The following is a 144,179-nucleotide window of genomic DNA, read 5'->3' on the forward strand; positions in this document are numbered from 1 at the left end:
AATTCTGCCTCAGTGTATTACTGATGTCTTCCTTTTTGCTTCATATCTATGTGCAGGCCTCACTGGAAGAGGGCAGGCAGGGAGGGCAGCATTGCTTGTTTTGGTTATACTGTCAAAGGGGCAGCGCACATCTTTGGAAAAGTGCAAAACAACAAGAACAAGTCTATTGTTGGATTGCTGGCTTCTACTGCAGTCTTGTGATGAGAGCCATTATCCCACAGTTCCTACAGTGGCACAGTGCACGACATGATGAAAACTCCTCCTAACTTCACAATCCAGCTGGAAGCACGTACCCTCCCAGATCTATTTCCGTGCAGCTCTGTAGGATGGCACTGAGTGCCCAATAGCAGCAGTAAATCATGGCCAGTGGATATCTGCATGGGTCTTGAAGGATCTTTTGTTTTACAAGGGGGAGAGGGCTTGGCAAAGAGAACAACATTCACTTAGGGTCAGGGTGCCAATCAGTGTCTCTGTGCTAATGAGAGGACAGTGCTGGAATCAGGCCAGCTACCCATGACACCAGCCCCTTCCGTGGTGTCAATTATTAACAGCCTCATTGTGGTGCCTTTTGATGAGTTTGCACAGGCAGGGAATGGGGCATTAAAGATTAATTAACTCCACACTGTACATTGAGAACATATATAGCTCAGACAGATTTGACTATAATAACAGCTGTTTATCCCTCCTGAGTGCAATAACTGTTTTTAAAATGCTTCTGTCTTTTTTTTCCCACAAAGTGATAAGCAGCTGCATGATTTCATTTTTTAAAATGTTTTTTCTTCCTTTCCATCTGTCTTCCCTCATTATCTCTTATCAGTCTCTTCACACTATCTGAATTGCACATAGCTGTCAAAATAACAAGCCAACAAGGACAACTACTTCTACAGATCTTGTACTGCTACTTATTGTAACAGCAGTAGAAACAATTATTCTAATAGAAAACTATACATCAACTATATTACCTCTCAAACACTTTGTTGCAGAGGCCTACATTTGTAGTGGTCTTCTTTCCAGACCACTGTCAGTTATCTTTTAGTAGTAATTTCAAATATTCTGGTTTGATCAAAGAGTTCAGCATTTATAATTCTAAATGTATTTATTAAAGGGAGAAGAAGAAGAATAACATCCAAACAGGTCAAGTCCTGGACACTGTCCTGAGTCACACAACCCAATCAATTCCCATGAGCATCTAACAGAGATGCAAACAGCAAAACATATTGGATTACAATGTTTCGCTTGTATTTGGAGGAACATTCTAGAAATTGTGAGTGTGTTATTCTGGAGCTGGCAATTATTAATAATAATAATTGCTTACACTTATATAGCGCTTTTCTGGACACTCCACTCAAAGTGCTTTACAGGTAATGGGGATCCCCTCCACCACCACCAATGTGCAGCCCCACCTGGATGATGCAATGGCAGCCATAGTGCGCCAGAACGCTCACCACACATCAGCTATCAGTGGGGAGGAGAGCAGAGTAATGAAGCCAATTCATAGATGGGGATTATATTAGGATGCCATGATTGGTAAAGGCCAATGGGAAATTTGGCCAGGACACTGGGGTTACAGCCCTTCTCTTTTCGAGAACCCCCCTGGGATTTTTAATGACACAGAGAGTTAGGACCTCAGTTTTACACCTCATCTGAAGGACGGCGCCTGTTTACAGTATAGTGTCCCCGTCACTATACTGGGGCATTAGGACCAACATGGACCAGAGAGTGAGTGCCCCCTGCTGGCCCCACTAACACCTCTTACAGCAGCAACCACAGGTTTTCCCAGGAGGTCTCTCATCCAGGTATTGACCAGGCTCACACCTGCTTAGCTTCAGTGGGTTGCCAGTTGTGAGTTGCAGAGTGATATGGCTGCTGGGCAATCTGAAATTTAGATTTCAGGAAATATTTTTGACTACAAGTGGTCATGGGTGAAAATGGTTTAGCATTTTTTCCCACTCTAACTGTGAAAAAAACAGGACAGAATGGTTTTACACTGAAAGAAAATAGTTGAAACATTTTCTGTCAGTATTTATTTTGTGTGTGTCTGTTACTAGGTCCTCAACACTGCACTACAGCAGAGATACCACTTGCTAGTTGTACTGCCTTCAGTATGATACTAGGGTGATTCTGTTGTTGTTGTTGTTGTTGTTGCTGTGCTTCTTACTGTCTGTGGCTGTGCTACCTAATACTCCAGTGTGAAACAGCTATGTTCTCCAGATGTACTCACAACCAAAGGACAGGAAACACAAAGGGGAACCATTTAATCAGTGCACAAAATCCTCTTGAATTGTTTTTCAGGTAGCATAATGCTTATTTGGTTCCCCGGCATACTTGATGGAAATTAGCTCTGTGAAACTTAACCAGAGAATCAGTTACCATGGCAACAGTTTTTGTAAATCATAGAACAGTGTCTGTAACGACAACTGTAAAAAATTAAATAACAGTGATATAAACAGGATAAATTATTTAAAAATGGCAACGGAATCTGGAGGAGACTAAATTATTCAAACAAAAACAACTTCAAGAAAATACTGGGCATCATTTAATTAAAAGATAAATTGATTAAGTTAAGTTAAAATTTTAAAATTAAATTTCAAATAAAAGTTGAAAATAATTGCCTTGCTATAGTGTAGTTTCCTGTGATGGGTAGAAAAAAGTATTTAGCAAAGGTAAGGAGTAATGTCGTTCTTTTAAAGAGATTTAATTGTTTGGTTTAATTTTCTGTATAAAAATGTAGTTATTGGTTTTAAGATATAAATCAATTCAAAAGCTACATGGCCACAACCAGGATGTACACCACTGGGGTGGTGCAGTGGTGCTGTGGCTGGAAGGTTGCTGGTTCGAATCCCACGGTTGGCAGAGAAATCCTACTCCGTTGGGCCCCTGAGCAAGGCCCTTACCCCAGCTGCCCCAGGGGCGCCATATAAATGGCTGACCCTGCGCTCTGACCCCAAGCTTTTCTCCCTGTCTGTGTGTCTCATGGAGAGCAAGTTGGGGTATGCAAAAAGACAAATTCCTAATACAAAAATTGTATATAGCCAATAAAGTGATCTTATCAACGTCATTAAGTTCTTAGGAGAATTTAGGGTGAGACCCCAGTATATGACACAGCCACAGACCTTGGTAGTTTTACCACTCCTGGGAATCTGCGCCGCCTAGCGGATCATCTGGTTACTACAACACGTGGAATGCCACAAACCAACTGAAACCAAAACAGGCGCCCCCTGTTCACAACACAGAACGACAAAGAACTATTTCTGAATTTCCCCTTTTAAGGCATGGATCTCGCACTACTGGTTATAATCAGCCCTTCTAAAATTATTCTCACGCTATGTCATGTAGTCTTTTTATATTAAAGGCGCAGTGAGTGTATCATACAAGAAACAACTATAATGATAATCGGTAAGCATTTGCTGCTTTATCGTCGCATTGAAATACAAAAGTAATAATACACATTAAATCGATAACATTCAATTGTGGGTAAGCTATATGTGCTATTTGTTCATATGTCTCCCTAATTGTACATTATTGAAATAAACAAGACAACCATACTTTTTATCATAATTCAATCACTCTTAAGTCCTTCATTCGCTATACGTTTGCTTAGGTACAAGAGCTTTCTGTCACAATGCTGAATGCTGGTGCTGCTGGCTGCAGCTCTTTGTGCAGTCCTACACACATGACCTCCCACACGCAGGATGTCTTTAACAGGGCTTTGGTAATAACCAACACTTCGTGGTTATGTGTAGTTTTGCCTGCTGTTCCAGGCTGGACATTTTCCTGAGCCTTTTGTGAAAGATTTTCTTAATTTACGTTTAAGTGTGCATGTTAATAAGAATATATAAACTAGGTAATCCGACCAGGCATCGCATAATCTCCAGCACAAAATCTGCACTGTTTTTCAGCAATTGATCCTTTACCGGACTACAAATCCCAGGATGCCCTGTTGCGAGTCTGCCCCTATGAAAGATCCCTCCCCGGCGCACTGCGGATTGTTTGTTCATGTCTGATCCGAGATTTACCCGTTTCTAGAGCAATTTTCCGCGAGTACACAGTTACTTTTCTGGGAATCGGAGCTTCCTGTGCTGGAAAACTCACTCCGAGGAGACTGCGTGCCGTACATGTCCGGGGGAGTCATGTTTGCTTGCCTCTCCCGTCTTCTCCTTTGTTGAAACAGCCGCGGCGCTGCTCGGCTCCAGCGCTGGGCTGCGGCAGGAGCTGGCTGTTCCCCCGGGCGGCTGCAGGCGCTCGGCTCCGGCAGCCTTGGCTTTGGCGCTTCGGAAAAGGCTTCGCCCTGCCGGCATGCCCGCAGTTAGACAAGTCGCCCAGGTCTGATGATTAACTGCGTCCTGCCTCATTGGATGCGCTTAACTGCCGTTGGTAGCGTTATTTGGCACACAGGGCACCTGGAAGGACCGAGGCTCTTCTTCGGCTGCTCGCTTGCTTTCCTCGGCGAGGTGCTGCTCAGACCGCCGCTCTGCGGCTCCCGAGTGCACCGGGACGCCTCTGTCGGAGTGCCTGCGCCCTGACCTCCCTGGTGCTGGGATTGGGCGGCGCTGCCCCGGAGCACCCGGACAGTTCTCCGCTAGAGAGATCAGACAGCGGGCGGGGTACCTCGGGGAAAGCGCCGGGTATTGCTGGGGCCTTGGCCGCTCCCGGGTGGACAGCGGGTCGGGTGCGACGGGGAGGGAGTCCCGTGGGCCATCCTGACCGACCTGCCGCCCCCACAGTAAGGGGATTTGAGAGAGTCGTACGATATCGGTGTTTGGGGACGTTAAAAAAACTCCCTACAGAACCGCTTTTTGTTTCTGTCCTTAGTCTTTTTTTAATTGTAAATCGTATTTCGTATTCAGATTTAGATGAATAACGTTGATTTTTTTTCCGGCTTCTGTACTAGAGTTGCTAGAATAGCTACACACTACACTGAACACTAACACACTAATACGCCCCCCCACCACTACAACAACCACAACCACACATCCCTCCTTAATTCCCGTGTGCATGGAGATTAACAGTTTAACACCGTTACGAAATTAGGGTGTTTTGACCGTCTAGGTTGGATTATATAAGTATTAGGGTACGGACGTGATCACCGAGGAAGAGGGGGGCACTGGCCTGCTCTTCGCTTTTGGAGCCCTGCAGCCACTCCCGCCATCGGGCACAAGACATGGACGGAACCGGCGGTGGCGGTACCGGTACGGGTACCGGGCAGAAAGTTACCCCTATGGCCCGGGAGCTGACTCGTATCTTCAGCAACTACAACAAGAACTCCATCTTGCTGAAGAAGAACCTTAAAGAGACCAACAAGTTCTTTCGGGAGATGAAACAGAATTACAGCAACGCCTGCGCCGCAGCTCCGAGCTCGGACATCCCTGCACCGGAGGCAGGTAAGCGGAACACAACACATCTTGCGTAAAAGGTTGCAACCGAGAGGCGTGTATTAGGCCCGTAAGGTTGGTAATAGCCAATTGATCCGAGGGTCCTAACGAACCAGGCAGAAACCATGGAATAGGCTTTGACAATATGGCAGTATAGCTTGTTCCACACTACCACAGCCCTTTGTGTAAAGAAGGGCCTCCTGTTCTAAATGCACTTCCCTGTAGTTTTCGCTCTCTTGCCCTCGTGTTCAAGATTCACCATTGCCTTTGAAGTTTGCTGGATTTTGTCCATGCCTTTGAGGATTTTGAATACAGTGCCCTTAATACAGGTCCCGTAGTAGTTTTCTATGTTCAAGACCTAAAGAAGTTCTTTCAGCCTACCAGCATTAGACATTCATTTAAGTCAGAAAATGTATGTGGTCACTGTTCTCTGGGTTGGTGCCACAGTAGCAGTTTCATTTTGCGACTTGGTGAGCAAATTTATGTAGAGTATTTGAAGTATGGTTTTACAGCTCTTCTGAACATAATTCTTTGATTGAAGCCTGAATCCTATACATCTAATAATGTATCCTAACACTGTTGGCCTTTTTTATCGGTTCACAACAATGAATCTATTTCATAGGCAGCTTCTTCAAGCCCAGTGCTCCCATCTGGATAGTTTGGACAGAGGATAAAAATGAAAAGGTGCCCAATCTGAGTATGTCCCTTTATTTCTTCATTTGTCTTAATTTACCCTTATACTGGCCAAATTGTATTGACTCGAGGATGAACTTGCTGGCTTTTTCTGAACCCTTAGTGCTTGAGAAATCATTTTACCTTGTGGTACTGCCAGTGAATCCAGGATAGTGTGCTTATCTGTTTGCACGGCCTGCAGTGTCAACACAGGACCCTCTACAAAGAAAAATACTGATATAATGAGCTCTTTGTGCTCTATTTTGAAAGAAAATTTAAGATTCTAAAAATTGGCCAGTATTGGCGTAATGCAGTAGCAGGGATCAGAATAATAGCACACTCCAGATGTTGTTTGTTGGAGAAGGAGGCGGTGTGGGTCGGGCTGGTGTGGAATTTGGTCTCATATTGAATAAGCGGGTGAAGTTGGTTTGGAAAGAGGCAGGCAGCTGCTCTAGTGTAATGCTGGACACCAGCATTAATTGTCCGTCCTACTGTAGAGATGCATGAGGTGACATCATTCTTAAATCGCCTTCAGACTGGTAAAAGACCAGTAAAATCTTTTTACTTGTATGGTTAACAGCCAATGATGTTGCAGGCGGCACTTGGATGAGAACAGTGGTTAGCCAGAGCTTTGTGAAAGTGTTATGTGAAATGCACACAGACGCAGGCTCCCGACAGGCCTGCAGTTGCAGATGGACGAGGGGGATTTGGAAAAGGAGCCCACAGGACGGATTAGGGGCTGTGAGGAGGGAGACCTCTGTACATTGTGCAACTCTCAGCTAATTCGTTCACAGACACGTGTGGGTTGTTTTGCAGCCTAAAGGGGGAGGTGAGGATTTTCACAGAAAAAAAGGATCTTTTCCTCTTCTGCTGACTTTGTTTTCATGTGAAACCACTGCGCCACCAAAAGGAAATGAAGCCCGTCCTTCAGCCACCTCTTCTAGGGAAAGGAAAAGTCTTGGAGCACTGGAAAAATGAAGTTCTTGTTTCGGTGTCGTGCTGGTATCATCACGTCTTCAAGGAGAGGATGTCAGAGAACGTCCATTAACAATTCATTCAGTGTGTATAGTTGTTGAGGGCTTTGGCTCGTTTTTGTGTAAGGAAAGTGTTTAAAAGTGAGTGATGGAAGCCCAGAGTGCCGTGGGGATGAGAGCAGGTTTGCGGTATCGCGGCAATGTCACAAACCAGGCCTCTGCTGCCTCTCGTCGAGAGAGGCCGAGGCTGCGTCGCCAGTTCGGGTCGTTAGATGCAGGCACAGTGTGTACCTTGCTTTTCTAAGCCCTGCCTCTCCCAGGCTACATCTTATATGAGAAGTTCAAAGAGAGACCTTTAAAGGAGCTCCTGTAATATCCCTCTCTTTGAGGTTTACGCATACAGATTTATGAAGTCAGGATTTTTGCAAGTATAATTTTCTCACACCATGAAACCGGATCTCTAGAATTAAAACCAAAGAGCCTGGGTTTTGGAAAGCGAGTATTGTTATGATTGTTTTTTCTCCTCTTCAGACTGTGGTCCTCTGTTTTTCGTGGTGCAGGTTGCTGTGCTTCGAGCTCTCTTTCTGCACCTTCAGGGTCACCTGGAGCAGCAGGCATGTCTGCAGTTCAGCCGATGATGAATGTGGTGAATTGACAAAGCCCCGTGGCGGGTGAGAGGGGTGCCAGGGCAGAGGGTGGCCCAGGCGGCTGCGATTGGACCCAGAGCTCAGTTTGCGCTGGCAGCCTCGGCACACAGAGGCCCCTGTGTTCGGCTCCCTGCGCCACTTGAATCAGCTGCGTCTCCGGCGAGCTGGCATGGCTCTGCGCCGGCCTGCGAAAAGGGTGGCACTTGGTGCCAGTTTGGGTTTTAGTGCTTTTCTGAGCTGCTGCTGAAATCCAAAGTTTGTCCCCAGCAGTGATTTTTTTTTTTAACAACAAGGAACTTGCTGTGTTAGGAAAGGGCACTGTGTCTGATGGATGCATACTTGTTCAACAGCGATGGCTCCCGTTCTCGCTTTTAAAAGAGTCGTGGTTGGAGACAGATACTTCTCTTGATTGGCTTGAGTGCCTTGTGTACAAACAGAAGTGATCATAAAGATCCAAAGGTTAGGAAAGTGTTAATCATGCTGTTGACATATTACCTCACTCCTTGCCTGATTAGCAAATGCTGTGGTCAGTGACAATTGCTTGGTGATTGCAAAGAACTTGTAAAGGCTACTGTCTCAAGCTTGGAGGCTGATTGCTGTTCCAGCTCAACTTTAAGTGTGCCTGCAGCTAAGCTGTGTACTCACTTATCATCCCAGAGTGGAGCTCCGATTGTCATCCCTGCTGGACATCATTTTGGGATCTTTCCTCAGTGGCCACCTGTCGGATCTCTGGCCGTCCATCAGTATCGTCCAATGAATAGACTAGAGTGGAACAAACTAAAGCTGGTGGTAAAACTAAATTTAGGAACAGAGTGGGGGGAAAAGAGAAAACTGTTAGAACACAGAAGAGAATAAAAGAAGTTTAAAAGGCTGGTTCACAAAAAAAACAGGTTTTAAGTTTAATTTTAAACCACCACCACCACCTTGGAACTAATTCACAGCTTTACTAATTCCAAAAAGTTAAAAAGGTGAGAATGTATGAAAAGCCTGCAATACTGCAGTATATTGAAATCTTTGTTAGTTGGCGTGACAGTGGAGTGGCAGTTAGCAGTGATGCTTCACAGCCCTTGGGCTCACAGGGGGCGGTCTTGTTTTGTACCCTATGCCTGTGGGTTAGGCTTAGGCTCAATGCCTTCTTCTAAAGATAATTTGGTTGAAGAAATGAATGGAGTCATAAATGGGCCCATGTTTTAATTAATGGGGAAGATACAGGTGTCTCTGCATTTCCTAGAGTTGGGTAATGTCAGTGTGTTTTTTTGATGCACACTTGGGGTCAAATACAAAAGGGCTTTCATTTACAGGTAGGTGCAAACTCTGCAGCTGTACTCAAATTTATCATAAAAACCGTTAATGCTTAGAGAAACATTTCAAATGCATTTTAAACACTGTTCAATCTTTAGCCAGAGGTGTGTCCTCTGTGAAGCCCTTGTTCATCAGGATGAGATCTGTGGCTCACACCCCTGTCGAGTCAAGGAGTCGGCTCAAACTCAGGTGGTCATCTCTCTTGCCGAGGTGTGAAGGAGTGACAGTCTGGCAAACAAAGGCGCAGGGGGTTTGTTATTCATTGGAACTGCCAAGTGCTCATGACAGATGCATCGCACAGTTTTGAAGGCTGGAGAATATATCAATAAAATGCATCAGAGGATTGTGTGTTTTAGCAACTTTTTATCTTGTTGCATATCTGGCAGTTATTTTTCCCCAATTAGTGTTTGCTGTGATTGTAAAGAATTTCACTCTTGAAGGCCTCCTTACAGGCTTCTGCCTTCTTCATGATGATAAAATATAAGTTGTACCGTTGGTGTAATTGACCAGTTTATTCAGTTAGAAATGGAATTTGAAATGTACTTGGAGTGAGGTTGAGTGCACACAAATTTCCAGGGGACTCGTTTGTTCAATCCTGCAGTGGCTGTAGCTCTTCTATAAAAGGTGCAGCAGATGAAACCTATGGAAAGAGAGCCAGAGGACGGGGTGGGGATGGTTCGTGTGAAGAGGTGCTGGCAGACTACCGGAGTGCTGGGCCTGTAGCTTGGAGCCATTCTGAGATGCTGTGTGTGTGGGAGAGGAGTCATCAGGAGGGATTGGTTGTCTGCAGGTGTGGAAGTGAGGGAAAGGGCTTCTCTGTGCTGGAGGCAGTGTGGTCAGTGAGAGGCGTCTGGGAAGCAGCAGGCTTGCTCTGTACCAGCTGAACTGATACCATGAAATCGCTGTGAGTCACCAGTTTCAGAGAGCACAAGGCTTGCTCTATTCAGAGTGCTGTGCCTGGACTGGGTCTCTGTCCCAGCATGCTGAATGTGGAGAAAAGACGCTGTTAACCAGAGGCCTTGCCTTGTCATTAGTGGAGTGAGAGAGGGCTTTTTGCAGGTTTGTCTCGCTCATAAAAAAACCCATGCTGACAGCACTTTTGGTTTTGCGCTTCTCACTGTCTTCCCCTGTGCTTGGCTCTCCCTCCACCACACTGGCTGATCTGGAAAGTTAATCTTTCTGTTTGCATCCTTGCCCCAGAAAAGGCTTCATATGTCCTAATTGGAACAGTAATGTTTCTAAGCAAGCTTCCTCAGGGCGTTCCTATGTTCAGCCTCTCCAAGAGATTTAGAAGAATATGGAACGTCATTCCTGCCCTTGTTTAAGACGTGTATAATCACCGTGAGCTTTTCTTGATCCACTCCTGGATGAAGGCCTTCCTTAGATCCACCGGCTACTGTCTTTGACTGTTCCCATGTAGCTGAATCCTGAATTTGTGTAGCTGTTGTATGAGCTCTTCTCCCTGGCCACCTTTTGTCTCCTGTTATCTGGTTCATTTTTTCCGTGGTCCAATAATCTCTCTATACCTTGATACTGATGAACAAGATGAACACCATTCTACATTTTACATTAGAGGGGCAGTCAGCATTCACATCAGCAGCTCATGCATGCAGAATGCCATTTTCATTTTCAGTTTGGGCAAATAGGTTTGTTGATAATAGTATCATTTCTTGCGAGTGATTGCTGTGATTTCATAAGGACACATAGTAAAAGAAAGTACAATACTGTGGGATTAATAATGAATCAGGAATCAGGAGACTATACCACATCATCTTAATGTGCAGAACCTGGAACGGGGTGTGGTATACCATAGGATCTGTTTTAGGCCAGTTGCTCTTCCTGATTTCCCTTAATTTTTTCACTTCTGGTTTAGCTAGCAAAGTATTTGAATCTGTACGTGATACAAAACAGAGGTAGAGACAAATGGGTCAGCAAAGGAGTTACAAAATGGTGGAGCAGACAGACACAAATTAAATGTAATACTGATAAGTGCAAAGCGATCCACTAGGCAGGAAGTAGGACAAATGGTGAACTTATTGGTTGGCAGTTGTGGACTAAAGGAAGCTGCTATCTAGGTGTTAATGTAGTTTCTTCTATGTCTCCCTCCTGAAGACAATGTGGGACAGCAATAAAACAAGATGCCAGAGTACAGGAGTAGGTGGGTGTAGAGCAAAAAATTAGTAATTTGCTTCTTGGGTTTTAGACTTTAATATTTATGAAGCATTAAGCATTAGCAAGACTTCACTTAGAACACTCCTCTCAGCTTTGGATACTATTCCGCAAAAGGGATGATGTAACCTTAGAAATGTCTTGGAAAGAAAAAGATGAGCGACACTCCTGATTCCTGGTTGCAGGAGATGGAGAAATGTGTTCCAGGTGTATAAAACCCCCAAGCGGCACAGGTAGTGAAACCAGGACATGGGTCCACAGTTGGAGTATAAAAGAGAATTTGTGTAGGGGAGAGAATAGGAAATGCTGTCTTGCACAAAGGGTCGTTTGTGTTGAGCCGGGTGGTGGAGGCGCAGGCTCGGGGATCCTTCAGGAAATGGCTGAATGGAAGTTCAAATTCCCATGGCTTCTCATCTACCAAAGGAGCAAGATGGACCAAATAGCCACCTCCTATTTGAAGCCTTTCTTATGTTTGTAGATGACTTCAACTTGCCAGTATGATTTGATGAAGAACGTGTATCACTAGGTGTTCAGACAGGCGTAACTTTATTGCAGGTTTACCATGTTATGCTTGAGCAATGAAGATTGCTTGGTTACTATCGGCACGGGTGAGTAGGGCCTGTCTGTGAGAATTCGCCCTAGGGAATGATGATTCAGAGGGTTCTGCTCTAGGAATCGGCGGGCGAGTCCGGAGGAACCAGGAGACCAGCTCCGAGAGGGGCGGGTCATGTCTTGGCCAGCGTGGAGTGGCCACACTGTCCCAGGACCCGTGTCATCACTGTCTGACTGCGGTGGCTTCAGCACGACCAGCTCCAGGAAAAAGGAATCCCACTCGTCGGCTCATCACATGACTGGAGCTCCCCTTGTTCAGGTCCGCCTGGGGATGCTGGCTGTTGTGATGTGGGCAGAATCTCCTTTAATCCAGGAAACAGAGGGTCGACCTGCGGCCCATTCTTGCAAGTCAGCTTGAGGGTTTCAGTTTTCCAGCAGGACGTTCCAAAACTCTTCAGAACGGTGGCTCTCTTATGTCCAGCATTTTCTCCTGAACTGAATCCTTACCAGTGCCATTCCCAGCTGTGCACGATTGTTGGTGACAACTGGGATTGACCGAGCTCGGCCAGTTTGCTGCGCAGGAAGAGTGGCTCTCTGTCCAGAGGATTAGTTAGCAGGTCATCTGTGTGTCGGTGCTGCCAGGATTGTGTTAGTGCTCTGGGAGATCTTATTAATCTTTATTATTATCTATTAATCTAGGTTATAATTATCTTATTAACCTAGTACGGCTTTCATTCTGGTAGTGCATATTGTTTTGAACTTTTTTTTTTCTGCGATGCGGCTTTGATATCAAATGTTTAAAATACTTACATTCATTAGACCTGAGTGTTTTCTTTTGTTCTTTTATCAGTAAGTATGCAATTGTGAAGAATCAAACCTTTCCTAGTCAAATTTTTCCTAGAGATTTTAGTTAAAACATAATGGGCGATTTGCCTGAAATTTCCTGATCCTTGCCCTGCACATAGAGTGAATGTGGTTGTAAATCCCAGTTAATGTTTAGAGAGTGAGTCACCTGTAGAGTTGTGCGCATTTAATTGTTCTTTTCTAAATGGCTTTAGCCCTGGGAAAAGAGAGCCTGCTGTAGGCGGACTAGTTTATCAACTGGCTGCTTTCAGGTTACGTTGTAGAAGCGCTGCACTTCTCTCTGCCTTATGTGGCTGAGCATGGTAACTGTGCAGAAACCAGCCTATGTATTAGAACAGCTGCTGTTCAGTTTTATATCCCATTTTGAGATTGCACATGAAAGCAAACTGCTAAAAGCATTATTGACTGCTGTGTGGTGCAGATCAGGTGTGGTTAGGGTAGCTCTGAAAAAGGAAAGGGGCTGTGACGTCGCTGAGGGTGTCAGAAGAATCTCCTCATAGCTTTGTGGGTTTCTTTTATGTTTATTTTTTAATGTGACCGTTCTGGATTGAGCTTTCTGGCTTTGACGTGATCTCTAGGTACGGCCTTTAATTTGGACTTGGGCTTCCTATGTTGCGTCAAGGCCATGTTTGAGAAGAACTCGGGTACCTATTTCTGATTCATCACCCAATGGCCGATTTTAAAATCTTGTCTGGCTTCACAGTGTGTCCGATATTCTTGCATGTGATAGGACCTAGCCTAGGCCCAGAGAGAGAGAGAGCCCTGTGACCACTGCCTGTTCTTTGTCATGTTGTATAACTGCAGTGGATCATGACTCAGCAGCTCTGATTAGCACAGCTCCTCCTGTGGCCCAGGCAGCCACTTAGCTTCCTGTTGTTAACTGAGAGATGTCAGGAATCTCAGCTCAGCCTGAGCCCACAGCCTGCTGCCTGGCTTTGCTGCAGTGACACTCCTGGGCCTGTCTCTGAATCACTGTCTCTATCTCTCCACGTGCTTCAGCGCAGACTGTTCAGCATCTGTTTTCCATTGGCATATCGTGCTGGGGTAATAATAAAATGTCTGATACCTTTTGTTTGGCTGCCTTTTTCTTCGGGGAGAAGGGTTTAATATTTTGTTTTACACTTCTGAAATTGCTTGCTGTGTTAGGTGGTAGTGAGTCATTTATTCACAAACGTTTTTCTGTAATTAAGCTATGGAGCAGATTTTCGTTATCTGTCCGAGGTTGCAAAACGCAATAACCCTACAGAATGAGGGGTTTAAGTTTTGTTTTTCAAAGTTGTTTGAATTCACAGTCAGTCAAGTGATATTTAACGAGCAGCTTCAAGGCGAGGAGTTTACTCCAACTCTTTGTTTTCTCCCCAAGGCAATGGAGGGTGGAGTGTGGAGCAGAGTTGCAGAAGGAAACTTGCTGCCTTGAGAGTGAAGTTTGTCTGGATGGGTTTCAGGTTCTCTGAGCGACTGTGTGACGGTGTGACTGGCTTGTCTGTGTGACACCTCTGCCCCGATGAGCCCCTCATTTCTCTTCCGGCAGCTGTCTTGCATGGTGGCGCAGAACACATGCCCACACCTTGCCTCTCTTACTGAGCTTCTCTGTCTCTGTCAGGCTTTGCGAGCCTGTTTGTTAAGCTGAGAATCTGCTTCTGCCTGCTCTGCAGCACAAGCCCTATAATTTCCTCAGACTGGTTTAGTTTAGCCCCTCGAGGTTGAGCCTGTTTTCCCTCTGTGTGTCCAGGGGGTGGGTTCAGGAGGGGAAAGTTTGGTTGTTGGGGTCTGGGTGTGCACCAAGTGCATGTTGGGTTTTTATTCTACCCTGGGTCACCTGGTTTGGAATCTCCCATCTTCCTCCCACCTCCTGGAAGCGTGATGGCGAGGTTGTAAAAATGCCCCAGGGTATTGCATGAGCAGTCACGTGGCCTGTCCTGCTGGAGTGGGCTTTGAGGAGCTGTGGCCCTGACCGGGACGAGAGTCCCTCAGTGCTGGGTGGTACAGGAAGCAGCAGGATGGAACAGTAGACTTTAAAGACTCAGTGGGGTATCATCGGGGAGAAGAAAACTGGGAAACCGTCAGGCAAGTGTGGATGCAAGATGAAGGAATGGGGCTGATTCCCAGGGCTGTGCAGACGGTGCAGTGCACAGTGCCTTAGTATCATGTTTCATATCTGTGTGCAGTATGCCACCTCTTCATACAATATGTCTTTCAAAATGTGATTTTTCTCCTTCTAGCTGTATTAATTTTAGATTGCATGTTGGTGCCATGGAAGTAGAGAGCAGCAGGAATAGGGCAGAGTGTAACCGATTCGACACTGAACCTGCAGAGACTGGAAAACAGATAATAAGTAAGATAATAATCCTCTCTCTTGCAGCGTGAGAGTAGAGTTGAAACATGACAAGGAAAACCCAGCCTGTAAGGCTTGCTATAATTGTATTTTTCCTTTCCTCCCCCCCCCCCCCCCCATCTTTAATTTTCTTTTTCTTTTCATCCATGCCTCCTCTATCTGCAGGGCAGCTAGGCTGCATCTCCTTCCCCAGCCATGAGGAGGAGTTCCTCCAAGCCAGTGTTGGCTGCACCCCCTACATTGTCATCCTGGGGCAGGACTGTGGTGCCCGTTACCAGCTGGTGAACTGCCTGCTAGGGGAGCGCCTGCTGCCCACGGGGCCAGAGAGCGGAGGCTGTGGAGGGGCGGGTGGCTGTAAGAGACGGCGGCTGCGCTTCACGCACGGGCGACAGACACGGCTCAGCCTAGCGCTGCCGGATCAGTACGAACTTGTGCATCAGCTGGCGGGGCACCGCGGGCGCTGGGACACTGTGCCACAGGAGGACCTGGAGATCCAGGAGGAATGCCAGGACCCTGCCCACCGGCAGGCCGAGCTGGAGGTCACACTGCACCACCAGCTGCTGCAGGTAGGGGGCAGTCCAGCATAACAGGATTTCTAGACCACAGGGTCTCCAGATGGAATTCCAGAGTTGGAATCCCAGTATCTTGCATTACTGCAGCAATTAATTGTTGACTTGGAAAGGCTTTCCTGTGTCTCAGTCCTGGTTAATGTCCTTGAGCACGCCTCACGCCATGTCAAGCCGTTGCTGTGGGAGGTTCTGTTGCGTTGGCGGAGCTGTGGGCGTGGTGAGCTCTGCCAAGCGGTGGAGAGCTCAGGGGCAGCTCGGGCTGTGGCCTCAGGGCCGCCAAGATGCTTCATTGAAAGAGCACTTGTCCCAAGGTTTAAAACGCACCTTCATTTTTATTTCATTGGCTTGATTGTGTTAATTTCCTGTCTTGCCTGCTCTCCTGGGTGTCCTGGGACCAGTGTCTTCCAGGGGGTTTATTCCCTCTGATTCTCCTCCTTCAAAGGGCTGCTTTATCAGTTGTCTGGTGACATAAATGAGTAATTCAAAGCACTTTATCTCCAGAATTAGGAACTTCACATTAGGAAGAAAAGACAAAGACTTTTTTGTTTTGCAGAGTAAGGAACAGCATCTTACATCTTAATTCAGGGTATTTGTATTTGCTGTTGAAGTAAGGTTTGTCACAGAGAGTTCAGTTGTGATTGAGCCTCAAAGACTGGCTGATCACGCTGGGCGTCTCCACTCCCTGATTGCATGCCGGTGGCCTGTTCTTCCACAGGACATCTGTTGCACAGCACTGAGCGGGCTGCTGGTCCAGATGAGCTGCCTGTGGACCCTTTGGTCAGAAATTTTCACTGCTTTAAAAGCAAAAAAAAAACAGTCTTGAAATGGAGTAGTCTCTTAGATCAGCTTTCCCTGTATGTAAAGTGCATGAGGATAAAACCGAAGAAGAACGATGAACAGGAAGCCTTGCTTGGTGGGCCATAGTGCATTGCTAGACACTGTATTGTCTGCATTCTCGGTCCTGAGTTACTCCTGAGTTTACTGTGGGAAGAGATGGGAGAAAGTAGATATTAGCTGTAATGTTTACATTAGCCCTTTACAGCTGCCTTATCTGTCAGCTTATGATGTGTGTAAATCAGCACTGTCAGATTTCCACAGCTCTGCATACCTTCTTATCCCCCTGGATAAGCTGTGGGGTGTGAGCTGCTTGCCCAGAGAGAGGATTAGCCCTGGGGAAGCTCTTCCAGGCAGCCAGAGGGACCCAGTTATCCTGGTGGGGGGCTTAGCCTGCCTGTGTCCTGTCACATGTCCCTCGGGGACTGACCCGGCTGTTGGAGAGGACCCTGGCACCCTGGCACCCATGCACCCACTGCTGCAGGGCCTTAAGGATGTGTTTTACACATAGAGGTGTGGAGAACAGGCTTTGTTTGTTTTGCCCTGTTTTTCTTTGCTCCTCAGCCCCCTGCTTTATTCACAGGGGCATGACAAACTGGCCGCCTCTCTGGGAGAGGGGCTATTTTTGGAATTTGCAGCTTAAAGCAGGAACTTGCTAATTATTTTTTTTTAATAGGGCGGTAAAGCAATTCCCCCTTCTCTTGCAGTGTATGGTTATGCAGGAGCTTGAAAAATAACTGAAGGTTTCTTGTTAAGATTATCCATTCATGGAAGACTAGTTTGACTTTTGAAGTAGCTTTGTTATACTTTTTATTTGTGGTAATTTGTTTTTGTTTTGCTCTTCTCTCTGCCTGGGCTGTTTGTGGTGACTAGCACAGCTCCTGTGAATTTATCCCTTACTGACAAGCTGTATGCTGAAATGGGTATATATTACCCATATCAAATAGGAATACGATATTATGAAACTAGAGTATAAACCTGGCAGTGTACCATCCCTGCAGTGTGGTTGTGATTTTTTAAAAGAAATTTATTGCATCAAAAGGACAGAAAGAGTATTCAGGCTTACACAGCAGTTTTTTTAATCATATTACAGGAGCTCTCTAGATCTCTTCAGGAGTCCAGCAGTTTATTTTGCCTTTATTGCCTTGGAATAAAATTTTTGATCTCTGAGTTGCTTTTGCTTTTGCTTAAAAGTTGGCAGCGTCTCACTCGCTCTGCAACGACCAAACAGTCGCCTGCAGCTCCCGTCGCCTAGAGACGGCACTGGCTGTCTCTTTTGTTTACATGCAGTGCAAGTGAGTCATCATATCAGTATCCCTTTCTTCTTCTCTGATATCTGCCACCCTTTCGTTCTCCTTTTCTCTGTTCGCCATCTTACTCTCCTCCTGTCTTTCACAATCTGTCTTGGTTTCCCTCAGTCCTTTTTACCCTGCGTCTCTGGCTCTGTTTCTGTCTCAGCACAGCCCTCCTACCTTGTCTTTCTTTGTTTTCCCCTGGCTCATGTCGGGGTCAGAGGTCGGACAAGTGACGTATGTCAGGATTCCAGTGTGCTGCCTTGTGCTCCAGGGGTCCCATGACTCTCCAAAGCCGAGAGCCTCATGGTTGGGCTGGTTGGAGAGGTTTAGATCTCTGGGCTTTGAAGCTGGCCCCGGAGAGTCACAGCTATTGCCTCAGTACGTCTGTGTGTTGGCGTTTAGAGTGTAAATTTCTGAACTGAATGTCTGTTCATTCATGGGGTGCGCCTCCGATTTTGTGAATGCAAGATTCTTGATGTTAAAGGCTCTCTTTAATATCAAGGTGTAATTTGAGATTTAAATCTTGATGATATTTTGAGGTGGTTAGAAGCAACTTAACAACTTTTCTTGGTCGGTGTGCACATGAGTGAACAAGTCATTTCTGGAAGATTCGGTTGTAGATTCATTGGTTAGGTGCTTGACTGGTGCAGACGGCTGTAAACTCTTTCAAACTGTAACAGTGCCATCTGTGAGGTTCTGTCAGCCAATATGTGGAGCTATATAATATTTGTGTCATTACAGCTTGTGAGTAGATGTGTGCAGCTGAAGCCGAAGACTTAAATTGTTTGGAAAAGGGGGGTCCCTCTGAAACAGCCCCTGTTCCCCAAGAGACATCCTGTCCTCATCTTTTGAAGGGAGTCCTGTCAGATCCTGTGAGGCCCTGACAGAGCTGCTAAAAATACTGCTGAGAAGACTCAATCCATTGAGAGAGGGCCTAAGTGTTGTAATTCATCTTAATTCAATTACAACTTTTCAGAAGGTCTAATCTAATCTAATACCAGTGCTTTATTAATTTATCAATTCAGCTGCCCTTTTCGAGTTTGCGTGGGGTGTGGCGAACGCCAAGATAGCCTGGAGCTGCTGTTAGTGAGCCATGGCACCGCGTTCTCCCTCACATCTCTCCTCTCTCCCTGGGCAGGAGTGCAAGATTCTGGTGGTGCCGTGCCCCAGTGTGCAGCCCCTGGAGGAGGTGCTGGAGGAGTGCCTGCGGGGCGTGGTGCCCATCCTGCTGTACGCCATAAACCAGGACACGCTCTCCCTCGCGCAGGTGGAGGACTTGCGGAGTGTCCGAGAAACTGTTCCCTTTGCCATCTGCTTCATCCGCGTGCCCAGTGACTCCCCGCCCCCCTGTCCCCTCACGGAGCTGCCCCCTGACCTGCCAAGCAAGGGAGTCATGGAGAGAGATAGAGACCGGGAGAGGAGCCCCCTCCAGGCACAGCTCCTCTCCCTGGGCTTCCTCAGCAGTGCAGTGGGCAACTGTTCCTGCGGCGCCCCCACACACGCTCCTGCCGCCAAGCCCCAGAGCGTCCTCGGCGAAGTGTTTGAGCGCCTGCCTCGCCTGCTCGCTCCTTTTGCCCGCCTGGTCCTCCACAACCAGCAGGTGGAGGCGGCGAGCCTGCTGAATGGCGTGCACTGCCGCTGCCTGGACCTCTTCATCAACCAGGCCTTTGACATGCAGCGCGACCTGCAGATCACGCCCCGCCGCCTGGAGTACACGCGTGACAAGGAGGCTGAGCTCTTCCAGTCGTTGATGGGCATCGCCAACCGCAAGCAGGAGGAGATGAAGGACATGATCGTGGAAACTTTGGCCAGCATGAAGGAGGAGCTGCTAGAGGATGCGGCCAACCTGGAGTTCACAGGTAGAGAGTGCTGGAGAGCTGGTCAGAGGTGGGGGTTTGGAATGTGGATGAAAAAGAAGAAAGTTAAATGCTGTCACCTGTGTCCAGATTGTACTCGGTGAGATCATGGTCCTGCTCACAGGTACTAGCGGTTTTCTGAACCCTGAGTTTCTATAGCTTCAGAGCTGTCCTGTGGCAAATGGCACATTTTCTGGTTTGTGAATGTGATTGCTTTGTGCTGTATATTCCTTTGTGCTGTCTGTGAGACCCTGTCGCTTGCAGGGAAATATAACTGCTGTTCTCTCTCGCTCTTAGACATCATTGTACCTCCGAACGGAGAGCCAGTGAGCTCCAAGGACATTAAGTCTTGCATCCGTCAGATCCAGGAGCTGATCGTGCTACGGCTAAACCAAGCTGTGGCTAACAAGCTCATCAGCTCAGTGGACTACTTGCGGGAGAGTTTTGTGGGAACACTGGAGCGCTGTCTGCGCAGCCTGGAGAAATCCCATATGGACACCTCCTCGCACAACATCACCTCCAACCACCTGAAACAGGTGATGGGATGGGTCAGAGAGGCAGGGAGGGGGGGTCACACTCAAGGTCAGACTCTGACACCTAGACAAATCAACAGCATAGGAGCCTTTCTATACCCAGAATAGTCATCTGAGGTACTGGAAAGCCAGCAAGTCCTTTGTCTCTCGATGACCAGACTCTTTCCACCATAAAAATGAAGAGATGTAGGGCTTGAGCAGGTGGAAGGCCTGACAGTGTGACCTTACACACTGGAAAAGGAAAAGCAAGAGAGCTCACCTAAAACGGGTGAAGGAAAAAGAGATGCGGAAGAGGAAAGAAAAGGGGAAGGAAGAAGTGGAGTTCTCAGCTGTGTGCCTCTTTCCCTGCAGATCCTGAACGCTGCTTATCACGTGGAGGTGACCTTCCACTCAGGCTCCTCTGTCACGAGACTGGTATGGGAGCAGATCAAACAGGTACGGAAAAACTTCCACAAATACAACACGCTACAGACCCATCTTCCTTATATATTCTGTAAAATGTTGTTGGAATTTGGATCTGCTTCATATGGTGCAGAGCTAAAGTAATGCTGGGATATTGGTCAAAGTCTATTTGAAGAACTTACTGAAACCAACCTCCCAACAGGAAAGGTGCTGTGCAGATCCACAGCTGTGTGATTTAATCTTGATTGTCTTACTTTGGAACATGGAAACTTGTGTTGTGCTCCTCAACGGTATGTTTGGTATTGTGTTTACCTGACCTTTGCTTTGCAGGTTACTGAGCAGGATTAGGATTAAGGCAAGGTTCAGGATTGGACTACAGTCCGTCCAGTTTTAATGGACTCTTTAAATCACTGCCATTTTAAGAATCTGGGGTTAAAGGGTTAAATAGGCCTTTTAAGCAAATTGTTCAGTTCATTGAACCAAAGACTTTACAGATGTGAGGCAGACATTTGGGCCTTCTGACTTTTCATTGTTTCATTGTTGGGCACTTATGGGTTCGGATGTGATAGAGTTGTTCATGAATAGATCCACTGTGCCCTGTGAACCTGATCTCTCTCACTCTTTGCTCTCCTGCAGATTATCCAGAGGTTGACATGGGTGAACCCGCCTGCCATCACTGTGGAGTGGAAGAGGAAGGTGGCCCAGGATGCCATCGAGAGCCTGAGTGCTGCCAAGCTGGCCAAGAGCATCTGCTCCCAGTTCCGCACACGGCTCAACAGCTCCCATGAGGCCTTTGCAGCTTCACTGCGCCAGGTACACACCCAGCCCTGTAACGGGGACACCTCCACATTGGCAGAAAGGAGCCAGTAATCCCTCAGTGTCTGATCTTTATTCCTGTCCAGTACTGGAGAATCCAGCACGGCTTTGAAGTACCAGTTTGAATTGTGGTCATTTCCTTCTACAGTGTTTCAATGTGGACAGCAGGCTCATTGCTGTAAAGGGGTAGACACAAGACAATGAACTTGTTGCATGAATCCAGCAGATCGTGAGCTTGCATTGGATTTAACTGCGACACTGAAGCCTGCTTTCCTCTTCTGGACTGTCCCTGGACTCAAGGCTTGCTCTTGCGCCAAGCAGAAACGGGGGGTTAACTGGTTTAATAATTAGTATAAATACTATTCAGGAGCTGGTGCTTACATAAGGCTCTACAAATCCAGCCTTGTTGAAGGAAGTGGGCTCAGGCGTCGGGGCATGCGTGAGCTGACCGCTGTCTCTGTATCCACGCAGCTGGAGGAAGGCCACACCGGCCGCCTGGAGAGGACGGAGGACCTGTGGCTTCGCGTGCGGAAGGACCACGCCCCCCGCCTCGCCCGTCTGTCGCTGGAGAGCCGCTCCCTGAGAGACGTCCTTCTGCACGGTGAGGGGCCATCAAGAGCAACTCTCAAGAAAAAAGCATTGTTAGATCGTACAGAAGAACACAAGACAGGTCACAAACAAGAGGAGGCCATCCAGTCCATCTGGCCTGTTTGGTAGCTCATGGTTAATTGATCTGAGGAACCCAGCCAGCTGTTTCTTGAAGGAAGCCTGTAAAGAAGGAGTAAGGAAGTGTCTTCTGGTTTACCTTGTATTTTTTCTAGTATTTCACTTTTGAAGAAATCCATTGGGTTGGCTTTGTCAATGCCTTGAAGGTTTTTAATTACTTGTATTGGGTCTCATTGTAATCCTCTCTGATCAAGACTGATAGGGTTCAGTTCCTTCAGCCGGTCAGTATAGTACTTATTCTTGACATTTCTTCTTATTTTGCTTATTATATCGCCTCCATTGCAATATTCCTTTCAAAACAGCAGAATCGACTAGATCAAGCTATTTTTTAATTGTTTTATAAAGTGCTTTCATTTCCCTTATATTTTAGTGTGAAATTGTAAAGTTGCGCTCTAGAGTCCGCGTCCAACAGGATTAAAGTTACCTCGTGGTGCCATGTGTCCCTTTGCTGTCAAGTCTCGTGCTGCATCATAACTCCTCCTTTTTTCTTCTCTTCCCTTGCTCCATGTCTTAGGGAAGCCGAAGCTGGGAAAGGAGCTGGGACGGGGGCAGTATGGGGTGGTGTACCTGTGTGACAATTGGGGGGGTCACTACCCCTGCGCCCTCAAATCCGTAGTCCCCCCTGATGACAAGCACTGGAATGACCTGGCGCTGGAGTTCCATTACACCAGGTGGGGAAAGACCGTTACTGAGCTTGTCAGAGGCACAGGTGGGTGGGGTTGAGATCAGTCATTTGGCCCCTGATGACTGCTGGTCACACAGAATCCCAATTCCACAAGCCAAGTTCAGTCCTTGTGGCTCCAATATTGGACGTTTTTCACCCAGCAGAGCTCTTTATTTAACCGAGTCCTTCGCTGAGTGAATAATTAGGACAACTGCTAATAATTCAAGTGTAAAGACAATTTATACGTAACACTAAATCTGCAGCTTCTTTAAATCTGGAAATAATGGTAAATGTATGACATAAATTTCCAGTTCATTTAAGTAAAGGAGAGCAGTTGGAAAGAAGGCTGACTAACACTGGTGAGGACGGGATTGGGATGTCTGTCCTTACGGTGGCTCTCACATTGTGATGCGAGAGATCACCCTGCAACTCACAACTGGCAACCCACTGAAGCTAAGCAGGTGTGAGCCTGGTCAGTACCTGGATGGGAGACCTCCTGGGAAAACTAAGGTTGCTGCTGGAAGAGGTGTTAGTGGGGCCAGCAGGGGGCGCTCGCCCTGCGGTCCATGTGGGTCCTAATGCCCCAGTATAGTGACGGGGACACTATACTGTAAACAGGCGCCGTCCTTCGGATGAGATGTAAAACCGAGGTCCTGACTCTCTGTGGTCATTAAAAAAATCCCAGGGCGTTTCTCGAAAAAAGTAGGGGTGTAACCCCGGCGTCCTGGCCAAATTTCCCATTGGCCCTTACCAATCATGGCCTCCTAATAATCCCCATCTATGAATTGGCTTCATTACTCTGCTCTCCTCCCAACTGAGAGCTGATGTGTGGTGAGCGTTCTGGCGCACTATGGCTGCTGTCGCATCATCCAGGTGGATACTGCACATTGGTGGTGGTGCAGGGGAGTCCACATTACCTGTAAAGTGCTTTGAGTGGAGTGTCCAGAAAAGTGCTATATAAGTGTCAGCAATTATATTAATTATAATTATTATTATATTTCTTGATGAGTGCTGACATTTTGTACAAAGCTAAAAATTTGGTGTCTGAAAAAGTTGGTCTTTTGAGCTCCTAGACGTGGACTAGTTTTGATCAAGAAATGTCCTTAAATTTTTAATGTCATACAAAATTGTGGCTGAAGGAGGCACATGATCCATTAGCAATGAGCTCCCTATCCCATAAACATGGAAAATCTACAATAAATAAAATCTTAATTCGTATGGAATGGACTTTAGTGTGGTGATTAAATGAAGCCCTTTGTTATACTAGGCTATTCTGACCTTTAACTTTAGTTTTATTTCATTTGATTTATTTCCAAAGGATAATGACTCTCTTAGCAAGTTTATTTCCTCTTTTGATGTACAGTATATTGATTAAGGTATTGCAAATCTCATTGATTTGCATTAAATTGAATAAATGCCAGTATTAGAAATTTTACAGAAGAGCATGACCTCTGTGGCATTAAATCTTCCTGATCTCTTAATTTCTGAATGACTTCTTGATGTGAACGTTAGTTTTGAAAATGTTTTAAGTTATTTTTTATATGTTAGTACTTGCAGATTTTGCTTGTTGTATTGTAACATGGAAGATCCTGCAAACAATGCAAAAAAAGAGGCTTGTTTTTCTATGGTGTGGTCAGGTTATGAAGCTGATGTCCTAAGTCCGAGTGTCTCACTCTTCCGTGTCCGTGCTTATTGTATTTGTCTCTCCCTCTTTTTTGCTCTTCCTCATTGCCAGGTCCCTCCCGAAACACGAACGGCTGGTTGATCTTCATGGCTCTGTTATTGACCACACCTATGGGGGTGGATCCAGCATTGCGGTTCTGCTCATCATGGAGCGACTGCACAGGGACCTGTACACGGGACTGAAGGTACAGCACTCATACATCCACGCTGCCACCCGTATGCTGCACTGAAGGTACAGCACTCGTGCACGCACTCTGCCACCTGTACGCTGCATTGAGGGTACAGCACTTGTGCACGTACGCTGCCACCCGTATGCTGCACTGAAGGCACCGCACTTGTGCACGCACGCTGCCACCTGTACGCTGCACAAACAGTACAGCATTCATGTATGCATGCTGCCATCCATATGCTGAAGGTACAGTACTCGTGCACGTACACTGCACTGAAGGTACCGCACTCGTGCGTGCATGCTGCCACCCTTACGCTGCACTGAAGTTACCTTACTCTTGCACAGACGCTGCCACCCATAAGCTGCACTCTAGGTACTGCACTCGTGCATGCACGCTGCACTGAAGCTACCGCACTCAGGCACGCATGCTGCCACCTGTACCCTGCACTCTAGGTACTGCACTCGTGCATGCATGCTGCACTGAAGCTACCGCTCTTGTGCATGCATGCTGCCACCCATATACTGCACTCTAGGTACTGCACTCGTGCATGCACGCTGCACTGAAGCTACCGCACTCGTGCATGCATGCTGCTACCTGTACACTGACTCTAGGTACTGCACTTGTGCACGCATGCTACACTGAAGGCACCGATACTCGTGCGCGCACGCTGCCACCCGTACGCTGCACTGAAGGTGCCGCACTCGTGCGCGCACGCTGCCATCTGTACGGTGCACTGAAGGTGCCGCATTCGTGCACGCACGCTGCCACCCGTACGCTTCACTAAAGGTGCCGCACTCGTGCGCGCACGCTGGCACCTGTGCATGGCACTGAAGCAATAGTATACTTTACAGTAACAGAGAAACACAGTCAGAAAGACACAAACACATTTGAGGGTGAAATATCTCCAAGTCTGACATGGGAAAGTTGATTCGGCTTTTATTGCTATGGTCTTGCTTCCCTCTTGCCTCGTTTACTTTCCTTTTCAGTCCCTCTCTTCTTCTTTTTCCTCCTCTCATTCACTATCTCGCTCCTCACAGGCGGGCCTGTCTCTGAGGGAAAGGCTGCAGATCGCCCTGGATGTAGTGGAGGGGATCCGCTTCCTACACAGTCAGGGGCTGCTGCACCGCGACATCAAGCTGAAGAACGTGCTGGTAAGAGAGGGGAGAGGTACAACCAAAAGTTTACGAAGGCCATTCATTTGAGTTCTCGCAGCTAAATGATCCAAAGATCTCATCAAGGTGTTTCCCAGACAGAAGCCAGGGTATCCGCTTCGGCAGTAAGGCTGAGTAACTCGTTCCATAGTCCAGCAGTGCTTTGTGGTAAAAGAGGTTCCGAGTTTAAATTGCACTTCCCATACTTGTGCACAGCTTCAGTTGTGTTTCATCTCTGATTCTGAAGCAGCCAGTTGGTTGCCTGTGTCAGTGCTTTTGTGCTTTTTGACTGAATTGGGTTCCACTGGAGTCTTGTTCCTCCAAGGGACAGAGGGAGAGAGCGCGAGACAGCTACAGAGGAGGGAAGAGAGGTCAGTTCCTCAGCCAGTGACTAACTTTTTTCCATCACTGTTTAAAGCGCAATTAGAAAAGCAGGATGTTGTCCTTGATCAGGACCTGGAGTCCCAGACAGTGCAGTGTTGTGTGTAACTGGGCTTGTTTTCCTTAGCCAGACTCTCTGAACTGGTCTCAGCACTCCCTCAGAAAGAACCAATCATTAGTCCCAGCTTCAGAGGCAAGGGGAAAGTTTAGAAATAGCTGTCGGATACAGACTGGAAGCTCTGATGTTGTTTTTCATTCTAGAGGATTGTGGAACTGTGGAGTCTCTGCAGTTCATTTTTTTAAATTTAATTTAACATGGTTTCAGTACTTCTGTTTTGAGTATTAAATGGTTTAACTCAATCAAAGTCATGCCACAAAAATATCAAATGCAGCTAGTGTCTCATATTTAAATGATTTAAAAATCTGTTCACTTTTAATTAGAAAGAAAAATTAAATTAATCTGTGATTTGTTAAATTTCCATGTTTCTTAAGCTTTTTATCCAAGACTTACAAAACATTTTTCTGTTCACAACTGTTCAGTTGCTGAGCTGCTTTGATCTGGAAATGCGGCTGCCTGCCCTTCTCATAGCATGTAAGAAATTCATGCAAAGTCATATGATTATAATATGCTTGAATTATATGGAGCTCATAAGCCAATAACAGAAACAAATCTGGTGCAGTCATATTATAACGTGCTGACTCTTAAAATGATCATATCCAAGAGGAACCCAGCTGGGCATGGAGGAGCTTTATAAGTAGGGGCAATGTGTGAGATCGAACACAAGTCTCTGGATGTCTTTATTTCTGCGCCTCCCTCTTACTGTTTTTGGTAAGCAGGTTTTGGTAAAATGAACTGAAGGAAGTGTCATTAACATTTCAATTGTACTTGTGTCTTTCCAGAATCCACACAAACACATTCAAGAAATTTTATTAGAAAAGCTTGCCAATAGTTTCAATATGTACCATACACAGTTAGAAAGTGTTAAGACGGCTGCTGTTAAAACACCACTGGATCTCTTGTGAAACAGACTTCCTTGTTCAGGGTCAAATGGAGGTGCTTGTGCCACTGCTGGTTTTAAATAATGGTGTGGAAAAGGACACTCATCTTCACTCCCTCTCCTTTAGCTTGACAAGCAGAACCGAGCAAAAATCACGGATCTGGGTTTCTGTAAGCCTGAGGCCATGATGTCAGGCAGCATCGTGGGCACCCCCATCCACATGGCGCCAGAGCTCTTCACAGGTTAGTGTTGTGCCACCCACACAGCCTGCTGGCCTTTTCTGGCTTCCCAGGCTGAGCTCTTATAGAACTTGAACTTGCAAACTGGCACTATGAGGTCCTCTTTTACTAAAGCAAATGTAAAGAATACAGGTGGCATTCTGCATCAGTGGGAGACTTGATAAGGTCACAAAGTGGGCAAGCTTTCACAATCATTCTGTCTTGAGATCCTTATGCTAATCTAGTCCGAAGAAAATAATTGTGTTGAACACCAGCTGAGCTCTTAATCTCACCGTGCAGGTTTGCAATGAGAAGGGGCTTGGCTCTCTAGCACCGTGGAGTGCCTGTGCTCAAAGCCACTCTGCATTTCAGGGAAGTACGACAACTCTGTGGATGTCTATGCCTTTGGGATCCTGTTCTGGTACCTGTGCACGGGCTCAGTGAAGCTGCCAGAGGCTTTTGAGAAGTGCTCCAGCAAGGACCAACTCTGGAACAATGTCAAGAAAGGTGAGCAGGAGAGTGTCCAACGCTGGGCCATCGCCCTGGAGAAGCCTGAACTCTCCAGAGAGGCCAGTTCCTCTTCAGAGAGCAAGAGAATGATGCCTCAGCCCTCCAATCCTCATCTGATGAAGGTGAAAGGGTTGAGTTGAAGAACTGGGTCTTTCTGGCTGCTGATTGGGATTGGTTTGGCCGGTGGGAAGTCAATCTCTAGTATAATCTCAAGTACAGTACTTGGTAGGTGGCAGTATCTTTGGGTGCAGTGAGTGAGGAAAAGTTCATAGGGACACGTGGAAACTGTCCTTTACTCGTATGAAAAGAAGAAGCCCCAGTCAGGAAGAAATGAGTGTTCCTTTCACCTAAGCATTTACATTGCTTTTTGTGTCTTTCCAGGAGCGAGACCAGAGCGCTTGCCCACATTCGACGAGGAGTGCTGGCAGCTGATGGAAGCTTGTTGGAATGGAGACCCTTCAAAGAGGCCTTTGCTGGGCATAGTGCAGCCTGGGCTCCAGGGCATCATGGACAGACTGTGCAGCACAGGCTCAGACAGGAAGAGTGCCAGCCTGGATGATTCCACCTGATTGGTTGGGGGAGAGGGGCTGGGGGGGGGGGGCTGTTCAAACTGGGCCAGAGAACAAAGACCCTTATTGGCCGAAAAGCAACTGGGAGGAGCTTGTCAAGGAGTGGCCAGTGGAAGGGCTTAGTAAACCATCGCCTAGCAACATCTTGTTCCGTCACATGGTTCAAATGCAACCAAGGATGCATAGATTTTTTTATGAGGACCTGAGAAAGTAAAGATATATATAAATATATATTAATTATGAACACAAGAATACATTATCCATCTTCGTTCTTAGCATGCATGTTGATGCTACATTCTCATTGTAGGATATATAGATAGGAGATTGTTTTAAAAGAAATGAAGTTGCCAAGTATTAAAAAAGAAACAAATTTTCATTTCTTTTAGATTGTATTTAAAAGGGTTGTTGGTTTTTTGTCTGTGTATTCTAAAAGTATATATCTTTTTTTAAATAAAATATCTATGAATGATTTGTTTCAGTTGTTTTTCATTTTAAAAGGGTTCAACCTTTTAATAATTTGTCACTGTGTAATTTTGTAATTATGTCATTGTGTAAAGTGAATCCATCACTTTAAAATCACTAGAATTGTGATTCTGAATGTGATTGAGACATCACTGCGTGACTATAGTAATATACAGTCCCGCCGTAAGCGTAGTTTAGAGAAATGTACTGTTCTCTTCCTGGCCAGTGTATGCATCACCTCTGCTGCATCTTTCTGTGTGCGGCCAGCTGCGCTGTTCCTATAAAGTTATGTTGCAATCAATTGTTTCTCAAAGGGAGTGGTAAGTAGATCAAGGAGAAGGAGGAGCACACTTAACTGCATCAGCACAGCGGGAGGGAGGAGCTGGAGAAGACTGCTGCACCGGACTGCCCGGTTCACCTGAGTTCAATAAATCACATCTGAATTCGTCATCGACGGCACACACCGAATACCAGCGCTTCTGGATAAAACCACTTGGACTGAGCTGGAGTAAATCTGTGGGAGGATGCATAGTGAACATTTACACAAACAAGTTCTTCTAAAAATGTGCATACAGCACTGCACGCAGTTAGCGGTATTGTTTCCCCGCACACAATAGGTGATTGTGTCGGCAATACGTTTATTAGCAGATCAAAAAGAGGTTGTGTAGTCTTAACATGTCTGATTTAGTCTTGGTATCTCAAAAGTTATTTCAAACAAGGCCATTTATTTTTATATATTTATGATAATACAAAATTATAATACATCCATGAGTAATAGTTGAACAAGTCAATATATTCATTTTAAGAAATTGTGGCAGTAAATCGTGAAAGAAGGGTTTTCATGGGACTTTAAATCATTGAGATCTGGCGCCACTAAGTGGTAGCTATGCGCAACAACAGTACCCCCCTCAGTCCTCCAGCTGTCTTACCTTCTTGTCGAGCGCACAGTCTCGTTGTCTTCTAATGAACTCTGACCCCTAGACGGGAGATGTCAAGCCGAGGCCTGTCGCTGCAGTGGGGGGGAGGGGGTATCGTAAGTGGAATTCATTTTTTTCCCCCTTTTTTATTTTCTTTTGTTTTCCTTCTTGTTTTTTGAAAGTGCCGAAATAAATGTGAGCCAGGCCCAGCGAGTGTAGGCATTGCAGCGCGCGCAGCCGAGACGGACAGGGCTGCAGCTTCGCTCGGACTGGACTTGCACTGCAATGTTTCACATGTGAGTACTGGTGCCTCGGAGCTGGCTCTCCTGCAGTCCCGCTGCTGCTGGGGAACATGGAGAAGCCGAGCTCTCTCTCCGCGCTGTTCCGCAGCTGGGCTGCGTGTACAGGTAGACCTTATTTGAATGCATATGGCTCACAGCCCGTCATGCATTCCCACAGCCCCTGAGAGCGACAATTTCTCTTTTTTTATTTCTGCCTTATTCTGTGTAATGATCGTCGTTACTATTGCGCAGTTAAACCATTTCATTTTCTTTCTTTTTTTTCCTGAAAGTCACAGAATCATACCTACACGTCGTTGTCTAGCTGTATTTGTATTTTTGCACAACCCTTTTTCTTCCTCTCTCTTCATCGATCGTTAATCGGTACAAGTACACCATTTTCCAGGTGACTATACTGAGGGGTGCCGTAGCGGTGGGGGCAAATAGCTGCAGCTGGAATATTGTACCAGAGGCAGACGTGTTAAAGTAACAGCGCGCAGAAGACATCGCACTGGGATGATGGCAAAATCTACGTCAGAAATGTAGCTGACAATTCATCTGGCTCTGGGCTGACTTTCCGACTAGCCATTGTGATTTATTGATCAATCCATAACGTGGACAGCATCTCTTGCTGATTGGGCGTCGTTTTTACGAAAAAAATGAAGATGTGCGTTAAACCTGTAGTGTTTATTGTATTGTGGAGCACGATCCTTTGCTGGCTAGGAAATATAAATTCATCCTTATAAAATGGGCTCGGGAAAAAGTGCTTTTTCGATTAGTCGGTTCTTCCACCGGTTGATTCAGCTGGGGGATAAAGACATTGCTGTGCTGCGATGAGCTCCAGTTGTTATTGTTAGCTGCCAATGATGTCGGAGCAGGTCCCTGCCGAACCAGCTCTCTGCGCTCAGTCTGGATGGCTTGTGGTTTCCTCCTGTCGGGTTGTCAGCGGTTTTATCTCCTGTGTGTGGTGGGACACAGCACAATATGGACTGGGCTGTACTGCTTGTGCTGGGTTGAAACATTAAAGTGACAGTATTGACTGGGATGTATTGGTGGCGAATTGTAAGCAGACCTGTGACAAATTTAGTTTTCATAGTAGTTGCGAGCATTCGAAAGACTGAGTTAGGGATGAACCCACCCACGTGCTGAAAGATCAACATGCAGCTGGGGACAGTGGCCTTCTAAAAGGAGCTCAAATTATACAGAAGTTCAGACCAATATTTTTCATTAATGTTCTGAGTTGGTGTCCTATTCCAAAGGATCCCAACACACTTTTCCCATAGGAGGGGACCCACTTCATCCAGCACTGAAGTGCAGCCCACCTGGGTGACATAGTGGCCTTTCTTCACTGGGAGCCCCACTGTGCAGCAGATTGGGTGGAGAAGTGAGAGATTGGGCCTACTTTGCCCAGTGAATTAAGGGGGACACCCTGTTCTTAATGAACAGATAGTTGGGACCTCACTTGAGGAGTAGCAAGTTGTGCAGCACAGGGTCCCAAGGCACCGTACTGGGAGATTCTGATGCAGAGGGTAGAGTGCCCCCTACTGCTCTTCAATCAGCACTTGTAGGAACAACCTGGTTCTTGCTAGAGGTCTCCCATCCCAGGACTGACAAGGACTGGTTAAGCCCCACTTTGCTTGGCTTCAGAGATCTGACGAGGTTGGTTACAGGGCCGATAGGCCTCCCCTTGTTTGAAACCTTGCTTATGCTTTTATAATAATGCTGTTGTTATGGTGGAGAGATTATTGCGGGATAAACTGCTTTTGTTTGGAATGAAATCTTGTTGGAAAGCTGACAGAATTAAGGTTTGAAAAACAATCTTGTATCAAAGCAGTATCAGACATAAGACATTACCCAAATAAGACAAGTTTCACGATAAAAAGCTTGCTGAAGTTTTTACATGGGTTAACATTGTATGACAGAGCTGTCCGCACATGCTGTGCCTCTGCCTTGTCTAAGGAATATTGCTCCGGTCCTGCATGTTCACCTGCCCTTGGATTCACTCTGTTCCCTAGTTATACTTCTTCAAGCATTCAGAACTGTGAGACTTGTGATGCCTTGAATTGCTAATCTAAATAGCCCAGCAGAAGGTTGTTTTTAAGTAGGCTGCAAAGGAACAGGTAAAGGTTTATTCCATGCTGTAAAGAAAAGAGACACAATGTTTTGGTTTCTTTAGGTGTGGGCTGTTTCTTCAGGTTGTTTGTGCTGTGTTATTTATATATGCATTATTTAAATCTTTGCATTTCGAACTAATTAGTGTACTGGACAACATTAATAATAGTTGTGAACTGGAAGAACACATTGCGTAATTTTCAGTTTTACTTCTTGAAGCACATCTACAATTTGCTATTGTGTCCCCAAATAATTGAATGAAAACTTCATACATTGAAGGTTCTCCTTGGTTGCTCTGGCTTTATCGGTCTGGGTTATATCATGCTGAATGAAATGACCAAGTTCAAAGGCTCAACTCAAGCCTATGCTATCAAAATATAGAGGGATGACATCTCCGGTGTGTGAATTGAGGATTTTATTAGTGAAATAGCAGCCTGTGAAACAATGGCAACAATTTAGGTCTAATATATAGAAGTTATAGTGGGGAGCTGTGTCAGTGTGTGGAGGATAATTTCATATTGAAAAGTAGAGAGAAGAAGAAACGTTTTTGGCTGTGGAACTTCTTCACAAGTAAAGTCTGACCATAAATGCACACTAAATGCTTAGTCTCTTTTTCCACAAAGACTGTCAGCTTGTGAGTCAAACTAACAACAGTGGAGAAAACTCCAGTGTATTGAGAGTGTGTTATAGGTCCTATATCTTGAGCTATGGTTAGGTCTTAAATTCTCAGCTTTAAAGGGCTGGATGTGACGGGGGCACCCGTCCAGATGGTGAGATCATTTGTGTCAGATGAGGTATTGTTAGAGAACCAGCAGGCCCTGTGGTTCTGAAGCCAGGTGTTTGGTCCACCCTGCTTGTGTAACCAGTTATAAAAAATATTGACTCTCTGTGCTCTCGATATTCCAGACGGTTTTACATGTAAAAGTGAGTCTGTAGCAATTCCAAATGCATAAACAAAACTGGGAGCATCTATGGCAGGTGCTTCGTCCTTTTCAGTGTTTGGAATTTCTTTTGGCTCCGTTTCTTCCTTCTGTCGAGCTTGGCGGCTTGCCTTTGAGTTCCTGCCCCGAGAGCCTGAAATAGCTCAGGCTGTTATGCAGTGACTCTGACTCAGTGGGACTTTGAAATTCTTATTTTTGGTACAGTCCTGTGAAACTTGCAGCTCTAAATGGGCATTTCTGTGTGGAGCTGTGCCTGTGTCTGTAACTGAGCGGTATTCAGACTGAACTGCAGCCCAGTACCTGCTGTACTGTGCCTGAATTCCACAGTGGACACACCAGGAGGAGCAGAGCTATCCAGACAATACAGGCTCATTAAATTGTATTGATTGTCGATGTCAAACTAGTGTTTCTCCTGGAGCTGTGTGAGATTCGGTAAGGGTTTATTTACTGAGCATAGTGGGGAAAATGTTCAGTAAATGGAAAGGTAGAAATAGTTTGAGGCTGTGCTTAAATGAAAAGAGAACTGCATGCAAACGTAAAAAAAGGCCCCAGTTCTGCTGTAGTAGAGGAGAGAAGTTGAAGGGCAGTGCATACTCGCTGTGGATGTTTAATATTGTTTAATGAATAAATTAGCAACAAACATTTTTTACAGTTCAGTTTTTTTTAAGCAAATGTTTACTCGGTGATTGTTGGATATTGAAAATTGTAATTTGCATTTTTTTCCTGGCCATCTCTAAAACTGTTAGGATAAGGATAACTTGACTAAATCAACAAGGAAGAACTAACTGAATGAGCTCCATGGCAAGACTTTGAATAAAGCTACTAGACAGCCTTATTGTTTAAGTTTATCATGTCATCTGTTACTTTATTCTGGATTATAAAGCTTTTATTTTTATTAATTTTTATTTTATTTTTCTCTTAATAAAGTGGGGAAAAATAAAGTAAGGCAGGTTTGGCAGGAGAATCACAGGCGAAGCAGTTAATTTACCGACACCAAATCTCTGTTTTTCCATTGAGTTGGGGAATGAAATTTGCATGTTTTTATTGTGCTCACAGGTAAGAGGAAGTCCTGTTCACCATGGAAACGCACTTTAAACCTATATGCTCCTGTTCACCATGACGCCCAGTAGAGGATTCTGGGATTGAAGCGGGATTCTCTCCCACTGATGGCCTGGACTGGGTGAGTGAAGTTTGTGTACGTGTGTTGAGTGGGGTAGGACCTACCATTCAATTAATCTCTTTCTTCCTCTTTTGCTTTTTCTTTTAAGTAAAGGAGAGACTTTCACACATAATTTTCCAGAAAAACTGAACAACATTTTTTGGTGTTAAGAGGGTGTTCTATTTTCGTATTAGGGGTCTGGTTAGGTCTGTGTGCAGTATTATGAAATGAAGGTGAGGGTCAGTGAAGCCCAGACTGGTGAAATGAGAGTTAATGTGTGAGCTGATGACAATCTCTCAGTATTGCTGTGGCTTTTCACAGGTGTCAGCTGGTTTGCTGAAGCAATGGGAAGCTGCTGGAGCTGTCTGTACAGAGACACAATCCCAGACACCCACCCAACCAAGTTCAAGGTACTGATTTCACCACAGTGTCTCCAGAGCTCTGTGGTAGAGACCCTGCTCACAAAGCCTTTTATTCTCAATAATCACAGCCATTTTTGCTGAGGAGGGACTTTTGCCACTTCCATGTTTGCCACCTCCCCAAATAAAAAAAATAATTCTATTTCTTTCCAGTATGAAAATATAAAGTATATGCTCATTTGTATAAATTTCAATGGTTCTGCTTTCTGCTGCTTTTTTACAATAAACTTGGTGCATTTTTAAACTTGGGAACCTCAGGGGCTGTTGAATATGGGAACTCCTGACCTGCTGACAGATGTGCCCAGTCCCCGCCAGCAGCTGAATGCCCAGTCCTGCTGTGTGCCAAATCCTGCTGCGTACCCAGTCCCTGCCTGCAGCTGCATGCCCAGTCCTGCTGTGTGCCCAGTCCGCGCCAGCAGCTGTGTGCCCAGTCCCCGCCAGCAGCTGCGTGCCTGGCCCTGCTGCGTGCCCAGTCCTGCTGCATGCCCAGTCCCCACCAGCTGCTGCGTGCCCAGTCCTGCTGCGTGCCCGGTCCCCGCCAGCAGCTGCGTGCCCGGCCGTGCTGCGTGCCCAGTCCTGCTGCATGCCCAGTCCCCACTAGCTGCTGCATGCCCAGTCCTGCTGTGTGCCCAGTCCCCGCCAGCAGCTGTGTGCCCAGTCCCCGCCAGCAGCTGCGTTCCCGGCCCTGCTGCGTGCCCAGTCCTGCTGCATGCCTACTCCCCACCAGCAGCTGTGTGCCCAGTCCTGCTGCGTGCCCAGTCCCCACCAGCAGCTACCTGCCCAGTCTTGCTTTGTGCCCAGTCCTGCTGCGTGCCCAGTCCCCGGCAGCAGCTGTATGCCCAGTCCTGCTGCGTGCCTGGTTCCCACCAGCAGCTGCGTGCCCAGTCTCCGCCAGCAGCTGCGTGCCCAGTCCTGGTGTGTGCCCAGTCCTGCTGCGTGCCTGGTCCCCACCAGCAGCTGCGTGCTTCTGCGTGCCCATTAGATTCTTGTATCTGTCTTGTGCAGTCTTGGCGGGGCACACTGCGTCATTGTGACAATGTGTCTTTGTTGCACAGGTGACAAATGTCGATGATGAAGGCAACGAGCTGGGCTCCGGCATCATGGAGCTCACGCAGACCGAGCTCATCTTGCACACACGCAAGCGTGACGCCGTGCGGTGGCCCTACCTCTGCCTGCGCCGCTATGGCTACGATTCCAACCTCTTCTCTTTCGAGAGCGGGCGGCGCTGCCAGACCGGGCAAGGTAAGCTCTGCTGCTACAGCCTGGACTGACCTCAAATCTGCATTTGGGTCACGGATCAGTTGTCTCAGCCCGTCCTGCTTTGACCAGAAATTAAAACTGCAGAGAGTACCTCAAGCATGTCACCAGTGTTACTGCTAATCTGTAAAGAATAAAATTATCTTTTTCTTCACCTAACTTTGCATGGTCTTTTTAAAATTGCGTATAAAACAGTTTTAGCCTTTTTTAATTTCTTATGTTATAAAAATTGCTAAACCATTTATTATTTCACTTGGAAAAAATCATCATCATGAGGGGCGGAGCTGTGGCTTTGTGGCTGAGGATCTGCGCCTGTGGCTGGAAGGTTGCCAGTTCAAATCCCGCGGCCGGTAGAGGAATCCTACTCAGTTGGGCCCCTGAGCAAAGCCCTTTACCCCAGCTGCCCCAGGGGTGCCATATAAATGGCTGACTCTGCGTTCTGACCCCAAGCTTCTCTCCCCGTCTGTGTGTCTCATGGAGAGCAAGCTGGGGTATGCGGAAAAAAGACAAATTTCTAATACAAGAAGTTGTATATGGCCAATAAAGTGATCTTATCGTCATCTGCCCTTTTTAACCCACGGCAGAACAAAGGCCTCCTCAAGGCTGCTCTACAGATCCCCCTCTCCATCTCTTCATAGCTGTTTCAATCCAGCCTACTCTTTTATTGCACATTCCCATCTTCCTTGATGTACAGTGCCGTGATTTTTGGGATCCAGTTCAGTGAGGTAATGAGGGTTAAGCCCAGTGTTCGTGTGGCAGGGTTATGCCACCGTCTGTCTGTCGGTGCCCCATTGCAGAGACCAGTGTGTGAGCGGTTCTGGTTGTGTGTCCGCATGGCGTTATGAGTCCCGTTGTCTCCCTGCAGGGATCTTTGCCTTCAAGTGCTCCCGTGCCGAGGAGATCTTCAATCTGCTGCAGGAGCTCATGCAGTGTAACAGCATCAATGTGGTGGAGGAGCCCGTCATCATCACCCACAACAGCCACGCCCCTGAGCTGGAGCTGCCGCGCACCCCTCAGACCCCCAGCAGTGAGTGGCCGCTCCCACGCAGCATTCGTGGTGGGGCTTCGGTATCGCTTCAGAATCCCTTCCCCTGTTTTCCATTCTGGCTTTCTCGGCTTTCTCTGATTTTAAAAAGGAACGAAGAATGTGCCTTCCTGTCCCAGCAGATTTAGTTGTCCTTGAGCAGTGAGGTTGGTTGCTGTCCGGAGATTAGTGCTTTTTGCTTCCACTAACAAGTAGAAAAGCAATAGCTTGTCACGGTACACTGTTCTGGACAGAGGCAGTGTGGTTAAAAGTTTTAAAAGTAGGGCCATTTCTTAATTCTTTTGTTTATTTCTCTTCTCCCTTGTGCTTAATATAGCTTTAATGTGCATGGCATGTCTTCTCCACTGGGGGGCAGAATAGCCTCTCTGTGGTCAGGGACGGTGCAAATTCTCATACCAGGCATTCAGTCTTTAATCCCAATGTGATGATGAAGGAAAGACAATGAGCTCTGTGGCATTCCTCAACCTGAAGTTTTTGTAGCTAGTTCATAAGTGTTCAGAGAAACCAGGAAGATTGAAAACTCAGTTTCCAGGACTGAGAAGTGAAAAAAGACAGTGACAGAATGTGTACTAATGGAGGAACTAAGGTATATAGTAGATAGAGTAGATTATGTCTGACTCATCTGAAAAAAGCTATGTGTATTAATATGGATGAAGTAAATGTGCTGAAGGATGTGATAAACTGAAGAATGTGACAGTGATTCTCTTTATTTTTCTTATGTGCAGGGATGCTAAGTCTGTATTTCCATGTTACAGTATAGGTGCCAGATAAAACTGGGAAACTATCCCATCCTGATTGTGCAAACCTGTCCTTAGTGAGTTTGGAAGCCTGTCTGTAACCTCTTGCTGTCTTTTGGATGGCAGCTCCGGCATACACAGTTCAGGGATTCCCCAACGGATATCCAGGGTACCCTGTCAGCGCAGATGGCTCGTCTCACCCGTCCACCCGGCACCCCTCGCTTGCGGAGGACCATGCCCACGGCTTCATGGGGCTGGAGGACCAGGTGAGCAGCACTGTCACTCAGCTGGGACCTTGGCTCTCCTCACATGAACATCTCTCCTTATGGAAATGAGACTGTGACAAACGCAGGCTGTACTGACAAATCCTGGCTGGGGCCCTGCTACCGTACTCTTGAGCACTGTACTTCACTTAGGTTGCTGTATTTAATGTGCTGGTATATATTGACTTCTCTCCAGGCTGGCATTGTAAATAAGAATTTGTTCTCTTAAATAACTAGTGAAGACCACAGACAGTGAGCATTTTAATCTGTCTAGTCGAACCTGTCCAGTGGAATATTGTTGGTTGTGCTTAAGGCTGAACAGCCAATAGAACCAAAACATGATTTCGTTATTTATGGCTGGGTGTCTGAAGTAAGGAATCACTGCACATCCTCAACTGTAATTGTAATGAATTCTTTGAATTAATATAGCACCTTTTATCCATGAAGATCCCAAAGTGTTGGACATATAATGCTTATGTTATATGAATTAGTGAATGTGCTGTGATATACTTAATGATGGAAATGTGGCCATGACAAGATCAAACCCAGTGTTAAAAAGGTGTTTTTCTAAATTGAATTTATTAAAGGAAAAGGTTTCTAAATTCAAAGCATTGAGCAGAGTTTTAAAGAACTGTCCATCTTAGGAGTGCTTAGTGCAAAAGTGAATCCCTGCTTTGTACAGGTAATAAATACTGCCCATTTCTAATGAACTGTAACTGTGTATTAATGTTTGCCTGTTTAAGTACAAGTTTTTACTTAAGTCCAACAGCATTTATTGAACTGCGGAACAAAGTAATTCAGTAAGAAACAAGAAAAATTTATTAAAATAATTTTAAAAAATCACGAACTGAATGAATTAGTATAATTAGCCTGCATTTGTCGAATGTGGTGTGTGAAGCCAGTAATGGCTGTACTCGTTAACGTGAGGAGTGTAACGAGGTGGCTGTGCAGTCAGTGTACCTGATTCAACTTTTCCCCCGTCTCCCTCAGGCCCACACCTATGTGAACACTGCCAGTGTGGAAGGAGATGTCAGGGGCCGGCACTGTGTCCACTCTTTACCCGAGGTCCGGCCAAACCCCTACCCCGAGAGCGCTCGGGGGGGAGGTGGGGGGCCAGGGGGTCACCCTGCGATCCACTGCTGCCCCCTGGAAGAGCGAAACCCCCAGGTGTTCCTGCAGCCACCTTCAGGGGAGGTGAAGTTTGTGCTGGGACCCACACCGGCCCAGCGAAGGCTCATGGACATGGAGAGGGAGGCGCTGGGAAAGCAGGTCCACATGCGCCACCCGCACGGCCACTTGACGCTGGAGGGGGTAGGCGGGGGTGGCTCGGAGCATGAGGGAGGAGGGGGCCCCCCGCCCCTGCCTCCCCCACACTCCCATGCCGCCCACTCCTATCACCACCACCACCTGCTGCATCGCCATGGTAGTGCTGTGGGCGACCACGAGGAGGGCTGTCAGGCTGTGCGGCTGGCCTATGAGAACATCAATGGGCTGGGAGGCGGGCGCGGCGGGGAGCTGCGCAGGGGGGGCGGGAGCGGGCGGCTGAAGCTGTGCCCGGGCAGCGTCTCCCTCTCGGGAGGGTCGAGCAGTAGCAGCAGTGGGGGGGAGGGCCACTGTCACTCTCGCGCTCTGCCACACTCCCACTCCCTGCCTCACGCCCTCCCACATGCCCTGCCTGCCCAGGGCTATAGCTGCGAAAGAGCAGGAGGGGGAGTGGGCAGCGGGCACCGTAAGACGGCGCTGCTGAACTATGAGAACCTGCCCTCACTGCCGCCAGTGTGGGAGTACCGCGCCCTGCAGCGAGAGGAGGAGCAGGATGAGGAGGAGGACGAGCAGGAGGAGGAGGACTATGAGGAGGAGGAGTATGACGAGTACTCGGAGGACCCCGGAACGCCCAACGGATACCACCAGGATGGAGGAGGCGATGGACGCGATGTCATGCGCAACTACGTTAACACCGAGCGTGTGCAGCCGGGTGTCCGCAGGCCGGCGTGCCCCCCAAGGGGGCAGCACAGAGCCGACTGCCATGTAGGGGGTGGCGGCGGAGTCTTCAGCTTTGACTTCCGCAGAGAAGGCGGGGTCAGGCGGGACCTCTCCCAGCAGCGGCAGCTCAACTACATCCAAGTGGATCTGGATGGGGATTCGGAGTGTGGGAACCCCCAGCAGCAGCATCAAAAGCCTGTGCCCATCGGCACTTCCCAGCCACCCCGGCACAGTGAGTTCTATGCCGTGATCGATCTAAAGAAGACGGCAGCTATGTCCAGCCTGCAGAGGGCGCTGCCCCGCGATGATGGCACCTCCCGAAAGACCAGGCACAACAGCACCGATCTGCCTCTGTGAGGAGAGAGAGAAAGGGAAGAGGAGAGGTTGAGAGGTCAGATGGGCTACACTTGTTTCCTCTCTCCGACCCTCTCCAGATTTCCCCTCAATAGGTCACCTCCTTTTCCCACTCATCCAGAGCCTGTTTTTCCCATCTGTTTCCTGCTCATCCTCTTCCTTGATTCATCCCCCTGTGTGTCCCTCTGTGAGTGTGGGAACGAGGGGCTCTGTGTATCTGTGGCCCTGTTGAGGCAGTTGGACTGACCTGCCTGTGACTGAGACACTTGGATGGCAGGAAATCAGATGAAACTAATAAGTAAATTTGGAACTTCTTAAGGGTTCGGCTGAAACTAGCTGGCCCACGGAAGATTTGCATCTGGTAAGACACATTTTTTTGCATGGCAGCAGCTCCTGGAAAAAAGTCTTGCCAGCTGCCAGGGCCTTGGCAGGGCAGGTTCCTCAGCTGGCAGGGTTGCAGACGCTGTGAATTGTGAATGATGCACCTTCCATCAAGACTTGCACATTTCGCAAGATGCAGTTTCCTCTTTTCATTCTTCCTTTTTGAGCAGGGGGTTTCCTGCAATCAGTGTCCCTTTCTTTCAGCCATAGGGTGGTTCCGTCTCAGACAGTGAGCTGAGGAGGCCCCATTTGGTGCCTTTTAAGGTGCCATAAATTTTTGATAATATTGTTCCAAAATGTCTGAAACTAGATTTTAGAAGTCTTTTATTTCCACCTTATCTTTTATGTAAACTAAAACTTCACACCGTGAAACAGACGGTGCAAAGACAGTATTTCAGTCTTGAGTGATTGCACATTCACATGTATTTATTGGCCTCATACTTTTGAAAATATAAAACTATGACACAGACTTTATGCAGGGAACTTGGTTCTTCCGGTGTAAAGGAAAAAGTGTTGTGTGTGCCAAAAGAAGGGGCATAGGCTTCTTTAACAAAACCAAATTGATCATAGAGGCACCGTGAAGAGTGAAGAGCCTTTTTAATTTACCTCACAGAAATGACCCTCATATAGTGCCACTGCCTGAGGTGGAGCAAATGGAGTTTAGAGCTGGGTTGCACATGTTTACACGAGTGGGAGCTGCTGATGGTGCCTCTCTGTTTGCGATGCAGCAAAAAGGGTAAACAAACACACAGTTAACAAATACGCATTGAATTGCAAATGCCTAAATGCAGGTCCTGTAGTCTGGAACTTGACCTGGGTCCAGCCCCAAGCTCTGCAGAGGAATATGGTCCTGCATCAGAGCCAGGTTGTTGGACACAGTCTTTCAAATTTCCAAACCCCAATGTAAACTCTGGGCAGTTCTCTCAGGCACATAGAGATGTAACAAAAGAAAAGAGGATTCTGCATCTTATGCCATTAGTTACCACACAACTCAAGCTGATAGCACCATTTCATTATTAGAAGCTACTAAAAGGAAAGGCATTTATGCATGTCTTTTTTCTGAAGGTGCCAAATCTATTTACTGTACACAGTATGTAAGTATGTTGAATCCATGTGCCATTATATAGTATTGGGATGTGAGGGCTAAGCATCGAATCCAAAAAGAGAGAATAAGTCTCAACTGTGAATGAGGGTTTTCCTTCTTTCAAATCAATAGCGTTTCAATTTGTTTCAAATCCCTGTTGAGCCTTGGGGCATCAGGAATGTTGCAGGACCTGATGCCTCCCTCAGGGCAGGAGGGTTGTGTAGGAATCCAAGTCTGGAACAGGCAGGGGTGATTTCTGAAGGGCAATATCCATAATGCACAACACTCATGTTAGCAAGTGAAATGTTACTTTCTCTGCGGTTTTTCTTGGCCCTTAGGTTTAGAGCAAATTGAACTGTTTTAGGAAAATAATGAAATAGGAATTAATTGTAAATGTATAGATTGTATATTTTTTCAGAGGAACTTTCAAAGATCAGTTATTTAGAAAACAGGAATTCAGCTTTAGTTTAGAGCTTTATTGTAACAGCTTAGTGCCAGGTTCTTATCAGGGTGGCTCTGATGACCCCAGTGATCTTAATCTGGGTTCCTGTTGGATTTCTATTAGCCCATCTTGCCAATGGTATGTGTGACCTTTGGCTTGTATGTTCCCCTGAGTGACAGAGCATGAGATTGCTCTGTTTGTCCCCCCCCCCCACCTCATCAGGAGAGCCACTATCCACACCAGCACTGAACCCCCCCCCCCCCCATCCACACCCATCGTTGTGCCATTGAGATGCAGCTATGCAGAGTGCTTAATTTCTGGAGTTTGCCATTTTTTTCTGCTGATGTATACATTTTATCAGATTCATACAGTTTTGGGGAAAGTTACTTTTATAAGAGATTACTTTTAAAATGATCAAGAAGTTAGGTGAAAAAAGTATCTGTGTACTGTGTGTCCAGTTATTTGTAAAGTAATGTATTAATTCTTAAAAGCAGTTTCCCTCAGTTTTTTAGCATATGAAAAAAGAAATCCTGTACACTAGTAACTTGTAAGTGTAAAGGTAGTGCTTTTTATACTAACTTTCGCCAAAACTGGATTCACAATGGTGACTAGAAACCTGTAACTTTTTATTTGTCATCCTAGATCTCCAGAGTACAGCAGGGGAGGTCCAGAAAGAAGCACTTCAGTAAACTGGGTCTCAGTGCCTGGGCTCTGGAGTGGAAGGTTCTTGAGGATAGCAATCTTTTTGATAGAAAGATCTGCAGCAGTGTTTAGGAATGGCTGGGATCCTGGTGAAAGGACAGGAGTGCTTTCTATGAAACTAGCACAAAGCAGCCTTATAACCCCAAAGATTGTGACTGAATGGCAAGCTTTATGGAGGGCAGGGTGGCTGTGCTTCTGCAGGAACCCAGCCTTCCCTGAGTCACCCTGTGTGTTCTTTCTTAGCCTGGGAGCTGAGCTTGGGAAGTCTGTACAGACACGTACATATACATATGTATATCTGTTTGTATACATACTAACACACAGTGGCATGTCTGCTGCTATGAATGTCTGAATACATTTGCAAATTAGGCCAAAAGTAAGAAAAACGAGTTATTGCAATTTAAAAGTTTTAGTTTAAAAAACTTGCTCCAGCTTTGCTCTCCAGCTGAGAAAACTCAGGGCCCATTCTTTGCCTTCACATATCACTGTTCTGTGCCATAGCAAATAGGTGCCAAGGCATTGCCCTGTCCCCAGGGTGCTGGATTGGTATGGGAGGAGGGGGATGACTTGTCTTGACACAGAGGGGACATGTGTGTGCTGATGAAAGAGACCTTTGATCTCGGAGGGTGAATCACAAAATGCTTTTCGCTCATCCTCTGCCATGATGCCCGTGTGAGCATCAGTGCTTTCTTTCCAGTGCAGTTGACCCTGGGGATTAAAGTTCACTTCATCACCTCTCAAAGTGCCAGGGTGTTACTGGGTACTGTAAGCAACACCTTATGTGTTAAAATTTTATTTTCGTTTGCTCTTAAACTTTTCCTTTGCCAAGCAGTGACTGTTTCTCAGTCGCAGGCTCTCGAATGATCCGTGTCTCATGTGGGATGAAGGGGCAGGGTGCCTTGGTGCACCCTGGTGTGTGATGCTGGGAAATGTGTTGTGGCTGGGGAGCTGACAACGGTGTAGCCAGCACCCTCTTTATCAGTGAGCAGGGTGAGCTCACACAGCACTGATCGTGCTTAGGCCTGCCTCCTGTAAAAGTCACATAACACTTTTTTCATTTCTGGATGACTTCATTTGCACAAAGCTGATGCCTGCCTGCCTTCATGCTATAATATTTCTCCCTCTCCCTCCCATCCCACCACCTCCCAGGAGACATTTAAAAAACAGGTAACACGAAAACACGCAGAACTCCATTAGATGAGTCTATTTTTTTGTGATCTGTGAAAGTTAACAGAAAATGTATCAAGCTTCATATGTTTAATCTCTGTGATGTGTTTTCATGAGCCTGCTCGTGGGATGTGATGTTTTGTTTGTGGTAGGACAGATAGAGGCTATGCCAAATTTACTTCCTCATTCCATTTTGCCTAACATTGTAAGGTGTTTACAGGAAGTGACTTGCTTTCTGAAAAATGGGAATCTGTTCTCTGTGCTGAGAATGGTTCGGGTGTTGCTGTGCATTCAACCTAGGATCACAACCAGACACACCTCCTTTCTGAAGGAGTTCTCTGTTCTCCCATCTCTGTCTGTCAATGGCTGCTTCGCCTGGTAGCAGATATTCCCAGTTTTTCAATTTGTTTTAGGAACATTCCATTAGGAGGTTTTAGTGGCCTTTATTGCCTTTGGGATAAGTGTTGCCTGCTGTCTTTGGCTGTTACTTTGATGATTATGCAAACCTTTGAGAAACAAGGCTTGTACAGTATACATTTTATGTTATGCAATACTTTTGCAGTTTTTAAAGGTTTTATTTAATGATGATTTAATAACTATTGTAATCCAAAATGGATTTAATTTGTAACTTTTTTCCCAGAGTGGAAAATGTATAAATGCCGTGTGTGTCAGTCTGTCTCCTTCCCTGTCGCTTGTACAGGGATCTTTCAGAAATGTGTTTTAATTTTAGGAGCATGGGTGTTTCTTCTTCATATTCCAGATTGGGGATATTTGGTACCAGTGTTACCTCCATGTTTTTGTAATTATTTAAGTTCTTGCTACCACCCCATCAACCCCCACCCCCCTGTGTGCAGGTAGGTTAACACTACGCAATTTTGGAAGACTGCTCTGTCGGATGGTTAATGTTTACAGTCCCATTTCCCCTTGCTCTGTCTTGTGCATGCACTTGACTTTCCGTTGCTTATACAGTATATATATTTTTTAAACATTTTTTGTTTGTACAGTTGCATGTTCTTGTTGGTACTGAATTGTTCGTTAGCTGTACATATTTGCCTTGTGTACTTGTCTGTTTTGTCGGTCTGTCCTTCAGTCACTACTATTGTGGGAACATTCTTTAACCTAAGGCAAGTCTTAAATCGTCAGAATCCTTTGGGTGTCTGCGGGGGGACTGAGAGCTCTCAGGGTGTCATGCACCACAATGTCAAAAACCTCTTTGAATGTATCTGAGGGGCAGCTGGGAGAAAGAGCTCGAGTCCTGCCCACTGAGAGTCCTGGCTCTGTTCTCTCCAAGTGAACTAAGCTCCTGAGCAGTGCAGTGTGCACTCCAGTGGTCATGTTGCCTAGAAAGAAAAAGCAAAAGTTAGTTATACGTTGATTTTAATCCATTTAGAATAGTAATGGAATTTGGCCCAAAAAGCAAGAACGCTAGCAGGACCAGTGGATTTGGAAAGGCATTAGTCTAAAAGCTTATGCATGTGGGTTCTGTGTAAAACACTGTTAAGTGTACAAGTGCATTTGAGGTTAATCAAAAGCTTAAATGTTAGAGGAAAAAATACTAACCGAGTCAGTTTCTTGTTTTTCTTGATTTGACAATTAGTGGAAAATGTTGTAGTTCATTTACTTTTCTCTGTGAATGTCTTTCATTTTGACCACCTAACAAAAACGTCAAGAAACATCGTTATCAGCATTCTCCTAAGGGTGTTGCGATGGCTTCTTTGGAGAGAGTTGTTTCCAGAGGATTGTGGTTCTCAGTTGGTACTGGAAAACAGCATTTACCAAGCCTGTGCCCTGTTCTCCTCCCACTGGCTCTGAGTTGTGCCACTTGCCCAGCGTGAGTGCACCTTGATAATCTGTACTTGCCAACTATTTTGTGGGCATAGCTTCAGTAGAAAAAATGCTTTTTTAAAACGATGTGCCATCTTGCTGCTTCAGTCTTAAAAATTTTTTGTTTGAGTGTAAAGTGTTGGCAAGTACGAGTTGACTTTGTATTACCTTTATTTCGGAGATGTCTTCTGTTTTTGTATTTCTTTGGGTACTTTAGTAGAATTTTGTGGTGTAGATTTGTGTTAGACCCTTTGTATGAGGTGTAAGCCCTTGCAGATTCCTGGAGCAAAAGCTTGCCAACCCACCTGTGGGGAACCATGTGGTATAGCAACAGCAGCAGTCCAGCTGGATGTGGTAAAGAAACAGCTGCACCAAGCAGACTGCATGTTTTTATCTATGATGTTTTATATTTGAAAATGCACTGAGTTCATGTTTTCAGACATACAACACTAAGGAATACAAAACAGTGGCTTATGCTGTTGATAATTGGATTGGAAAATGCGTAGTGTTTGCTATATTCTGTAGGGAGCAGCATGGTGGCAGAGTGGTTAGTCTTGCTGTACTTGCAGCACTGGGTCCCTGGGTTCAATTCTGGAGTTGGAGTGCTATCTGCGTGGAGTTGGTAAGTTCTTCCCTGTGTTCACATGGGTTTCCTCTGCGTGCTCCGGTTTCCTCCCACAGTCCAGAGACATAGTGTTAGAGGTTAATTGGCTTCTGGAAAAATTGTCCATGGTGTGAGTGTGTGCACGTTTGTGTCAGCCCTGCGATGGACTCATGTCCTGTCCGGGATGTATCCTGCCTTGTGCCCGTTGCTTGCTGGGATGGGCTGTAGCTCCTCCGTGTCCCTGTACTGGGGAAAAAGCAGTTAGAAAATGGGTGGATAGTCCTACAGGGGTCGGAATAGGTTTGGTCTTAGCAGCTCTTGCTCAGCAGAGTTGTTTTTGTATGGTTTGTGCTTGATGATCTACGTGTAAGAGGCCAGGTACTATTCAGAGATAATCGAGCGCATCGTTCTGTGGGCAGGTGTGCCGAGTTTCTAAAAAAGACAAAAGTGTTGTGTTTTGAATTCATTCAACATGGATTACATAGTTGTTTTGGATAACTACATTTGTATTTAATTCAAAGGTATTTAAAGATATTTTTTTAAAAAGAGACTGTTGTATTCCCACTATTCATAACTTCAGTATCTGTTCATAACTTCAAAGTCACATTGAATGTAAATGATAACCTAGCGTGTTTGTGATGTGATAAAAGAGAACTTGATTAGATGTTTACATTCAAAAAATGTTCTTGGAAAATGCAGATTATATAACATTCTAGATAAAAGGAAAGCAATCTTGTGCAATATTATATTTTTTTAAAAAGGGTAATTTGTTGCAGGTCATATCTTCGATGCATTTTCCTCAAACAGTGCATAATTAGTGACTGAGGTCGCCAGGAAGGACTTTAAATTCATTTGCGGGATTTGAGGTTGTTGACAAAAGCAAGTTTCTTTCTTTTCTCTTGACACTTAAAAAGTAGTTTTAATGAGGTTTACTAAAACATTTGCTTTGATGTTTTTTTTAACCCCGTGCCTCTGCCAGCATAGTTTCGTACTAATGCGTTTGGGGGACTGTCGTCGGTCTGGGGTGCGAGTTAGTGGAACTTGACTGCAGTTCTGCCCTGCTGAAGGGGTTTCGAAAGGCAGCAGGCATCTGAGGTCAGAAAAGTTGAGCAAAAGCAGTTCAAAGAAAGATGTGCAATTTTGAGGGTCTACGCTGCATAGAAGTTGAGGGAAATAGGCAGCTGTTTGTTTAAAGGGGCTGCGTTCAGGATGCTGGAAGGGGTTACACCTCCGTACTCCTTTTTGTTCACCCTCAGCAAACACTAGAAATTACTTGTTCTTTACTGTATTGTAACTTTAGCACCGGTACTTGTTTGATATTATATATATATGAAATATTGAATATTTATAGAAATGTTCCAAGTTGTTAAGCTGGAAATTCCCATTGAGGGATTGCGAGATTTTTTTATTTTGTATTTTTTTCTCGATGTTTCTGTTTTATGGAAATCAGATAATTGTATTATAATATACATATATAAATATATACACAGTAATTGTTTTAGTTTGGAGCTAGCCTCATTTCATAGCTGTTTCTACTTTCCATATGGAACCGTATTCAAGCAAAGCCAGACCAGTGAAATATGGACAGGAATGCTGTATCATAATTATTGTGCACTGAAAAATATATTGAATAAAGACAAAAAATACAGTACAATGTTTTGTCTCTTATTTTGTAAACAGTAATATTTTAATAAATGTTTTATTCTGGAGTAAAACTGGCATTTGATTTCACAAAAGCAACTGAAGTTTTAAGACCTAGAAAGAGATCTGTGTAAAAGAAAATACTTCTTTGGATCCTTGAACATTTTCATTTTAATTCTTTCTAGATTTGATGCTAGATTCATGAACACAGGGCTGACTGCTGCCACCCATATTTTAATCAAACCCACTTGAGCACAGTTCTGTCACATGGAGCTCTCATTCCTTTTCTGAAGGATTAATGTTTCTCAGTTTTTTTTTATATTGCAAACTTTAGTCATCTTAATTACTAATTTTATTTTTTAAATTAAAATTTAATTGTGTTTTTGTAACTGACAGTGCACCAAATACTCTCATATATACCACCTTACCAAAAAATTAGAAAATAGCTGTAGTAGGTGGTCTGTCCACCTCCAGCTGTGCTTATAGCTGCAACACATCAGTTCCATGTGAACTGACAGAGCTGGACAGAGATGCGAGTCATCAGCCAACAGAAACTGAAGACAGCTCTGCAGAAGCTTTAGGCAGAGGTTCAGGAGCCTCCTGTTGCCTGAACTGCATTTTCGTCTGGTGATTATTTCTCAAAGCTCCCTGTCAACTTTTGAGGCTGTCTACAATGGCATATTATGCAGGTCTGCTTTTGCCTTCAGTGATGCACCAGACGCTTACACCGATCCTTTTCCGCAGATCTGGTCTTCTACGTTGGACAGGTCCCTTCTGGAATATGCCAATATTTGATAGCCAATTTTTATTCACAGATATTTCTCTAACATATTGTTCTTATAATATTTTTTCCACTTTTTGCTATCACTAGCGAGTGTTTCCATTTCATATCGATGGTTTTATCTTGCATTACAGTCCATTAATAAGGAGCTATCAGATAGTCAATAAAGGCAGGCATTGAGTGTGTGTACATACAGTGTGACCTCGAGAGTTCTGCACTGTTTAGGGGAAAAACAATGGGCGTTGGAAAAAGTGAAGATTGTGGGTTTGTGGGTATCTCTACTCTAATGAGTAACAGCTGATAAGATATGGCTGGTGGTGTTGGGTATATAACAGTGTTCCGAGTCCAGTTTTGGTTTATCCGCTGAAGCAGTTGGACCATACAGGACTAACGATGAAGTGGCTGATTGTTGCTCTGGCCTGCTTGACCCTTTCTGAGGGACTTGTCAGGTGAGACATCTGCTTTTTTACTGTGAATATAGTGTTGTAGCGTTTAGTTTAAGCTTTGTATTTCAGTCTAGTGTCTGTATATGCATGTGCTAACTATATCCATGAAACCAAGTTTACACTTAGTTTTGGTATATAATCTTAGTACATAGCATTTTTTCTTATGCCAGCAGTAATGCAGTGCCCTTCTGGTGGAAATACAGTATATTTAGTCAAGGGCTAAAGTGAATATAGATCTATATAGTAGAGGTTACAAGCTAGAGGCCAGCCTGTTTGAAGTGATCTAATAGATTTGGAAATCTTGTTCAGTCATTTCTAGCAATGGCTGTAGTAGTAATGGGATTTCCTACTTTGTCAGGAGGTGTTAACAGCCTGAACAAAGCCATTGAATCATCTCTATGTCATGTGAGAGACCAGGGAAATGGAGGTTGAAATTGATTTTTTAGCTGTAGACATTAATTCATGCATTGATTCCTAGTTATCATCTGCTGAGTGAGCTAGTAACTCTTTCCCCTAATTCCTTCCTCACAGAATCCCTCTGAAGAGGTTCAAGTCGATCCGTGAGCAGATGAGAGAGAGTGGAAAGTATCTCCCCTACTCTGACCCGGGTCTGAAGTACCAGCACTATTACTCCTATGCCACCTCTGCCAACGAGCCCCTTGCCAACTATGCTGATGTGAGTCCCAGCCCTGCTCGTATGGCCACTGAATCCCTGTAAACGCTTGAACAGGTCAAAGAATTAGGAGTTCATTTTCAGTGACAACTAGAAGACACTCTGGTCCTTGAGCTATAGATTTAAAGAGCTCTGTTACAGATTTCTACTCAAGACTAATAGCAAACATCATTAAAATAATTTAAATATTGATATAATTTGTCATATTGCTATTCATGATATTTCATCTTTGAAAGCACCTGACAGGCTGAAGTAAGGTAGACAGGAGGAAAGGTGAATTTGTGCGTGTACTGTAGCTCAGGTGCTTTTGCCCTGCTGTAATGGGAGTCCTGTCTCTGTGCTGTTTATCCCAGATGTCCTACTATGGAGCCATCAGCATTGGCACCCCCCCTCAGTCCTTCTATGTCCTGTTTGATACTGGATCATCCAACCTGTGGGTGGCCTCTGTGTACTGCAACAGCCAAGCTTGCAGTGAGTACTGGGGCTGCATGCTGGGCTCCCCAGCAGTGCTCTCTCATGTTTCAGGGCTGACCTCCCGTCATCTCCCTTATCTTCACTTTGATGTTCCTTTCCTACTTGTTATCCACTGTTGTGTTGTGTGCTTTTGGTAAATATGAAACGAGCTGACATTACCTTCTGTGTTTTCAGCAAACCATCCCACCTTTGACCCTTCTAAGTCCTCCACATATTCCAGCACTGGGCAGACGTTCTCCCTGCAGTATGGTACTGGGAGTCTCACTGGTGTGTTTGGCTATGACACCGTCTATGTAAGTGTGCTCCTTCATCGCTGCCCACTGCTCTTCACCAAGAATCAACTCAGCCCAGTATTTCTAGGCTAAAGCATAACCCTATCTGTACACACTACCGATAACCCTAACCTAGAACCACACACAAATATATTTCTACATCCTCAATACTTAAATGAAGGCTACAAAATTACTATTTTGGTTAATTCCCCACTGCTCAGAAATTTAAAGATTATAAGTGTGACTGATGTGATGGAGAAAGAAAGCAGCAGAAAAATAATGGATATGAGATATGAGATTAAAATAGATATTTAAAAGTATTTATGCAATTGAAATTAAACAATTATACTAAAGTTTGAAATCAACAAAAATGAGGGGACTTCTTTTGTTAACTCCCATGTGTTATTTAGTGAATATTTAGTCTTATATTAATATGTCCTGTGTACACTCTGAGTCCCGAGTTCTCATTTGCCTTCCACCTTTCAGATTCAGGACATTGCCATCACCAACCAGGAGGTGGGCCTGAGCACCAACGAGCCTGGTACCAACTTTGTGTACGCCCAGTTCGACGGCATCCTGGGCCTGGCGTACCCCCAGCTGTCAGCCGGGGGAGAGACCCCTGTGATGGACACCATGATGCAGGAGCAGCTGCTGCAGTACAACCTCTTTGCCTTCTACCTCAGCAGGTGTGCCCTCCTGGGATTGGAGAAGTTTATCGTCTGTTTTGCAATTGTCTGTCCACGTGATTGTTGAATGTTTCTACTTCGCTTTCCACATGAGCCTGAGCTGATGTATGCCCTGTTATAGGGCACTACAGCTAAAGTTTTTTCACATTATATAATCTGCAAATAGTTATGTATATTTAGGGCACATAACAGACAACCTAAAGTTTATAATCTCATCGGGTAGGTCACATTTTCTTGATCATCTGTGTCTCTCATTGTGCTGTCCTGCAGCGATGAGCAGCAGGGTAGTGAGGTGACGTTTGGAGGTGTGGACTCGAGCAGATACAGTGGTCAAATCTACTGGGCTCCAGTGACCCAGGAGCTGTACTGGCAGGTCGCTATTGATGGGTAAGTTCTCTTTACTCTGACTCTTTATTTGCTCCATGAAGGTATCTTACCATCATTAGAAAGGCTAAAATAATAACACATTAGTTCAACAGACTGTAAAAGATTATCAGAAAGGCGCTGACTCCTGAAGAGGGTCATGGTGACTCATGGCTGATCAAAGGGGCTTGGGAGTGAGGCTGGACTACACTGTGGAAAGGACACCAGTGCAGTGCAGGGAACACACACAAGCACACATATATAGAACAGAAAAATTCAGAGTCACAAAATCTGACAGTAATCTATATCCTGCTACTAAAACTGCCAGATTAGCATCATGAACCATTTATGTTTACATTTGAACTTTTTAATTACACAGTTGGACCAGAAACAGATGCTGTGTATTTATCAGTATGATCCTTATTATTTATTGTGTTGCAGGAGTGTTTTAACCCAGTTTCTGTTCATTCCAGATTCCAGATCAACAACCAGGAGACTGGGTGGTGCAGTCAGGGCTGCCAGGCCATCGTGGACACAGGCACCTCTCTTCTTACCTGCCCTCAGCAATACCTGGGCTACCTGCAGCAGTACATCGGTGCTCAGGCTAACCAGAATGGGGAGGTAAGAACAGTCCAGAATCCTGGATGTGCAGCACTGATGTTAGGTGCCAAAACCAGACTCTGTTTGCATAAAACCCCAGCTAAAATTAACTAAGTAAAATAAAGTAAAATAACTTTACTCTAAATTGAAAGAATGGTTGCCACAGTTGCATAAAGGCTGCATGTGTTTCAAGGATGGGGCTGTCCAATATTCAAGGATAAATAAGGCTCAAATGAAATAAACTTAATTAAAAACTAACATCAAGAAAAATGTCTGCCCAGTATTCTTTGATAACGGTTACATTCTCACAATATAGAAGAGCATTTATATATAGTCTCTGATAAAGTACTTTGGGTTAAGTCTGAAAAGTGATGTTAGCATAATTAAGTCAGTTAAGTCAATTAAGTTCTTAATTCAGCCAGTCCTTTTCTTGTTGAGAGTTTACCTAAACAAGGCTCACCTGGAATAGATGCTCATCAAGTTGCTTGGTTTCTTGGGTTGTTTGCGCCCTCTCGTGGCTTTAACCAGCATTGCACTTTTTTTGAGGCCGACTCGCAGCAAGTATAAGTTTTCGTGCACAGATTCCCAGTGTCTTCTTAAACTACTGACAGCTTAGGCCATCTGTGCCAGCAGCTGTGAGTAATACGGATAGGGCAGCAACAGCCACTCTGCAATGTGGTTAGAATGGATAGGAGATGCATGAGGGTATCTTTTGTGCTGTTGTCAGTCTTACAGTAACATTCTCAACTCTGTTCTCTCTGCTTTCCAGTACATCATCAATTGCAACAACCTGTCTAACATGCCCACTATCTCCTTCACCATCAATGGAGTGAACTTTGCCCTGCCTCCCTCTGCCTACACCATTGTGGTAAGTCGTCTTTGCTGTCTGCAGAGTCTTTTATTTGCTTGATATTATATTTCCAAAGCAGTGTTTGGAATAGGCCTGGGCGTCTTTTAAAGCAATTTTAAAGTGCACTGAACAACACATGACTTTCATCTCCACCGCAAATAACATTAATGGAAGTAAATAGCAGAACTGCATAAGAAATCTCTATCTGCATTTAATCCAAGTTTCAGTTGCTTTTCATTTTCCTTTGCTCCCTAGTTTTTTGTATTCTTGATCATTTGGTGAGGAGCAAGGTGCAGAATGACAAGCTAGTGAAATATCGCAAAGGCTGTGCAGGAGAGGGATAAGTTAATGCTCTTATCCAGTGTGGAGGCAGAAATTGATGGGCTAACACTTTTTTTCTTTTGTCTCCCCAGCAAAACCAGAATGGATACCAGTACTGCACCAGTGGCATCATGGGTACCTACCTGCCATCCCAGAACGGCCAGCCTCTGTGGATCTTGGGAGATGTGTTCCTTAGGGAGTATTACTCTGTCTATGACAGGCAGAACAACAGAGTTGGATTCGCCGCTGCTGCCTAAGCTGACCTGCCCTCCACCTCTCCTCCCTAAATCCTCTTCTCTCTTCCACGTGCCCAGATTACATCACATTCTCTCCCCATCTCTCCCTGTCCCTCTGGAGGTGTGAACAGCACCCTGTCCACTTTTGATCATCTCATACCTGAGACTGCGAGTCCCTTAAATACCCTCATGGCACAATGCACAGAGAACCTGCATACTTGGAAAGGAGCAGCCGAATTCTCATGGGTTTTTGGAACAAGTCGGTGTCCAACTCTGAGTCTTTGTGATGTCCCCAATGGTACCCGCTTACCTGACAGAACAGAAGGTTGTTGTCCTGGGGATACTTTTAGAATTGTGTAGCCAATACTACGGACTTCCCACATCTGAAGTCTCCATTAGTATCCCGTGTTGATTAATTTAGATTGTTTTGCTCTTTTAACCAAAAAGAGTGTGTTGTAAAGTGTATGTGGACCTGATCAATTTAATCACTCTAATATAAAATTCAGATTTTAAATGATCTATCAACTCTCTTGTAATCAGCTTTGAAGTAACTGTATAATAGGTCAGTGTAATAAATAGTTTTTTCAACTATCTCGACTAGAAGCCGTGTCCAGTTTTTACCATTTTAAGTGGGTGTGAGGGTGTCCACTTACTGTACCTGACAGTCCTGTGTGATTCAGCTGTGTGTTATGCCTAGAGTTGGCAAAATCTGAAAAAGGGAACTTAGATTTAGACATCCCTATGCAGGAGGCCCAAAGGAAAGGGACTGTACAGTTCTATTTATTCCCACTGCTGTTGCAAATCCCTTTCACAGGTTATTTTTAGTTGTGTAAAACTGTTGTCACCTCAGTTGGCTCAAACTCAGCTGCCAATCAGAGAACATCTGCTGCTTGTTGGCACTGTTGTTTGTCAACCTATCCTGTTATTAACAAAAATTGAAAGACAGATTCTGTTTTTTTTATGTGAGGGGGGAGAGAAAAAGCACCAGGAATTCCAGGAATGCATAGAGGAGGGAGGTGTGTGGTATTTTTTCCAGATTATAAACAATGTAATTTTAAATTAAATGCAAATGCAATAACTAAGCAGATAAACGTGATTTAAGTTACTAATTGGACTAAGGATGCACTAGTGATCTCTTGACACACTGGGATCCTTTACACAATAGTCATTAGAACAATCTTGCTAACTTTAGGCCCTGTCTTTTTACTTGTGCTTATGCAGAAGAATGTGGCTTATGTCAGGGTCACTACATCACTTACAGCCCCACTGTAGGTCAGAGGTCAGAGATGAAAGACGGCACTTTAGCATCGGAGCAGCTTGCAGCCATGGGCCTCTTCTCCTACACTTGACAATTAACACCTGGCTCATTTCACTTCTTATACATGTACATTTCTAAATCAAGCAGGGTGTCTAGCTTGCTTTTACATTGAAGGTGTTCTCCTGTGTAGGCACATGCAGAATGTGTGTTTGCCTGTGATTGTAGCCAAGTGTTTTGCTTGCCTTGGCTCAAAGCTGTGAATCCAGTAGCTGTGTGCAGGGGAATGAGGGAATGGAGGCTACAGAGGTTGCCATGCTCTTAAGAGCCGAGACAGCCCTGGCTGACTAATCCCACTCTAGGGAATCCCAGTCTCTTACCTGCGATCAGAACACACAACCCGTGCTTGGGGAAGTGCCTGTACTTGTTGAGCCGCTGAATTATACCCAACTTATTCCACCTCCTCTAGAGTTAAAGAACACACAAGCTTATCATGGTTGTTTAACCCATAGATTGTGAAAACAACATCTGCTGTCCGTCACTGGTCCTGTGTTACCAGTTATCATCCAGAACAGCAGCTGTATGTGCTTTGTGTCAGACCCCTTTCTGAGTCTCATATGTAATTTTTACTCATTTTGTTAACAAAGGAGTCAGAGACAGACATATTGTGCAATTTCCACACTGGGGTTATTTAAAGCACACAGTGCCATGACTGTTATCCAGCACTTCCTCCTTAGAAACCCTTTACAAATTGCTATAGGACATATATTTGCTGTTTTTTTTCCTTTTTTTGTAAAGATAAGACAGTGGGGGTAGCTAGTATCAGCACTCACTCCCCAACTCCTGCTCCCAGCTTGGGCACAGCCTCCTCGCAGTGCTTTCTCTTTAGATGCTCATCATGCTGCAGCTGCTCATACTGCTGGCTCTGACAACAGGTAAGTACCTCTCTATTAACATGACCGGGCATTTCCACATAAGTGCAAATCCTTCTTGAAATATTATTTGTATTCATTCTTTCAGGATTCACTACTTTGCGATAGAGCAACAGGAGTTTCTTTTCTTTGGCAGCATTGCACAGTTTTTGGCAAGGCCCATGTGGAGGGATGGTGTTCTAGAGTGTTGCAACATGCGTTGTAAATGGTTGTTCCCCGTTGTCATTGTAAATGACTTTTTATTGGTTTTTAATAAAGATTTGTTTAACTAAGAAACTAACCTGTTGAGGTAGAAGATATATTTATCTGGAGCATTTAGAAAACAAAATAGAATTTACTTAAATATGAAGCTAATTTATCTAGGACATGTTAAAGATATTTGCAGCTTATAAAATGCAAAAATCTAATTTAAAAAACTTCTTCCATATTTGTGGTGATTTCTTAATATCATAATTTCATTTTTAAATAAAGATTTTTTTTTACAATTTTGTTTGTTCCTATTCTCAAATGATTAAATACCTTTTTTAAAAGAATGAAATACCCCTTGAAAAAAATAATTATATTGTCATGTAAATTAAATTATAGCCAATTGATCGACTTTGTATTTAATGAGCCACTGAAAAGCAGGTTATTTACCCTTTATATCTGTAAAGGTGGAATTGTTATTTAAAGCTGTAGAGCATTTCGTTTTGTTTTGAATGGAATGGAAAAATCAGTGAGCATTTGGCTGTTTCAAGTGGAAAAAAATGGTGAGCACTGAGCATGGAGAAATAACCACTAAAGACAAGAGACAATAGTGTACTGTATATGGACTGAACATCTGAGCACATCGCTGCCCAGTGAGGGAGCCCTGTTATTGAAAGATAAGTGATATTTCAGTGGCAACAAACTGAGAACAATATCAGAGCAAGATGCACAGTGTCTCTTGCATCTTTTAGCACATTGTGTATTTTCCCACTTGTAATTAACAAATCTCCTCTATGGCTTAGTGTTGAGAGCGTGTTAAGGGGTCCCTTGACCACATGCTGTGTGTCTGGCAGGGTGGCCCGTCAGGTGTCAGGAGGAGCAGGTGAGGGTGCAGGAGAGGAGCAACGTGACCCTGTTCTGCCGCTACAACATCCCGAAGTACCGGCTGCACAAGAAGTCCTGGTGCCTCCAGCAGGGGGCAGGAGGGTTCATGCCACTTGTTGGCACTGACGGCTACTTGGCTGATAGCTACAAGGGCCGGGTGTCCATCGTGGACCTGAAGAAGAGTGGGATGGTATTAGTTAGGATGGCCGGGCTGCGGGAGAGCGACTCGGGAAACTACGGATGCGCTGCCAGGATGTTGTATGGACTGGAGGTCCTGCAAAGCATTGAGCTGCAAGTCTACACTGGTGAGCCCTACGGCTTCAGCTGGTACAAATACAAACACAAATAAAAAGAGTTGTTCACACCAAAGAGCCCAGGTAGTGTAGGGCAACATACTGTAAATGTTTGGACCATAACATGAAATTATTATTTTTATGAAATTGTCCCTCTAAGGGCAGGGGTGTAGCTTGATAGTTTCTCATCCAGCCTATTTATTCGGCAGAATTAGGGATTTTTGTATCTCTAAATTCTTCTCAGATGCAGGCATTTGTAGTAACATCCTGTGCCTTGCACTGTGGTTGTGCTAAACTGACTCTTCATTACTGCTTGCAGATGCGGATGCACATTCGGTATCTACAGAAACCCCTGCACCTGAAAGGTAAATCACATCTTGGTTGTTGTCATTTTTACATACAGAAGAGGCTCGGCTTTTCTTCCTACAGGATGTAAGCTGCTGACTAAAAACACACAGCTATAACAACTTAAAATGACGTTAACCTTCAAACAGTTTTCACTGTCCTGATTTTTGTCCTTTAAACAGATTCCTCCCTGCTGCACAGGAAATACACGGGAGCAAATCACATGGGGAGGGAGACAGACCCCTCCTGTGGGGCATCTTGCGATGGGTTTTGTTTGGAGTGATGGCATCATGCCCAGTGCTGGTCTGCATCATTGCACGGTCTGGGAGAGGTAAGCCTACATTAGAAGACAGATTGGGGAAAGTGGAATAGTTATGTGATATTGAGAAATGCTGATAAAATACACCTGCCTTTTCAAATATAATTAATAAATCTTAACAGCTATTGTACAAATAATTATTATGATATAAATGCTTGGACAATAGTAGATTTTCTCACATTTGTGAAACTATGTGCAGAACAAAAATCAAGGAAATCCTATGTTATAGGACAGTAATTGCATAGGATAGCATACCCTCAGTATGGCAGTGTTGTGTCATACAAATGACAAAGTTCAAGTGTCTGTGAAGCAGAAGTCTCTTTATTTCATATGCATATGGAAGTCTGGCTTGCAACCACCAGACTTATAAATAAGTAGCTGAAGATGGTTCTTTATACCTTAAAACAAACCATTTACTATGACACATTCTAAACAAATGATAAGATAGCAACAAATGCCAATTAATTATATCTAAGTTGCAGACTAGACAACAGTTACAGTAGTTCTTTTCACGTTCTGGGCGTACAGCCAGCTTACCACATACATGTCCTTTATCTTACTGACCAAGGACAGGCAGCATCTTTATATATTTGGGCGCAAAGCCAACTTCAAGCTACTAGACTGTATAGTTTGCAAAAATATTAAAACAGGAAATGATATTATCTCACTTCCCAGGTGTCTCTCTTATCTCTTCAGCAGTGATTATGTTAACTATTAGTACATTTAAGACTTGAGGTGCTTCAGTTTCAGTACTATACTGCCAAATTTTTCAAATCAAAACTTGCAAAATGTAAAGGAAAGCAGGCAATCAAGACATCAAACTACATTTTAGGCTCTGATCTCAATGGTACTTAGCCCTTCACTCAAAGGGAGTGCCTTTTTATCCTGTTTGATACTTTATCTACAATGTGTAACTCTGGTATTCTTTTTTGTGTCCATTTCCTCAGAGAAAAACAGCCAGCAGCTTGTGAAGGAGGGGGTGCTTCATGTCATGGTAATGAGATGAATTATCTGCACTGTGCTTCTGACTCACTGGCACATGACTGTGATAGGGACTGTAGCACTGCAGTGTCACAGCTGTATAGTGGTAGAATCTCAATAAGGGAACAGAAAAAAGGAGCAACAGCAATTACAAGGCAGAGGAAATGGGTGCAATAAAATGATGTACAGCGTGTACAGAGAAATGGAATAAGAACTCTTGCTCTGTTCTCCTGTCAGTTTTCCAGGCACCCAGAAGTAGCAGCCTTTGTCTGCACCGAGGAGGTCCAGCCGTGACCAAGAGGAGCCAGGAACAGAAGGATAGCTGACAGTCCTGCAGTAGCTCTTCACTCACGTTCAGCTTCCTCGAGCCACTGCTATCGACACGAATATAATAAAAATGGACATTTCCCCCTTTGTCGAAAGGACTGAAACGAGACATTACTTACTCCAGATCTGAGCACCAGAAGACAGTTTCTTAAGGCCACAGGTATATAGCCTTAGGTGGTCACTTGACAGTACCCGGGATATCATCTCTATATAACCTGTATATACTGTACCTTTGATTGTAATGATCACTCTGAATGGCTCTTATTCTTAGCTTATTATTAGCTTAGAAGCTATGTCACAATTAACAAATTAAATTTTAATTTTTTAATAAAAACATTTTTAAAATGAAGGTTCATCAGATGTCTAAATTAATCAACTAAAGTAATTGGTAAACTAATGTATTTCATTCAGCAAATAAATCATAAACAGAAATGTATTGCAAAGACTAAACAGGGAAAGCTGTTCAAGAAAGGTACAATACTTGGACCAATGTGTAGCATTGATGAGAAATGCAAAGCCAAATCAGATGATTTAGCACTTACAGTACATCCATATAATTGGATTTTTACAATAATTACAAAATGAACATGAGCCACTGTTATGAGAAAGTCTCTAAATATGGGTGAATTCGTGTGCACAATAGATATAAACATCTCTGAACACTTAAAAACATAAACAAGCCAAAACTATAAAATAAATAAAATAATTTCTGAGGAATACAGAAAAAGAGAACAAAGCTTTCTCATCTGATTTCATGTTTTTTTGTTGGCACGTGGTTCCTTCTTTTGGCTGCAGGAGCAGTGATTTGTCACTGCTGTTTGTGCAGTGGGATGTACCAACATTGGAGATTTCCTTCATCATGATGTTTTAACTCTTATACAAGTTCTACAATGAAATGAGTAAAACAACAAAGGGTCTACGGGATTATTTGTGTTTAACAACATAATAGTGTACAATGTTTCTTTTGCTCGAAGAAATTATCTATCATAAAAAACTCAATGAAATACTGTGTGTAGTGTACAACAAGGAGTATCTTTTGCTTAGTGTTATTATAGTAAATTTGTAACTTTAAGATGCTTAAAACTATAGATAATGCTGCTTTTGTACAAGAACACATTTCATATTGTATCACAGTACAGCGTATCTAGTAAGGTTGTGATTTAAAAATCATGTTTTTTTGTTGATGGTACAGTTTTCTATAACAGCAGGTTTCCAAGGAAATCCAATAGTCTAGTGTCCAAGTACCATGACACAATCCTACTTATGTCTATGGATGCCTTGTTGTGTCTTACAACATATCCCCAGATAATCTTCAAACCTTTTATGGAGGTCTGTTGTCTGGTACTAGGACTACACAGCAGACTGCACATGCTAAAACATAGTTTGGAGCACACTTCCACAAACTATCAGAGAATCTGATTCATTGAACATTTTAAACATTGTCTCAATCCCATTTTCGTCTACCATTTTATTTTGTCCCCACTGTTTATATTCAGTGCTAGCAGCTATCTTCATGAACATGCTTTATCAATAAACATGATGTGTAACTTGTGAAGGAAAATAAAACTATTCTTCTTCTTGAGCTGCAGATGGCACTATAATCAAGGTTTAGTTCCAAGCTGTTAGCTCTGAAAAGTGCTGCTGTTTAGTGTATCTTTAAACATAATATTGTTCCATTGTCTTAACTCTTTCTGTAATATCAAACCTTCCAGGTTAACCAACCCTCAGCAGTGGCAGATGTTGACATCTGGGAATTAATATAGTCAGATGGGAGGGGTCAGGCAAAGTTAGAGTATTGAAGTAAAGTTTGAAACCAGCTAAAGTATTCGTATAACATATGTATTAGGTGTTAAAGTGTTGCACAGAAATGGTCTCAGAAAGCTTCTCACAAGAGGGGTATCTTACAGGGTATGACAGAGTGGTTATTTGGCTAACCATTTAGACCCTTTAATTTCTCTCTCCTTCTTTTTTTCTCTCTCTGGAGTTTTCAGGTCTCACTCATATGTTCTTTTGCTGAATCATCATTTTTAACTTATTACTGTTCATGATCTGCTGCAATAAATTAAAAAATGATGTAATATTACATGAACATAAGAACAATTCCAAACTAATGTTATGATTCTGCCTACTTGGTGGATAGTAGCTAATTGATCCAAGGATCTCGTCCAGCTTGTGAGGTGTTTACTGAGTCTTGAGTTTGGTATAAGTATTTTTGAATTTGCCTTTATGAAGTATTTGATTATTCTCATATTTTGATATAATTATGAAATTGACTATATTGCTAACTGTACCAAAATCACCATCTCATTGTGTTTTGTAAGTTGAATCCCTGTAATGGCATCTATACCATGTACAATGCACAGTATGTCTCAGTAGTTTTCATTTCATTTCTCCCTATTGACTTATAGTTCCAAATGTGTTCAATATTGTATTTTAATCAGATATCAAAGTAAAATGCAAAGAAGACTCTAAAACCACCCAGAACCATCTAAACATTGGAGCTCAAAGTAAAGGTTCTTACTAAAAATGTAAAATAATGTTTGACTTTAACTTACATAATTACACTAATCTGCTATTAATGAACAAAACTGATGTCAGAAAACTAACACATAGCAGGCTGGGGGTAAAAGAGCTATACCAACAATCCCACCTTCCTTAGTCCTCATCACCCATGTCCAATACCAACTGGAATACATAAACCAGAAAAAGGAGTCAAAGTGTTACTGGGTTTGATGCCAAAATCTAAACGGTAATACTGTATATTGCTGGGCTTGTAGTAGTAAAGGAGAAGTACTGTAATTGAATTCTACATAACCGTTGGACCTGCCTTACTGTTGGGTATTGTAATTTAATCCAATAGACACAGTCTCCTTTACATTATGTAGTTTTGTGTGATTTGCACTGAAGTGTATGGGAGGTAGGGAAATCCCTTTGATGTGAACCTCCTCCTTGCTATCTGAGCAATTAGAACACAGGTTCTTACATGAATATTACAGAATGTCAGCAAAGTGTGTACTGTTTTTCTTTCTTAGTACATATCAAGTTGTATATTTTTTGGCAGAAGTTGTATAGTTAACTATGTTTGTTAGTTAATATAAAAGCCTTTGAGATGCCTCCACAGACCAGGATCCTGACCCTAGCTCTTGCCATAGCCCTGATCTGAGCGCCATCTCTTGCTGTGTGTTAGGCATGGGATATCTCCAGCGGAGAGCCCAGCCCTGTGGCTGAGTGTAAGCATGTTGGCATTGGGCCTGCGGACCACAGTGTGTCTAACTCTACCACAACATAGCCCAGGGGATAATAACAATGCTGCTAGATTCAATCTCCACAGATAGGAATAATACTTTAATGAAGGTTACTTCTAATATTTTGTGTTACAAATTATAAGTCAGAGTCCTAACTGGCACAAAAACAATCAAAAACAAGATTCTGAAAAAAAATCTCCCTCCTTTTGTTCTCCTGAAACGTGCTTGTATTTATTATGCAGCAGCTGCTGTGGAACAGAGCTGTGGCGAGATGACAGGCTGAAGTGTAAGAGTGGGACTTAGGGGCTCTTCGGGCTTTTCTGGAGAGACTCAGTGGGAGCGTGGCTGTGAGTCATGAACAGAGAAAGAGAAGAAGCAGGTAGGCTGATTGCTAGGCAAATGGTGTGATGAGGAAGCTGGGTGAGGACTATATGGGAAAAAAGGCTGGATATCCAGCTGGACATAAACTGCCTGGCTAATGGCAGAGGAGAGGCTGGAATCGAGACACCTCTGGAACATAGACAGAACCAGCTGGAAAAAAAGGAGAGATCAGCGGCTTGAGTCTCTGGAAGGCTGGCTGTAGCTGGCCCGAATGAAAGTGAGTCTCCGCTGGATTGGTGCTCTGAACAAAAACACTGAGAAATTATTTTTAAGATGGCTGGATGGAGCGGATACATTCGCTCAAGTATCTCAATGTTGGAGCAATGATTCAGCAGAGAAAGCTGCCTTAAATAGCCAGACTAATGAGTTGATTGAGAAGAAGATTAGCAGCCTAATTGAAAGGCAACTGGTCTAATAGAGACATGCCCTGATCTCGTCCACACAGGGTCGAAGGAAGGCTAAATACTTGTGCGATAATTCGGGTAGCCCCTGGCAATGGCGGGATGTGAGCCACTCCCAGCTTGGGCGTAACTGTACTATGCTGGACTTGGTCTCACACTGTTTGTGCAAACAACCTGTACAATGTGTACAGTATGTGCATTAAGGTGAATGATTAACCAACAAAGGCGTGAAAATTAAAAAGACCTCTTCAACCAAAAGCCCAATGTATGACGTCTCTTGTTTATCCTAGTCAGATAAAGTTATGGGCTGTTTTCACTTCCTGTCCCAGAATCAGAGCAGTACTGTAACACAGTTGTAATTGCTAGTGTGGAAGGACCTTTCACTGAGAACTTATGTAAAAAGCCAGTTGAAACTGGGCACCAATGGCTGAGAAAATTGTTCTACTTCTGCTGATGTCCTTGACTCTCTGTGCTGGCGTCAAAAGGTATTGTCATAATTAAATAAATATTTTATTCCTGCGGCTTCTCTTTAAAAAGCCCCTGAAAACATTCTGTATGCAGGGACAGCGACTGCGCAGCTTTTCTCTGTAGACATCTCATCTAAGGATGAAGTGAAATGTGTTTTCTTGCCGTACTAAAATTTCTGATCTGGTGGATCACTGGAACATTGTGCATGATGTTTCATGATTTTTTTACACTTCCTAAAAGGGGTATTAGTAGGATATATACTGACAAATGTAGAATTAATTTTAAGATTATTAGAAAATGATCGATTGCTTCCAGTAACATAATTAAGACACATTAGACTGTGGGGAATCTGCAATCTGAAATCTATATATGGATAATAGTTTCCATGCTTTCTTCAGACTACCATGCAGAACAAAATTTAACTTTGCTTGTTGTTGTGTGCTGTGTGGACCAGGGTGGCCCTAAGTAGACACAAGTCTCAAAGGCACAGGATGAGAGCAGGGGGGATGCTGTCCCAGTTCTGGAACTCCCACCAGTTGGATATGATCCAGTACAGCAATGCTTGCCGCATTGCCTCACAGGCCAACGAGCCGCTCATCAACTACATGGATGTAAGGCTACCTGCCGATTTATAACCTAGAGCTGGAATTGTCATCTTGTCTTGCATGAAATTAAATGAGAGCAGCAATGTGATTTATTTAAGCTGAGCAGTACTATTGATTATTTAGCTGGTCAATAATTTGTCTCCTGTGCTTCAATACTACCTCTGTGACATTTACATTTTATTTAATTGACCTGATTTTTCAGTGAAGCTGGGCAGCACAGACTGAACTGGCATGATGCATTGTTACTTTGTTGGTATGTGCATTCTCAAGAACTTAAAATGATATTTGAACTCCCACTCTCGTTCCTTTCAGGCAGAGTATTTTGGCCAGATCACTATTGGGACCCCACCCCAGAACTTCACAGTGATTTTTGACACTGGCTCCTCCAACCTGTGGGTGCCCTCTGGCCTCTGCGACAGCAAAGCATGCAGTGAGTATTGGGGGACACAGCCAACAGGGATACCACTGCTGGCAAAGAGCAGAGATGCAGAGCTTGACAGTATTCAGGGATTCTTCACTGCTACACCCATTTGACCATTTTCAGAGTGAAGTGAAGCAGTGAAGCAAACACTGAATAACTTGATAATTTAAGTCCACACTAGTAGCCCAGTAATGAAAGCACCATGGTACTGACATTACTTATTGGTTAAACATGATTTGCACTTGTCATTCACAGAGGTACACCACAGATACCATTCTTCCCAGTCTTCAACCTATCAAGTTGATGGTCGGCCCTTCTCTATACAGTATGGCACAGGAAGCCTGACTGGGATTCTGGCATATGACCTGGTCACTGTGAGTATACAGGATGGCACCTCTGCACTCTCTGGAGCTCAGGATCTGCAAACAGCTAAATAAAAAACACATTAAAATACTTTTGATTTTTTATACTTCCTTTCCTTTTGAGATTGTGTGAACACCAAACAGATTCCACTCCACTTTTTGTATTTATGTAAAAAAAAGCAACTGTTCCATACTAAATAAGTATTAAGTTCCAATAAATGGAAAATGTAATTTGTTCAGGTTCTTAATCATTTGTAAACAATACATCTGTGCGCTAAAGTTACATGTTTTAGCACATATAGAAAAGTATGGTTTGGGTCCTGTGGTCACAGGGGGTTTGATTTTGTATACCAGGTTGAAGGGATAGCTGTATCCCATCAGAAGTTTGGGGAGAGTGTAAGGGAGCCGGGCAGCACCTTTGTTGATGCCAATTTTGATGGAATTCTGGGTTTGGGATACCCGAGCATTGCGGCAGGGGGAGCCACTCCAGTGTTTGATAACATGATGGCTCAGGGCGTGGTAGAACTCCCGGTCTTCAGTGTCTACCTCAACAGGTAATGTCTGCCCCAGACTGTATCAATCAAAAAAGCATAATATCTGTGTCTCTGTGTAATCACTTTTCCCATCTCACTTCACCATCCATAACCTGCACCTTATCAACAGTTTTATTGGTTAAAACTGATCATTTTGTACAAAGTTTCTTTTAATCTTTTTATAAAAGCACTTTCATTCTTTGATTTAGTCCTCTTCCTTTTATGCTGCTGTAGACATTTATTAAAATACTTATTGTTGACAAAAAGTAAATGCTTGTAAACACCTTCACGTCTTCACACAGTGCTGATTGGTTTTATTCTGCTTGTCGTCCAGAAACCCTGATTACTCTTCTGGGGGGGAGATACTGTTTGGGGGATTTGACCAGTCCCACTTCTCAGGGATGCTGCACTGGGTTCCTGTCACCAAACAGGGCTACTGGCAGATCCTTCTAGACAAGTAAGTCCTGCAACACAGACACTTCATTCTCACTTCTCCCCTCCACCCCTTTTATACTGTACCTGCAATAAACTGGTAACCTTCATCTCCAGGCTGCCCAGTCATTTCTGTACTTGCCTCCTTCTCTTTCACTGTGAAACTATGTAATTCACAAAACCTTAAGCTAGCCCTTGTGGCTCTGTTCTAAACATATGAAAATAGTGTCAACTGCCTATTTAAACCTTTTGTATTGAATATGTTTCTATAAATTTAAGTGGGGTTTTCACTTTAATGGGATTGTTATCGGTGACTTTAGGGAAGATTAAAAAGTCTATTCATACCAAAGGTATGCTTTAACATTTTTTTAGAATTCCTGTAGGTAGAGTAATTCAAGTTTTAAAACTGCTATCTTTCCCTGCCCTCACTTTTCACTGTTTTCACCTCACTGTTACTTGTTGTTAATTTGAATTGCCAGGTGTTGGTCTGTGTGCCAATCAGTTGGGATGACCTTTCCTTTTACTTCCATGTTTGTTCGGTCAAAAAGCTTTTTGAGGACTTGTACCTGAATTTGTACCTGATTTATCAGTGATGTGGCATCAGGGCCATTAAGCTACTTTCTTGTGACCACACTGTCATTGGCCAAAAGAACCTTCAAAATGACTGCCATGAAATATAGCCTAGAGCAGTTTTCTCCAAACCTGTCCAATGATGGTGTGCAAGTGAGATTATGGCTAATCCAGTGTATAGAAGGTCCTTGTGATTTGGATATATACATATTTAATTGTAGTGTGAAGGTGAATGGTCAGGTAAGATTCTGTGCAGATGGGTGCCAAGCAATCGTGGACACAGGGACGTCTCTACTGACAGGACCCACAGAGGATATCAAAGCCCTGCAGGAAGAGCTAGGAGCAACACCAGCAGGGGGTGGAATGGTAAGAGGTGTGCTCCTGGCACGTCAATAAAAAAATATTACTGTCCCACTATGATCACCGTGTGACTACTAGTACTAGTTAGTAAAAAGAATAACACTACCGGTGTTCTAATACTGCTACCCAAATTACTGTGTCATTACTGCCATGCTATTAGTACTGTATTACATCTGCTTTCACTCAGTACTGTACCTCTTTCTTTACTACTAATATTACTGCTAAGGATAGTAGTTTTAAAAGTATAAGGATATGTATGAACAAACATCTTCAGTAATTACTCCTAGGATTACTGTAGGTACTAAAAGATATTTCTTCATATTGCCTATTCTGTTTCACTATGGTTTCAAGAAACTATGGTTTCAAGACCCCGTGTGTGTACTGACTCTGCCTCCGTCTCTTTTCCTCTTTATATTTGGTTGAGTAGTATGCTGTAGCATGCAGCAGCCTCCCCTGGCTCCCTGACGTGACATTTACTATCAATGGTGCCGAGTTTCCTCTTACTCCTGAGGCTTACATTCAATCGGTAAGAATCAATCCAGAGAGCACGTCAGCCTGCAGAGTGTTGTTGGTTGGGCTGCACATGTTATATACAGAATTTTGGAAATACCAATAAAATTTCAGAATTGCAAGTTGTTTTCAGATTTATCAGCATCTAGTCTTAAGCCTGGCAATGAGGTCTAGGGGGCCTGCAGGCAGACCTGACTAATCCTCCTGTCTTAACTTGTTGAGCAGATTGTAACAAGTTAAAGTTTCTACCCGACTGAAATTAGGTTTGTTTGTTGTTTTTGAGCAATTAATCACACCTGACTTATATTTTCAAAATTTTCAAAATCTTATACAATTAGCATGCACTGAAAAGACTTTGATCCTGGAGATGTGAAAGACTACTTCATCCTTTTTACAAAATGTAGAAATTGATCTTTCTTTAGAGACTCAGGGAATGGAGGGAGACGATATGATCTACTACAATATTACTGTAGATAAAACAGTACTCATCCAGCCCAGCTCTACACAAATCTGAATGTAGTACTGATGCAAAGGTTATTTTAAATGAATGGTGTCCTCTGAAGCAATACTGTAATTCTGCTACAAACTTTTTCAGTATGGAGGTGTCTGGCTTAACCCCTTTGTTGTTCTGGTCCTGCAGGAAGAGCTGATCGGACAGGCTGTTCTGTGCATGACAGGTTTTCAGGGCATGGACATCCCCCCACCAGCTGGGCCCCTCTGGATTCTGGGGGATGTTTTTATTGGCCAGTTCTACTCAGTCTTTGACAGAGGACACAACCGGGTGGGCTTGGCCAGGGCTGCTCCCTAAACCAAACAGTACCACATCATGCTGCATCAGGAGAGCTTCTTCTGTTACTTCAAAAAAGGGTACAATATGAGATTATTTTGCAATTAGGTTAAATATTTTACCAGCTTTACCCTTTGTCACAATATTTTCATAACATATTGTAGGAAAAAACAGCTATCCAGAGTATATTTGGCAAACAAATTACAAATTTATTAATATTAATGAAATACATCCAAAATACATTTTCTGTTCTAAAGTACTATAAAAGGCGAATGTACCCTAAACAGGACAGAGCACTGAAGATTCTGTAATTAAAGCTTCATTTTAGAAGTCTGTCTGACTGCCAGGTAGCCAGCTGTGCTAGGTCATATCCCACAGGCTCAGAATTAGCAGGGATTGGGCCTAAGAACGTCACACAACTGTGCCACACTTGAAAGAAGGCTGGCAGCCATCTCCAGCGTCAGAACTAAAGGCATTCTTTTTCAAGTGGCTTTTTTCCAGTACGTTTGTTTCAGTGTGACCTTTTTGAAACTCACCTGAGAAATACTTAAGATGTAGATCAGTGGGTTATTAAGGAGTGCCAATGCCACACTAAGCCAAACTGTTACGTGAAAAAGGCCCTTGTAATATTTAGATTGTTAAAAAGTTTTTTTCAGATTGGGGAATTTACATACAAGCTACTGTAAGTGAAAATAAACTTTCCTTTTTTATTATTATTATTTTTTAATGAAAGATTTGATTACCTAAGGGAACAACATTTTTGGGAATTTGATCATTTTCACGAAAATTAAGTTTTTATAATTTTTGCTTGTAAAAGTACTTAAGTAACGTTTACTTTAGGGAGCTAGTTTCAAGCTTGTTTTGTATCTTTTCTCTAATTTGTTTTGTTCAGCTGTCTGATTTTAAAGCATTTGTAATGAGTATGAAACACACAGCCGTCTCTAAAAAACCTAGGTTGAGAAAATGATTTCCAGAGAAGGAACATAATATTCCAGATGTGTTGCTGTCTGTAAAATGATATGGTTAAGGACAGGTGCAGGAAGTTGGAGTGGGGGCCCCATTTACTGTAAGATAAAAACTAATCAATAATACACTGACATTGTAAAGACCCTCAACATGTAGCAATACAGAGTGCCACTAATTTATCAGCACCTGTAGGAGGATTTGTATGACATAGGAATTATTCATTTTGTAATGATTTTTTTGGCTGTGGGCTACAGTGACTGAATTTTTCACATGAGTCAGCTGTTAAATGATAAAACAATAATGATGATAACAACAAAACAAAAACCTAAGGGTATGCTACTGATGCTTAAGAAGTAGCCTCTTCTTGTAGTAAATAATCTTTTAGAATAGTTTAGGTTGCAGGCAGCCAGATTTTGTCTCCTTTACATGTTTTCTGAAAAGTAATATGGAGAACAAATATGTTCTGCAGAGGAAATTGCACAAAGCATGATGAAAGAGTTTAACGTTTGTGGGCTAACAAACAAAGGGTGGCAACTGACAAGTTCAACTTTATAATTTCTTGTAACCGGTATCAGTGTAAAAATCCTTATAAATAAGTACTTAATCATTTCTTAGTCTCAGCTTATTGCTCAGTGTAAGACTCTGGATTTCTTATTGTGAATTGCCATTAAGTTTTTTGATTATGTATAACATTAATAAAAAATAAAATTCTACTATGATCATTTTGTACAGTATTTGTCAAGGTTATGATACTGCAAATATGAAAAAAGCCAGTGTTTCTTAAATTACATCATAGGATGTACAGAAATGTAAGATTCAGACCAATGTGATGCATGGGGTAGTGAGTAAAAATGTGATGTTATTATATACCCTTTTGATATAATTACATATAAAGCAAAAATTGCTATTAAACTGTCTTTAATTCTCTAAATAAAATACAGAAAATTAATATAACTGTTGTCAATACATAAGATAATAATACAGTACATTTGAATGAGCTATGTTAGTAACGATATAACTAAACTAATTTAACTCCTTCTTTTAAAGTACTGTATCAGGTACAGCATGGGATTTTATGGGATTTTGCAGGTTTACTCCCACCTTTTAGTTACATGTTGGCTGTGTTATTTGGTGTCTCTAAATTATTCCTGTGTGCTTGTGTTGTGCATGTGTTCAGAGAGTGAAGGGCTGTATTGCACCCTGTATTTTTGGAACAGGCTTCAGGTTGATTCAACTTTGAGGAATAAGCAGCAATATACAGTGTATGCCATGATGGACAATTTTCACATTACATTGATTTCTGCATTTTGGGAAGGAGCTGTTAAAAAAAATCTAGAGTGTTTCAGTATCTGTTGCTCAAAATTACACAGGGTTGGCTATACCTGTGTGAACAACGCTCCTGCCCGATCCTTTTTCCAATCATCATCACGGCTGATACAACTCAGCTCACTGTTCAGACATGATCACCACATTCTTCAGTGCAGTTTTTCGGGAAGCTGATTCCTGTCCCATTCCATTGCCTTTAACTCACAGATTTGTCCATTTGTTAGCAGAGGTAGGAGAGAATTTGTACATGTGGTGTTTAAGCAGAGTTTTCAAAGACAGAAACAGAATGCTGTCCCCTTATGGCAAAATTAGTAAACTTTTTTAAATGTTTGTTGCACGTACACTTAATAAATAAAGAAGTGTTTTAGCGATAGAGAGCTTTAAACCACAAAACCCATGGCTTTTTTGTTATTTAGTGTATATTACACGCTATATACCTTGAAATTGATCATTTCCAAAAGGGTTGATGCTGTTTTATTTCTTCATTGTTTAAAAATGTATTTATATTATTGATTTCGTAAGGTTTAACCTTTGTGTATTATTATTTAATAATAATCATCATCATCATCATCCACCTAACAATAAGAAATGAATGAAACTGGTAATTGTTTTCATCATATATTTATGCATTTCACTGGAAATAAAGAACAAACATAGAAATAAAAATCCCATCCTAACATAGTGATTTCAGATTTGTCTTCATTGTGCCATGCTAGTGGTTTTCTGTCTTGATTGACTGTGGGCCTGGCTTGTGGGAAGACTGCCACAGAGACAGAGGGAGGGATAGAGACAGAGGGAGTGTTTATTCAGCAGCCAGCGAGGACGAAACATACAGTGCTCACAGCCCTGCACAGGAAAAGGCCTGCTGCTCTTGTGTAGTCATCGAAAGAACTGGCTCAGGATGAAAGAGGGTGAAGACTGTTCTGCTCCTTGAACCTGGCCTGTAGTCATCAGCCTGTAAGTACTTAAATTGTGTGTGAGAGCTTTACTCTTCACCACATTTTTCTTCTGTTTTGAAGGAATCTTGTACAGGAGTTATGCACTGGAGGCCTTTGTATATCAAGGAATTTTCTTTTAAAGTTATGGAGGAAAGGAGGCTTTTTAAGAAATGTAACACCAAGAGAGACAAGACTGAGGTGAAGTGAAACTGAGTTGAATGTTTACTGTGTAGTTTTATTTTACAGTGAACCTCATTGCCTGAATTGTTAACACAGCTATATAATCCCTCATGGGTTTATAATGAGCATTTTGGGGAAATCACTAAAACTGCTTTTTTATTTGGTTATTTTATTTATTTACAAATATTCACGAGCTTCAGGTTTTGATGTTCGATACCCAGAGAACTGGGAGTGCAGGGGTCTGAGACCCCACATGAGATTATATTTTTTCTTTCTTCTAATTCTGCATTGGGTGAGTGGTTAAGAGAAAATGAAAGAGTTTCCTTTAGAGTGTCATTATCTCTACTTTGTTCAGCCGTCTGACAGCCTAGCAATCTACTGAACTTTTCAAATTGACACAAAGGAAGAATGAATGAGAAACAACCTGTTTTCACTGGTATTTTGGGCACACCCAGTTACCTAGCCCTAGACTTAAAATGTTTAGGAAACAGCATCTGACTGTAATGTAGTCTCTGCATTGTTTGTCTAATAGCTGCTGCAGAATTCAGAATTTTATTTTAACTCACTTAATTTTGTTTCAATGTAGTTTCTGGCAGAATTACACACAATTACCGGGAAATCACTCTACTACAGTAGCATAATTACCTGAACAGTGGTTCCCCAGCTATTACTCATTAAGACTGTCGAATAATGTATTTCCACTCACGCAGTAGCCTGGATAGAATTGCTTCATTTCACCTACGTCATTCAGATGTCTGTCTGTAATACAGAGCTTTCAATCATGAAAAGAAATGCTATTATTTTAGCAGATGATGGAGTGTATGTTGCTAACTACCCATACTAATTTCACATTGTTCCTGGAATGTTTGTGTGAACTGGGATCTGTTCCAAACCATTGGGTGTACATTCTGTGCTTTGAATCACATTGAAAAACATAGAGAATAGAACACTTGGCAAATGCAAGTCATTTTAGACATTTTTACATCTGAGCTTGGTAGCAAGATAACTGAGGATTCCTGACAGTCCATGCTGGGAAAATTTTAGGATCTCTGCAATGGGTGACAAATGAAATGAATGCCTTTTTTAAAGGAAACTACCAGGTAATTTATAGTTAATGAATATTATTCCTATTTCTGTTGTCTGTTATGGTGTCTAACAGAGCACAATGGCAAATATTGATAAGATGTCAATCTGCAGCTGGTGTGCTATTACTGACAATGGGAGCACTTTCTTCTTGTTGAGCTCTGTGACTGAAGAACCGTTGAAATTTAATCTCTATTGCTAAGTCCATGTGTAAGGGATGAAATGCAATGCACAAGTTCAGCTTATTCCAGCAAAACTGGATATGTCAATAAATGAGAGTGAAGTGTTCAGCACAGAAAATTCTGTTGGTACTTCCCCAATACTTTCCCAATGCTGTTCAGTTTATTGGCTTGTATGAGTCAGTATGAGTCATTGTGCCTGTTGTATCTTTAACATACCATAGGTATGGCAACCATTGTAAACAGCCTCAGTTTTTGTGTCCTCCAATTAAAATGTGCCTGGGTGTTGTTTCAAAATATCATTTGGGAACTGAATCAGCAAAACTTAAAAACATGTGAGAAGCATGGGGTTTTGAAGCATTTCTATATCATTATGTGGGCAGTGGGACATAGACATACAGAAAGGTCAGACAGCAGGTTGCTCATTGTGATTTGTACTCTTAACTGTTTGCTGCTGATTTGGTCCTAATGCAATGTTCCATGGCATGTCTACAATATTCTCTAAGTTATTTATGTTTGCATTGCTCTTTTGTTCTCTGTTAAGTGGTTTGCATTGCAGAAGAATGTCTTCACACAGAGCAGAATTATGGATGCCAATGGTATTACAATTTTAAAGTCCTGTTTTTGTGCTGTGTTTGACCTCTTTTCTGGAATGAGAGATTGCATCTGCAACACACCCTTTATTCACAAAAAGAAACCTATCTAAGGGCACCGAATTAAACAGATCCAACCTGTATCCAAACAGCTGAATTGACTTTCTTCAGTGAGTTTTCTTTTTGTTTCTAAATACAGCATACATAATTAACAAATATTTTGTATGCATTTAATACAGTGTCCATTTTTAAACTTTAACTATAGAACTGTTTAACATCACGTGTTTATACAAATGTCTAAAGTTGTAGTGACAGTTGAAGCCTCATGCATTATCATCTTCACCCAGGCTACCTTGATGAAGCAAGTGGAACTGAAGATCATCATCCTAGGAGCTCTTGGGTAAAACAGACTTGACTGTTCATCTCTCTTGCCTAATTATTATGATTTTTTCCCCACAAATCATCCATAGCTTTAGACAAAGAAAACTAAATAGACGGTTGTTGTCCTTACACTTTCAGTATCTGCTTCCTGCTGATTTGCTGTTTCAGATTGGAACCAATATGAGCTCACATGGAAATTCCTTCAACTTTCCTAGAGTACACCTCTGGGTGTTATAGATTTCCCAGCTTTTTTTAGTGTGCTGCTCCTGTGAGATCTATTTGTCTGTTAAGTGTTATTTTACTCCTGAATACAGTGTGGGAAAGACATCATTGCTACACCAGTATATCCATCAACAATTTCATGAGGATTACCGCAGCACACTGGGAGCCAGCGTACTGTCCAAGAACATTACAATGGACAGGAGTGCTGTCAAGTTGCAGGTGAGATGGGTGTGTATGACAGGTTTTATCTTGTAAAAGACATGCGGTGAAAAGCTTGCACAATACCTTGTGACAGCCTTTTCATTTTATGAGAAAGAAAAGCTCTGTCAGTGCTAAAACTGCAAAACCATGGAAAACGAAGTGAAATTCTGCTCTGCAGGACACATTGGATGGTGAATCATCTCCAATTGTGTTGATTGCAGTCTTCAGTTTCAAAGCAAATTGTTATATCTTAATGTACTGCTAAAGCACAATTTAGTTTTTTTATTCTTATACTTTAGTTTACATCTGTATAGGATCCTTTTTGTCTTTATTCATGGACATAACACAACTTACTTATAAAGTACCTATTTTCAGGTATAACTATGGTACTTAAATTACAATGTGGCTGCATACTAAGTCATATATGAAAAAAAGCAACTGTATCCCTACTAGAGATTGTGGATTTTCTGAGAGAATTGGACATGCCTCAAAACTCTTGCAGGGTGGGGCCAGCACAGATTGAAGTCTGTACCTCTGTGTTAACATTGCAAGACGGTACTTGCAAGCCCATTAACTAATTCTAATACTGTTTATTATAAAAAAATATAAACCATGTACAAATCAACTTGTTTAAATTTCTTTAGTTGCAACCTCTTGTGCAACCTCACAAGAATACAGATGACAAATGCTATAAACAAATATCAAAATAAGGAGTACAACAAAGTTGGAACAAATATGGATAACATGCTGTGACTGGGGGTTTGTATAGATAAGGCTTCACATTGCCCACAAAATTCAGTGACCATGGCTGTCTCTCCTCCAGATCTGGGACACTGGAGGGCAGGAGAGATTCCGCGCAGTAGTGTCCTCTTTCTACAAGGGGGCGGATGGCTGTGTTCTGGTCTTCGATGTCACTGACAGGGATTCTTTCCTGGAACTGGAGGGCTGGAGGCAAGACATCCTGGAGAAGAGTCACCCCCCTGACCCCAGCCTACCCTTTGTGGTGCTAGGAAACAAGATTGACATGGAAGAGAGACAGGTAGAAGCTGCAGGAACTTAGCAAATTGGAGCAAATTTGTAGATAACAGGGGTAACTGAGCAATCAGTGACCTATGATGTCTGGAAAAATGGAAAGAGAAATGGCTTTGTAAATCAGGTTTTGATTTGTGTCTCCTAATTAAAAAATCTCAAAATTTAATTGCGGTAAAGCCTGCTTAAGGAAATAAGTTTGACAAATTGTCTCTATACAGGTGACCAGAAATGAGGCTTTATCATGGTGCGAGGACAGACACATCCCATGCCTGGAGGTCAGTGCCAAGAACAACATCAATGTGGAGCAGGCCTTCCAGACACTGGCAAAGCATGCACTTATCAAGGTTAGATGCTCCTTTGTCATAAGGATCAAAAATAACTGAGCATCAAGAACTCTAAAGGGGATGTTTTTCACTTTTTATGGCCTTTGAAAATTCTAAATGTATGTAAATTTTAGGCCTTCACAGTTTAAAACCCTAATACTTATAGTACCACAAAGAGTGCAGGGTGAGCACCACCTGCTGGCCCCATTAACACCTCTTCCAGCAGCAACCTTAGTTTTTCCCAGGAGGTCTCTCATCCAGGTACTGACCAGGCTCACACCTACTTAACTTCAGTGGGTTGCCAGTTGTGAGTTGTGAGTTGCAGGGTGATATGGTTGCTGGCATTTTTACTGCATTATTTAAGGACACACAATTAATGATGTTATTCTTACACCAAAAATTTTTCAATTTGAATAATGTGCCTTGCTAAAGCACATGGAATTTTAAATTCATAAAACAGCAAAAAGTAAATTAATCGTACCTTCAGACAAGTGCTGTACTAATCTGAACAATTCATGGTCTTTAGTTAATAGATAAAAATTTCCTTGCTCAGTTCAGTTCAGTTTATTGTCATATTCAGAAGTGCAATGAAATGATTATTTGCATGTATGCTCTGATACAAAGACATTAAGGAAACACCAAAAACATAAACACATAACAGCAGCAGCAACGACAACAAGTTAAAAAACATACATCTTAGAAAAAAAAACACATCAGTGTGAGCCAGTGGTGGGGTAGTTCAGTAATCTGGCTACTATATCGCTTACCGGAGGAAAGGGGGAAGAAAAATGAGAAAGCAGGATGACTGGTATCCTGAGCGATACTTCCAGCCTTCCTTAGACAGCAAGTTGTAAAAATATCTGAAATAGAGGGGAGCTATACTCCAATGATGGACTGGGCTGACCTGATCACCCCCATAATGCCTTCCGGTCAGATATGGAGCTGCTGTCAAACTACTCTGTAATACCACATGTGAGCACACTCTCAATAGTGCACCTGTAAAATGTGGTAAGGACAGTTGAAGATAGACCAATTTTTTTTCCAACTATCTGAGCAAGTAAAGGCGCTGTTGTGCCTTTTTTGTAGCTCCAGTTACATGCTGGGACCACGTTAAATCATTAGTGATGAAGGTACCCAGGAACTTGAAACTGTTAAGCATCTCAACAGCCACCCTATTGATATGAACAGGGGTGTGGTTCCCATCCTGCTTTCTAAAATTACCTGCTCCTTGGTTTTGCTGACATTGAAGAAGAGATTATTGTCAAGGCACCACTCCACCAGGCTCCTGACCTCATCCCTGTAGGCTGTCTCATCCTTAGCAGTGATTCGGCCAATGATGGTAGTATCATCAGCATATTTGTAGATGGAATTTGGAGCTGTGTCTGGCCACACAATCGTTGGTAAACAAGGGGAACAACAGGGGACTAAGCACACAGCCCTGAGGGGCATCTATATTGATGGTCAGTGTGGAAGAAAGTATTCCATCTACCCTCACAGTCTGTGGTCTGCCAGTCAGGAAAACCAGGACCTGTTACACCAGTATGCAAACTGCAGGGGGTCTAAGCACTCAGGCACTATTGTGTTAATGTGCCTCATGACCAGCCTTTCAAAGCATTTCATTACAGTGGATGCGAGCGCTACCTGTCTATCATTAAAACAGGTCACAGTATTTTTCTTTGGCACTGGAATAATGGTAGTTTTCTTAAAACTCACGGGAACGGAAGATTGTAAAAATTAAAGATTAAAAATATCTGTAAAAACTTTGGCCAACTGGTCTGCACAGGACTGAAGGAATCCGTTCTGAAACGCTGTCCAGGCTGGTCGCCTTCCGTGTGTTCATCCATCTGAATGTTGCCCTGACTTCAGCCTCCATGACAGACAAGGCTGGACCATCAGTGGCCGGGAGCACCGGCGCCGACGGTTCCGTGATTTCCTTCTCAAAGCAAACGTAATAGGCGTTCAGCTCCTCCGGGAGAGAGAAATCACTGTCAGTGGATGTAACACTGCTTATTTTGGTTTTATGGTTTGTTATTGTCTGAATATCCCGCCACATTTGGCACACATCTGCAGAGGCAGCCTGTAGTTCTATCTTGTTGCGGTATTGCCTTTTAGCATCCCTGATAGCGTCCCTGATAGCTCAGATAAATGACTGATCTGTTTAGTTAGCATCTTTGATCCACTGTATGCAGATGAACATACAGTAGATCTGTAAAAATCAGTAAGTGGAGCTTTACTAAAACACTTCATGCTCAGATTAACTATTTTGGGAGCTTGTCTCCAGTCAGTGGCTCAGAAATGGTACACGACTTGCCATTGAATGGTAAAGCAAGGAATAACTAACTTAAATAGGGTAAATATATTGAAACGTTTTATCTGTTCAAGTGCTTATTCTGACCATTCACATGAGATAAAACAATGGCTGATGATGCAATTCTATCAACATACTAGTATTCTATAAACAGAGTCAAGGTTGTACTATTGGGGAGTTTGTACCCTCAAATTACTCATTGATGGACTATACCAGGAACTTAGTCCTCCACTAACAAGTCATGGCTTTTTGACTATGACCATTATGACTATAGATACTTAGTCATAAAAGCATGTCATATCAATTATATAATTGTTAGAATATTGATTAAAATGTAAAGATTAAAACGAAAGCTTACTATAGTTGTCACTACTTTATTTGGTAAGTCTTCCCAGTCTATATGCATTGTTTATAATCTAAATGTTTTGAATCCAGTAATATTTTCAAGCAAAAATGTTTCAAAAGGCTTGGCACCCAGACAAATGGACAAATTGACAAATTTTTGGAGTTGAGAACTTTTGTTTTAAATAACTTTCTTTTCTTTCTGGCAGTACAAAGAAGGGCTAATGAGCTGCATGACAGACTCCATCAAACTGAAGCCAGACAAGGTAGTGAAGAAGAGAAAAAAATGCTGCTCATAGGACAGGCTGCACTGCAACTGTATTTAGACACCACTACTCATGTTGGAGGTGCTATCTAAGTGGACTACATAAGTTTGACTTGGAGTCAGAAGAAGAGTTTTTGATGTTGAGGGCATTTTGCACAAAAATGACTGAATTTGAATCAGATGGTATGTTCTGTCACAAAACTCCAGCTCTCAAAACAGAACTAAGGATTACATAACTCAATTCAAATCTTGAATATTCACTGGCGTTGTATTAAAGATTGCATGTAACCACTACCCTCTAAAATATATTTGAGGACTCACAAATATTAAAAACCACCTAAAAGATAATTCTGCTATAACTTTGTCTATACATTTGATAGTATTTTGCTGTTTTTATATATTTTTTTTGCCTGGAATCTTTAGAAGTCATATCAAAATGGACCACGTGACCATGAAATTCCCAAGGCAAAGATCCAGTGTTTTTAATGTACAGTAATATGGCAACATGTATATGAATATGTAAGATCACATTTTTTTCTGAAGTAAACAAAAAAATTCCTTTGTTTTACATTGCAACCTCAGGATTCTTGTGGAGAATGGTAACATCACTACACAGATCACTGATATAATGTATCAGATCTATAAAACATGCCTAACATAAAATATGATAAAACTTAATTAAAAGCCCTCCCAAGAAACATTATTATTCAAATGTATTGAAGGTATTCAAAGGTATTTATTCAAAACATAAGGGTCATCAGTTCCAGCTGATGTGCCTGCAATCAGACCACTCAATGGGCCTTGATCAGTGTGAGGTTGGCTGATTGGAATGGTGAAGGTAGTACCTGCTTCACCTTCCAGACAACTAAATGGCAATAGGTACCAGCCAGCATGTACCACCCAGCCTATTTGTTGTGATTCCATGTGTAGCAGGAACCACCCTACCGCATTCTATAGTCTGATTCACTTAAAAGAATTATAGGATCAGGATCAGGCTTTAAATATATGACAATAATCATTGGTATTAGATTGTTGTCCCAAAACAAAACAGGAAGGCCCTAGCAATTTGCAGATTGCTAGTTTTTCCACGACTTCCCCCCCAAGGGATAGTAAAGCAAGAAGAAAATGTGACTTTGAAAGAGCCACATTTTCTCCAACAGGAGGCAATGAAATCAGCTCCCTGTGTTGTCGATGCTTCTGTACAGTGGGATGTAGTACCAGAAAAGATTTTCTGTACATAATGAACTGATAAAGTTTTGATAAACTGCATGCTGTTGAAAGTGATTTCTAGGACTTCTTACAGGAAAATGGTTTGAAATTGTTTGTCTCTATACATAAAAAAAGTGTGTGGGGTTAAAAAAAGGATCAAAAAAGTTAAAACCCGACTTAAATTGCCTCCTATAATCAGGAATGAAGTCTTTCCAAGGGGATCAAATGGTTTCTTTTTTTCTCAGAAAAAATGTATAAAAAAGTAAGACACCCACGACACAGAACCAAGAAAATACTAACAGGCTAAAATTTACATCTAAAGAGATGCGTCTATCCTTCTCTGCCAGATCTCTAATATTGAGCAGCTTAATGCATTTAGAAATTGATTTACAGTAAATACTTATTAGGGTAAGTAGAACTGTTTTCAAAAACTAAATAATCTGTGGTTCACATTCATTTGTGAGCATTCATTTAGAGAGGGAGAATTAGTCCTGACCAAGATCCTTCTAGCTTCTATAAAGGTATGGATAAAATGCCCCTTTATAATCAGGAATGAAAACTAACTAAGTGGATCATTATATAATTAACAAGTAATAGGTTTATTCTATGCTGAAAAGAGAAGAAAGAAAATAACGTTTCGGTCGTGAAGCCTTCTTTAGCCTTCTTCTCCATGGCCTAAACGTTGTGTTTTCTTTCTTCTCTTTTCAGCATGAAATAAACCTATTACTTGTTCCTTTGCAGTCTACGCATGCTGATGCAGCCATCCGCCTGAACTACTTCATTATATAATATATAATGTTTATAGTATAGGTGCATAATTTTGTATGGGTTTTCTATCTGCAAAAGGCAGGGCTCTAATTTTTTACAGACTTGTAAATATCTGTATAATAGTTTAACCATTCTGTTGAGTAGTTGAATTTGTTAGTCCTGTATAAATTTACCTCCTTTGTCATTACTTATTTCAGGTTGTGCTATAGAATAAAAAAATAATATGCTGTGTAAAACTGGGAAATCCTTGACTTCAGACTGTGAAATTATTCTTAATCTTTATAATTTGCTGGCATAGTCAGGTGGTGTCAGAACCTGATTGTGAAATTAATTTGAAAGACCAGGAACTGGAAAAGAATAATTTACCTGAAACTACTTTCACTACTATAATAGCAAAGGATAAAGTAAAATGCATCAATGCTTTTAAAGGGAATCTTCTAGATACTGTAAAGGAAATGAGTTGTAAGAAATTGAAATAAGTATTTCATGCAGGTGTTTACCAAGGAAGAATACAACACCCTTCAGGTAGCAGAAAGGTAATACTCTGTATTAAACAGCATTATCATAATTGAATCAAGCATTAGTGGAGGTAGAATAACTTAAATTTCCAGGTTTTAATTCATATTTTCCAACTATAGTAACGGAAACAGATGCTTTTCATAGGCCATATAAAATATTCACCAGCCAAGCAAAAAAAGTAATTGGGAAAGGGTAAAGAATGTTCTAATGTAGAATGCATTCTTACATACATACTGTATGGTCAAAGCTCAACCAAGTAATTATATAACAATATTTACTACAAATAGGATTATGCAAATGTATAGAATGAAGAACAAAGGTTACTAACAAGATGAGACCATTTGCATAATCTAGACTGTTGGGTAGTTAGTAGCTAATTGATCCAAGGATCTCATCTGGCTTTTAAAAGAAGCCTGGGTGTCTGCTTCAATGTGGCTGGGTAGCTTGTTTGAAATCCATCAATCCTTAGCATAAATATGTATCCTGCACTTGTGTAATTAAGAATCCTGATTGATCTCAGGGTCAAGTATGCAACAGTGGTCACCTGACCCCTGTATGCTGCAATGGTCAAATGAGCTGTGGGACACAGCAGAAGTCTCCAGATGCAACCCAGCACACAGCAGAGGTCACTTGGCCCCGCTCTGCTGGAGAGGTCACATGACCACGGATGACGCAGCAGAGATCACCTGACCCCTGTGATAAAGGTCTCTTGACCCCCTGGGATGCAGAAGAGGAAAAGAAGAGATGGAGAACCTCAAAGTACCACCACTACCTTGCAGGTGCAACAGCACATCTCAGTGTGTCAAACCACATAACACTGCGAAACAGCCTATCTTACCGTGCCAAGCCAGCTCACTGGTAACGCAATATATCTTAGCATGTGAAACCAAAGCTCTTCATTCTAAACATGTTTACTAAATTATGTAATAAGTTTTCTCTGAAGTTGAAACATCTTGCAAACAAAGGAACTGCAAGGAAATGCAAACATTTAGGAAAAATCTAACACTCCTTAATTGTACTGTAATTAAAGGACAGAGTGTAGACACTGTCAAGGAGTAAAAGTACTAGAGATTGGCCATAGATAAAAGCCTAAGATGGGACTAATGTGATACCATTTATAAACAGACAGTTTTTTTAAAAAAAGCTCAGATACTGCTATTTTCTTGTTTTTCTATAAGTCAGTTATTGACAGTGTCTAACATATTGTCTCACTTATTGGTCTGGCAACATCAGTACCATGAACTGAAATAGGTTGGGAAAGTTAGTGAAAATAAGCAGCTAAATAATTGGGGCAAATCAGATAAACTTTAAATACCCTTTACCAACAAAAGGATTTATAGAAGACCAAGAGCATTATGGAGTGTGTCTCACCCCCTCCATTTTTAATTTACACATCTGGGAAATACCTCTGTGCCCCCAAGTTTAAAAGTAAAAGACTCAGGAAATCTTTCGTCTTTTGTCTTTCGTGCATGGAATACAAGGCCCTGGACACACCCAAGACTTCTGGGTTTGAGGGAAGTTGGATTACTGAGTAAAAATATAGTTATGTGTTTCTACTGTATATATGTTACACATTTTATCTTGTAGCATTAGAAGTGATGAGTCTGGGAGCCTCTGAATCCTGACCCTCTACTTTTTATTTTGCAGATGCATTTCCTCTCTCTCTGCCTCTATTAATAGGGGTCCCTTCACTTTCCTCTTGCACCTAGCCCCCAAACTGAGCAGTTTCAGTCATTTCTCTCTTCCTTCTTTGCCTTCTACCTGCCCCTGGTACCTCAGTGACTACCACACCCATGTAGCAGAAAAGGACAATAAAACTATTAAGCTGCAGGTCCAGTCTCCTGCTTCTCTTAATACACTGCCTGTCTTAATACACTACTGTAAGGGTAAACTAGTGGGGATTGCTACAGTCTTATATATTGTGGCCTTATGAACTGTGTTGCTGCCCCATGGGAAACTATGCTCTCTTGTTCTCTCTTTCTGCAGCCAAACTCAAATTCAAACAGCTATTTTAGCATGACCAAGGAATTACAGTGTTCCCAAAGCATATATAATTAATACAACATGTAGGATATTTACATACATTATACAACACATAAAATATTATTGAGATACAAGCTCACTGGCAAGAGATCACATACTGGGCTGCCAGCTCTTCTGTTGAGTTCCCTCCCCTCTCTCCTGGAAGAACTCGGAGCTGTTCTGAGGTGTCGGAGTTCTGGGATTAGATTTGTTATTTTACGGGAAAAATGTTTAATTTATCCCAGATTATTTCACACAGTGCATTCTCTCTCTTTGCTTGTCCCTGCTGGCAGTGGGAGCAGAGACTGTCTTCCCTAGGCAGTCAGGTCTTCTTGTGCTGCCCAGTTTCTATGGCCAGATTTTGGTCACCGAGCCTGTGCATTGTTAGAGTCCTTTTTCTTTTCTTACTCTGGTCAGATATTCCACTAGTGTGTGTTGTCTGTTTAGAGTTGACTTTGATTTGTGTTTTTTTAGCTGTGCTGTCCCGAGGCTGGTTGTGAGTGAACTTCAGGACCAGGTGGCTGAGGTGCCTCTTCTCTGGGCATAAATCTTGGCTAAGCGAGCCTTATAATGGTAGGAATTCTGGTCGATGTTTCTGAGGTGAAACAAATATTTTAATTTTCTTTTCTTTTCTGTATGTTGATAAGTAAGTGGCTTGATTCAGCCCTGCATGCATTGTTAGGAGTTTTTCTCTATATATGGAGAATGCTTTTACAGAATTCTGTGTACAGAATGGGTGTTTGTGGGGTGTTTATTCCATTTAGTACAATCCTGGTCTGATATTGGACCCCACAGTTCATGACTACGTAGAGCAATGGGTTGGATTACACTTTTAAATATTCCCAGACAAATTTTTATGGGGAGGCTGATGTTGTAGAAACTCATTCTAATAGCACAGAAGGCCCCGGGCAACTTCTTTTTCAGTGATAGGTAAAAAATACCAGGTGAAGTGATTGTCATACCCAGGTACAATAAGTGTAGCTTGTTGTTGCTCAGTATAAAGTGATTTATGTTTCCCTAAACTTTCCCATATTCCCTGGGACACCAGACACTCCAAGTACTTTCTTCCTGGTAAGAGCACACTTCTGTAACTAGAAGAGCAATAAATCCTTTGCCATTGTGAAGCTGCAGACCTGTCTCCTTCCTATTTTCTCTCGCCGCCGGGTTTGAGACAATTCACCACAACATTCTTAGATTGTTATTTTTTGTAATATTGTGCTAGCAATGTAATATTAAGCTGTATTATATTACAGATGCAGCCATTCAAAATGCGCGGGCGATACCGCATTATTTTTCGGTACGCTGTACGCAGTCTACCGCAAGCTACCGGTAAATACCGCGAGTTACCGTAAATTCTCCTATAATACGACAAGCAAAATAATAGTATCCGGAATTTCCGCAAGGTGGAGCTAATAAAGCTCAACCTCTCATGTTTGAGCTGTGGCCATCAAAGTCTTTAACGAAGATATTACTAATAGTATTAATAATGAATGACCTTGGACAAGCTGTAAGTGTAAACTCAAAGTATTGCCCTGGTCAACATTCTTTTTTTCATTGACCGTCTTTGTAAAAGTAACACCACAGCATTTCGCAATCACGCATTTGTTTCCAATCATGCAAAGTACAGTGATTCACCATGCCTTTCACATGCTCATAAAAGAGATTGATTTAGGAACATAAACATATTACCGTATGCAAACTGTACTGTATACAGTATGTATATGTATATTTAATGTCTTAACTGTGCCCGTTTAAGTATTGAATATTCATATCTAATTTTACCACTGAAGGGAAATCTTAGTAGCTGAGCATAAAAAGAATAGGAGCATACTGCAACGCGTGTGAAGGCCATAAACGATATTAATTTTGGAACATAAACATACAGTATATGGCTGGTCTCGGTACTTTAAAACATGGTTTCATTATGACCAGAATCGGTCTTGAGATATTTTTAACTTGATTTACAGTATTTGAGAGGTATGTCTTAACACCGATACTACAGTGCTTAAGTACTGCTCACGTATATGTTTCTAGGTTTATATTATGCATTTCATACGGTCAAATTACTTTTGAGCAACTAATAAGAAGCGCGAAACGGTATGCGTTTTACTTTCGTTTTGTGCTGGGACCCGTGGATTGATTAGAGATATCAAGTACATACAAGTCATTTTTTAAATGTTGTAGTTCGTCTTGAAAAAATGTTACGAGTACATCATCTATCAACAATTACACAGGTTCTGTTTCCATATTGCGGATTTTGGTTACGTAATATTATTTTCTAGATTTCACGTTGTGAATATATGATTTGGGCAAACAGAGCCGCAAAGAAGTACATTATGGGTTGTTGGGTTTTTTTTTGCAGTTTTATCTAGAACAAGCGATGCTTAAACCTTTGTCTGATTCTTGTGAAACTATCCACACGACAGTTACAGTACCTAGGAGTTGACTTCAGTGATGTCACTGATGGGATGTTTCTAAAAATCCATCCTCTGTAAAAACGTCTTCTCTAGTTGTCCTGCATATGTATTCGCTAATGAAGCTGTGTGTTCTGAGCCTGGATCTCTACATTTCTGTATGAACCAGCTTAGAGGGCTAAAGACAGCTTGTGTTTAAATTGAGTGTAAGGCAATTTATGCTTCTAAAGTCATGGTCAGCATTTATTATTGTACTGTGCTGTAAACTTGTTCTGTGCCAAGTCACATTATTTTATAGCGTTTTTATAGCGTTATCAAATCCGGTGGAGTTTCCTGACTCCCATGTCACATGGTCTGTGATTGAAACTTGTAAAACCGGTTTAACTCGTCACAGCCAGCACTCCGGTTGTAAAGTAGAAGCAGGCGAGATTTCCAGCGAAAAACACCTCCCCCTTCTTCAGGTGTGAGGGTCTTCTGCTCAGAATGAAACGCTAAAATGTAATGTAGGCTCTGAATGGGTTCAATTGTGATTTGGGCTTGATTAAGGTCGCTGCCTTTCATCTAAAACCCTACTTGAATCCTTCTAAACTAAAAATCAGTGTTTGTGAGTTCTAAATAAAGAGGTATCCAGGTAACAGTGAAACGGGCGGACAGTCTGGGGAGATCGCCCGTTTTCCATGTAAATAGTTCCCTGGTTCCGCACCCCTTGGTGTTTCTCTCGCTCTCTCTCGGGTCACCTGATCATTAGCTCGAAAGATTTGAGTGCTTTGTGTATATTCTAATGGTAGTGGGGGCAGGGTGTGTGGGAACAGGTTTGGTTGAAATTGCATTGGAGATCTATGTTCTTCACACCTGAAACATTTTCTCTGAAAGCATTTTCTTCGCAGTTTAACCGATCTTGTTACAGCATGTTACAGTTTACTATTATTAACCATATTAATTTTAAGTGCTTAATGTAAAATCTTGTAAAAATATATTTTCATTGTTCAAATATACATTAAGTCTGACTATCATATAATAAGTTAAATACAAAACTAAAGAAAAAATAGGGTTAAATATAATTCAAAATATTTTGCTAACAATGTTAACTGTTTATGAATAATAAAATGTATTAGCTAAGGAGTAGGATGGCACAGTTGTTAGTATGTTTTTTGTTTTGTTTCTTTTTCATAAATACAACAGTAGTACCTGATGTCTCAGTGGCTTTCAAAATTAAATTATGCATGCAAACCTGTGAACTAGAAAGATAACTAAGATATCCATCCATTTATAATGGTGACAAAGTGGTTAGCATTGCTATCTTGCAGCACTGGGGTCCTAGGTTCAATTCCTGCCATCCTGTGTGTGTGGGGTTTACATGTTCTCTCTGGGTTACATGGTTTTTCTCCATATGTGTGATATGACTCCCTCTCGCACTCCAAAACATACTGGTAAGTTAATTGGTTTATGGGAAAACTGGCCCTGGTGTGTGTGTGTTTGTGTCTGTCTGTCCTGTGATGGACTGGCGCTATGTCCAGGGTGTATTCTGCCTTGTGTCCGTTGCTTACTGGGATAGGCTCCAAATCCTCTGTACTGGATAAAGAGATTAGAAATGGAAGTAAAGGCACTGTGTGGATGGAACTATACACAGTGTTAGAAACCCACTATGAAATGGCAGCATCTCACTGAGAATAAAATATTTTATACTGCTGGCTTAAGGAAACAGCCTTTCCACCTCTCTTGCACATCAGTATCCATACCTAGTTATTTAAACAACTTGCCTCTAATTATAAACATCTTAATATGCTGGCTCTGTGGATCCGCATCAGCTATGTTTGCCCATTCCTTCAATTCATGTGCATCCAACACACAGTTCAATGCCAGCAACTACACATAATCTAAAATACAATCCTTATTTCAGTATCTATGTAAACATATAGTCTGTTAACTTCATCATCTTCATCAAAAGTATGCCTAACCCCATTAGGAAGTGTTTTTGTTATAAGTGTATTCCTCAGCTTTCCCCAAACTATCTTCTTCTTGCCAACATCTCTAGTCTTTTATCCTGCAATAACTCAGCCAACACTTAAATCTCCAAAAGCTGCTTGTGTTAATTTCTTTAAATTACAAATATCATGTGTAAATACTGGCCATGTAATACTCTGCATTGTGGAATAATAGTTTATTTTAAAGGGAACTAGAGAAACTAAGAACTAGAGAAATCTAGTTTTTTTCTAGAATTAATAAATGCACATCCTGTTCACTGAGGAAATTAAATCCACACTGAGCAATCTTCAATATGTTCAGAATATGACAGCAAGAATCCTATCAGGGATGCATTACACCTGTTTTCAAGTCCTTGCACTGGTTACCTATCAGATTTCGAGTCAACTTCAAAATCCTTATCCTCCTTATATACTGTCCTACAACTGTTATTATTGATCTCCGAATTATTGTACTTGACATGACTTCATTCAGCCTTTCCTGAACGTCTATGACAGGCAGAGAGAGTGCTGTTTCTGGTGCGATGTTTTACAGCTGACATTTCACTGTTTTAAACGAACAAGAAATTAGATTGCTCATAAATCACTTATTCTATATAAACACAGCGTAATTGCCCTCCGAAAATCTTCTTTTTCTTGTTCGTTTTAGAGACCTTGATCGAAACTGATTTTAGATGTCAGAAAGGATTTATTTTCTCTGTATTTCCTACATTGCTTTGTCGAGATTTTAACTTTATATCTAACTTTATATCTAGGCTCAGATTTCAACTATAAATCGTACAGTAATTAATAGCAGTAAATACTGATGTTTATACATAAAAAAGTCATGCCTTGGAGTATAGACCCCCAAAGGAATGCCATAGACTCAAACTGCAAAATAAACACATACAGAAAGAAAGTATTTGTATTGTAATTGCAAATCCTGGTACTGTATGAGTGATTGGTATGACTTTCCTCATTACAAATCTCTTATTAGAATTTAAATTTCTCTGTAACTCCAGGTCAGAACAGAGAAAATGTAACTCCCTGGACATAGCGCCAGTCCATCACAGGACAGACAGACACAAACACACACACACCAAGGCCAGTTTAAATCTAACCTCAGAACCTTTCTTTTCAGAAGACTTAGTGTCTGTACAGATGCAGCCATTCAAAGTGCGCGTCACAGACACGTACCGCAGGTGACGTCGCTCAGTATGACGCAAGATGACGCGTGGCACCGCAGTACGTGATTGGTTGACCGACAGGGGCACTCGTGGTCCGTTGGTCTGTCGTAGAAAGACTTACAGTAAAAACGTCTTTGCTGTGCCCGTTGTAGATATTGAATTTTACCACTGAAGGGAAATCTTAGTAGCTGAGCATAAAAAGAATAGGAGCATACTGTAACGCGTGTGAAGGCCATAAACGATATTAATTTTGGAACATAAACATACAGTATATACTGTAGCTGGTCTTGGTACTTTAAAGAAAAAAATACACACCAGTATTCCATTTCTCCCTAAACATTTTAAGCTTTGAAGTCTTTAACTAACATGATACCGGAGTCAACAAGCATACTTTTAGAATTTGATTAAAAGGGAATATAATATGGAATCGCGTATCTAAAGAATTTAATAACGGTATTCGTGTGCTGCGACAGGGCTGTGTAGGGCTTTTTCGCCTGCCTGTTCATGCGAGCTGTCTTCTAGCCGACTGGTCTAGGTGCGTGACTAGCAACTGGGAGGTTGTGTGATCGAATCCAGCTGGTGCCGGACTTTTCTTTTAACAAACATTTCTTCGAAAAAATAGAATAGCGATATTATGGACAATAAATTGACTTTTATATTTCAAAATATCGCAACATGAACGATATTTGCGATATTTTGAACATATCTTCCCTTCTGACAGCGGTTCCTCCTTCTATTGTGTGTGTGTGTGCAACAGAGTAAATTTTTATAGAGAAATGGAGGCTGGACAGTATGCGTTACAATATAAACATTTATATTGATTTAAATCGTGTTCTGATTTAAATCGCAAACGCGTGTTTAATTATGTGTTTTTTAATCATAATCAGGCTAATGCATTTCTACATTTTCTGTATGAACCAGCTTAGAGGTTCATACAGAAAGACAGCTTGTGTTTAAATTGAGTGTAAGGTAATTTATGCTTCTAAAGTCATGGTCAGCATTTATTATTGTACTGTGCTGTAAACTTTTTCTGTGCCTAGTCACATTATTTTATAGCGTTTTTATTGCGTTATTAAATCCGGTGGCGCTGTGTGTTAGAGTAGTTTCCTGACTCCCTTGTCACATGGTCTGTGATTGAATCCCATAGAACTATGACTTTATTTTTTAACAAACATTTCTTTGAAAAAATGAAACGTTTCCCTTGGTCAGAGATTAAATAAAACCTCACTCGCACCAAACAAATTTATATTTCTAAATATCACAAAATACGTTCATTGTCTTCCAATCGAGTCGAGTTGACATTGGAAGCCTGCCACACCCGGACTGTTAAACCAACGCATTAGCACGTCAAAGCCCATCGAGGGTATTGAGCCAGTATTGCCTTTAGTATTCCCCCCTCTCCCCTCAATTCAATTCAATTCAAGGTGTTTTATTTGCATGACAGATGGGTACAAGCAGTGTTGGGTATGTATATTGTAACGCTTACGGCAGACAGGCACTGTGTAAGAGCCGGCGCACCAGAGCAGCGCACCGAGGGAGCGTCTGCATTTCTAACTTAGTTTTTAAAATTAGTCAAGCAATATGAAGCATCTCCTTTTACTTAGTGCCTGAGCATAAAAAGAATAGGAGCATACTGCAACGCGTGTGAAGTCCATAAACGATATTAATTTTGGAACTTAAACATACAGTATATGGCTGGTCTCGGTACTTTAAAGAAAACATACACACCAGTATTCCATTTCTCCTAAACATTTTAAGCATCGAAGTCTTTAACTAACGCGATACCGGAGTCAACAAGCATACTTTTAGAATTTGATTAAAAGGGAATATAATATGGAATCGCGTATCTCAAGAAATTAATAACGATATAATTATATTCATGTTGCAAAAGAACTGCAACGGACATAAAAACTCCCTTGCTTTTAACAGAGCGTTCCATAATTTCTAACTACGAAAATGCCAGGTGAAAGGATTTGTAAACATATTTTGTTAAAGCAAGTCAGAACCCATTCAGAGCCTACATTACATTTTAGCGTTTCATTCTGAGCAGAAGACCCTCACACCTGAAGAAGGGGGAGGTGTTTTTCGCTGGAAATCTCGCCTGCTTCTACTTTACAACCGGAGTGCTGGCTGTGACGAATTAAACCGGTATTACAGGTTACAATCACAGACCATGTGACATGGGAGTCAGGAAACTAACACAGCGCCACCAGATTTGATAACGCTATGAAAACGCTATAAAATAATGTGACTAGGCACAGAACAAGTTTACAGCACAGTACAAAAATGCTGACCATGACTTTAGAAGCATAAATTGCCTTACACTCAATTTAAACACAAGCTGTCTTTAGCCCTCTAAGGTGGTTCATACAGAAATGTAGAGATCCAGGCTCAGAACACACAGCTTCATTAGCGAATACATATGGAGGATAACTAGAGAAGACGTTTTACAGAGGATGGATTTTTAGAAACATCCCATCAGTGACATCACTGAAGTCAACTCCTAGGTACTGTAACTGTCGTGTGGATAGTTTCACAAGAATCAGACAAAGGTTTAAGCATCGCTTGTTCTAGATAAAACTGCAAAAAAAAACAACAACCCATAATGTACTTCTTTGCGGCTCTGTTTGCCCAAATCATATATTCACAACGTGAAATCTAGAAAATAATATTACGTAACCAAAATCCGCAATATGGAAACAGAACCTGTGTAATTGTTGATAGATGATGTACTCGTAACATTTTTTCAAGACGAACTACAACATTTAAAAAATGACTTGTATGTACTTGATATCTCTAATCAATCCACGGGTCCCAGCACGAAACGAAAGTAAAACGCATACCGTTTCGCGCTTCTTATTAGTTGCTCAAAAGTAATTTGACCGTATGAAATGCATAATATAAACCTAGAAACATATACGTGAGTAGTACTTAAGCACTGTAGTATCGGTGTTAAGACATACCTCTCAAATACTGTAAATCAAGTTAAAAATATCTCAAGATTCTGGTCATAATGAAACCATGTTTCGTGTATGTTTTCTTTAAAGTACCGAGACCAGCCATATACTGTATGTTTATGTTCCAAAATTAATATCGTTTATGGCCTTCACACGCGTTGCAGTATGCTCCTATTGTTTTTATGCTCAGCTACTAAGATTTCCCTTCAGTGGTAAAATTAGATATGAATATTCAATACTTAAACGGGCACAGTTAAGACATTAAATATACATATACATACTGTATACAGTACAGTTTGCATACGGTAATATGTTTATGTCCCTAAATCAATCTCTTTTATGAGCATGTGAAAGGCATGGTGAATCACTGTACTTTGCATGATTGGAAAAAAATGCGTGATTGCGAAATGCTGTGGCGTTACTTTTACAAAGACGGTCAATGAAAAAAAGAATGTGGACCAGGGCAATACTTTGAGTTTACAGCTTGTCCAAGGTCATTTATTATTAATACTATTATTAATATCTTCGTTAAAGACTTTGATGGCTACAGCTCAAACATGAGAGGTTGAGCTTTATTAGCTCCACCTTGCGGAAATTCCGGATACTATTATTTTGCTAGCGGTATTTACCGGTAACTCGCGGTATTTACCGGTAGCTTGCGGTAGACTGCGTACAGCGTACCGGAAAATAATGCGGTATCGCCCGCGCATTTTGAATGGCTGCATCTGTATCTGCTTCATTTTCTAATTTTGGTAGCACCTCTAACTGCTTGTCTTTCTTATATGCATTTACTTTGTAATCTGTGGTCCTTTTATCTGTTTTTACATCTACTGTATTGCTTTGAGATGCCACCTTTAATGGTGATATATCAAATAAAGTTTTTTATTATTGTTATAGGGAAACATGATCAGATTGTCCCTGGTTCAGAAAAAAAGATCTAAAGTATACTAGTTTGTCACTCTTCTAATTCCCTTTGCTAAATGACTTTTCATACTAATCTGATCAATCTAACTGCCAGTTTTCTGTGCTTTCTCTATCCTGCTAGATTTGCAATTATTCTGAAAATTTTCATCTTGAAATAACTCATTTCTAAATACCCTTTTCACTGTTAACATCTTGCAGCAACTCTGCGACAAAATATACACTCTGACAGTTCATCCTGCTACCAACATTAAATAGAACAAATCTTAAGATTTCTATATTTATGTCTTTATTTAGTGGTTTCATTAGTGACAAAGGCTCAACTTTCTTGGAAAAATGTCTTTTATGTGTTGTGGAAAAAACTGACTTGCTTTAACAAAATATGTTTACAAATCCTTTCACCTGGCATTTTCGTAGTTAGAAATTATGGAACGCTCTGTTAAAAGCAAGGGAGTTTTTATGTCCGTTGCAGTTCTTTTGCAACATGAATATAATTATATCGTTATTAATTTCTTGAGATACGCGATTCCATATTATATTCCCTTTTAATCAAATTCTAAAAGTATGCTTGTTGACTCCAGTATCGTGTTAGTTAAAGACTTCGATGCTTAAAATGTTTAGGGAGAAATGGAATACTGGTGTGTATTTTTTTCTTTAAAGTACCAAGACCAGCCATATACTGTATGTTTATGTTCCAAAATTAATATCGTTTATGGCCTTCACACGCGTTGCAGTATGCTCCTATTCTTTTTATGCTCAGGCACTAAGTAAAAGGAGATGCTTCATATTGCTTGACTAATTTTAAAAACTAAGTTAGAAATGCAGACGCTCCCTCGGTGCGCTGCTCTGGTGCGCCGGCTCTTACACAGTGCCTGTCTGCCGTAAGCGTTACAATATACATACCCAACACTGCTTGTACCCATCTGTCATGCAAATAAAACACCTTGAATTGAATTGAATTGAGGGGAGAAGGGGGGGATACTAAAGCCAATACTGGCTCAATGGGCTTTGACGTGTTAATGCGTTGGTTTAACAGTCCGGGTGTGGCAGGCTTCCAATGTCAACTCGACTCGATTGGAAGACAATGAACGTATTTTAGCCCTAAATGAATTAATAGCAAACATGGTTTACATAAAATACATTTTTCCAAGAAAGTTTATAATAATACGATCTATAGTTGAAATCTGAGCCTACTTTAAAAATAAAGGAAAAGCATTTTCAGAGAGCAATCACGCTGTGTTTATGTAGAAAAAGCGATTAGGTTTATGAGCAATCTAATTACCTAATCGCTTAAAACGCTATATAAAATAAAGTTTATTTAGAGATGAATGATCAATGTGGTAGTTTAAATAATGTGAGTCAGGAAACTAACACAGCGCCACCGGATTTAATAACGCAATAAAAACGCTATAAAATAATGTGACACAGTACAGCACAGTACAATAATACTGACCATGACTTTAGAAGCATAAATTACCTTACACTCAATTTAAACACAAGCTGTCTTTCTGTATGAACCTCTAAGCTGGTTCATACAGAAAATGTAGAAATGCATTAGCCTGATTATGATTAAAAACACATAATTAAACACGCGTTTGCGATTTAAATCAGAACACGATTTAAATCAATATAAATGTTTATGTTGTAACGCATACTGTCCAGCCTCCATTTCTCTATAAAAATTTACTGTTGCACACACACACACAATAGAAGCAGGAACCGCTGTCAGAAGGGAAGATATGTTCAAAATATCGCAAATATCGATCATGTTGCGATATTTTGAAATATAAAAGTCAACTGATTGTCCATAATATCGCTTACCTATTTTTTCGAAGAAATGTTTGTTAAAATAAAAGTTCAGCACCAGCTGGATTCGAACACACAACCTGCCAGTTGGTAGTCACGCACCTAGACCAGTAGGCTACAAGAGAGCTCGCATGATCAGGCAGGCGAAACAGCCCTACACAGCCCTGCCGCAGTACACGGATATAATCATACCGTTATTAAATTCTTTAGATACGCGATTCCATATTATATTCCCTTTTAATCAAATTCTAAAAGTATGCTTGTTGACTCCGGTATCACGTTAGTTAAAGACTTCGAAGCTTACAATGTTTAGGGAGAAATGGAATACCGGTGTGTATTTTTTTCTTTAAAGTACCAAGACCAGCTATATACTGTATGTTTACGTTCCAAAATTAATATCGTTTATGGCCTTCACACGCGTTACAGTATGCTCCTATTCTTTTTATGCTCAGCTACTAAGATTTCCCTTCAGTGGTAAAATTCAATATCTACAACGGGCACAGTAAAGACGTTTACAGTAAGTCTTTCTACGACAGACCAACGGACCACGAGTGCCCCTGTCGGTCAACCAATCACGCACCGCGGTATCCCGTGTCATCATACCTGCGGTATCTGTACCGCGGTGTCTGTGCCGCGCTCTTTGAATAGCTGCATCTGTATATAGTTAATACTTACCTTAACGTAATACAGTACAACCACAGTACGAATGGGAACTTTCGGAAATCCAAGTACGTCCCGCTTCAAAACAAATAAAAAGTGCAGGTTGACAAAGAGGTGTGTATATAACTGGATTTAATATTTATTGCATCTCCTAGTACCATCTAAGCAGGAGTTGTGAAATGCGAAAATAGTCCACATATACAGAATATGTGAAACTCACCAGGTGTCGGATTTTGACATGTTCCCCAATACTAAAAGTATGAGTGTGAAACAATCAAACCCATTGATAAAAGCTCTTGTAAATGGATTAGATTCAACAATGCTTGCTTACAACTTCTCATCCGACTGACTCAGTTTTGGGATACAAATACTGAGCGGTGCACCGTGCCTTCCAAGCACCAAAAAGTCTCCGAAAAAATGTTTTCGGATAAGAGCAAAAAATCACTTGACCTATATCTTGCTTGGGCCGCAAAATCCAGCACTGAACTTAAAAATTGTATAAGAAGTAAGTGAATGCTAACCCTAACCCTAGCTGGGGTGTCAACTAAGCAGTTCCGAAGTCCATATCTGAACCTCACCAGGCATTGGAATTTGACATGTTCCCCAAACCTAAAAGTATGAGCATCAAACAGTCAGAACCATTGATAAAAGCTCTTGTAAATGTATTAGATTAAATAATGCTTGCTTACAACTACTGATCAGACCGATTCAGTTTTGGGATACAATTACCAAGCGGTGCACTGTGCCTTCCAAGCACCAAAAAGTCTTAGTTAGGAGCAATAGTTAGGAGCAAAACACATCTTGTCCTATAGCTGGTGTGGGGCCCAAAATATAGCACTGAGCTTAAAAATTGTCTAAGAAGTAAGTGAATGCTAACCCTAACCCTAGCTGGGGTGTCAACTGAGCAGTTCCGCAGTCTATGTCTGAACCTAAACAGGTGTCGAAATTTGATGTGATTCCCAAACCTAAAAGTATGAGCTTTGGATTTTTTACTGTTTTTGACAGGTGCGCGGTGTAGAAAAAACAGCAAAATTGGGCCAATATTTAAAATGAGGAAACTACAAAGCAACACTCTTTCCTCATTTCAAATGCAACTTAAAGCACAACCAAGGCATCCCAAAATGTATAGTTGTTGTTTTCAACCTAACCCTAACCCTAGCTCAGACAGTATTTGAAAGGCGCTAAAATAACAAAATTGGGCCAAATTTCTTTCTCAATGAAACAACGAAACAACACTCTTATAGCATTTCAAATACACCCTAAAACACATCCAAGGCATTCCACAATGTCTAGGTGTTGTTTTCAACCTAACCCTAACCCTAGCTCAGACACTATTTGACAGACTTAGCAAAAATCCCAAAATTGGGCCAAATTTCTTTCTCAAAGAAACAACGAAACAACACTCCTCCAGGATTTGAAATAAACCCAAAAACACATTCAAGGCATTCCAAAATGTCTAGGTGTTGTTTTCAACCTAACCCTAACCCTAGCTCGGACACTATTTGACAGGCCAGCGACTTAGCACAAATCCCAAAATTGGGCCAAATTTCTTTCTCAATGAAACAACGAAACGAAACTGTTCCAGCATTTCAAAGGCAGCCTAAAACACATCCAAGGCATCCCAAATTGTCTAGGTGTTGTTTTCAACCTAACCCTATTCCTAGCTCGGACACGATTCTGGTACGACATTTGTGTACCAGAAATGAAAATTAGGTCATTTCCCAATCAGAAACCGTGGTTCAACAACGACATTCGCAATAAAATAAAAGATAGATCCATCGCGTTCAGATCGGGGGACAAAGAGCTGTACAAGAAATCACGGTATGCATTAGAGGAAGCCATAAAACGTGCCAAACGGAGCTACAGAGTGCGGCTTGAAACGCAGTGCGCTGACACACGGAGGCTGTGGCAGGGATTACAGTCAATCACAGGCTACAAGGGCTGCAGCCAGGAGATTGACACGAACAACGCATCCCTGCCTGACGAGCTGAACCATTTCTATGCCCGCTTTTATGCTCTGAACACGGGCAATGCTGAGAAGACCCCAAGTGTGCAGGGCGAGTTTGTTCTGAAACTCTCAGAGCAGGACGTGCAGAAGACTCTGAGCAGGGTGAAAATCCATAAGGCTGCAGGGCCTGATGGGATACCACCTCGAGTCCTAAGGACATGTGCAGCCCAGCTGACCACAGTGCTTACGGACATCTTTAACTCCTCCCTGTCACAGTCCATGGTCCCCACCTGCTTAAAAAAAAACACTATTGTTCCAACCCCCAAAAAGGCAAAAGTGACATGCCTGAATGATTACCGCCCAGTAGCATTAACATCTGTGGTGATGAAATGCCTGGAGAAGCTGGTGTTGTCACACATCAACTCCTCCATCACAGAGTCCCTGGACCCCTTGCAGTTTGCCTACCAGAACAACAGATCAGTGGATGATGCTGTCTCCCTGGCTCTGCATACAGCCTTGGAACACCTGGACACTAAGAACTCGTATGTGAGAATGCTGTTTGTGGACTACAGTTCAGCATTCAATTCCATCATACCCAGTCAACTGGTGACAAAGCTCAGGGGATTAGGTCTGTGCAACTCTGTCTGCAACTGGCTGCTGGACTTTCTTATCGAGAGACCACAGGTGGTGCGGATAGGCAATAATACATCAACACCACTCACCTTGAGCACTGGAACCCCACAAGGCTGCTGTCTGAGTCCAAGGTTGTACTCCCTATTTACTCACGACTGCACAGCAAGACACAGCTACAACCGCATCATTAAGTTTGCAGATGACACCACTATAATAGGACTGATCAGTGATGATGACGAGTACACTTACAGGGATGAAGTCGTACAGCTGCTTGGGTGGTGTCATAGCAATAACCTGGACTTGAACGTAAAGAAAATGAAAGAGCTAATAGTGGACTTTCGGAGACACAGGCCATACACTCACAGCCCACTCAGTATTGATGGAATGGAAGTGGAAACAGTCACCAGCTTTAGGTTTTTGGGAATTCACATCTCTAAAGATCTAACCTGGACTGTAAACATTGACTCTATCATGAAGAAGGCTCAGCAGCGCCTTTATTTCTTGAGGTGCCTCAAGCGTTGGGGGATGCCAACACATGTGTTGGTGAACTTCTACCGCTGCACCATCGAGAGTGTCCTCACCAACGGGATCACCGTGTGGTATGGCAACACCTCCTCGCGAGAAAGAAAGGCACTGCAGAGAATGGTCAATATGGCCCAGAAGATCATCGGCTGCGGTCTCACCGAGATTAAACAGCTCTATGAGGACTGCTGCCGTGGTAGAATTCTGGCCATCACAGAGGACAGTCACCACCCCGGGCATGAGCTCTTCACCCCAGTGCCCTCAGGCAAGAGACATAAGAGCATACGGACACTTACCACTAGATTCTTCAATAGCTTCTATCCACAAGCAGTGAGACTGGCGAACACATTTAGCCATCCCCCTCGGACCTCACCTACACCATCACCATCTACCTCTTTATGATTTCTTATCTATTGCACATCTCCAGTCATTGTTTACACGTCTGTATTGTTTACATTCAAACTGTCTACATGTTTACTTGCACATTGTCTATTGTTTGTTTGTACATTGTCTTGATGCACTGTTTGCACTTTTTTCTGTTTTTTACACTTGTTTTACAATCGAGAGACTTTCTGTAAGAAAGAATTCCATTGTACCAGTACTGGTTACATATGGCAATAAAGTTCAAGTTCAAGTTCAAGTTCAAGATTTGACAGGCGCGCGGCTTAAGAAAAATAAAAAATTGGACCAGATATCTTTCTCAAAGAAACAACGAAACAACACTCTTCCAGCATTTCAAATACACCCTAAAACACATCCAAGGCATTCCAAAATGTCCAGGTATTGTTTTCAACCTAACACTAACCCTAGCTCGGACACTATTTGACAGGCGCGCCGCTTAGCAAAAATCTCAAAATTGGGCCAAATTTCATTCTCAAAGAAAAAACGAAACAACACTCTTCCAGTATTTCAAATACACCCTAAAACACATCCAAGGCATTCAAAAATGTCTAGGTGTTGTATTCAACCTAACCCTAACCCTAGCTTGGACACTATTTGACAGGTGCGCGGCTTAGCAAAAATCACCAAATTGGCCAAAATTTCATTCTCAATGAAACAACGAAACACCACTCCTCCAGCATTTCAAAGGCAGCCTACAAAACAACCCAGGCATTCCAAAATGTCTAGGTGATGTTTTCAACCTAACCCTAACCCTAGCTCGGACACTATTTGACAGGCGCGTGGCTTAGCAAAAATCACAAAATTGGGCCAAATATCTTTCTCAAAGAAACAACGAAACAACACTCTTGAAGTATTTCAAATACACCCTAAAACACATACAAGGCATTCCAATATGTCTAGGTGTTGTTTTCAACCTATTACTAACCCTAGCTCGGACACTATTTGACAGGCGCGAGGCTTAAGAAAAATAAAAAATTGGGCTAGATTTCTTTCTCAAAGAAACAATGAAACAACACTCTTCCAGAAATTCAATTACAACCTAAAACACAACAAAGGCATCCCAAAATGTCTAGGTGTTGTTTTCAACCTAACCCTATTCCTAGCTCGGACACTATTTGACAGGCGCGAGGCTTAAGAAAAATAAAAAATTGGGCTAGATTTCTTTCTCAAAGAAACAATGAAACAACACTCTTCCAGAAATTCAAATACAACCTAAAACACAACCAAGGCATTTCAAAATGTCTAGGTGTTGTTTTCAACCTAACCCTAACCCTCGCTCGGACACAATTTGACAGACGCGCGGCTTAGCAAAAATCACAAAATTGGGCCAAATTTCTTTCTCAATGAAACAACGAAACAACACTCTTGAAGTATTTCAAATACACCCTAAAACACATACAAGGCATTCCAATATGTCTAGGTGTTGTTTTCAACCTATCCCTAACCCTAGCTCGGACACTATTTGACAGGCGCGCGGCTTCGCAAAAATCTCAAAATTTGGACAAATTTCTCTCTCAAAGAAACAACGAAGGAACACTCTTCCAGCATTTCAAATACACCCAAAAAAACATCCAAGGCATTCCAAAATATCTAGGTGTTGTTTTAAAACTATTCCTAGCTCGGAAACTGTTTGACAGGCGCGCGGCTTAGCAAAAATCACAAAATTGGGACAAATTTCTTTCTCAATGAAACAACGAAACAACACTCTTCCAGCATTTCAAATACACCCTAAAACACATCCAAGGCATTCCAAAATGTCTAGGTGTTGTTTTCAACCTAACCCTAACCCTAGCTTGGATACTAGTTGACAGGCGCGCGGCTTAAAAAAAATATCAAAATTGAGCCAAATTTCTTTCTCAATGAAACAACGAAACAACGCTCTTGTAGTATTTCAAATACACCCTAAAACACATCCAAGGCATTCCAAAATGGTGTTGTTTTCAACCCATACCTAACCCTAGATCGGACACGATTTGAGAGGGGCGCGGCTTAGCACAAATCACAAAATTGGGCCAAATTTCTTTGTTAATGAAACATGAAACTACACTCTTCCAGCATTTCAAAGGCAGCCTAAAACACATCCAAGGCATTCCAAAATGTCTATGTGTTGTATTCAACCTAACCCTAACCCTAGTTCGGACAGTATTTGACAGGCGCGCGGCTTAGCAAAAATAACAATATTGGGCCAGATTTCATTCTCAATGAAACAACGAAACAATGCCCCTGTAGTATTTCAAATACACCCTAAAACACATCCAAGGCATTCCAAAATATCTAGGTGTTGATTTAAACCTATTCCTAGCTCGGAAACTGTTTGACAGGCGCGCGGCTTAGCAAAAATCTTAAAATTTGGCCAAATTTCTTTCTCAAAGAAACAACGAAGCAACACTCTTCCAGCATTTCAAATTCGCCCTAAAACACACCCAAGGCATTCCAAAATGTCTAGGTGTTGTTTTCAACCTAACCCTAACCCTAGCTCGGACACTATTTGACAGGCACAATTTGACAAATCTCAAAATTTGGCCAAATTTCTTTCTCGATGAAACAACGAAACAACACTCTTCCAGCATTTCAAATTCGCCCTAAAACACATCCAAGGCATTCTAAAATGTCTAGGTGTTGTTTTCAACCTACCCTAACCCTAGCTCGGACACTATTTGACAGGCGCGCGGCTTAGCAAAAATCCCCAAATTGAGCCAAATTTCTTTCTCAAAAAAACAACGAAACAAGACTCTTCCAGCATTTCAAATACACCCTTAAACACATCCAAGGCATTCCAAAATGTCTAGGTACTGTTTTCTACCTAATCCTAACCCTAGCTCGGACAGTATTTGACAGGCGCGCGGCTTAGCAAAAATCTCAAAAATTTGGCCAAATTTCTTTCTCAAAGAAACAACGAAACAAGACTCATCCAGCATTTCAAATACACCGTAAAACACATCCAAGGCATTCCTAAATGTCTAGGTGTTCATTTCAACCTAACCCTAACCCTAGCTCGGACACTAATTGACAGGCGCGCGCCTTAGGAAAAATCTCAACATTTGGCCAAATTTCTTTCTCAAAGAAACAACGAAACAACACTCTTCCAGCATTTCAAATACACCCTAAAACACATCCAAGGCATTCCAAAATGTCTAGGTGTTGTTATCTACCTAACCCTAACCCTAGCTCGATACTATTTGACAGGCGCGCGGCTTAACAAAAATCTCAAAATTTGGCCAAATTTCTTTCTCAATGAAACAACGAAACAACACTCTTCCAGCATTTCAAATACACCGAAAAATACATCCAAGGCATTCCAAAATGTCTAGGTGTTGTTTTCAACCTAACCCTAACCCTAGCTCGGACACTATTTGACAGGCACTATTTGACAAATCTCAAAATTTGGCCAAATTTCTTTCTCAATGAAACAACGAAACAACACTCTTCCAGCATTTCAAATTCGCCCTAAAACACACCCAAGGCATTCCAAAATGTCCAGGTGTTGTTTTCAACCTAACCCTAACCCTAGTTCAGACACTATTTGACAGGCACTATTTGACAAATCTCAAAATTTGGCCAAATTTCTTTCTCAAAAAAACAACGAAACAACACTCTTCCAGCATTTCAAATTCGCCCTAAAACACACCCAAGGCATTCCAAAATGTCTAGGTGTTGTTTTCAACCTAACCCTAACCCTAGTTCAGACACTATTTGACAGGCACTATTTGACAAATCTCAAAATTTGGCCAATTTTCTTTCTCAATGAAACAACGAAACAACACTCTTCCAGCATTTCAAATTCGCCCTAAAACACATCCAAGGCATTCTAAAATGTCTAGGTGTTGTTTTCAACCTACCCTAACCCTAGCTCGGACACTATTTGACAGGCGCGCGGCTTAGCAAAAATCCCCAAATTGAGCCAAATTTCTTTCTCAATGAAACAACGAAAAAACACTCTTACAGCATTTAAAATTCGCCCTAAAACACACCCAAGGCATTCCAAAATGTCCAGGTGTTGTTTTCAACCTAACCCTAACCCTAGTTCAGACACTATTTGACAGGCGCGCGGCTTAGCAAAAATCTCAAAATTTGGCCAAATTTCTTTCTCAAAGAAATAACGAAACAACACTCTTCCAGCATTTCAAATACACCGTAAAATACATCCAAGGCATTCCAAAATGTCTAGGTGTTGTTTTCAACCTAACCCTAACCCTAGCTCAGACACTATTTGACAGGCGCAAAAATCTCAAAATTTGGCCAAATTTCTTTTTCAAATAAACAACGAAACGACACTCTTCCAGCATTTCAAATACACCCTAAAACACATCCAAGGCATTCCAAATTGTCTAGGAGTTGTTTTCTACCTAACCATAACCCTAGCTCGTACACTAGTTGACAGGCACGTGGCTTAGCAAAAATCTCAAAATTGAGCCAAATTTCTTTTTCAAAGAAACAACGAAACAACACTCTTCCAGCATTTCAAATACACCCTAAAACACATGCAAGGCATTCCAAAAAGTCTTGGTGTTGTTTTCATCCTAACCCTAAACCTAGCTCGGACACTATTTGACAGGCGTAAAAATTAGCAAAAATTTAGCAAAAATTTCAAAATTGAGCCAAATTTTTTTTCAAAGAAACAACGAAACAGCACTCTTCCAGCATTTCAAATACAACCTAAAACACAACCAAGGCATTCCAAAATGTCTAGGTGTTGTTTTCTACCTAACCCGAACCCTAGCTCGGACACTATTTGACAGGCGCGCGGCTTAGCAAAAATCTCAAAATTGGGCCAAATTTCTTTCTCAAAGAAATAACGAAACAACACTCTTCAAGCATTTCAAATACACCGTAAAATACATCCAAGGCATTCCAAAATGTCTAGGTACTGTTTTCTACCTAATCCTAACACTAGCTCGGACACTATTTGACAGGCGCGCGGCTTAGCAAAAATCTCAAAAATTTGGCCAAATTTCTTTCTCAAAGAAACAACGAAACAAGACTCTTCCAGCATTTCAAATACACCGTAAAACACATCCAAGGCATTCCTAAATGTCTAGGTGTTCATTTCAACCTAACCCTAACCCTAGCTCGGACACTAATTGACAGGCGCGCGGCTTAGGAAAAATCTCAACATTTGGCCAAATTTCTTTCTCAAAGAAATAACGAAACAACACTCTTCCAGCATTTCAAATACACCCTAAAACACATCCAAGGCATTACAAAATGTCTAGTTGTTCTTTTCAACCTAACCCTAACCCTAGCTCGGACACTATTTACAGGCGCGCGGCTTAGCAAAAATCTCAAAATATGGCCAAATTTCTTTCTCAATGAAAGAAAAAAGCAACTCTCTTGCAGCATTTCAAATACACCCTAAAACACACCCAAGGCATTCCAAAATGTCCAGGTGTTGTTTTCAACCTAACCCTAACCCTAGTTCAGACACTATTTGACAGGCGCGCGGCTTAGCAAGAATCTCAAAATTTGGCAAAATTTCTTTCTCAAAGAAACAAGAAAGCAACTCTATTGCAGCATTTCAAATACACCCTAAAACACAACCAAGGCATTCCAAAATGTCTAGGTGTTGTTATCTACCTAACCCTAACCCTAGCTCGGACACTATTTGACAGGCGCGCGGCTTAGCAAAAATCTCAAAATTGGGCCAAATTTCTTTCTCAAAGAAACAACGAAACAACACTCTTCCAGCATTTCAAATACACCCTAAAACACATCCAAGGCATTCCAAAATGTCCAGGTGTTGTTTTCAACCTAACCCTAACCCTAGTTCAGACACTATTTGACAGGCGCGCGGCTTAGCAAAAATCTCAAAATTTGGCCAAATTTCTTTCTCAAAGAAATAACGAAACAACACTCTTCCAGCATTTCAAATACACCGTAAAATACATCCAAGGCATTCCAAAATGTCTAGTTGTTGTTTTCAACCTAACCCTAACCCTAGCTCGGACACTATTTGACAGGCACTATTTGACAAATCTCAAAATTTGGCCAAATTTCTTTCTCGATGAAACAACGAAACAACACTCTTCCAGCATTTCAAATTCGCCCTAAAACACATCCAAGGCATTCTAAAATGTCTAGGTGTTGTTTTCAACCTACCCTAACCCTAGCTCGGACACTATTTGACAGGCGCGCGGCTTAGCAAAAATCCCCAAATTGAGCCAAATTTCTTTCTCAAAAAAACAACGAAACAAGACTCTTCCAGCATTTCAAATACACCCTTAAACACATCCAAGGCATTCCAAAATGTCTAGGTACTGTTTTCTACCTAATCCTAACCCTAGCTCGGACAGTATTTGACAGGCGCGCGGCTTAGCAAAAATCTCAAAAATTTGGCCAAATTTCTTTCTCAAAGAAACAACGAAACAAGACTCATCCAGCATTTCAAATACACCGTAAAACACATCCAAGGCATTCCTAAATGTCTAGGTGTTCATTTCAACCTAACCCTAACCCTAGCTCGGACACTAATTGACAGGCGCGCGGCTTAGGAAAAATCTCAACATTTGGCCAAATTTCTTTCTCAAAGAAATAACGAAACAACACTCTTCCAGCATTTCAAATACACCCTAAAACACATCCAAGGCATTACAAAATGTCTAGTTGTTCTTTTCAACCTAACCCTAACCCTAGCTCGGACACTATTTACAGGCGCGCGGTTTAGCAAAAATCTCAAAATATGGCCAAATTTCTTTCTCAATGAAAGAAAAAAGCAACTCTCTTGCAGCATTTCAAATACACCCTAAAACACACCCAAGGCATTCCAAAATGTCCAGGTGTTGTTTTCAACCTAACCCTAACCCTAGTTCAGACACTATTTGACAGGCGCGCGGCTTAGCAAGAATCTCAAAATTTGGCAAAATTTCTTTCTCAAAGAAACAAGAAAGCAACTCTATTGCAGCATTTCAAATACACCCTAAAACACAACCAAGGCATTCCAAAATGTCTAGGTGTTGTTATCTACCTAACCCTAACCCTAGCTCGGACACTATTTGACAGGCGCGCGGCTTAGCAAAAATCTCAAAATTGGGCCAAATTTCTTTCTCAAAGAAACAACGAAACAACACTCTTCCAGCATTTCAAATACACCCTAAAACACATCCAAGGCATTCCAAAATGTCCAGGTGTTGTTTTCAACCTAACCCTAACCCTAGTTCAGACACTATTTGACAGGCGCGCGGCTTAGCAAAAATCTCAAAATTTGGCCAAATTTCTTTCTCAAAGAAATAACGAAACAACACTCTTCCAGCATTTCAAATACACCGTAAAATACATCCAAGGCATTCCAAAATGTCTAGTTGTTGTTTTCAACCTAACCCTAACCCTAGCTCGGACACTATTTGACAGGCACTATTTGACAAATCTCAAAATTTGGCCAAATTTCTTTCTCGATGAAACAACGAAACAACACTCTTCCAGCATTTCAAATTCGCCCTAAAACACATCCAAGGCATTCTAAAATGTCTAGGTGTTGTTTTCAACCTACCCTAACCCTAGCTCGGACACTATTTGACAGGCGCGCGGCTTAGCAAAAATCCCCAAATTGAGCCAAATTTCTTTCTCAAAAAAACAACGAAACAAGACTCTTCCAGCATTTCAAATACACCCTTAAACACATCCAAGGCATTCCAAAATGTCTAGGTACTGTTTTCTACCTAATCCTAACCCTAGCTCGGACAGTATTTGACAGGCGCGCGGCTTAGCAAAAATCTCAAAAATTTGGCCAAATTTCTTTCTCAAAGAAACAACGAAACAAGACTCATCCAGCATTTCAAATACACCGTAAAACACATCCAAGGCATTCCTAAATGTCTAGGTGTTCATTTCAACCTAACCCTAACCCTAGCTCGGACACTAATTGACAGGCGCGCGCCTTAGGAAAAATCTCAACATTTGGCCAAATTTCTTTGTCAAAGAAACAACGAAACAACACTCTTCCAGCATTTCAAATACACCCTAAAACACATCCAAGGCATTCCAAAATGTCTAGGTGTTGTTATCTACCTAACCCTAACCCTAGCTCGATACTATTTGACAGGCGCGCGGCTTAACAAAAATCTCAAAATTTGGCCAAATTTCTTTCTCAATGAAACAACGAAACAACACTCTTCCAGCATTTCAAATACACCGAAAAATACATCCAAGGCATTCCAAAATGTCTAGGTGTTGTTTTCAACCTAACCCTAACCCTAGCTCGGACACTATTTGACAGGCACTATTTGACAAATCTCAAAATTTGGCCAAATTTCTTTCTCAATGAAACAACGAAACAACACTCTTCCAGCATTTCAAATTCGCCCTAAAACACACCCAAGGCATTCCAAAATGTCCAGGTGTTGTTTTCAACCTAACCCTAACCCTAGTTCAGACACTATTTGACAGGCACTATTTGACAAATCTCAAAATTTGGCCAAATTTCTTTCTCAAAAAAACAACGAAACAACACTCTTCCAGCATTTCAAATTCGCCCTAAAACACACCCAAGGCATTCCAAAATGTCTAGGTGTTGTTTTCAACCTAACCCTAACCCTAGTTCAGACACTATTTGACAGGCACTATTTGACAAATCTCAAAATTTGGCCAATTTTCTTTCTCAATGAAACAACGAAACAACACTCTTCCAGCATTTCAAATTCGCCCTAAAACACATCCAAGGCATTCTAAAATGTCTAGGTGTTGTTTTCAACCTACCCTAACCCTAGCTCGGACACTATTTGACAGGCGCGCGGCTTAGCAAAAATCCCCAAATTGAGCCAAATTTCTTTCTCAAAAAAACAACGAAACAACACTCTTCCAGCATTTCAAATACACCCTAAAACACATCCAAGGCATTCCTAAATGTCTAGTTGTTCTTTTCAACCTAACCTTAACCCTAGCTCGGACGCTATTTGACAGGCGCGCGGCTTAGCAAAAATCTCAAAATATGGCCAAATTTCTTTCTCAATGAAACAAAAAAGCAACTCTGTTGCAGCATTTCAAATACACCCTAAAACAAACCCAAGGCATTCCAAAATGTCCAGGTGTTGTTTTCAACCTAACCCTAACCCTAGTTCAGACACTATTTGACAGGCGCGCGGCTTAGCAAGAATCTCAAAATTTGGCAAAATTTCTTTCTCAAAGAAACAAGAAAGCAACTCTATTGCAGCATTTCAAATACACCCTAAAACACAACCAAGGCATTCCAAAATGTCTAGGTGTTGTTATCTACCTAACCCTAACCCTTGCTCGGAAACTATTTGACAGTCGCACGGCTTAACAAAAATCTCAAAATTTGGCCAAGTTTCTTTCTCAATGAAACAACGAAACAACACTCTTCCAGTATTTCAAATACAGCCTAAAACACATCCAAGGCATTCCAAAATGTCTAGGTGTTCTTTTCAACCTAACCCTAAACCTAGCTCGGACACTATTTGACAGGCGCGCGGCTTAGCAAAAATCTAAAAAATTCAGCCAAATTTCTTTCTTAAAGAAACAACGACACAACACTCTTCCAGCATTTCAAATACACCCTAAAACACATCCAAGGCATTCCAAAATGTCCAGGTGTTGTTATCTACCTAACCCTAACCCTAGCTCGATACTATTTGACAGGCGCGCGGCTTAACAAAAATCTCAAAATTTGGCCAAATTCTTTCTCAATGAAACAACGAAACAACACTCTTCCAGCATTTCAAATACACCGCAAAATACATCCAAGGCATTCCAAAATGTCTAGGTGTTGTTTTCAACCTAACCCTAACCCTAGCTCGGACACTATTTGACAGGCACTATTTGACAAATCTCAAAATTTGGACAAATTTCTTTCTCAATGAAACAACGAAACAACACTCTTCCAGCATTTCAAATTCGCCCTAAAACACACCCAAGGCATTCCAAAATGTCCAGGTGTTGTTTTCAACCTAACCCTAACCCTAGTTCAGACACTATTTGACAGGCGCGCGGCTTAACAAAAATCTCAAAATTTGGCCAAATTTCTTTCTCAAAGAAATAACGAAACAACACTCTTCCAGCATTTCAAATACACCGTAAAATACATCCAAGGCATTCCAAAATGTCTAGGTGTTGTTTTCAACCTAACCCTAACCCTAGCTCGGACACTATTTGACAGGCACTATTTGACAAATCTCAAAATTTGGCCAAATTTCTTTCTCAAAAAAACAACGAAACAAGACTCTTCCAGCATTTCAAATTCACCCTTAAACACATCCAAGGCATTCCAAAATGTCTAGGTACTGTTTTCAACCTAATCCTAACCCTAGTTCAGACACTATTTGACAGGCGCGCGGCTTCGCAAAAATCTCAAAAATTTGGCCACATTTCTTTCTCAAAGAAATAACGAAACAACACTCTTCCAGCATTTCAAATACACCCTAAAACACACCCAAGGCTTTCCAAAATGTCTAGGTGTTGTTTTCAACTAAACCGTAACCCTAGCTCGGACACTATTTGACTGGCGCGCGGCTTAGCAAAAATCTCAAAAATTTGGCCAAATTTCTTTCTCAAAGAAATAACGAAACAACACTCTTCCAGAATTTCAAATACACCCTAAAACACATCCAAAGCTTTCTAAAATGTCTAGGTGTTGTTTTCAACTAAACCCTAAACCTAGCTCGGACACTAATTGACAGGCGCGCGGCTTAGGAAAAATCTCAACATTTGGCCAAATTTCTTTCTCAAAGAAACAACGAAACAACACTCTTCCAGCATTTCAAATACACCCTAAAACACATCCAAGGCATTCCAAAATGTCTAGGTGTTGTTTTCAACCTAACCCTAACCCTAGCTCGGATACTACAGATGCAGCTATTCAAAGTGCGCGTTACAGACACGTACCGCAGGTGGCGTCGCTCAGTGTGACGCAAGATGACGCGTGGCACCGCAGTACGTGATTGGTTGACCATCAGGGGCACTCGTGGTCCGTTGGTCTGTCGTAGAAAGATCTACAGTACAGTAAACGTCTTTGCTGTGCCCGTTGTAGATATTGAATTTTACCACTGAAGGGAAATCTTAGTAGCTGAGCATAAAAAGAATAGGAGCATACTGTAACGCTTGTGAAGGCCATAAACGATATTAATTTTGGAACATAAACATACAGTATATAGCTGGTCTTGGTACTTTAAAGAAAAAAATACACACCAGTATTCCATTTCTCCCTAACGATTTTAAGCATCGAAGTATTTAACTAGCATGTGAAATAGCGTGTGAAAAAGTGGTAGTTTTAAGCTTTTCTGCTAATATAATATGGAATCGCGTATCTAAAGAATTTAATAACGGTATTCGTGTGCTGCGACAGGGCTGTGTAGGGCTGTTTCGCCTGCCTGTTCATGCGAGCTGTCTTGTAGCCGACTGGTCTAGGTGCGTGACTACCAGCTGGCAGGTTGTGTGTTCGCATCCAGCTGGTGCTAGACTTTTCTTTTAACAAACATTTCTTCGAAAAAATAGAATAGCGATATTATGGACAATCAATTGACTTTTATATTTCAAAATATCGCAACATGATTGATATTTGCGATATTTTGAACATATCTTCCCTTCTGACAGCCGTTCCTGCTTCTATTGTGTGTGTGTGTGTGCAACAGAGTAAATTTTTATAGAGAAATGGAGGCTGGACAGTATGCGTTACAATATAAACATTTATATTGATTTAAATCGTGTTCTGATTTAAATCGCAAACGCGTGTTTAATTATATGTGTTTTTTAATCATAATCAGGCTAATGCAACATAAATTGATACAGTATCTTTGTCTTCTAAGTATCTTAATAAACTTTCAGCATAGCTTTCTACCCGTCAAGATTTATATTTCTTAGGATTTTGGGATCAAATGTGGAAGGATTAGATTATAATCGTTTTTATTTGTCAAATACGTGATTGTATTTCTGAATGTTATGTGACACCTACAGTAGTTCACTGCTTTAAATACATCGAATTAAGAAAGTTATGTGTAGCACTTTAGAACTTTTTTCTGAACCAGGGAAAATCTGATCATGTTTCTCTATAACAATAATAAAAAACTTTATTTTACATATCGCCTTTAAAAGTGGCATCTCAAAGCAATACAGTAGATCGAAAAACAGTTAAAAGGGACCAAATTAAATACCAGACAATCGCAAACGCGTTTTCAATAAAATTATTTTATTCATTCAGCAGTTTGTGAGAGGGACATCCAGCAGGGAGAGACACACACACCGGTTTTCATTGACAAAATTGTTTTTTTTCAATTCCTCTTGTCCAACAGGAATGTTTTGTTTGTGGACAGACTGTTAGACAAGAGGAAAAGACCGCCTCCTCCTACGAAGCATTAATCGCGTATCTAAGGAAAATTGCAGTATACCTTTGTTCATGCACATCATTATACAGTACAGTATCTCAATTTGTATTTCGATTAAAAATCGTTTGCCCAGCCACTACTGTTGTTATTGTTTTTATCCTGTAAAGCGTTTCCTTTTTCTGCGTTTTCCATTTCCTTTTTCTGATCACTCGCTTTCTGGATACACATCTCACCTGTCCTGTTCTTTGTTTTCCTGGTTTGCTGATTATGCCTGCTGCGGTCCACTCCTACCCTCACACCTAAAGAATACTATTTTAAATTTCTTGGCGCAGTTCATTAACCCTTGTATGTGCTGTCCGCGCCGAAAATGCAATTAAAAAAAAGTCAAAAAACGCGCTCAAAATACAATTTATGGCTTAATAAGATACACTCCACAGGCAAAATTAAAGACAAAATTAAAGACGATTAAAATCTGTAATCTTTCCACTTGTACTGTGAGTCATCGCACAGTTTCTGCTTTGTGTAAGGATGGTGAGAAAGCTGTGCTCAATGTATTTAAGGGACTTAAAAGTTAAAGGAGATGCTTCATATTGCTTGACTAATTTTAAAAACCAAGTTATAAATGGAGACGCTCCCTCGGTGCCGCGCCGGGTGTAAATATCAAAGTATACATTCCCAACAAGAATTGTACCCATCTGTCATGCAAATAAAACACCTTGAATTGAATTGAATTGAGGGAGAGAGGGGGGTAGTGGGACAGAGATACTGTAGACAGACTCAAGGCAAATAAAATACTTATGGGTACGCAGGCATTCACGACAGCAACATACGAAACGTTTGCACGTACTGTATAGTTAAGTTATTACTTGGTTTTCAAAATGCAACGAAATACAATATTGTTGTTGCTGCTGTTCTGGTTGTTTTTATCCCTTAAAGCGTTTTGAGAAGCCACCTTTAAAGGCGATATATACTGTAAAACCGCTGATTCTTATGGAATGTGTTCCGCAGGAGATTCAAATTTTTATTTATTTATTTTTTAATCGCGTATCTTAGGAAATCTCACTATAACTTTGTTCATGAACAGTGGCATGTTACATTATCATTCGTTTTTTAACAAGGCTCGCCAGCTAATGTGAATCGAAACCTGTCTTGCTAGCTTTTAAAGTCGTGCATGTGTAAACTGTACTAGAGGGCATGCAAGTTACTCTGCCCCTTTCAGCTGCAGGGACTCCCTCTGCTGCAACACACAGCAGACAGAACGGGAGACTATTGCCTTTCATATCTGACACCAGTGAAGTAAAAGGGGTGTCTAAAGGGGTGATTTCAGACCACATTTTAGTTACTTTATTTTGTTTACTTTTAACATTTCTGTAATTTACAGTACATGTCACAATAGAAGCCTGAAGCCTATTATACTCAGTCTAGCCTTGGATCCTCTGAGTCCCATGACTCAGTCTTGTCTACTTTCCTAGAATAAAACCAGTTAAGTCTTGTGTACTATGCAATTTATATTTTCCGATTCCATGCATTCCCTTAATGTTTAGAGTTTACTATATTCTCCAGACTCAAACACATAAGTACTAATAGCTCTGTCCCTTTAGGAGACTCTTTGCAGTACTGTGTCCCACTACCCCCATGAATTCTTTAGGTTGGGTCTAATATTTTCCAGTAATATACAGAATGGGATACAAAATGCTGTCAGGCAGGTAACAGAAAAGAGAAAAATATAAATATTTCCATTTTACATACGTTCACACATTTATAACAGTTTGGCTCAATAAAAAGCTAACCCAATAATTAAATGTGATAAAGTATAGTTTGGATGTTTATACATTCATGTTAATCGTATTCTTGATTTATTTCATGTTTCATTTGCTAACTTAGAGCATATTGTGCAATGAAGAATAAAATAGCTGCATGACAAGTGACTTCCTTCTCTCAGTGGAAATTAAAAGGTAGCCTGATAAATTATAATAAGACAGTAAGAAAGGTTCCAATCAGGAGGAGACAATTCTTTCCATTTTTTTGTTTGATTGCTGGTAGCAAACTGATCTGAGGATCTACTCCAGCTCTTTCTCTTTTTATCATACAGTAAATCTTATTTTCTTGCTTTCTGAAACACAATATAACAAAAAATAACCTCACAAACTCAAAGAAAAAATCCTTGCTCCCCCCCCTTCCCTTGGCAGTACTTCCTCCCATGCTTTTAACTAAGGGCATCTAAAATACTGTCAAACAGCTACAATGGTATCTCTGTACAAGGCTTTGACTGTGTCAATCACAGCACCTACCATTCCCTTACCAGCAACAACATGGATTCTAACACTCAGACATTAAAAAAAGTCAGGCCAAGAGAGAAAATACCGAGCTTTACAACATGCGGTACCAGTAACATTTTACCCACAGTAGACTCACCAACCAGATGTGTTTCAGTTTCTGTGATAAGCCTAGATTAATCATATCCTCTCCTCTAGTAGGAGCACCAAGTGTAAACATGTAACGCCCCTATTAAAAATAATGGCAAAACAGAAGTTCACTCTTTCTAGAACATACCTTCCTATGGACACTCCTAAAATGTATAAAATAGTGTCCACAGCATCTCATAATAGAGGCAAATGGGGAACTTCAAACTCATTTCATACAATGCCATCCATGAGGGGTTAAATACACCCTGAGAGAAATTAATTTCTGGATAATTCAACGGCTGTGATTTCTGGAATATGTATTATCCCAAATATTTTCAAAAGAAATTGAATCATTTCAATGAATCTGTGCCATTCAAGTACCTGCTCCAGACAGTAACCACTGCTAAGGGTTTATATGAAGCTTGCATTAAAAGACTTTAAAAAAATGTCATGTTCCCATAAAAAAGTCATGCCTTGGAGTATAGACCCCCCAAAGGAATGCCATAGACTCAAACTGCAAAATAAACACATACAGAAAGAAAGTATTTGTATTGTGAAAATTTTATTGTTAAAAAGATCCATGAAAATGTCACTACTAAAGTTAGCTGGTACTGTTGGTATTGTAAGTGGCAAGTAGAGCTCATATTTAAGATTTTGTGTAGTTGCTAGCTTTGAACTGTGTGTTGGATGCACATGAATTGAAGGAATGGGCAAACATAGCTGATGCGGATCCACAGAGCCAGCATATTAAGATGTTTATAATTAGAGGCAATTTGTTTAAATAACTAGGTATGGATACTGATGTGCAAGAGAGGTGGAAAGGCTGTTTCCTTAAGCCAGCCCTATAAAATGTTTTATTCTCAGTGAGATGCTGCCATTTCATAGTGGGTTTCTAACACTGTGTATAGTTCCATCCACACAGTGCCTTTACTTCCATCCATTTCTAATCTCTTTATCCAGTACAGAGGATTTGGAGCCTATCCCAGTAAGCGACGGACACAAGGCAGAATACACCCTGGACATAGCGCCAGTCCATCACAGGACAGACAGACACAAACACACACACACCAGGGCCAGTTTAAATCTAACCTCAGAACCTTTCTTTTCAGAAGACTTAGTGTCTGTATCTGCTTCATTTTCTAATTTTGGTAGCACCTCTAACTGCTTGTCTTTCTTATATGCATTTACTTTGTAATCTGTGGTCCTTTTATCTGTTTTTACATCTACTGTATTGCTTTGAGATGCCACCTTTAATGGTGATATATCAAATAAAGTTTTTTATTATTGTTATAGGGAAACATGATCAGATTTAAAAAGATCTAAAGTATACTAGTTTGTCACTCTTCTCATTCCCTTTGCTAAATGACTTTTCATACTAATCTGATCAATCTAACTGCCAGTTTTCTGTGCTTTCTCTATCCTGCTAGATTTGCAATTATTCTGAAAATTTTCATCTTGAAATAACTCATTTCTAAATACCTTTTTCACTGTTAACATCTTGCAGCAACTCTGCGACAAAATATACACTCTGACAGTTCATCCTGCTACCAACATTAAATAAAACAAATCTTAAGATTTCTATATTTATGTCTTTATTTAGTGGTTTCATTAGTGACAAAGGCTAAACTTTCTTGGAAAAATGTCTTTTATGTGTTGCGGAAAAAACTGACTCGCTTTAACAAAATATGTTTACAAATCCTTTCACCTGGCATTTTCGTAGTTAGAAATTATGGAACGCTCTGTTAAAAGCAAGGGAGTTTTTATGTCCGTTGCAGTTCTTTTGCAACATGAATATAATTATATCGTTATTAATTTCTTGAGATACGCGATTCCATATTATATTCCCTTTTAATCAAATTCTAAAAGTATGCTTGTTGACTCCGGTATCGCGTTAGTTAAAGACTTCGATGCTTAAAATGTTTAGGGAGAAATGGAATACTGGTGTGTATGTTTTCTTTAAAGTACCGAGACCAGCCATATACTGTATGTTTAAGTTCCAAAATTAATATCGTTTATGGACTTCACACGCGTTGCAGTATGCTCCTATTCTTTTTATGCTCAGGCACTAAGATCTCCCTTCTGCTTTGTGTAAGGATGGTATCAAAAACAATCTTAAGTGATGAGAAAGCTGTGCTCAATGTATTTAAGGGACTTAAACGTAAAAGGAGATGCTTCATATTGCTTGACTAATTTTAAAAACTAAGTTATAAATGCAGATGCTCCCTCGGTGCGCTGCTCTGGTGCGCCGGCTCTTACACAGTGCCTGTCTGCCGTAAGCATTACAATATACATACCCAACACTGCTTGTACCCATCTGTCATGCAAATAAAACACCTTGAATTGAATTGAATTGAGGGGAGAGGGGGGGAATACTAAAGACAATACTGGCTCAATACCAATACGGGCTTTGACGTGCTAATGCGTTGGTTTAACAGTCCGGGTGTGGCAGGCTTCCAATGTCAACTCGACTCGATTGGAAGACAATGAACGTATTTTAGCCCTAAATGAATTAATAGCAAACATGGTTTACATAAAATACATTTTTCCAAGAAAGTTTATAATAATACGATCTATAGTTGAAATCTGAGCCTACTTTAAAAATAAAGGAAAAGCATTTTCAGAGAGCAATCACGCTGTGTTTACGTAGAAAAAGCGATTAGGTTTATGAGCAATCTAATTACCTATTCGCTTAAAACGCTATATAAAATAAAGTTTATTTAGAGATGAATGATCAGTGTCGCAGTTTAAATAATGGGAGTCAGGAAACTAACACACAGCGCCACAGGATTAAATTTGCCTGTGGAGTGTATCTTATTAAGCTATAAATTGTATTTTGAGCGCGTTTTTTGACTTTTTTTTAATTGCATTTTCGGCGCGGACAGCACATACAAGGGTTAATGAACTGCGCCAAGAAATTTAAAATAGTATTCTTTAGGTGTGAGGGTAGGAGTGGACCGCAGCAGGCATAATCAGCAAACCAGGAAAACAAAGAACAGGACAGGTGAGATGTGTATCCAGAAAGCGAGTGATCAGAAAAAGGAAATGGAAAACGCAGAAAAAGGAAACGCTTTACAGGATAAAAACAATAACAACAGTAGTGGCTGGGCAAACGATTTTTTTTTATCGAAATACAAATTGATATACTGTACTGTATAATGATGTGCATGAACAAAGGTATACTGCAATTTTCCTTAGATACGCGATTAATGCTTCGTAGGAGGAGGCGGTCTTTTCCTCTTGTCTAACAGTCTGTCCACAAACAAAACATTCCTGTTAGACAAGAGGAATTGAAAAAAAACAATTTTGTCAATGAAAACCGGTGTGTGTGTCTCTCCCTGCTGGATGTCCCTCTCACAAACTGCTGAATGAATAAAATAATTTTATTGAAAACGCGTTTGCGATTGTCTGGTATTTAATTTGGTCCCTTTTAACTGTTTTTCGATCTACTGTATTGCTTTGAGATGCCACTTTTAAAGGCGATATGTAAAATAAAGTTTTTTATTATTGTTATAGAGAAACATGATCAGATTTTCCCTAGTTCAGAAAAAAGTTCTAAAGTGCTACACATAACTTTCTTAATTCGATGTATTTAAAGCAGTGAACTACTGTAGGTGTCACATAACATTCAGAAATACAATCACGTATTTGACAAATAAAAACGATTATAATCTAATCCTTCCACATTTGATCCCAAAATCCCAAGAAATATAAATCTTGACGGGTAGAAAGCTATGCTGAAAGTTTATTAAGATACTTAGAAGACAAAGATACTGTATCAATTTATGTTGCATTAGCCTGATTATGATTAAAAAACACATATAATTAAACACGCGTTTGCGATTTAAATCAGAACACGATTTAAATCAATATAAATGTTTATATTGTAACGCATACTGTCCAGCCTCCATTTCTCTATAAAAATTTACTCTGTTGCACACACACACACACAATAGAAGCAGGAACCGCTGTCAGAAGGGAAGATATGTTCAAAATATCGCAAATATCGATCATGTTGCGATATTTTGAAATATAAAAGTCAATTGATTGTCCATAATATCGCTATTCTATTTTTTCGAAGAAATGTTTGTTAAAAGAAAAGTCTAGCACCAGCTGGATTCGAACACACAACCTGCCAGCTGGTAGTCACGCACCTAGACCAGTCGGCTACAAGACAGCTCGCATGAACAGGCAGGCGAAACAGCCCTACACAGCCCTGTCGCAGCACACGAATACCGTTATTAAATTCTTTAGATACGCGATTCCATATTATATTAGTAGAAAAGCTTAAAACTACCACTTTTTCACACGCTATTTCACATGCTAGTTAAATACTTCAATGCTTAAAATCGTTAGGGAGAAATGGAATACTGGTGTGTATTTTTCCCTTAAAGTGCCGATTCCTGGAATCTGACTGGCTGACACCCCTCTGAAGTGGTTCCATAAAATCTGGTATACGGAAAAGAAAGCGTTGATAAATACAAGTGTCTTTTAATACACTCTTTGCTGTGCTCTTGAGGATCCTTGTGATATTTTAAGCTCTAGTTGAATGATAGGTGTCGCATTTTAAATCATTTTCGTAGTTAGAAATTATGAAACGCTCTGTTAAAAGCAAGGAAGTTTTTATGCCCGTTGAAGTAAAACAAAATGCCTGACAAAGTATGGCTTGGACAGATTCCAAGTGCTTGTACAAATGTGCTAAAGAAATTATACTTTGAGTATACAGCTTGTCCAAAGTCATCCATTATTAATACTATTAGTAATATCTTCAGTAAAGACTTTGATGCATAAATATTTCTGATAAAGGTAGGTTGTGTACTTTTGTCCAACTGAGCAATCTTGCTTTCATAAAATATACCAACATTTTAATGACTGATGATTAACATGCTGTAATACACAGTTCAAAATTAAAGGCTCAAATGCTGTACATGAGAGGTTAAGCTCCCCCTGGCGGTTTTACAAGGCGACGCCGGATAGTTAACCACGTGACACCACGTTAACTGCGTCATACCGCGTGATACTGCGACACACCCACCGGGGTATGCCGAGAAATACCTCACTCATTTTGAATGGCTGCATCTGTAGTTGAAAGGCGCGCAGCTTAGCAAAAATCTCAAAATTGAGCCAAATTTCTTTCTCAATGAAACAAAAAAGTACTCCCTTGCAGCATTTCAAATACACACTAAAACACATCCAAGGCATTCCAAAATGTCTAGGTGTTCTTTTCAACCTAACCCTAACCCTAGCTCGGATAGTAGTTGACAGGCGCGCGGCTTAGCAAACATCTCAAAATTGAGCCAAATTCCTTTCTCAAAGAAACAACGAAACAACACTCTTCCAGCATTTCAAATACACCCTAAAATACATTCAAGGCATTCCAAAATGTCTAAGTGTTGTTTTCTTCCTAATCCTAACCCTATCTCAGACACTATTTGACAGGCGCGCGGCTTAGCCAAAATCTCAAAATTTGGCCAAATTTCTTTCTCAAAGAAACAACGAAACAACACTCTTCCAGCATTTCAAATACACCCTAAAACACATCCAAGGCATTCCAAAATGTCTAGGTGTTGTTATCTACCTAACCCTAACCCTAGCTCGATACTATTTGACAGGTGCGCGGCTTAGCAAAAATATCAAAATTGAGCCAAATTTCTTTCTCAAAGAAACAACGAAACAACACTCTTCCAGCATTTCAAATACACCGCAAAATACATTCAAGGCATTCCAAAATGTCTAGGTGTTGTTTTCAACCTAACCCTAACCCTAGCTCAGACACTATTTGACAGGCACTATTTGACAAATCTCAAAATTTGGACAAATTTCTTTCTCAATGAAACAACGAAACAACACTCATCCAGCATTTCAAATTCGCCCTAAAACACACACAAGGCATTCCAAAATGTCCAGGTGTTGTTTTCAACCTAACCCTAACCCTAGTTCAGACACTATTTGACAGGCGCGCGGCTTAGCAAAAATCTCAAAATTTGGCCAAATTTCTTTCTCAATGAAACAAAAAAGCAACTGTCTTGCAGCATTTCAAATACACCCTAAAACACACCCAAGGCATTCCAAAATGTCCAGGTGTTGTTTTCAACCTAACCCTAACCCTAGTTCAGACACTATTCGACAGGCGCGCGGCTTAGCAAGAATCTCAAAATTTGGCAAAATTTCTTTCTCAAAGAAACAAGAAAGCAACTCTATTGCAGCATTTCAAATACACCCTAAAACACATCCAAGGCATTCCAAAATGTCTAGGTGTTGTTATCAACCTAACCCTAAACCTAGCTCGGACACTATTTGACAGGCGCGCGGCTTAGCAAAAATCTAAAAAATTGAGCCAAATTACTTTCTCAAAGAAACAACGAAACAACATTCTTCCAGCATTTCAAATACACCCTAAAACACATCCAAGGCATTCCAAAATGTCCAGGTGTTGTTATCTACCTAACCCTAACCCTAGCTCGATACTATTTGACAGGCGCGCGGCGAAACAAAAATCTCAAAATTTGGCCAAATTTCTTTCTCAATGAAATAACGAAACAACACTCTTCCAGCATTTCAAATACACCGTAAAATACATCCAAGGCATTCCAAAATGTCTAGGTGTTGTTTTCAACCTAACCCTAACCCTAGCTCGGACACTATTTAACAGGCACTATTTGACAAATCTCAAAATTTGGCCAAATTTCTTTCTCAAAAAAACAACGAAACAAGACTCTTCCAGCATTTCAAATTCACCCTTAAACACATCCAAGGCATTCCAAAATGTCTAGGTACTGTTTTCAACCTAATCCTAACCCTAGTTCAGACACTATTTGACAGGCGCGCGGCTTAGCAAAAATCTCAAAAATTTGGCCAAATTTCTTTCTCAAAGAAATAACGAAACAACACTCTTCCAGCATTTCAAATACACCCTAAAACACATCCAAGGCTTTCCAAAATGTCTAGGTGTTGTTTTCAACTAAACCCTAAACCTAGCTCGGACACTATTTGACAGGTGCGCGGCTTAGCAATAATCCCAAAATTGGGCCAAACTTCTTTCTTAATGAAACAACGAAACAACACTCTACCAGTGTTTGAAATACACCGTAAAACACATCCAAGGCATTCCTAAATGTCCAGGTGTTGTTATCTACCTAACCCTAACCCTAGCTCGATACTATTTGACACGCACTATTTGACAAATCTCAAAATTTGGCCAAATTTCTTTCTCAAAAAAACAACGAAACAAGACTCTTCCAGCATTTCAAATTCACCCTAAAACACATCCAAGGCTTTCCAAAATGTCTAGGTGTTGTTTTCAACTAAACCCTAAACCTAGCTCGGACACTATTTGACAGGTGCGCGGCTTAGCAATAATCCCAAAATTGGGCCAAACTTCTTTCTTAATGAAACAACGAAACAACACTCTACCAGTATTTGAAATACACCGTAAAACACATCCAAGGCATTCCTAAATGTCTAAGTGTTCATTTCAACCTAACCCTAACCCTAGCTCGGACACTAATTGACAGGCGCGCGGCTTAGGAAAAATCTCAACATTTGGCCAAATTTCTTTCTCAAAGAAACAACGAAACAAGACTCTTCCAGCATTTCAAATACACCCTTAAGCACATCCAAAGCATTCCAAAATGTCTAGGTACTGTTTTCTACCTAATCCTAACCCTAGCTCGGACACTATTTGACAGGCGCGCGGCTTAGCAAAAATCCCCAAATTGAGCCAAATTTCTTTCTCAAAAAAACAACGAAACAAGACTCTTCCAGCATTTCAAATACACCCTTAAACACATCCAAGGCATTCCAAAATGTCTAGGTGTTGTTTTCTAACTAATCCTAACCCTAGCTCGGACACTATTTGACAGGCGCGCGGCTTAGCAAAAATCTAAAAAATTTGGCCAAATTTCTTTCTCAAAGAAATAACGAAACAACACTCTTCCAGCATTTCAAATACACCCTAAAACACATCCAAGGCTTTGCAAAATGTCTAGGTGTTGTTTTCAACTAAACCCTAAACCTAGCTCGGACACTATTTTACAGGCGCGCAGCTTAGCAACAATCTCAAAATTGATCCAAATTTCATTCTCAAAGAAACAAACGAAACAAGACTCTTCCAGCATTTCAAATACACCCTAAAACACACCCAAGGCATTCCAAAATGTCCAGGTGTTGTTTTCAATCTAACCCTAACCCTAGTTCAGACACTATTTGACAGGCGCGCGGCTTAGCAAGAATCTCAAAATTTGGCAAAATTTCTTTCTCAAAGAAACAAGAAAGCAACTCTATTGCAGCATTTCAAATACACCCAAAAACACATCCAAGGCATTCCAAAATGTCTAGGTGTTGTTATCTACCTAACCCTGACCCTTGCTCGGAAACTATTTGACAGTCGCACGGCTTAACAAAAATCTCAAAATTTGGCCAAGTTTCTTTCTCAATGAAACAACGAAACAACACTCTTCCAGCATTTCAAATACACCCTAAAACACATCCAAGGCATTCCAAAATGTCTAGGTGTTCTTTTCAACTTAACCCTAAACCTAGCTCGGACAATATTTGATAGGCGCGCGGCTTAGCAAAAATCTAAAAAATTCAGCCAAATTTCTTTCTCAAAGAAACAACGAAACAACACTCTTCCAGCATTTCAAATACACCCTAAAACACATCCAAGGCATTCCAAAATGTCTAGGTGTTGTTATCTACCTAACCCTAACCCTAGCTCGATACTATTTGACAGGTGCGCGGCTTAGCAAAAATATCAAAATTGAGCCAAATTTCTTTCTCAAAGAAATAACGAAACAACACCCTTCCAGCATTTCAAATACACGCTAAAACACATCCAAGGCTATCCAAAATGTCTAGGTGTTGTTTTCAAATAAACCCTAAACCTAGCTCGGACACTATTTGACAGGCACTATTTGACAAATCTCAAAATTTGGCCAAATTTCTTTCTCAAAAAAACAACGAAACAAGAGCCTTCCAGTATTTCAAATTCGCCCTAAAACACACCCAAGGCATTCCAAAATGTCCAGGTGTTGTTTTCAACCTAACCCTAACCCTAGTTCAGACACTATTTGACAGGCGCGCGGCTTAGCCAAAATCTCAAAATTTGGCCAAATTTCTTTCTCAAAGAAACAACGAAACAACACTCTTCCAGCATTTCAAATACACCCTAAAACACATCCAAGGCATTCCAAAATGTCTAGGTGTTCTTTTCAACCTAACCCTAAACCTAGCTCGGACACTATTTGACAGGCGCGCGGCTTAGCAAAAATCTAAAAAATTCAGCCAAATTTCTTTCTCAAAGAAACAACGAAACAACACTCTTCAGGCATTTCAAATACACCCTAAAACACATCCAAGGCATTCCAAAATGTCTAGGTGTTGTTATCTACCTAACCCTAACCCTAGCTCGATACTATTTGACAGGTGCGCGGCTTAGCAAAAATATCAAAATTGAGCCAAATTTCTTTCTCAAAGAAACAACGAAACAACACTCTTCCAGCATTTCAAATACACCGCAAAATACATCCAAGGCATTCCAAAATGTCTAGGTGTTGTTTTCAACCTAACCCTAACCCTAGCTCGGACACTATTTGACAGGCACTATTTGACAAATCTCAAAATTTGGACAAATTTCTTTCTCAATGAAACAACGAAACAACACTCATCCAGCATTTCAAATTCGCCCTAAAACACACACAAGGCATTCCAAAATGTCCAGGTGTTGTTTTCAACCTAACCCTAACCCTAGTTCAGACACTATTTGACAGGCGCGCGGCTTAGCAAAAATCTCAAAATTTGGCCAAATTTCTTTCTCAATGAAACAAAAAAGCAACTGTCTTGCAGCATTTCAAATACACCCTAAAACACACCCAAGGCATTCCAAAATGTCCAGGTGTTGTTTTCAACCTAACCCTAACCCTAGTTCAGACACTATTCGACAGGCGCGCGGCTTAGCAAGAATCTCAAAATTTGGCAAAATTTCTTTCTCAAAGAAACAAGAAAGCAACTCTATTGCAGCATTTCAAATACACCCTAAAACACATCCAAGGCCTTCCAAAATGTCTAGGTGTTGTTATCAACCTAACCCTAAACCTAGCTCGGACACTATTTGACAGGCGCGCGGCTTAGCAAAAATCTAAAAAATTGAGCCAAATTACTTTCTCAAAGAAACAACGAAACAACATTCTTCCAGCATTTCAAATACACCCTAAAACACATCCAAGGCATTCCAAAATGTCCAGGTGTTGTTATCTACCTAACCCTAACCCTAGCTCGATACTATTTGACAGGCGCGCGGCTTAACAAAAATCTCAAAATTTGGCCAAATTTCTTTCTCAATGAAATAACGAAACAACACTCTTCCAGCATTTCAAATACACCGTAAAATACATCCAAGGCATTCCAAAATGTCTAGGTGTTGTTTTCAACCTAACCCTAACCCTAGCTCGGACACTATTTAACAGGCACTATTTGACAAATCTCAAAATTTGGCCAAATTTCTTTCTCAAAAAAACAACGAAACAAGACTCTTCCAGCATTTCAAATTCACCCTTAAACACATCCAAGGCATTCCAAAATGTCTAGGTACTGTTTTCAACCTAATCCTAACCCTAGTTCAGACACTATTTGACAGGCGCGCGGCTTAGCAAAAATCTCAAAAATTTGGCCAAATTTCTTTCTCAAAGAAACAAAAAAGCAACTGTCTTGCAGCATTTCAAATACACCCTAAAACACACCCAAGGCATTCCAAAATGTCCAGGTGTTGTTTTCAACCTAACCCTAACCCTAGTTCAGACACTATTCGACAGGCGCGCGGCTTAGCAAGAATCTCAAAATTTGGCAAAATTTCTTTCTCAAAGAAACAAGAAAGCAACTCTATTGCAGCATTTCAAATACACCCTAAAACACATCCAAGGCATTCCAAAATGTCTAGGTGTTGTTATCAACCTAACCCTAAACCTAGCTCGGACACTATTTGATAGGCGCGCGGCTTAGCAAAAATCTAAAAAATTGAGCCAAATTACTTTCTCAAAGAAACAACGAAACAACATTCTTCCAGCATTTCAAATACACCCTAAAACACATCCAAGGCATTCCAAAATGTCCAGGTGTTGTTATCTACCTAACCCTAACCCTAGCTCGATACTATTTGACAGGCGCGCGGCTTAACAAAAATCTCAAAATTTGGCCAAATTTCTTTCTCAATGAAATAACGAAACAACACTCTTCCAGCATTTCAAATACACCGTAAAATACATCCAAGGCATTCCAAAATGTCTAGGTGTTGTTTTCAACCTAACCCTAACCCTAGCTCGGACACTATTTAACAGGCACTATTTGACAAATCTCAAAATTTGGCCAAATTTCTTTCTCAAAAAAACAACGAAACAAGACTCTTCCAGCATTTCAAATTCACCCTTAAACACATCCAAGGCATTCCAAAATGTCTAGGTACTGTTTTCAACCTAATCCTAACCCTAGCTCGGACACTATTTGACAGGCACTATTTGACAAATCTCAAAATTTGGACAAATTTCTTTCTCAATGAAACAACGAAACAACACTCATCCAGCATTTCAAATTCGCCCTAAAACACACACAAGGCATTCCAAAATGTCCAGGTGTTGTTTTCAACCTAACCCTAAACCTAGCTCGGACACTATTTGATAGGCGCGCGGCTTAGCAAAAATCTAAAAAATTGAGCCAAATTACTTTCTCAAAGAAACAACGAAACAACATTCTTCCAGCATTTCAAATACACCCTAAAACACATCCAAGGCATTCCAAAATGTCCAGGTGTTGTTATCTACCTAACCCTAACCCTAGCTCGATACTATTTGAAAGGCGCGCGGCTTAACAAAAATCTCAAAATTTGGCCAAATTTCTTTCTCAATGAAATAACGAAACAACACTCTTCCAGCATTTCAAATACACCGTAAAATACATCCAAGGCATTCCAAAATGTCTAGGTGTTGTTTTCAACCTAACCCTAACCCTAGCTCGGACACTATTTAACAGGCACTATTTGACAAATCTCAAAATTTGGCCAAATTTCTTTCTCAAAAAAACAACGAAACAAGACTCTTCCAGCATTTCAAATTCACCCTTAAACACATCCAAGGCATTCCAAAATGTCTAGGTACTGTTTTCAACCTAATCCTAACCCTAGTTCAGACACTATTTGACAGGCGCGCGGCTTAGCAAAAATCTCAAAAATTTGGCAAAATTTCTTTCTCAAAGAAATAACGAAACAACACTCTTCCAGCATTTCAAATACACCCTAAAACACATCCAAGGCTTTCCAAAATGTCTAGGTGTTGTTTTCAACTAAACCCTAAACCTAGCTCGGACACTATTTGACAGGTGCGCGGCTTAGCAATAATCCCAAAATTGGGCCAAACTTCTTTCTTAATGAAACAACGAAACAACACTCTACCAGTGTTTGAAATACACCGTAAAACACATCCAAGGCATTCCTAAATGTCCAGGTGTTGTTATCTACCTAACCCTAACCCTAGCTCGATACTATTTGACACGCACTATTTGACAAATCTCAAAATTTGGCCAAATTTCTTTCTCAAAAAAACAACGAAACAAGACTCTTCCAGCATTTCAAATTCACCCTAAAACACATCCAAGGCTTTCCAAAATGTCTAGGTGTTGTTTTCAACTAAACCCTAAACCTAGCTCGGACACTATTTGACAGGTGCGCGGCTTAGCAATAATCCCAAAATTGGGCCAAACTTCTTTCTTAATGAAGCAACGAAACAACACTCTACCAGTATTTGAAATACACCGTAAAACACATCCAAGGCATTCCTAAATGTCTAAGTGTTCATTTCAACCTAACCCTAACCCTAGCTCGGACACTAATTGACAGGCGCGCGGCTTAGGAAAAATCTCAACATTTGGCCAAATTTCTTTCTCAAAGAAACAACGAAACAAGACTCTTCCAGCATTTCAAATACACCCTTAAGCACATCCAAAGCATTCCAAAATGTCTAGGTACTGTTTTCTACCTAATCCTAACCCTAGCTCGGACACTATTTGACAGGCGCGCGGCTTAGCAAAAATCCCCAAATTGAGCCAAATTTCTTTCTCAAAAAAACAACGAAACAAGACTCTTCCAGCATTTCAAATACACCCTTAAACACATCCAAGGCATTCCAAAATGTCTAGGTGTTGTTTTCTAACTAATCCTAACCCTAGCTCGGACACTATTTGACAGGCGCGCGGCTTAGCAAAAATCTAAAAAATTTGGCCAAATTTCTTTCTCAAAGAAATAACGAAACAACACTCTTCCAGCATTTCAAATACACCCTAAAACACATCCAAGGCTTTGCAAAATGTCTAGGTGTTGTTTTCAACTAAACCCTAAACCTAGCTCGGACACTATTTGACAGGCGCGCAGCTTAGCAACAATCTCAAAATTGATCCAAATTTCATTCTCAAAGAAACAAACGAAACAAGACTCTTCCAGCATTTCAAATACACCCTAAAACACACCCAAGGCATTCCAAAATGTCCAGGTGTTGTTTTCAATCTAACCCTAACCCTAGTTCAGACACTATTTGACAGGCGCGCGGCTTAGCAAGAATCTCAAAATTTGGCAAAATTTCTTTCTCAAAGAAACAAGAAAGCAACTCTATTGCAGCATTTCAAATACACCCAAAAACACATCCAAGGCATTCCAAAATGTCTAGGTGTTGTTATCTACCTAACCCTGACCCTTGCTCGGAAACTATTTGACAGTCGCACGGCTTAACAAAAATCTCAAAATTTGGCCAAGTTTCTTTCTCAATGAAACAACGAAACAACACTCTTCCAGCATTTCAAATACACCCTAAAACACATCCAAGGCATTCCAAAATGTCTAGGTGTTCTTTTCAACCTAACCCTAAACCTAGCTCGGACACTATTTGATAGGCGCGCGGCTTAGCAAAAATCTAAAAAATTCAGCCAAATTTCTTTCTCAAAGAAACAACGAAACAACACTCTTCCAGCATTTCAAATACACCCTAAAACACATCCAAGGCATTCCAAAATGTCTAGGTGTTGTTATCTACCTAACCCTAACCCTAGCTCGATACTATTTGACAGGTGCGCGGCTTAGCAAAAATATCAAAATTGAGCCAAATTTCTTTCTCAAAGAAATAACGAAACAACACCCTTCCAGCATTTCAAATACACGCTAAAACACATCCAAGGCTATCCAAAATGTCTAGGTGTTGTTTTCAAATAAACCCTAAACCTAGCTCGGACACTATTTGACAGGCACTATTTGACAAATCTCAAAATTTGGACAAATTTCTTTCTCAATGAAACAACGAAACAACACTCTTCCAGTATTTCAAATTCGCCCTAAAACACACCCAAGGCATTCCAAAATGTCCAGGTGTTGTTTTCAACCTAACCCTAACCCTAGTTCAGACACTATTTGACAGGCGCGCGGCTTAGCAAAAATCTCAAAATTTGGCCAAATTTCTTTCTCAAAAAAACAACGAAACAAGAGCCTTCCAGTATTTCAAATTCGCCCTAAAACACACCCAAGGCTTTCCAAAATGTCCAGGTGTTGTTTTCAACCTAACCCTAACCCTAGTTCAGACACTATTTGACAGGCGCGCGGCTTAGCCAAAATCTCAAAATTTGGCCAAATTTCTTTCTCAAAGAAACAACGAAACAACACTCTTTCAGCATTTCAAATACACCCTAAAACACATCCAAGGCATTCCAAAATGTCTAGGTGTTCTTTTCAACCTAACCCTAAACCTAGCTCGGACACTATTTGACAGGCGCGCGGCTTAGCAAAAATCTAAAAAATTCAGCCAAATTTCTTTCTCAAAGAAACAACGAAACAACACTCTTCAGGCATTTCAAATACACCCTAAAACACATCCAAGGCATTCCAAAATGTCTAGGTGTTGTTATCTACCTAACCCTAACCCTAGCTCGATACTATTTGACAGGTGCGCGGCTTAGCAAAAATATCAAAATTGAGCCAAATTTCTTTCTCAAAGAAACAACGAAACAACACTCTTCCAGCATTTCAAATACACCGCAAAATACATCCAAGGCATTCCAAAATGTCTAGGTGTTGTTTTCAACCTAACCCTAACCCTAGCTCGGACACTATTTGACAGGCACTATTTGACAAATCTCAAAATTTGGACAAATTTCTTTCTCAATGAAACAACGAAACAACACTCATCCAGCATTTCAAATTCGCCCTAAAACACACACAAGGCATTCCAAAATGTCCAGGTGTTGTTTTCAACCTAACCCTAACCCTAGTTCAGACACTATTTGACAGGCGCGCGGCTTAGCAAAAATCTCAAAATTTGGCCAAATTTCTTTCTCAATGAAACAAAAAAGCAACTGTCTTGCAGCATTTCAAATACACCCTAAAACACACCCAAGGCATTCCAAAATGTCCAGGTGTTGTTTTCAACCTAACCCTAACCCTAGTTCAGACACTATTCGACAGGCGCGCGGCTTAGCAAGAATCTCAAAATTTGGCAAAATTTCTTTCTCAACGAAACAAGAAAGCAACTCTATTGCAGCATTTCAAATACACCCTAAAACACATCCAAGGCATTCCAAAATGTCTAGGTGTTGTTATCAACCTAACCCTAAACCTAGCTCGGACACTATTTGATAGGCGCGCGGCTTAGCAAAAATCTAAAAAATTGAGCCAAATTACTTTCTCAAAGAAACAACGAAACAACATTCTTCCAGCATTTCAAATACACCCTAAAACACATCCAAGGCATTCCAAAATGTCCAGGTGTTGTTATCTACCTAACCCTAACCCTAGCTCGATACTATTTGACAGGTGCGCGGCTTAACAAAAATCTCAAAATTTGGCCAAATTTCTTTCTCAATGAAATAACGAAACAACACTCTTCCAGCATTTCAAATACACCGTAAAATACATCCAAGGCATTCCAAAATGTCTAGGTGTTGTTTTCAACCTAACCCTAACCCTAGCTCGGACACTATTTAACAGGCACTATTTGACAAATCTCAAAATTTGGCCAAATTTCTTTCTCAAAAAAACAACGAAACAAGACTCTTCCAGCATTTCAAATTCACCCTTAAACACATCCAAGGCATTCCAAAATGTCTAGGTACTGTTTTCAACCTAATCCTAACCCTAGTTCAGACACTATTTGACAGGCGCGCGGCTTAGCAAAAATCTCAAAAATTTGGCCAAATTTCTTTCTCAAAGAAACAAAAAAGCAACTGTCTTGCAGCATTTCAAATACACCCTAAAACACACCCAAGGCATTCCAAAATGTCCAGGTGTTGTTTTCAACCTAACCCTAACCCTAGTTCAGACACTATTCGACAGGCGCGCGGCTTAGCAAGAATCTCAAAATTTGGCAAAATTTCTTTCTCAAAGAAACAAGAAAGCAACTCTATTGCAGCATTTCAAATACACCCTAAAACACATCCAAGGCATTCCAAAATGTCTAGGTGTTGTTATCAACCTAACCCTAAACCTAGCTCGGACACTATTTGATAGGCGCGCGGCTTAGCAAAAATCTAAAAAATTGAGCCAAATTACTTTCTCAAAGAAACAACGAAACAACATTCTTCCAGCATTTCAAATACACCCTAAAACACATCCAAGGCATTCCAAAATGTCCAGGTGTTGTTATCTACCTAACCCTAACCCTAGCTCGATACTATTTGACAGGCGCGCGGCTTAACAAAAATCTCAAAATTTGGCCAAATTTCTTTCTCAATGAAATAACGAAACAACACTCTTCCAGCATTTCAAATACACCGTAAAATACATCCAAGGCATTCCAAAATGTCTAGGTGTTGTTTTCAACCTAACCCTAACCCTAGCTCGGACACTATTTAACAGGCACTATTTGACAAATCTCAAAATTTGGCCAAATTTCTTTCTCAAAAAAACAACGAAACAAGACTCTTCCAGCATTTCAAATTCACCCTTAAACACATCCAAGGCATTCCAAAATGTCTAGGTACTGTTTTCAACCTAATCCTAACCCTAGCTCGGACACTATTTGACAGGCACTATTTGACAAATCTCAAAATTTGGACAAATTTCTTTCTCAATGAAACAACGAAACAACACTCATCCAGCATTTCAAATTCGCCCTAAAACACACACAAGGCATTCCAAAATGTCCAGGTGTTGTTTTCAACCTAACCCTAAACCTAGCTCGGACACTATTTGATAGGCGCGCGGCTTAGCAAAAATCTAAAAAATTGAGCCAAATTACTTTCTCAAAGAAACAACGAAACAACATTCTTCCAGCATTTCAAATACACCCTAAAACACATCCAAGGCATTCCAAAATGTCCAGGTGTTGTTATCTACCTAACCCTAACCCTAGCTCGATACTATTTGACAGGCGCGCGGCTTAACAAAAATCTCAAAATTTGGCCAAATTTCTTTCTCAATGAAATAACGAAACAACACTCTTCCAGCATTTCAAATACACCGTAAAATACATCCAAGGCATTCCAAAATGTCTAGGTGTTGTTTTCAACCTAACCCTAACCCTAGCTCGGACACTATTTAACAGGCACTATTTGACAAATCTCAAAATTTGGCCAAATTTCTTTCTCAAAAAAACAACGAAACAAGACTCTTCCAGCATTTCAAATTCACCCTTAAACACATCCAAGGCATTCCAAAATGTCTAGGTACTGTTTTCAACCTAATCCTAACCCTAGCTCGGACACTATTTGACAGGCACTATTTGACAAATCTCAAAATTTGGACAAATTTCTTTCTCAATGAAACAACGAAACAACACTCATCCAGCATTTCAAATTCGCCCTAAAACACACACAAGGCATTCCAAAATGTCCAGGTGTTGTTTTCAACCTAACCCTAAACCTAGCTCGGACACTATTTGATAGGCGCGCGGCTTAGCAAAAATCTAAAAAATTGAGCCAAATTACTTTCTCAAAGAAACAACGAAACAACATTCTTCCAGCATTTCAAATACACCCTAAAACACATCCAAGGCATTCCAAAATGTCCAGGTGTTGTTATCTACCTAACCCTAACCCTAGCTCGATACTATTTGACAGGCGCGCGGCTTAACAAAAATCTCAAAATTTGGCCAAATTTCTTTCTCAATGAAATAACGAAACAACACTCTTCCAGCATTTCAAATACACCGTAAAATACATCCAAGGCATTCCAAAATGTCTAGGTGTTGTTTTCAACCTAACCCTAACCCTAGCTCGGACACTATTTAACAGGCACTATTTGACAAATCTCAAAATTTGGCCAAATTTCTTTCTCAAAAAAACAACGAAACAAGACTCTTCCAGCATTTCAAATTCACCCTTAAACACATCCAAGGCATTCCAAAATGTCTAGGTACTGTTTTCAACCTAATCCTAACCCTAGTTCAGACACTATTTGACAGGCGCGCGGCTTAGCAAAAATCTCAAAAATTTGGCCAAATTTCTTTCTCAAAGAAATAACGAAACAACACTCTTCCAGCATTTCAAATACACCCTAAAACACATCCAAGGCTTTCCAAAATGTCTAGGTGTTGTTTTCAACTAAACCCTAAACCTAGCTCGGACACTATTTGACAGGTGCGCGGCTTAGCAATAATCCCAAAATTGGGCCAAACTTCTTTCTTCATGAAACAACGAAACAACACTCTACCAGTGTTTGAAATACACCGTAAAACACATCCAAGGCATTCCTAAATGTCCAGGTGTTGTTATCTACCTAACCCTAACCCTAGCTCGATACTATTTGACACGCACTATTTGACAAATCTCAAAATTTGGCCAAATTTCTTTCTCAAAAAAACAACGAAACAAGACTCTTCCAGCATTTCAAATTCACCCTAAAACACATCCAAGGCTTTCCAAAATGTCTAGGTGTTGTTTTCAACTAAACCCTAAACCTAGCTCGGACACTATTTGACAGGTGCGCGGCTTAGCAATAATCCCAAAATTGGGCCAAACTTCTTTCTTAATGAAACAACGAAACAACACTCTACCAGTATTTGAAATACACCGTAAAACACATCCAAGGCATTCCTAAATGTCTAAGTGTTCATTTCAACCTAACCCTAACCCTAGCTCGGACACTAATTGACAGGCGCGCGGCTTAGGAAAAATCTCAACATTTGGCCAAATTTCTTTCTCAAAGAAACAACGAAACAAGACTCTTCCAGCATTTCAAATACACCCTTAAGCACATCCAAAGCATTCCAAAATGTCTAGGTACTGTTTTCTACCTAATCCTAACCCTAGCTCGGACACTATTTGACAGGCGCGCGGCTTAGCAAAAATCCCCAAATTGAGCCAAATTTCTTTCTCAAAGAAACAACGAAACAAGACTCTTCCAGCATTTCAAATACACCGTAAAACACATCCAAGGCATTCCTAAATGTCTAGGTGTTCATTTCAACCTAACCCTAACCCTAGCTCGGACACTAATTGACAGGCGCGTGGCTTAGGAAAAATCTCAACATTTGGCCAAATTTCTTTCTCAAAGAAATAACGAAACAACACTCTTCCAGCATTTCAAATACACTCTAAAACACATCCAAGGCATTACAAAATGTCTAGTTGTTCTTTTCAACCTAACCCTAACCCTAGCTCGGACACTATTTGACAGGCGCGCGGCTGAGCAAAAATCTCAAAATTTGGCCAAATTTCTTTCTCAATGAAACAAAAAAGCAACTCTCTTGCAGCATTTCAAATACACCCTAAAACACACCCAAGGCATTCCAAAATGTCCAGGTGTTGTTTTCAACCTAACCCTAACCCTAGTTCAGACACTATTTGAGAGGCGCGCGGCTTAGGAAGAATGTCAAAATTTGGCAATATTTCTTTCTCAAAGAAACTAGAAAGTAACTCTATTGCAGCATTTCAAATACACCCTAAAACACATCCAAGGCATTCCAAAATGTCTAGGTGTTGTTATCTACCTAACCCTAACCCTAGCTCGATACTATTTGACAGGCGCGCGGCTTAACAAAAATCTCAAAATTGGGCCAAATTTCTTTCTCAAAGAAACAATGAAACGACACTCTTCCAGCATTTCAAATACACCCTAAAACACATCCAAGGCATTCCAAAATGTCTAGGTGTTGTTTTCTACCTAACCCTAACCCTAGCTATTTGACAGGCACTATTTGACAAATCTCAAAATTTGGCCAAATTTCTTTCTCAAAGAAACAACGAAACAACACTCTTCCAGCATTTCAAATACACCCTACAATACATCCAAGGCATTACAAATGTCTAGGTGTTGTTTTCTACCTAACCCTAACCCTAGCTCAGACACTATTTGACAGGCGCGTGGCTTAGCAAAAATCTCAAAATTGAGCCAAATTTCTTTCTCAAATAAACAACGAAACAACACTCTTCCAGCATTTCAAATACACCCTAAAACACATCCAAGGCATTCCAAAATGTCTAGGTGTTCTTTTCAATCTAACCCTAACCCTAGCTTGGACACTATTTGACAGGCGCGCGGCTTAGCAAAAATCTCAAAATTGGGCCAAATTCCTTTCTCAAAGAAACAAAAAAGCAACTCTCTTGCAGCATTTCAAATACACCCTGAAACACAACCAAGGCGTTCCAAAATGTCTAGGTGTTGTTATCTACCTTATCCTAACCCTAGCTCGGACACCATTTGACAGGCGCGCGGCTTAGCAAAAATATCAAAATTGGGCCAAATTTCTTTCTCAAAAACAGAACGAAACAACACTCTTCCAGCATTTCAAATACACCCTAAAACACATCCAAGGCATTCCAAAATGTCTAGGTGTTGTTTTCTACATAACCCTAACCCTAGCTCGGACACTATTTGACAGGCGCGTGGCTTATCAAAAATCTCAAAATTGGACCAGATTTCTTTCTCAAAGAAACAACGAAACAACACTCTTCCAGCATTTCAAATACACCCTAAAATACATCCAAGGCATTCCAAAATGTCTAGGTGTTGTTATCTACCTAACCCTAACCCTAGCTCGATACTATTTGACAGGTGCGCGGCTTAGCAAAAATATCAAAATTGAGCCAAATTTCTTTCTCAAAGAAACAACGAAACAACACTCTTCCAGCATTTCAAATACACCGCAAAATACATCCAAGGCATTCCAAAATGTCTAGGTGTTGTTTTCAACCTAACCCTAACCCTAGCTCAGACACTATTTGACAGGCACTATTTGACAAATCTCAAAATTTGGACAAATTTCTTTCTCAATGAAACAACGAAACAACACTCATCCAGCATTTCAAATTCGCCCTAAAACACACACAAGGCATTCCAAAATGTCCAGGTGTTGTTTTCAACCTAACCCTAACCCTAGTTCAGACACTATTTGACAGGCGCGCGGCTTAGCAAAAATCTCAAAATTTGGCCAAATTTCTTTCTCAATGAAACAAAAAAGCAACTGTCTTGCAGCATTTCAAATACACCCTAAAACACACCCAAGGCATTCCAAAATGTCCAGGTGTTGTTTTCAACCTAACCCTAACCCTAGTTCAGACACTATTCGACAGGCGCGCGGCTTAGCAAGAATCTCAAAATTTGGCAAAATTTCTTTCTCAAAGAAACAAGAAAGCAACTCTATTGCAGCATTTCAAATACACCCTAAAACACATCCAAGGCATTCCAAAATGTCTAGGTGTTGTTATCAACCTAACCCGAAACCTAGCTCGGACACTATTTGACAGGCGCGCGGCTTAGCAAAAATCTAAAAAATTGAGCCAAATTACTTTCTCAAAGAAACAACGAAACAACATTCTTCCAGCATTTCAAATACACCCTAAAACACATCCAAGGCATTCCAAAATGTCCAGGTGTTGTTATCTACCTAACCCTAACCCTAGCTCGATACTATTTGACAGGCGCGCGGCTTAACAAAAATCTCAAAATTTGGCCAAATTTCTTTCTCAATGAAATAACGAAACAACACTCTTCCAGCATTTCAAATACACCGTAAAATACATCCAAGGCATTCCAAAATGTCTAGGTGTTGTTTTCAACCTAACCCTAACCCTAGCTCGGACACTATTTAACAGGCACTATTTGACAAATCTCAAAATTTGGCCAAATTTCTTTCTCAAAAAAACAACGAAACAAGACTCTTCCAGCATTTCAAATTCACCCTTAAACACATCCAAGGCATTCCAAAATGTCTAGGTACTGTTTTCAACCTAATCCTAACCCTAGTTCAGACACTATTTGACAGGCGCGCGGCTTAGCAAAAATCTAAAAAATTTGGCCAAATTTCTTTCTCAAAGAAATAACGAAACAACACTCTTCCAGCATTTCAAATACACCCTAAAACACATCCAAGGCTTTCCAAAATGTCTAGGTGTTGTTTTCAACTAAACCCTAAACCTAGCTCGGACACTATTTGACAGGTGCGCGGCTTAGCAATAATCCCAAAATTGGGCCAAACTTCTTTCTTAATGAAACAACGAAACAACACTCTACCAGTGTTTGAAATACACCGTAAAACACATCCAAGGCATTCCTAAATGTCCAGGTGTTGTTATCTACCTAACCCTAACCCTAGCTCGATACTATTTGACACGCACTATTTGACAAATCTCAAAATTTGGCCAAATTTCTTTCTCAAAAAAACAACGAAACAAGACTCTTCCAGCATTTCAAATTCACCCTAAAACACATCCAAGGCTTTCCAAAATGTCTAGGTGTTGTTTTCAACTAAACCCTAAACCTAGCTCGGACACTATTTGACAGGTGCGCGGCTTAGCAATAATCCCAAAATTGGGCCAAACTTCTTTCTTAATGAAACAACGAAACAACACTCTACCAGTATTTGAAATACACCGTAAAACACATCCAAGACATTCCTAAATGTCTAAGTGTTCATTTCAACCTAACCCTAACCCTAGCTCGGACACTAATTGACAGGCGCGCGGCTTAGCAAAAATCTCAACATTTGGCCAAATTTCTTTCTCAAAGAAACAACGAAACAAGACTCTTCCAGCATTTCAAATACACCCTTAAGCACATCCAAAGCATTCCAAAATGTCTAGGTACTGTTTTCTACCTAATCCTAACCCTAGCTCGGACACTATTTGACAGGCGCGCGGCTTAGCAAAAATCCCCAAATTGAGCCAAATTTCTTTCTCAAAAAAACAACGAAACAAGACTCTTCCAGCATTTCAAATACACCCTTAAACACATCCAAGGCATTCCAAAATGTCTAGGTGTTGTTTTCTAACTAATCCTAACCCTAGCTCGGACACTATTTGACAGGCGCGCGGCTTAGCAAAAATCTAAAAAATTTGGCCAAATTTCTTTCTCAAAGAAATAACGAAACAACACTCTTCCAGCATTTCAAATACACCCTAAAACACATCCAAGGCTTTGCAAAATGTCTAGGTGTTGTTTTCAACTAAACCCTAAACCTAGCTCGGACACTATTTGACAGGCGCGCAGCTTAGCAACAATCTCAAAATTGATCCAAATTTCATTCTCAAAGAAACAAACGAAACAAGACTCTTCCAGCATTTCAAATACACCCTAAAACACACCCAAGGCATTCCAAAATGTCCAGGTGTTGTTTTCAATCTAACCCTAACCCTAGTTCAGACACTATTTGACAGGCGCGCGGCTTAGCAAGAATCTCAAAATTTGGCAAAATTTCTTTCTCAAAGAAACAAGAAAGCAACTCTATTGCAGCATTTCAAATACACCCAAAAACACATCCAAGGCATTCCAAAATGTCTAGGTGTTGTTATCTACCTAACCCTGACCCTTGCTCGGAAACTATTTGACAGTCGCACGGCTTAACAAAAATCTCAAAATTCAGCCAAATTTCTTTCTCAAAGAAACAACGAAACAACACTCTTCCAGCATTTCAAATACACCCTAAAACACATCCAAGGCATTCCAAAATGTCTAGGTGTTGTTATCTACCTAACCCTAACCCTAGCTCGATACTATTTGACAGGTGCGCGGCTTAGCAAAAATATCAAAATTGAGCCAAATTTCTTTCTCAAAGAAATAACGAAACAACACCCTTCCAGCATTTCAAATACACGCTAAAACACATCCAAGGCTATCCAAAATGTCTAGGTGTTGTTTTCAAATAAACCCTAAACCTAGCTCGGACACTATTTGACAGGCACTATTTGACAAATCTCAAAATTTGGACAAATTTCTTTCTCAATGAAACAACGAAACAACACTCTTCCAGTATTTCAAATTCGCCCTAAAACACACCCAAGGCATTCCAAAATGTCCAGGTGTTGTTTTCAACCTAACCCTAACCCTAGTTCAGACACTATTTGACAGGCGCGCGGCTTAGCAAAAATCTCAAAATTTGGCCAAATTTCTTTCTCAAAGAAATAACGAAACAACACTCTTCCAGCATTTCAAATACACCGTAAAATACATCCAAGGCATTCCAAAATGTCTAGGTGTTGTTTTCAACCTAACCCTAACCCTAGCTCGGACACTATTTGACAGGCAATATTTGACAAATCTCAAAATTTGGCCAAATTTCTTTCTCAAAAAAACAACGAAACAAGAGCCTTCCAGTATTTCAAATTCGCCCTAAAACACACCCAAGGCATTCCAAAATGTCCAGGTGTTGTTTTCAACCTAACCCTAACCCTAGTTCAGACACTATTTGACAGGCGCGCGGCTTAGCCAAAATCTCAAAATTTGGCCAAATTTCTTTCTCAAAGAAACAACGAAACAACACTCTTCCAGCATTTCAAATACACCCTAAAACACATCCAAGGCATTCCAAAATGTCTAGGTGTTCTTTTCAACCTAACCCTAAACCTAGCTCGGACACTATTTGACAGGCGCGCGGCTTAGCAAAAATCTAAAAAATTCAGCCAAATTTCTTTCTCAAAGAAACAACGAAACAACACTCTTCAGGCATTTCAAATACACCCTAAAACACATCCAAGGCATTCCAAAATGTCCAGGTGTTGTTTTCAACCTAACCCTAACCCTAGTTCAGACACTATTTGACAGGCGCGCGGCTTAGCAAAAATCTCAAAATTTGGCCAAATTTCTTTCTCAATGAAACAAAAAAGCAACTGTCTTGCAGCATTTCAAATACACCCTAAAACACACCCAAGGCATTCCAAAATGTCCAGGTGTTGTTTTCAACCTAACCCTAACCCTAGTTCAGACACTATTCGACAGGCGCGCGGCTTAGCAAGAATCTCAAAATTTGGCAAAATTTCTTTCTCAAAGAAACAAGAAAGCAACTCTATTGCAGCATTTCAAATACACCCTAAAACACATCCAAGGCATTCCAAAATGTCTAGGTGTTGTTATCAACCTAACCCTAAACCTAGCTCGGACACTATTTGACAGGCGCGCGGCTTAGCAAAAATCTAAAAAATTGAGCCAAATTACTTTCTCAAAGAAACAACGAAACAACATTCTTCCAGCATTTCAAATACACCCTAAAACACATCCAAGGCATTCCAAAATGTCCAGGTGTTGTTATCTACCTAACCCTAACCCTAGCTCGATACTATTTGACAGGCGCGCGGCTTAACAAAAATCTCAAAATTTGGCCAAATTTCTTTCTCAATGAAATAACGAAACAACACTCTTCCAGCATTTCAAATACACCGTAAAATACATCCAAGGCATTCCAAAATGTCTAGGTGTTGTTTTCAACCTAACCCTAACCCTAGCTCGGACACTATTTAACAGGCACTATTTGACAAATCTCAAAATTTGGCCAAATTTCTTTCTCAAAAAAACAACGAAACAAGACTCTTCCAGCATTTCAAATTCACCCTTAAACACTTCCAAGGCATTCCAAAATGTCTAGGTACTGTTTTCAACCTAATCCTAACCCTAGTTCAGACACTATTTGACAGGCGCGCGGCTTAGCAAAAATCTCAAAAATTTGGCCAAATTTCTTTCTCAAAGAAACAAAAAAGCAACTGTCTTGCAGCATTTCAAATACACCCTAAAACACACCCAAGGCATTCCAAAATGTCCAGGTGTTGTTTTCAACCTAACCCTAACCCTAGTTCAGACACTATTCGACAGGCGCGCGGCTTAGCAAGAATCTCAAAATTTGGCAAAATTTCTTTCTCAAAGAAACAAGAAAGCAACTCTATTGCAGCATTTCAAATACACCCTAAAACACATCCAAGGCATTCCAAAATGTCTAGGTGTTGTTATCAACCTAACCCTAAACCTAGCTCGGACACTATTTGATAGGCGCGCGGCTTAGCAAAAATCTAAAAAATTGAGCCAAATTACTTTCTCAAAGAAACAACGAAACAACATTCTTCCAGCATTTCAAATACACCCTAAAACACATCCAAGGCATTCCAAAATGTCCAGGTGTTGTTATCTACCTAACCCTAACCCTAGCTCGATACTATTTGACAGGCGCGCGGCTTAACAAAAATCTCAAAATTTGGCCAAATTTCTTTCTCAATGAAATAACGAAACAACACTCTTCCAGCATTTCAAATACACCATAAAATACATCCAAGGCATTCCAAAATGTCTAGGTGTTGTTTTCAACCTAACCCTAACCCTAGCTCGGACACTATTTAACAGGCACTATTTGACAAATCTCAAAATTTGGCCAAATTTCTTTCTCAAAAAAACAACGAAACAAGACTCTTCCAGCATTTCAAATTCACCCTTAAACACATCCAAGGCATTCCAAAATGTCTAGGTACTGTTTTCAACCTAATCCTAACCCTAGCTCGGACACTATTTGACAGGCACTATTTGACAAATCTCAAAATTTGGACAAATTTCTTTCTCAATGAAACAACGAAACAACACTCATCCAGCATTTCAAATTCGCCCTAAAACACACACAAGGCATTCCAAAATGTCCAGGTGTTGTTTTCAACCTAACCCTAAACCTAGCTCGGACACTATTTGATAGGCGCGCGGCTTAGCAAAAATCTAAAAAATTGAGCCAAATTACTTTCTCAAAGAAACAACGAAACAACATTCTTCCAGCATTTCAAATACACCCTAAAACACATCCAAGGCATTCCAAAATGTCCAGGTGTTGTTATCTACCTAACCCTAACCCTAGCTCGATACTATTTGACAGGCGCGCGGCTTAACAAAAATCTCAAAATTTGGCCAAATTTCTTTCTCAATGAAATAACGAAACAACACTCTTCCAGCATTTCAAATACACCGTAAAATACATCCAAGGCATTCCAAAATGTCTAGGTGTTGTTTTCAACCTAACCCTAACCCTAGCTCGGACACTATTTAACAGGCACTATTTGACAAATCTCAAAATTTGGCCAAATTTCTTTCTCAAAAAAACAACGAAACAAGACTCTTCCAGCATTTCAAATTCACCCTTAAACACATCCAAGGCATTCCAAAATGTCTAGGTACTGTTTTCAACCTAATCCTAACCCTAGTTCAGACACTATTTGACAGGCGCGCGGCTTAGCAAAAATCTCAAAAATTTGGCCAAATTTCTTTCTCAAAGAAATAACGAAACAACACTCTTCCAGCATTTCAAATACACCCTAAAACACATCCAAGGCTTTCCAAAATGTCTAGGTGTTGTTTTCAACTAAACCCTAAACCTAGCTCGGACACTATTTGACAGGTGCGCGGCTTAGCAATAATCCCAAAATTGGGCCAAACTTCTTTCTTAATGAAACAACGAAACAACACTCTACCAGTGTTTGAAATACACCTTAAAACACATCCAAGGCATTCCTAAATGTCCAGGTGTTGTTATCTACCTAACCCTAACCCTAGCTCGATACTATTTGACACGCACTATTTGACAAATCTCAAAATTTGGCCAAATTTCTTTCTCAAAAAAACAACGAAACAAGACTCTTCCAGCATTTCAAATTCACCCTAAAACACATCCAAGGCTTTCCAAAATGTCTAGGTGTTGTTTTCAACTAAACCCTAAACCTAGCTCGGACACTATTTGACAGGTGCGCGGCTTAGCAATAATCCCAAAATTGGGCCAAACTTCTTTCTTAATGAAACAACGAAACAACACTCTACCAGTATTTGAAATACACCGTAAAACACATCCAAGGCATTCCTAAATGTCTAAGTGTTCATTTCAACCTAACCCTAACCCTAGCTCGGACACTAATTGACAGGCGCGCGGCTTAGGAAAAATCTCAACATTTGGCCAAATTTCTTTCTCAAAGAAACAACGAAACAAGACTCTTCCAGCATTTCAAATACACCCTTAAGCACATCCAAAGCATTCCAAAATGTCTAGGTACTGTTTTCTACCTAATCCTAACCCTAGCTCGGACACTATTTGACAGGCGCGCGGCTTAGCAAAAATCCCCAAATTGAGCCAAATTTCTTTCTCAAAAAAACAACGAAACAAGACTCTTCCAGCATTTCAAATACACCCTTAAACACATCCAAGGCATTCCAAAATGTCTAGGTGTTGTTTTCTAACTAATCCTAACCCTAGCTCGGACACTATTTGGCTTGATTCAGCCCTGCATGCATTGTTAGGAGTTTTTCTCTATATATGGAGAATGCTTTTACAGAATTCTGTGTACAGAATGGGTGTTTGTGGGGTGTTTATTCCATTTAGTACAATCCTGGTCTGATATTGGACCCCACAGTTCATGACTACGTAGAGCAATGGGTTGGATTACACTTTTAAATATTCCCAGACAAATTTTTATGGGGAGGCTGATGTTGTAGAAACTCATTCTAATAGCACAGAAGGCCCCGGGCAACTTCTTTTTCAGTGATAGGTAAAAAATACCAGGTGAAGTGATTGTCATACCCAGGTACAATAAGTGTAGCTTGTTGTTGCTCAGTATAAAGTGATTTATGTTTCCCTAAACTTTCCCATATTCCCTGGGACACCAGACACTCCAAGTACTTTCTTCCTGGTAAGAGCACACTTCTGTAACTAGAAGAGCAATAAATCCTTTGCCATTGTGAAGCTGCAGACCTGTCTCCTTCCTATTTTCTCTCGCCGCCGGGTTTGAGACAATTCACCACAACATTCTTAGATTGTTATTTTTTGTAATATTGTGCTAGCAATGTAATATTAAGCTGTATTATATTACAGATGCAGCCATTCAAAATGCGCGGGCGATACCGCATTATTTTTCGGTACGCTGTACGCAGTCTACCGCAAGCTACCGGTAAATACCGCGAGTTACCGTAAATTCTCCTATAATACGACAAGCAAAATAATAGTATCCGGAATTTCCGCAAGGTGGAGCTAATAAAGCTCAACCTCTCATGTTTGAGCTGTGGCCATCAAAGTCTTTAACGAAGATATTACTAATAGTATTAATAATGAATGACCTTGGACAAGCTGTAAGTGTAAACTCAAAGTATTGCCCTGGTCAACATTCTTTTTTTCATTGACCGTCTTTGTAAAAGTAACACCACAGCATTTCGCAATCACGCATTTGTTTCCAATCATGCAAAGTACAGTGATTCACCATGCCTTTCACATGCTCATAAAAGAGATTGATTTAGGAACATAAACATATTACCGTATGCAAACTGTACTGTATACAGTATGTATATGTATATTTAATGTCTTAACTGTGCCCGTTTAAGTATTGAATATTCATATCTAATTTTACCACTGAAGGGAAATCTTAGTAGCTGAGCATAAAAAGAATAGGAGCATACTGCAACGCGTGTGAAGGCCATAAACGATATTAATTTTGGAACATAAACATACAGTATATGGCTGGTCTCGGTACTTTAAAACATGGTTTCATTATGACCAGAATCGGTCTTGAGATATTTTTAACTTGATTTACAGTATTTGAGAGGTATGTCTTAACACCGATACTACAGTGCTTAAGTACTGCTCACGTATATGTTTCTAGGTTTATATTATGCATTTCATACGGTCAAATTACTTTTGAGCAACTAATAAGAAGCGCGAAACGGTATGCGTTTTACTTTCGTTTTGTGCTGGGACCCGTGGATTGATTAGAGATATCAAGTACATACAAGTCATTTTTTAAATGTTGTAGTTCGTCTTGAAAAAATGTTACGAGTACATCATCTATCAACAATTACACAGGTTCTGTTTCCATATTGCGGATTTTGGTTACGTAATATTATTTTCTAGATTTCACGTTGTGAATATATGATTTGGGCAAACAGAGCCGCAAAGAAGTACATTATGGGTTGTTGGTTTTTTTTTTGCAGTTTTATCTAGAACAAGCGATGCTTAAACCTTTGTCTGATTCTTGTGAAACTATCCACACGACAGTTACAGTACCTAGGAGTTGACTTCAGTGATGTCACTGATGGGATGTTTCTAAAAATCCATCCTCTGTAAAAACGTCTTCTCTAGTTGTCCTGCATATGTATTCGCTAATGAAGCTGTGTGTTCTGAGCCTGGATCTCTACATTTCTGTATGAACCAGCTTAGAGGGCTAAAGACAGCTTGTGTTTAAATTGAGTGTAAGGCAATTTATGCTTCTAAAGTCATGGTCAGCATTTATTATTGTACTGTGCTGTAAACTTGTTCTGTGCCAAGTCACATTATTTTATAGCGTTTTTATAGCGTTATCAAATCCGGTGGAGTTTCCTGACTCCCATGTCACATGGTCTGTGATTGAAACTTGTAAAACCGGTTTAACTCGTCACAGCCAGCACTCCGGTTGTAAAGTAGAAGCAGGCGAGATTTCCAGCGAAAAACACCTCCCCCTTCTTCAGGTGTGAGGGTCTTCTGCTCAGAATGAAACGCTAAAATGTAATGTAGGCTCTGAATGGGTTCAATTGTGATTTGGGCTTGATTAAGGTCGCTGCCTTTCATCTAAAACCCTACTTGAATCCTTCTAAACTAAAAATCAGTGTTTGTGAGTTCTAAATAAAGAGGTATCCAGGTAACAGTGAAACGGGCGGACAGTCTGGGGAGATCGCCCGTTTTCCATGTAAATAGTTCCCTG

General features: G+C 41.3%; 6 protein-coding genes across 10 annotated transcripts; all 6 read left to right on the forward strand.

Moving 5' to 3' along the window:
- Positions 1-3,983: 3,983 nt before the first annotated feature.
- On the forward strand, positions 3,984-28,730 carry dstyk (dual serine/threonine and tyrosine protein kinase). Its single transcript, XM_088922072.1, has 13 exons — positions 3,984-5,381; positions 15,053-15,453; positions 18,724-19,444; positions 19,739-19,977; positions 20,326-20,409; positions 21,013-21,189; positions 21,664-21,793; positions 22,433-22,589; positions 24,318-24,450; positions 25,473-25,586; positions 27,093-27,207; positions 27,556-27,690; positions 28,075-28,730. Exons 1-13 carry the CDS (start codon positions 5,162-5,164, stop codon positions 28,260-28,262), a joined length of 2,814 nt encoding a protein of 937 aa, XP_088778198.1. The 5' UTR covers positions 3,984-5,161; the 3' UTR covers positions 28,263-28,730.
- Positions 28,731-29,776: 1,046 nt separating this feature from the next.
- Positions 29,777-42,340, forward strand: frs3 (fibroblast growth factor receptor substrate 3). Its single transcript, XM_088920442.1, has 7 exons — positions 29,777-29,937; positions 34,029-34,152; positions 34,453-34,541; positions 35,606-35,792; positions 36,673-36,834; positions 37,716-37,855; positions 38,843-42,340. Exons 3-7 carry the CDS (start codon positions 34,476-34,478, stop codon positions 40,190-40,192), a joined length of 1,905 nt encoding a protein of 634 aa, XP_088776568.1. The 5' UTR covers positions 29,777-29,937; positions 34,029-34,152; positions 34,453-34,475; the 3' UTR covers positions 40,193-42,340.
- A 7,363-nt stretch (positions 42,341-49,703) lies between these two features.
- Positions 49,704-54,327, forward strand: LOC148831104 (gastricsin-like). Its single transcript, XM_088920443.1, has 8 exons — positions 49,704-49,937; positions 50,288-50,405; positions 50,583-50,701; positions 51,167-51,366; positions 51,637-51,753; positions 52,203-52,350; positions 53,099-53,197; positions 53,593-54,327. The coding sequence occupies exons 1-8, from the start codon at positions 49,830-49,832 to the stop codon at positions 53,755-53,757; spliced, it is 1,074 nt and encodes a 357-aa protein (XP_088776569.1). The 5' UTR covers positions 49,704-49,829; the 3' UTR covers positions 53,758-54,327.
- Positions 54,328-55,889: 1,562 nt separating this feature from the next.
- Positions 55,890-59,449, forward strand: LOC148831105 (trem-like transcript 1 protein). Its single transcript, XM_088920444.1, has 6 exons — positions 55,890-55,926; positions 56,964-57,299; positions 57,607-57,652; positions 57,815-57,963; positions 58,899-58,945; positions 59,170-59,449. The coding sequence occupies exons 1-6, from the start codon at positions 55,890-55,892 to the stop codon at positions 59,224-59,226; spliced, it is 672 nt and encodes a 223-aa protein (XP_088776570.1). The 3' UTR covers positions 59,227-59,449.
- A 4,260-nt stretch (positions 59,450-63,709) lies between these two features.
- Positions 63,710-70,010, forward strand: LOC148831106 (cathepsin E-like). The gene is made up of 9 exons (XM_088920451.1): positions 63,710-63,771; positions 64,209-64,365; positions 64,672-64,789; positions 65,036-65,154; positions 65,497-65,696; positions 66,010-66,132; positions 66,899-67,043; positions 67,465-67,563; positions 68,188-70,010. The coding sequence occupies exons 1-9, from the start codon at positions 63,710-63,712 to the stop codon at positions 68,353-68,355; spliced, it is 1,191 nt and encodes a 396-aa protein (XP_088776577.1). The 3' UTR covers positions 68,356-70,010.
- Positions 70,011-71,455: 1,445 nt separating this feature from the next.
- Positions 71,456-80,886, forward strand: LOC148831107 (ras-related protein Rab-7b-like). Of its 5 annotated transcripts, none has more exons than XM_088920449.1 (6): positions 71,456-71,583; positions 73,947-73,999; positions 74,295-74,421; positions 75,227-75,442; positions 75,654-75,779; positions 78,618-80,886. In XM_088920449.1, exons 2-6 carry the CDS (start codon positions 73,956-73,958, stop codon positions 78,705-78,707), a joined length of 603 nt encoding a protein of 200 aa, XP_088776575.1. In that variant the 5' UTR covers positions 71,456-71,583; positions 73,947-73,955; the 3' UTR covers positions 78,708-80,886. The 5 variants fall into 5 exon arrangements, with proteins under 5 accessions (XP_088776575.1, XP_088776574.1, XP_088776573.1 ...); XM_088920448.1 differs by having other exon boundaries at positions 71,468-71,583; positions 73,666-73,999; XM_088920447.1 differs by lacking the exon at positions 71,456-71,583 and adding an exon at positions 72,537-72,844 and having other exon boundaries at positions 73,566-73,999.
- The last annotated feature ends 63,293 nt before the right edge of the window (positions 80,887-144,179 follow it).

Source organism: Atractosteus spatula, chromosome 7 (genome assembly GCF_055471065.1).
Source record: "Atractosteus spatula isolate fAtrSpa1 chromosome 7, fAtrSpa1.hap1, whole genome shotgun sequence".
NCBI classification, from domain to species: Eukaryota; Metazoa; Chordata; class Actinopteri; order Semionotiformes; family Lepisosteidae; genus Atractosteus; species Atractosteus spatula.

Bases quoted from the DNA above. Each gene is read 5' to 3' on its own strand.
- dstyk (XM_088922072.1), top strand. From the start codon at position 5,162: ATGGACGGAACCGGCGGTGGCGGTACCGGTACGGGTACCGGGCAGAAA. The intron at 15,454-18,723 runs GTAGGGGGCAGT...CTCCCTGGGCAG, and splicing joins TGCACCACCAGCTGCTGCAG to GAGTGCAAGATTCTGGTGGT. The intron at 27,691-28,074 runs GTGAGCAGGAGA...GTGTCTTTCCAG, and splicing joins CTGGAACAATGTCAAGAAAG to GAGCGAGACCAGAGCGCTTG.
- frs3 (XM_088920442.1), top strand. From the start codon at position 34,476: ATGGGAAGCTGCTGGAGCTGTCTGTACAGAGACACAATCCCAGACACC. The intron at 34,542-35,605 runs GTACTGATTTCA...TTTGTTGCACAG, and splicing joins CCCACCCAACCAAGTTCAAG to GTGACAAATGTCGATGATGA. The intron at 37,856-38,842 runs GTGAGCAGCACT...CGTCTCCCTCAG, and splicing joins TCATGGGGCTGGAGGACCAG to GCCCACACCTATGTGAACAC.
- LOC148831104 (XM_088920443.1), top strand. From the start codon at position 49,830: ATGAGAGAGAGTGGAAAGTATCTCCCCTACTCTGACCCGGGTCTGAAG. The intron at 49,938-50,287 runs GTGAGTCCCAGC...TGTTTATCCCAG, and splicing joins CCCTTGCCAACTATGCTGAT to ATGTCCTACTATGGAGCCAT. The intron at 50,406-50,582 runs GTGAGTACTGGG...CTGTGTTTTCAG, and splicing joins CTGCAACAGCCAAGCTTGCA to CAAACCATCCCACCTTTGAC.
- LOC148831105 (XM_088920444.1), top strand. From the start codon at position 55,890: ATGCTGCAGCTGCTCATACTGCTGGCTCTGACAACAG. The intron at 55,927-56,963 runs GTAAGTACCTCT...TGTGTCTGGCAG, and splicing joins ACTGCTGGCTCTGACAACAG to GGTGGCCCGTCAGGTGTCAG. The intron at 57,300-57,606 runs GTGAGCCCTACG...TACTGCTTGCAG, and splicing joins TGAGCTGCAAGTCTACACTG to ATGCGGATGCACATTCGGTA.
- LOC148831106 (XM_088920451.1), top strand. From the start codon at position 63,710: ATGGCTGAGAAAATTGTTCTACTTCTGCTGATGTCCTTGACTCTCTGT. The intron at 64,366-64,671 runs GTAAGGCTACCT...CGTTCCTTTCAG, and splicing joins CGCTCATCAACTACATGGAT to GCAGAGTATTTTGGCCAGAT. The intron at 67,044-67,464 runs GTAAGAGGTGTG...TTGGTTGAGTAG, and splicing joins CACCAGCAGGGGGTGGAATG to TATGCTGTAGCATGCAGCAG.
- LOC148831107 (XM_088920448.1), top strand. From the start codon at position 73,893: ATGTCTAAAGTTGTAGTGACAGTTGAAGCCTCATGCATTATCATCTTC. The intron at 74,422-75,226 runs GTGAGATGGGTG...TCTCTCCTCCAG, and splicing joins GGAGTGCTGTCAAGTTGCAG to ATCTGGGACACTGGAGGGCA. The intron at 75,780-78,617 runs GTTAGATGCTCC...TCTTTCTGGCAG, and splicing joins CAAAGCATGCACTTATCAAG to TACAAAGAAGGGCTAATGAG.